The sequence below is a fragment of the Silurus aristotelis genome, assembly GCF_946808225.1.
Source record: "Silurus aristotelis genome assembly, chromosome: 26".
Taxonomy (NCBI): Eukaryota; Metazoa; Chordata; class Actinopteri; order Siluriformes; family Siluridae; genus Silurus; species Silurus aristotelis.
In genome coordinates, this window is record NC_139599.1 from 11,790,526 (window position 1) to 11,934,704 (window position 144,179).

At 37.4% G+C, this 144,179-nt stretch overlaps 1 protein-coding gene across 9 annotated transcripts; it reads left to right on the forward strand.

Annotated features, from left to right (window-relative positions):
* The first annotated feature begins 4,678 nt into the window (after nt 1-4,678).
* On the forward strand, nt 4,679-105,883 carry arhgef28a (Rho guanine nucleotide exchange factor (GEF) 28a). Of its 9 annotated transcripts, none has more exons than XM_083531693.1 (36): nt 4,679-4,839; nt 14,884-14,935; nt 37,311-37,461; nt 41,327-41,821; nt 48,795-48,978; nt 51,661-51,850; nt 53,551-53,617; nt 56,450-56,496; nt 56,712-56,778; nt 65,654-65,751; nt 66,057-66,310; nt 67,084-67,276; nt 72,190-72,304; nt 74,270-74,359; nt 79,653-79,695; nt 80,210-80,311; nt 83,042-83,162; nt 83,636-83,771; nt 84,085-84,140; nt 84,403-84,463; nt 84,569-84,695; nt 84,803-84,921; nt 85,210-85,350; nt 86,939-87,189; nt 87,367-87,492; nt 87,575-87,692; nt 87,852-88,103; nt 88,685-88,761; nt 88,932-89,110; nt 89,236-89,324; nt 89,533-89,715; nt 90,477-90,751; nt 93,142-93,189; nt 93,894-94,379; nt 97,086-97,338; nt 104,462-105,883. In XM_083531693.1, the coding sequence occupies exons 2-36, from the start codon at nt 14,903-14,905 to the stop codon at nt 104,611-104,613; spliced, it is 5,379 nt and encodes a 1,792-aa protein (XP_083387819.1). In that variant the 5' UTR covers nt 4,679-4,839; nt 14,884-14,902; the 3' UTR covers nt 104,614-105,883. The 9 variants fall into 9 exon arrangements, with proteins under 9 accessions (XP_083387819.1, XP_083387821.1, XP_083387823.1 ...); XM_083531695.1 differs by having other exon boundaries at nt 65,675-65,751; XM_083531694.1 differs by lacking the exon at nt 4,679-4,839 and adding an exon at nt 14,741-14,815.
* The last annotated feature ends 38,296 nt before the right edge of the window (nt 105,884-144,179 follow it).

A 144,179-nucleotide genomic window follows, 5' to 3' on the forward strand; every position in this document is an offset into this window, starting at 1 on the left:
GAGCCGTCTAGATTAACAAGGTGTTTCCATTTTGTAGAACTACCACTCACCAGATCTTTTTTCTTTTTTTTTTTCCTGTAACACCATTCTGGTTAACCCTTTTGACTGTTAAGGATGAACCTTCCAGGATAGCAGAAATTTTCTAAACTTGGAATATGGAATGAGGCAACAGGTTAATATTCAATTCAATTAATTTTTATTTGTACAGCGCTTTTAACAATGAACATTGTCTCAAAGCAGCTTTACACAGATAATGTGGTGATTAAAAGTGAATATGTTCTTTATGAGTAAGTTTGTCCCTGATGAGTGAGCCGGTGGTGACTGTGGCAAGGAAAAACTCCCCGAGATGGCATAAGGAAGAAACCTTGAGAGGAACCAGACTCAAGAGGGAACCCATCCTCATCTGGGGTACACCGAATGTCCATTTATAGCAGATTTACAATGTTGTGGGGTGCAGTGATGATGATCAGAAGCAAAAACTCCGGAATTTCATGGAACTACCCAAGGTGTTGATGAGAAACCGTCGCAAGCTGCACAGAGTGGCCTCCAATCGAAGAGAACACTATCCAGAGGCAGGCCTGGACGAAGTGGGAAGATTCACGGAGGGGAGAGGGGCAGAACCAGTCGTCACTGGAGCCTCAGGAGCATGCTTAGCTCGACAAAGAGAGAGAGAGAGAGAGAGAGAGAGAGAGAGAGAGAGAGAGAGAGAGAGAGAGAGAAGAGGGTGACAGGAAGAGAAGGATATGGATCATTAAGTGTCCTTATTGTTGTATGAAAGTTAATATCACTGTGCAGTTTGGACTCCAGCAAGACTCGCTATGGCAGCATAACTAAAAGGGAGAACCAGAAGGTAACACAGACATGAGGGATCTCTGGGATAAGAGACGACCCACCACACCACCGTCAACAAACCTGAGTGAATGTGTAAGAGTGAGGGGACGACAGCATACAAATATCCCAGTTCACCAAACACTCTATATCCATGTTCCCCTCCAGATCTGCTCTTTTACCTAAGAAAAAATTTACTGATCAAAGTCTTGACTAAATAAATATGTTTTCAACCTCGACTTGAACACTGAGACTGTGTCTGAGTCCCAAACACTGATTGGAAGGCTGTTCCATAACTGTGGGGCTTTATAAGAGAAAGATCTGCCCCCTGCTGTAGTCTTCATTATTTGAGGAACCAACAGATAGCCTGCACCTTTTGATCTAAGTAGGCGTGGAGGATCATACTGGTAGGAGACCGTTAAGTGCTTTATACGTCAGTAGTAGTATATTATAATCAATGCGAGATTTGATTGGGAGCCAGTGTAGACTGATTAAAACAGGGGTGATGTGGTCATATTTCTTTTTGATCTAGTGAGGACTCTTGCTGCTGCATTCTGAACTAACTGAAGCTTATTTATTCACTTACTCAAACACCCAGACAGTAAAGCGTTACAGTAGTCTAATCTAGAAGTACCAAAAGCATGAACTAATTTTTCTGCATCCTGTAACGACATCATATTTTAAATTTTAGCAATATTTCTAAGGTGAAAGAGGGCGATGGTGATATTATTCACGTGAGCCTCAAAGGAAAGACTAGGGTCAATAATCACAACAAGGACTTTGATATATAATACATATGTGATTGTAATATTAGCAAATTCTCAGTAAATTATTTTGTCATTTAATTTATGTAATATTTCTATCATTTGCTAGGGAAAACACACACGCCTGTCAGACATACACATAATAAATATAACAAGAAAACAAAATATGGAAGCATGAGGTGTAACTGTGAGTAAAGTTTTTTTTGCATTTCTTTCATTAATGAAAATCACAACCTTTGTGTATGGGTCATATTGTTTTTGTAGAAAGGCAGGTACGAGGGTGAAGAGGCCTGCAGTGCAATCAGTGTTCCAATTCATCCCAAAGGTGTTCAACAGGGTTTAGTTCCAAGCTCTTTAACACCACTCAAGATCTTCCAATCCAGCCCATGTAAAACATACCTTCATCTATCTCGCTTGGTGCACATGAGCATTGTCATGCTGGAACAAGTTTAGGTTTCCTACTGAAGGGAAAATGTAATGCAACCTCCAAAGACACAATATACAAACATACAAACAAAATACAAAGATATACACAGATAGATAGGTGTATTCGTCCAACCATAAGGTGACAGTTTGAGTTTAATTTGACTTATTGTTTTGAAAATATAAATCATTGCTTTGTTTTAGCTTGTTATCTTTGGCGTATTATATTTTTGGGATAATATATTCTGTAATATCCTACAAAATAAATGATAATGTGAGGAATTTTCCCTGCACAGGTAATACATGGTCAGACATAGAGTCTTCATAACATTAAAAATAATGAATACGAAATTTGCCACCTGAATTTTCTGGTGGTTCTTAGTCTGTCATTCCATAAGTCACCGCTAGATGACAGTGTTAACATATCAGGTTTATTCATAGACATTTCTCCATCGTGGAAATTTCAGTAAATTTCTGGGATCTGAGGTCCCTGGAAATGGCCCAGTTCTCTGAGGAGCAAACAGGAAGGGTGGGCACTCGCCTTGGCTCCCCTCCAGTTTCCTGTTTAGTTTCCAAATGCATTTTTGATTACCCATGAGTTTTTTGAGTGACCCTCTTAGAGGTTGAATCATGTCATAGACTTCTTTAATGCAGTTCAAAATACATTGGTTTATTATGTGGTGAGACAGAATCATTTGAATTGATTGAATCGTTTCAGATAGTTATCAGTGACTCAGACTGGGCAAAAAAGATCCATTTACTGTAATTTACACATGCTGCAGGAAAGGTAAAAAAAAGAAAAATAAAATAGGACCTATCAGGACCTATACACCGTTAAATAGGCGATAAAGTGCATGTCACTTACAAAATTCATAAATGCAAACAATGCATGCAAAGAAGACAGCACAAAGGTTCAGCTAAATATTTTTTATATTACGTGGTTTTGGGCATGTCGAAATAGTGGCAATAATTTTGAAGATAAACAGTGTCAAACGCAATTGTGCATAAATGCAATAGCAAAAATGTCCATAGCAAATTTCTCAATTCTGGAATGTGAATATGGTGAATTCTTTAACCTGATTGACTAGAAGGTGCTCTGGGTGTTCAGCTCTGAGGTAATTTGCATCTGAAAATGAATATTATTAAAACATTTAATAAAGAAAAAGCAACAATTGTTGACATGAGGTTTTTCGTAAGAAGATAATTATTTAATGTTAATTAATGTGTCAGTGCAAGGTAGAAACCATACACAAAGCTCAGTTAGCGAGCTACTGAAGCAAGGTAAAGTTAAACATAAAAATATATATTTGGTTTGCATGTCATAAGTGCTTAGAAGTCAATCTATTTCATGCCTATACTAACATTTTCATCACTATATAATGTATATCCAGTTATGTAACCCATTAACTTTTATTGCACTTTAACCCCTCATACTCATTACTCCACCTTTACCACATGTAGCTAAGATGACAAGAAGTTTACTAGATGGTAAGAATGGTGTTGATCAAAGATGGCATAAATCAATATTAGCATAGAATTATTTTATAACCCTGGGTATACAAATGGTTGGTTGGACCAGTTCAGTTCAGTTCAGTTTAGTTCAGTTCAGGTCAATTTAATTCAATTCTTATTTGTATAGTGCTTTTGACAGTGGACATTGCCACAAAGCATTTTTACCTGGATAGAGGTTATAATATCAGAGTTTATAAGTTTAGTGTCTATAAGTCTAGCCCCCATCTTTAGGCTGTTCATGTAGAGCCATCCTCAGATGCACAGATTGAAGTCCAAACGAAGATAACTCCATACAGAGATAGGATGAATCAGGATGAATCAGGATGATCCGAAGAGAAGTAAGGGACAGGATCATTAATGGATGAATGTGGTACGAACCACTAACCAACTGAAGAGCTGTTTATTATGCCCATCAGTCACATGGAGCATTGACCAGAGAGATTAAACCAAGCTAGCTGTCTATTTTTATATCATCCATCCTAGAGCTAGAGAATAAGTTTCCAGGCAGTTACAAAGTATCCACAAGTATCTCAAGAAGCAGCAAACTTGAAAAAACAATATAATAACAAGATGCTTAGAGCAAAAAAATGACTGATTCAATTATTTGATTGTCAGATGCAATTTGTGACTGTTGCTGATTGGCCAATCCCTGTTTAACCTTGCAGGGGTTATTGCTTTAAAATCTAGTGAACCAGTAACTGGCCAGACACATTGCCAATGTTAACGGTTAGTTTTTTTTTCCTTCCAACCGAACCCTAACCGTAACCCTATGTCACATCGGCGATGTGTCTGGCCATTTACTGATCTCCAGGTTCCATTTTTAAATACTTGGATTAAAGCTCTGCTGCACTACTCAATTTAGACTGGTATATTCATACTGGTGCCACTATCTGTAGAAGATACGCCATACCGAGATACAATGCAAGGAGCCGTACTAACAGACCAGGATCACAATTAAAAAATGATAACATCGAATATGAATGATAAATACCTGTAATGTTTGTCTTGTATAAAAACTGTGTGCTCTTGCTAGACAGGTGACTTGTGACTCTGGCCTCTCAGAAGCCCTGGGCTGGGGGCGTGGCTACCCCGCCTGGTGTTACCCGGAGGGGCGTGGCTCAGGCGGAAAGAGGCACAGGGGGCGTGGCTTCTTGCACTGTATTGCCGAAACAGGAGCAGTGGAGCAGCCGCGCAGCAGATACAATGAACAGCAGCAGTGTGGATGAAATGTGCGCGTAGTTACTTCTCAATAACAATCACACCTTTATTGCAGAAACTGGTTCACCTTCTCTTGACGTCTCTTTGCACCGAGGTAGGTTAAGTTTGCTTTGTGGATTTCAGCTCTAAACAGTGGGTTACAGTAAAAAGGCTGGTTGAGGTGAGGACACCTGGACTTCACAAACGCCATTGATGGTTGACAAGCGGCAGCCATGGGAACCCGGCATTCCATGTTTATTTCCGTGTTTTAATGAATTCCCCGTGAATGTTAGTGTTGATTCGCAATGAAAGTGACGACAGTGTGTTTGTTTTGTTTGTTGATTAGAAATAAATAAATAATGGGAAAGAAATAAACGCGCCTGACGCTGGTTCTTTGAAGATGCGACCGACCTGGTGCGCATTGGCCACCTGTTGTTTTTCTTTACGCAAAGTTTATTTATTTATGTATTTTTTTTTTAAATATAACATTTTCAAGATAGAAATGGCGTCTCTCTCTCTCTCTCTCTCTCTCTCTCTCTCTCTCTCTCTCTCTCTCTCTCTCTCTCTCTCGTTCAGCTGTCATTTGTTCTTCGGCATGTGCGCTCACCTTCCATTATGAGTGTAGATCAAGATCATACAAACTAGAGCGAGTGTGGATTAAGATTATAAGATCAAGATGAGAATCGATCAAAATGAATGTAAATCAAGATGAATGTAGATCAAGACTGTGAATTTATGATCATAAAATCAAGATTATAATATCAGAATAGGTGTAGATCAATCAAGATTATAATATCAAGATGATAAGATCTAACTCTTTAGAACAGGTTCGGTAGACACCCTTAGAACTACAGAGTGTTGTTATGTTAAAATCTTTGCCTTCACTCTTGGAAAGTAAATACATAGAGTGTGCAAAAAAAAAAAGTTGGATTTGGATTTTCTAGCTTGTCTTTGTTAAACCAAACACACTTAAGGTCACTTGCAGTAGGCTGTTAGAGACGGACTTTAAAGTGCCCGAGGGACAAACACTGGCTTCTGTGTCGTGATTATTGGGAGAGATTTCACTTCCTCCTTCCATGTGGCTTTGTTTCATCCGAATAGTCTGGAAAAAACAGATGATGTGCAGCTTATTTACTAGGCACATGTGCTAAAATAAAAAAAGGTCATTGAGAAAACAGATGAATATTAAGGATAGACGTTAGTTTGAGTCTGATATTAAACATTACCAATGCAGTTATCAATAACACACAGTTGTGTTTGTGGGAAAACTCAATCCTGAATCCCATTCGACATGCTTGTGTTTAGTGATTCTGGAGCTGATTTGTTGGCTGATGTTGGATTTCAGGTTTTTGTGTTTACCAGGTTTGGTTTGTGCTCAGGATATTCAGACCTGGACAGTTGCCAGTTTCCTTCAAACCAATCAAAAACAAAGGTGATGTGTCCGAAACTCCAAATATTCTGTCAAATAATTTAGGTGAATGTGCTCAATATGTCAGACCACAGGTGAAGCTTTTCAGGGTTGTGTTTGGTGCGAACTTTTGAAATGATTGGTGTGGTAAGAAAACCATAGTTTGAGCTGTAGATCTCGTTTCAAGATGTTACAGACTGATAGAATTCACTGTGCATCAACATAAGCAAGGCTTCTGAAGAAAAGTGATCCCCTATTTGGCTGTCTGTCTATTTGAAGTTTTACTGTTTGTTTTTAACATTAAATGATTGAGGTCTATCTCAGATAAGCTCTGTTCTTTCATGCCAATAATCTAAAGTCTATGGTTTTAAATTCAAGACTACATATTTAGCAGTTGAATATTTTTTTGGTTATGACTTATGCATTTATGCTCTTTCTATGAGTTTATAAGTGGTGCACCAATTTGGTAAACTTTTAGTGTGAATGTGCATCTGGTCTCAGTGATGGCACGCAAGGGTGATCAGTTTCAATGCCATTTATTAAGGGATAACAGTCACGGTTTAGTGTCATAATAAATGCCTAATACAAAATTGGTGAAGACAGCAAAGTTTAGACTCGGTGTACCAGATGCATAGCAGCTAAACAAAGAGATCATGGCTTGTTAGCCGTCTGAGATATCTGGCATGATGCTGTGGACTGCAGCATTGACTGAAAGTTTGGAAGCTAGCTGACCTGTTTGAGTGTACAGGTAAAGAGTTGAGAGAGCTGGACAGACAAAAGGAATAAGAGATAAAGCGAGGGCTAGATCCTACTGGTGGCGCTATCAGTAGGCAGCAAAGGAAACAGTTAACTAAAGCAAAGAAATCGTACAGAACAGTAAAAGAATCAATTCGGATTTTTTGATGAATTGGGAAACGATAGCTAAGTGGTTAAGGTGCTGGGAAACTGATCGTAAGGTCAAGGGTTCAAGCTCTGGTATCGCCAAGCTGCCCTTCAGAGCCCTTAACTCTGTGTGCTCCAGGGGCGCCGTACCATGGCTGACCATGAGCTCTAACCCCAACTTCCAAGCAAGCTGGGATATGCGAAGAAAGATTTAACTATGCTGTAAAATATATGGGACAAATAAAGGCTATTATATTCTTTTAAATCTTGGGTAGCGTTTTTGGAAGATCTCTTACAAATAAATAAATTAAATATTAGCAGTTTGTTCAGACTTTTTTTTTTCCTTTTAAATGCTTTCTCTGTGGATGTACAAAAGCATTAATACAGTGCAAATTGTAATTTTAAAAACTGTTTTTTAGCATGGGTCCGAGTGAGATGTACAGTTCAATGTCTGAGTTCAGGATGAGGTCGTAATCGTCATGTACATTTCTGCATTGGATTTTTAGAAAAACTGTTCTTGAGTCTGCAAGTGTAACAGCAGAGGCTCCCGAAGCTTTTGCCAAACTGTAAAGGAATAAACAAGGAATGTACTTGATTATAATTTTCACATAGGTAGGGTTTGCGATTTCTGTTTCTGATGGAAGGAACCTGGATACCAGTGGTGTATTGCGGAGTGTGCTTTACCCAGTGAAGGGCCTTCTGATCTGAGACAGTGCAGTTTTTGTACCAGCAGTTTGTTAGAACAATATACATCACTGCAAACGTCTACTGATAAACAATTAAATTGTTTAAGTATGTAACCAGATGAATTACTGCTCATTTGAAATACACTGATTTCATTTGCATGCGGCAGTAACTTATCATTTAAGGCTGCATACTTAGACTGTATATAGATGGAAATACCTTCACTGCTATCCAGAAACAAAGCTCAAGAAGAGAATTTGAATTTGTGAATCGACTTCTTGTGGTTACGTTTGACAAAGTGCCTGCACTTGAATCTGCTCTTGTTTCCCCTTAACCTATACGCATAATCACATCGCTGAGGAAGACTTGACTTCAGTATCACAGACTACAATGTATTAGTGTCTAAGTGGCTTGTTGGCCGGTTAAATCAGAACGTTTAAAGGCAAACGGTCAGAGAAGTATGTGTTTATTCTACACTTCAAGGTTAAAACAGATGTCTCATCTGGTGCACCAGTCAAGTGTTAGGATAGGAAACAAAATCAAACCACTTTAGAATGATGCGCCTTCTTATTTATGATCAAGAACAAAACGCAAAATCAACAAAATGTCATCTTTTTTTGAGATCCCACATAATTCACAATTTTAACAAATAATTTTTTAATGAATTTGCAAAAATATTGCAAAAATATCCCACACGTGATCCCTCATTTAGACAAGTTTTGATTTAATCTTTAAAAATTTGATTGTCATGTTGTCACACTCATGACTCACTTGATGTCATCAATCAGCTATCTATTAGCTTAACCATGCCGCAAAATTATCATTATTACTATTATTATGTTTCAAATATGTGAAGACTCAATATCCCCCTTTAGAAGTCTTATCAACCTGCTGTTTGTGCACGTTAAGTTCACATATGTTTTGAAATCGACAAGTTGTCTTGTTAGAATTTCTAGTTTTTGGGTGTGTGTCATGTATGACCATTATACTTCTAACAGCACACATAATAATGGTAACAATATGATAACATAATATGATAATGGTAACCTGAATACAAAAACCCCCTGCAAATTTTCCACAAAATTTTGGAAAAGATTGCAACAAAATCTGTCATTTAATATCTGGGTGGGACTGATAATGGTTCAGCAGTAAACAGTGTCTGGGTAGTTTAATTGTATTCTTTATTTTGGGAGAGCCGATGATTTTAAATAAAGGAGTACTGGAAATTGTGTTTGTGAACTTTTGGACAACTTTGCTCAAACTTTGTGCCAATCTGCCAGCTTACTCAACACGCCAAGTTCTTCAACCTTAAAAGTTACTATTGTCAATATTCTCTTACACTGCAAAATTTCCCCTTAAATTTTCAAACCTAAACCCAACATTTCTTAAAATTTTCAAACCTAAACCCAACTAAGGCCATGTCTTTCACATGAAGAGTCTTGGGGAGGAGTTATTGTTGGGAGTTTGGCATGCGAGCAAAGTAAGGGATGAGATTGGAATTTGGAAATCGGAATAAGAAGTCGACAAGAAGAAAGGTGGTGCTTAAGGTGTGGTCTTGCAAATGTCAGTTATTTTTAACTCCATGTGCCGTGGAATTTAGACGTCTGGACAAAGTTTGCTAAGATTCACTTTAAGCCGTCACGGGCTACTCAGTGTTTCTCATCATCCTTTGCATCTTTCTTTTCTTGTGGTTTTTTCCCCACCGTCTCCCCCTCGGGTAGTCCTCACTGATCTCATCACAAATCCAGACCCTGGTAGGGCGTGTGCGGGTTTGTGCGTTTCGGCTTCCACTAGAAGATTTGTTTATGTGAATCAATACAGTGTTATTCACTTTGTTACACACATCATAAAAGCCCAGATAATCCTTTTAGTCTAAAAACTTCCAGGCTGAGTCTGGGCTCCCTCGCTCGCTCGTCCTCTCGATACTGTAAGAAACAATCCTCCGCAGCCGTCGCAGTCCCCCTGGACAGACTCTCGTCCCACATACCAAAGTTAAGAGCAGTTCTTGGAATATTTGCGGGATAAAAGCTGAACATGTGTTTTGCATTTCTGTCCGATTTGTTGAGTGGAGTAAAATTAAAAATGATGTCTTGCCAGCGTTGCCCACAGTTTATAGGCAAAATATTCGATTTCATTTTTTAAGAGGCTGTAGCTAAATCATCGCAGCGTTTCCCCCTCAGACGTAAAATATACTCAGGGGAGAGAAGGCGGCGGTGTAGGAATGGGGGTTGAAGTATGCCTTGGTTTACGCCTCTCTCTCACCCGGAGACCTCTCAGCTCCTTCTGACACACCTGTCAATCAGACCTAATAGGCATTTTGGATGCCCTTATCCAGAGCGAAGATTTTTTTCTTCCTTTCATACTGAGCAGTTGAGGGTTAAGGGCTTTGCTCAAGGGCCCAGCAGTGGCAGATTGGTGGTGCTGGGATTTGAACTCATGACCTTTCAATCAGTCAAACATCTTAACCACTGAGCTACCACTTTCCTTATAGCTACCATTTATTTAGTTCTGGTGTGGACTTTTGGTGCAGCTATATTGGTTCTAAAATTTTTGCACATGACTAATCCATTTGCTCATAATATTATAAGAAAAGAGTTTTTTCAGATTTCTAGGGATACGTGATATGATGCGCATGTGATAGAATGGCACAATATAGATAGATAGCCTGATAAATCCTCCCTATCGGCATACCTTTTTACAACTTTGTCATGTTACACTACAATCTGAGCTGTAGCTGATTTCATGGAAAAAAAAACATCTTCAAGAGGTCATGTGATTTATTTTCCATATCGCTCAGTATTAACCGCAGATGCAGAGCCTTGTTTCAACATAAGGGTGCAAACTAAAATGATGCAGGTCTTCCAACGACAATTTGGTCTAATTGAGGTCCAAATGTAAACAAATTATAATAAGAAATCCTGGATTTGATGCTATAATTAATTGCATGTGGATCTTCGGTAAGATTATAGTGGTTTTAATCTGTGTGATGTGGACGTGACCAGAGAAAGAAGTATTAAGGGATAGATTCTCTATTTTTATTTAGCTCGACATGCTACTAGCTAATCGTGATGTTTAAGCTACAGTGAACCTGTTGCTGTGTCTTTTTTTTTTTATCAAAACAAGATCCTAAAACAAATTATAAACAAGCGACCTATCCAAACTGAGGTGAATCAGTCAAGATGTTTTGTGCAAAGCCTGTGCAAAAAGGTTTTACTTTTATATTTGTGAATCAAGTCTTATTATGATGTAGCTACCTATAAACTAGCTTAATTTCTCTTTCCGTTTGGATGTTCTCGCTAAATATTAAGCTCTATCATGTCTCTCACTGTCTCTGTCTCTCTTTCACTGTGCTTTTCTCTTTCTTTTATTCTCTCTATTTGGGTGTTCTTGCTAAATATTAAGCTCTATTATGTCTCTCACGGTTTCTGTCTCTCTTTCACTGTGCTTTTCTTTTTCTTTTATTCTTTCTCTCTCTCTCTCTCTTTCTCTCTCTCTCTCTCTCGCTCTCGCTCTCTCTTTCTGTAACGGGGTTTCTTTCTCACTCTGCCTTTTACTGTCTCTTTCTCTCACTTTGTCTCTCTCTCTCTCACTGTCTCTCACTGTCTCTCTCTGTGCCGGTCTTTCCATTAGTAATTGGAATATTGAATCATTTTAGTGACTTGGTTCTTTGAATCTCATTCATCAAAATAAACGAATCTTTATAGAGTCATTTAGTTAATTTCGTTCCTTTAATCAGAAATAAAATAAAATGTACATTTTTTAATAAGCAGATCCTCAACACGTTTACATACACAAACTTTTACTATAGTTCCAATAATTTATATAATTGTATTCTGCTTCCTGTGTAATGCACTGCATAGAGTATAGGGAAGTCGTAATAAAAGAAGGAACATCTCGGACTTGAACAGGCGAGATTTATGGGCTTCTCAATTATGTTTTCTGTAAATAAACGATGTGCGATGCTTTGCTCGTGCGCGTCCAATAGAAAATTAATGAATCACTTTTTGAGACGACTCGTTCTTCTGAGTCACATTAAAGATTCGCTCAAAGTTAATGAATTAATGACCCATCAATACTTATTACTTTTTTTCTTCCTCTTTGATCAACTCTCTCTCTCTCTCTCTCTCTCTCTCTCTCTCTCTCTCTCTCTCTCTCTCTTTCTGCTCACTTTCTCTTACTGTGTGTGTCTCATACTGTGGGTTGCTCTCTCTCTCTCTCTCTCTCTCTCTCTCTCTCTCTCTCTCTCTCTCTCTCATCCAGGGTTACTGTTTCTTCTATTTTGTGTGCATGTGTATATGTACATGGCCTTCCTGGATTTCCCCACCTGTGGTTTAGGTATCGATCTCAGGCCGCATCATCATGAAGTAATAATGAGCCTGTGTGTGTGTGTGTGTGTGTGTGTGTGTGTGTGTGTGTGTGCGCGCGCGTGCACATGTGCGTGCATGGAAAGGTGTTGTATAAAGTTACAGTTAACAACAGAATGTCACATTGCCTCTTATTATTGGGAAAAGAGGGTGTGATGTGACTTGGGAGTGATCCCTGCATCACTTGTGTGAAAAGTTGTAGGTTCTCCAGTGTAGTACTGCTGCTGGGAAAAGAATTTCAAATGTCGACATTTTTTTGCAAAGCGGTAAATCAGCACTCCGAGGCTGTTGAGTCTTTGTTATTCTAAATGAGATAAATTGTTCGTATGTCAACACATCATTAATCATTATCGTTTTAAACCCCAGGGTTCAACTTAACGTTGAACTGTGAAGTTGTAAAGCTGCAGATAACAAAAATAATGTCTGTGTTTTGATTTTACTTGGATTTATCATTATTGGTTTGTAAAGCAATTATCACAGATGCAGTTCTTTACTGCAAAAAAAGGATCTTTTAGTGAAAAAATCTGTCTATGATACAGACCCTTTTTTTAAACACAACTTATCTTTACTGCATTGAAAGTTTATCTCATTAAATAATAAATAGTTTTTTTTTACTAAAGTATTGAAACACCTGACTCTTCCAGCCAATCCTCCAACTTTTCCTTCACTTGAACTATGATATCTAAACCTGTTCCAGCATGACAATGCCCCTGTGCACAAATCCAGCATATTCATGAAGATATGCTTGTGGAAGATCTTGGTCTGCTCTGACCTCACCCCTAATGAACACTTTTGGGATGAATTGGAATGCTGACTGCACCCCAGGCCTCCTCACCTCACCTATATCAGTACCTGACATTACTAAAAACCCGTTTTGGCCACATGAGCACAAATCCACAAGCACATGCCAAAATCTAGTGGACCACAGATAATTTTCGTGATTATTATTATTTAATTCAATTTTATTATTCAAATTTGTTATAGTGCTTTTACTAAACAGACATTGTACGGCCAGCAGCTTTTCAGGGATAGGGTTATTATAAAGTTATTATATTATAAAGTTGTATATATTAATGTCTTAGTTAGTGATTATAAGTTTATTCCTTACCATTTTAAGTTGATCCTTTTCATAATGAGCGAGCCAGTGGCAACTGTGGCAAGGAAAAACTCCCTGAGATAGTATGAGGAGGAAATCTTGAGAGGAATCAGACTCAAACGTCCAATCATTCATTACAGTTCTATCTATCTATCTATCTATCTATCTATCTATCTATCTATCTATCTATCTATCTATCTATCTATCTGTCTGTCTGTCTGTCTGTCTGTCTGTCTGTCTGTCTGTCTGTCTGTCTGTCTGTCTGTCTGTCTGTCTGTCTGTCTGTCTGTCTGTCTGTCTGGTCTAATCTAATGTAATGTAATCTAATCTAGTCTAATGTAATCATTGCTGTTTAGCTAGTTGTGCTGCTGCATAAAACATGATTTTGTATTTGGACAAAAATCACATAATAATCTCGGACAGATTAACGGACTGGGTCCATGTCAGTTCAAGATGTTTTTATTTACTGAGATTTTTTTTTTGCATCACGTTGAACACTATTAGATTCTTAATCACAAACTGTTGTACTGCTGTGTGGAAAACTAGCTAGTGGTGTTTTGTGCATCTTCCCAATAACAAATTGCAGTCCTGGCCTCCGCTTAAGTCCTTTTGTTCTTTTGTACACTGTCTGCGCTCGCTCGCTCTCTCTCTCTCTCGCTCTCGCTCTCGCTCGCTCTCTCTCTCTCTGTCTCTGTCTCATTGTATATTTGTATATCTGCTGTCATTCTCTCTCCAACTCCCATTCCCTTTCACTTTTTTTGTGTCTGTTTCTATCTATTCTCTCTCTTCTCTTTTAGTTCTCTCTGGACCTTCTGTCTCTCTTTCTCACTCTTTATATCTATCTATCTCTCCCTCTTTCTTTCCCTTAATCTGTGAGTCTCCCATGCTGTCTGCCTCACATTTATTTTTTGCCTCTCTGTCTGTCTTGTCTGTTTTGTGCTCTCTCTCTCTCTCTCTCTCTCTCTCTCTCTCTCTCTCTCTCTCTCTCTCTCTCTCTCTCTCTCTCTCTCTCTCTCTCTCTCTCTCTCTCTCTCTCTCTCTCTCTCTCTTTTTAGTCTGCCTGCTATGTTATTTTTCTGTCTTACTTTGCCCTTTTCTGTCTATTTCTCTTATTGTATGTTTGCTGCCATTCTTTTTGACTCACATTCCCTTTCTCTTTCTCTCTATTTGTCTATCAGCCTGTTCCATCTCTTCTCACTAATTTCCCTGTCTGTTTGTCTACTGGTCTCTCTCTCTCTCTCTCTCTCTCTCTCTCTCTCTCTCTCTCTCTCTCTCTCCTCTCTCCCTCTCTCCCTCTCTCCCTTTCCCTCTTTAGTTGAATGTCATGTTTTGTTTTTCAGTGAATAGACATTTGTCCTCTGTGTTTTCCTACCCTGCGTGTGTGCGTGTGTGCGTGTGTGCGTGTGTGCGTGTGTGCGTGTGTGCGTGTGTGCGTGTGTGCGTGTGTGCGTGCGTGCGTGCGTGCGTGCGTGCGTGCGTGCGTGCGTGTGTGCGTGTGTGTGTGTGAGAGAGAGTGTGCATGCGTGCGCGCGAGTGTGTGTGTGTGTGTGTGTGTGTGTGTGTATAGGGCCGTATTGTATTGTAGGCCCAATTTGCTCATATGGTTTTGGGTAGCATTACACTCGCTGCTCGGCTGCAGATGTGTCTGGTTGAGCAGGTATGTGTGTACACATGTATTTCCACCACTCTGGCCTGTATTAAACTAAGTGCTTTGTTTTTTTGCAGATTAGAGTGTAATGGTCTGATGGAGCTGAACAGAGATGAGGTCCCTGTTTATGTAAGTATGAGAAGCAGACGTGTTCAGACGCTTTCTGCTTCTTTCTGTCTGCGTCTCGGATTTCTTTACTCCTTCGGAAAATGCAGAGATAAACAGAACGACATGTAAATAAAAGAAAATGGGGGATTTTACTAAAACACACATAGCGCTAGGTACGTTAGATGATTCATGTATGTACACAATATTTGCGTTTATTTTAAAACCTCTTCTAAGTTTCTGCTTCTTTACCTTCTCACTATACACTCTCTCATTCATGTGAAATTCTATCTTTTTTTATTATTTTTATCCTCCTGGGATTTATCCTTTCATTCTCTCTGCCTGCCAAATGTCATTTATTTGAGGTCTAGTGTGCGTGCATTTGTGTGTGTGTGCAAATATGAAGTGTGTGCCATAGATATTGTGGTTAATTCTCACCTTTATTGTTACTATTATAACCAACATTTTGTTTTGTTTTGTTTAGAAAAGATTTGTGCATATAATCAGCAGAACGCAGAGAATTACACACACACACACACACACACACACACACACACACACACACACACACACACACACACACACACACACACACGTTATTTTACACAAATTAATTTTTTTATATTTGCAAAGAAAGATGAAAAAATTCATTTGCTTTGAGGATCAACCATTTCTTACAACAAATACAATTACAGCATTTATATTATATTACATTATATAACATTTATATAAAAATTTTTCTTCAAAATATATTTTGGTGATATAGTGGTATAAAATTAAATAACATGTACTACCATTGGAATAAAATGACTTAAACATTGTAACATTCTGAACCCCTTAAATGTCACAATAAGTTAAAATTAAGATCAAATTATGGTTTCATTTTAAGGGAATTAAAATGGATGTACATTATATGAACAAAAGTTGATGAACACCTGACCATAACATTTTTGTATATACTATCTATCTATCTATCTATCTATCTATCTATCTATCTATCTATCTATCTATCTATCTATCTATCTATCTATCTATCTATCTATCTATCTATCTATCTATCTATATATATATATATATATATATATATATATATATAATATATTTTAATCTGAATTCACTGTTATAATACCCTTCATTCTTCTAGGAAGATGTTCCACTAGATTCTGGATTGTGCTTGTGGTGATTTGTGCTCAATTAACCACAAGGGTTTTAGTAAAGTTTGGTACTGGTAATGAGGCCTGGGGTGCAGTCAGCGTTCTAAATCATCCCAAAGGTGTTCAATAGGGTCAAAATCCAAGCTCTATAGCAGATCACTCAAGATCTTCTACTCCAACCCATATAAACCATATTTTCATGCTGGCTTTGTGCACAGGTTCAAATTAAGAATGAAATCAAATGAAAATGTAATGCTTCCACATATAAAGATCCTAATAAGAACCACATATGTCTGCAAAAGTCAGGTGTCTCAATACTTTTGTCTATGTAGTGTATCTTGTTATTGCAAAGGGCATACAGTAGTTACATATTAAATACAATATGCAGTGTCTAAAAAAAAAATGAAAGGACGTGTTGTTCTAAAGATGCAGTTAATTTGATTTGTGATTTGTTGTAGTAATCTAGACATTTTATTGTAAATGCAGAGAAGCTGATCTGAGTATGAGAAAGAAAGATGATGTGTAAGGTGATTTTTAAATGAGCCAGATCCAAGAGAGGTTTTAAGGAGGAAATTATTTAGTGGGAACGCAAAAGTAATAAAAAATGGAAATGTTGTGGTGAGCTTTTGGTGTGTCATTAGCGGCAGTTACTATGAATGTGTAAAATACAAATTAAAACACATTGCAACATGAAACATACAAATGACAGAAATACATTAAATGCACAAATAATTTATGCAGTCCTTCTATCAGGCAGTCATGCGACATCATGCATCCAATGCAGATTCAGGTCAAAGCTACAGTTAATGTTTGGATCAACCATTCAAATGGGGAAAATGTGATTGCTGTAACTGTGGCATACTTGTTGGTGCATAGACTGTGTTATCATGGGCACAAGCTCAAAAACTGAACCATTAAAGACAAACGACCAGGTGACCAAGGGCCCCCTCCCCCTAATTTTCATATTTTTAATTTGGTAGCCTATGATTTTTTAGCTAAAGTGGTAGCTGTTGTAGTCTGTCCACTTCAAGTTTTAATGATGCTTTTTTGCTGATGTATATAAAGAGTAAATGACTTACCAGTGGTGGAAAGTAACAAAGTAAATGTAATTTGTAATTAACTGCACTTTACTGAAGTATTTCCATTTGGGCAGACTTTTACATGACTACACTACATTTTGAACTCAAACAAATTTTTACTCAACTAGATTTTGTGAAACTGGTCAAGCATGCAGCAAGCCACCAATCAGAGTAGAGTACACTCTCTCTTTTGAACTTGTTTTGATTGCCCCTTGGTGGTATCTACTTAGCACCAACATACAGTTCAGCATCAGCATCAACACCAAGCAGAACATTTTGAGAGGAATAAATGATGAAAGAAACTTTTTTTTTTTAAGTAGTTGAAAAGAAGGTTTTGGCCTTATGATAATTTTAATAGATATCTATCAGTGTTTGACTTATTAATATCATTCTATTAATAGATCGTTGTGCTAAGAGTAACATTAGAGTCTTTTCACAAACTAAGTTGATTAATCTTGTAAGTTTAAAAAAATATAATGGGACATTATAGCCATTTTATATCATAATATTTTGGATACTCAAGTTTAGGTTAATGTTGAAAGGGAGCACTTTTACATTTACTGGAATAATATTTGACCTACTGTATCTCTGCTTTAACTTAAATACATGGTTTGTGTACTTCGTCTATCCCTGTGACTTACTATATCCTTTCTGGCTGATTGAACCAATTTGCCATTTTTCTAGGACTTCTTTTATTAACAAGCAGTTTCCACAAACAGAAATGTCTCCCACACACTGTTTTTTGTTTTTCACACCATTCGGTACTAGAGACAATTGTGTGTGAAAATCCCCGGAGTGCTAAATACCCAAACCTGCATATTTGGTTCCCCAATCAAAGTCACCAAGTTTACAGCTTTTCTTCATTCTAATATTTGATGTAAAAAAGAATCTGCATGTTTTATTATTTTTCTTTTTGCATTGCACTGCTGCCACATGATTGGTCGATAAGACTGCATTAATATTCAATTGTACAAATAATCCGATGTTTGGCCAGGGATATTGAAACATTGCACGAATCATGCCTGTGACATCATGAGACTGGCATCACACAGTTTCAGATAGATAAATTTGACTGAAACCACTCGTAAGACGTCATCTTTTCCACACACAAAGAAGGTATTCATTCCCTTATTGACTGGGAAAAAAAGCAGACTAGTGTTGTAGTGTTAAGCTTAACTTTATTCTACCTCTTTTTCATTTCAGATAATATTTGAAGTTTAGTTGGTGGTTTTGTGTCTCGCACTCACTCACACACATACACACACACACACACACACACACACACACACACACACACACACACACACACACACACACACACACACACACACACAAACACACACACACAAACACACAAACACAAAAACTAATCCAAATGTAACCCAATATTTCTTACCCCAAAAAACCTTAGTTAGAGTAAGTAATATACAAAAACCCAGCAATCTGCTCTGCCCAGTAGGCAGTGGGTAAATAAATTACCCTGCATTTATTTAAAAAATGTTAATGGTGGTCAATTCCATTAGTATATTCGATCGGAGTATTGAAATAAATATTATAAAATGTCAATTCTATAGGTATCTATTGTCTTTGTTATTATCTATAATCATTGTATTTAGTGCTCCATATATCTGGATCTGTGTTCGGGTTTAAACTCAAAGCTGGTGTAGCCTAACTGTGCTGCAAGACCACTTGGAACCAGTAGAAAAACCTGGCAGCATGGACAAGATGATGCATGCCTCTGACAGTTCTTCAACCACAGCTACATCACCCAACTTCATAGTTGGTCTCAACTATAGATGAGCAGGGAACTGTTTTTATAATCCCACACAATCGTTTGTATTTGTATTGCAGCTGTAGGTATTATTTAATAGAAAACTTAATTAGTCCTGGACCTCAAAATATGAACAAATTAGTAAGCAAATGTAGACCTCTACAGCCCTGCCTACAGCAGGGGAATTACTAAGGACACTCTAAATACATTGTACCGCATTATTTTTTGCTTTGCCACCTGTGTCTACTCACTCTTGCTGACATGAAAGTACATATTTAGCACATGTATTTTGTTACAACCCTCCAGTTTGAGCAATGCAATGAGACACACTGTCATTATGTTACAAGAAGACCTTCAAAGCAATGTGGACTTCAAAGCAGAGCTATTGTGAACATCACAATGTGTTTATTTTTATTACTTTTCATTCCTTCTGATCTGAATAACAGGTTGTCAGGTCTCGCTGGCTTAAATAACATAAATGGTAAATGTGCACATTGATAAGTATATACCGCTGCAAACAATTTCCTTTTTGAACCACATCCAGTATACAAATTGAATACCGGGCTGCACCGGCTGCTTGAAATAATTATTCATATTCACTCCACCCTTAAAACTTTCATGTGTAATGCGTTTTAAGTGTAACCAGGAAAAAGCGTCAGTCTTGCCTGTATGACCTCAGCTCAAAAGAATGGGCATGTGTTAAGGTGTGGTATCTCTTTAGCAGGTAATTGGGAGTGTTTGTTATTGCAACTGGACCTTTTTAGGGATTAACGTGGACAGCGTAATATCAACTTGCAACTAATGGCTCGATAGACAAATGCTGTAATTCACTAGAGTGAAAAAAAGGACTGTGTGTGTGTGTGTGTGTGTGTGTGTGTGTGTGTGTGTGTGTGTGTGTGTGTGTGTGTGTGTGTGTGTGTGTGTGTGTGTGTCTGTGTGTCTGTGTGTGTCTGTGTGGGGCACATGGCAAATGGTTAACATATTGGTGTTAAATACTTTCAGGTGTCCTTGAATATTGAATAGACCAAGTGTTTTTTCTGTTTGTTGTAAGTTTTAGTCATGTAGAATATTCACTGATATAAAACATTCATTAGATTGTGCCCTTTTAACTTTCAATGATTTTGATGTTATGTACTGTTTGAGTTTTTGTTTATTACTGTCATTTCAGGATTTACTTCTAAAGAATAATTCGAACTTCATGATCACGAATTGAGATGCTTGACAGGTCTATAAAAATGTGCTGGCACGATTGAGAATATACAGGTGCATCTCAATAAATTAGAATATCATTAAAAAGTTGATTTATTTTAGTAATTCAATACAAAATGTGAAATTCGTATATCATATAGATTCATCACACACAGACGGATATATTTGAAGTGTTTATTTCTTTTAATTTTAATGGCTTACATATAATGAAAACACAAAATTCAGTATCTCAGAAATTTAGAATATTGTAAAAAAGTTCAACATTGGAGACTCATGGCGTCACAATCTAATCAGCTCATTAAATCCAAACACATGCAAAGGTTTCCTGAGCCTTTAAATTGTGTCTCAGTCTGGTTCAGGCTACACAATCATGGGGAAGACTGCTGACTAGACTGTTGTCCAGAAGATGATCATTTACACTCTGCACATGGAGGGTAAGACACAAATGGTCATCGCTAAAGAAGCTGCTGTTCACAGAGTGCTGTATCCAAGCACATTAATGAAAAGTTGAGTGGAAGGAAAAAATGTGATTAGAAAAAGGTGAATTGAAGCCCATCCAAAATTTGGGGAGATTCACAAAGAATGCAGTGCAGCTGGAGTCAGTGTTTCAAGAGCCACCATGCACAGACGTATCAATGAGCTACAACTGACGCATTTCTTGTGTCAAACCACTTCTGAGACAACGTCAGAGGTGTCTTAGCTGGGCAAAGGACAAAAAAGGACTGGACTGTTGCTCAGTGGTCCAAAGTCATCATGTTATCTGCTGGTGTTGGTCCACTGTGTTTTATCAAGTCCCAGGTCAGCACAGCCGTCTACCAGGCACACTTCATGCTTCCCTCTGCTGACCAGCTTTATAGAGATGCTGATTTTATTTTCCAGCAGGATTTGGTACCCGTCCACACTGCCAAAAGCTTGGTTGGTTAAATGACCACAGTGTTTGTGTGCTTGACTGGCCAGCAAACTCACCAGACCTCACCAAACTCATCAGACACCAGGAAAATGAGAAACAAGAGACCACAAAAAAATGCAAATGAGTTGAAGGCCACTGTCAAAGAAACCTGGGCTTCCATACCACCTCAGCAGTGCCACAGACTGATCACCACCATGCCACGCCGAATTAAGGCAGTAATTAAAGCAAAAGAAGCCCCTACCAAGTATTAAGTACATATACAGTAAATATACATATTTACTAAAAATGTTTTTTTTTTATTGGTCTTATGAAATATTAAAAAAAATGTATAGTGAATTGGAGGGTTTATGTTAATTGTGAGCTAAAATCATCAAAATGAAAACTCTTGAAATATATCAGTCTGTGTGTGATGAATCTATATAATATAGTTTCACTTTTTGTATTGAATTATTTAAATAAATAAACTTTTTAATGATATTCTAATTTATTAAGATGCACTTGTAGTTTATGGCAGGAATAAAGACAAAGTTTCTAAATTTGATTAGCAGAAAAGCAGAAAAGTCATTGATATTGATCGGGAAATTGCCTGCGCATGACGATGTCATTGAAAGTGGTAGGTCAGTTGTTTAGATGTTAGCCTCCTAATGGCAAGGTCAGGAGTTGAAATCCCACCACTGCCAAGCCATTGTTAGGCTCTGGAACAAGGTTTTTAGCAGGGGTGGACAGTAATGTAGTAAATGTAATTTTTATATGTACTTAAGTAGATTTTTACTATCTTTACTTTACTGAATTTTTTTTATTATTTCAGGAGACTTTAACTTTACATTCAGTACATTTCAAGTCAAATTATTTTTTACTCAACTACATTTTGTAAATGTTTATGAGTGGATAAAAACTTGTGAGTGTAGAGCGCACTCTGTTTTGAAATTGTTTTGATTGCCGCTTGGTGGTGCATCAATTGAACAGCAAGCAGAATATTTTAAGAGTATTAAATGATGGAAGAAGCTTCTAATTTATTTATTTATTTTTTATTTTTTTTTATTTTTTTTAAAAGTAGTAGATAAGAAGGTTTTGGGTTCATGGTTTTCTTAATAGATATCAATCAGTGTTGGTCTCATTAATATCATTATATAATAGATAGAAGATAAAAGAGTTTTTCATATAAACTGATGATAAAGGAAGAGTTTATTATAGCCATAATAAATAATAGTACTTTGAATACTTAAGTATATTTGAAGTCAAATACTTTTGTACTTTTACTAGGGGTGTAACGGTACACAAAATTCACGGTTCGGTACGTACCTCGGTTTCTAAGTCGTGATTTAGATTAATTTCGATATGGCTAGGGGGAAGAAATTTGAGGCATAAAATCATTTTTATTTTACGCAGTTTATTATTATTACCATTTGTGAACATCAACACTTACATTTTTTATTTATTATTTATAAAACAAGGTTAAATAATATATAAAATATTTCTTATAATATTTTATAAAAAAGAATAAACAAAGTAATTAAATTGGCACAAATTATATTGATTATATAAAATCAAATAAATGAAAAAAATGGATAGTGAGAAATAAATAGTGTGTTAGACTATTAGTGTGTTAACATTAGTATGTTAGTGTGTTAACATTTGTTAGACCCCATTACAGTGTGTGTGTGTGTGTGTGTGTGTGTGTGTGTGTGTGTGCATGTGTTTTTTCCATTTAATATTTAATTTTCTAAAGATATGAGCCACTTAAATGTTCTACTTTTTTTTTTTTTTTTTTAGCATACTTTCACAAATGTTTTCATTCCTTTCATCCTTCATTCATTCACTCCTTCGATATGTGGAATTGTCAGGATTTTCTCCTTTTATTAGAAATTCTTTGAATAGTACATATCATGCTTAAGAATCCATATTAATAAATAAATGAGACTAAACAATCTTCCAATCCACCACTGAATATGTTCCTGCAGGCCAGTCTCACCCCACATCGTCACATATCGACGTTGCCTCGGATGGCGTAGACATCCGACACAGAAGGGAGCCCCTTTGCGTCGCTTTTCAACGTAGATGGCCGTCCTTTACACTTAAGCACTTATTATTTATAATAAATATTATTTATATTAATAAACACTTATTATTTATGATAATAAGTGTATTGGATTATTTATACTATATTTAATAAATAATAATAATAAAAAAACTATTTTATACTATAATTAAATTATAATTACATTTATAACTATTAATTTTAAACTATAATTTATACTATATTTAATAAATAATAATAATGTTACGAAATGTCCACTACATACGACCGATTCGTTGGTTGTCCCCCGGCTGCGTCCAAATCCGAAGATGACCCGAACCCTAACCCTAACCCCAACCCTAACCCTAACCCAAACCCAAATCTGAAGATGAGGGATTTGCATTGAAGTGTATAGGATGGCCATCTACGTTGAAAAGCGACGCAGGATTTGCATTGAAGAGTATAGGACGGCCATCTACGTTGAAAAGCGACGCAAAGGGGCTCCCTTCTGCGTCGGATGTGTATGCCAGCCGAGGCAACATAGATATGTGACGATGTGGGGTGAGACTGTGTAGGTTCCTGAGGGAACTCAGATTTTAACTATGTTCCGCACGTAAAAAGATTGCGAAACTGAAAACCCTGTACCACAAAATTTCGGTACGAATACATGTCCTGTTACACCCCTAACTTTTACTCAAGTGAAAGTTTAAAGGAAGTATCTTTACTGTAGTAATATTTGACCTATTTGACCTTTAACTTTAACTCTAGTACATGGCTTGGGTACTTCATCTGCCAGTGGTCATTAAACCTCAACTGCTCAGTTGATATCGTTTAAAGTTGTTCTGGAAAAGAATGTCTGCCAAATGACAAATATAAATGCATGATTGATGATAATTATCTAGGCCAGCGGACATCAAAACACCAATAAGCTATTTAATTGGTAAACCTGCTCAATTACTAAAGCCAGCAACTAATGTACTTTAACTTAAAAGTATTACAAGCCAGTGATAAGGTGTGAGTTAATACATTCATTAATCTTTAGTAACTGTTTTATCAGGGTCAGGGTCAGAGTCAGAGTCAGGGTCCGGGTGGATCTGGAGCCTATAATGTAAACACTCAACCTGAGGCAGGAATGTGACCTTGATGGGATACCAGTTCAACACAGGGCACCATGCACATTCACATCTTGTGGTAATTTAACATAGCCAATCCACCGACTGGTGTGTTTTTCAGAGGTGGGAGGAAAAACATGAAACAGAATTCCTGGGAACCCAGAATTGCTGTGAACCATAGTTTCTTGACTTTCCCGGGCATTAGTATAACTAAGATAACTATTTCCTACCAACATGGTTTAGAATGCAGCTTTTGAAAAAGTGTGTGGTGTGTGACGCAGTAGTAAAATTCTTTGTTTTACAGTTAAATTTTTGACCAAAGTGTGTAAGGTGTAAACAGTTTTTTCAGGTTTTTTGTTTTGTTTTGTTTTGTTTGTTTTTTTTGTTGCAAAAGTCAGTAAGGAGATGCGGGTTTTCCATTTGTGGCTGTTAGAAGAGGGAAGTAAAAATATAGTAAAAAAAATAGTAAAATAAAATATGCTAGTGAATGTAATATTTAACGATTAACTAAAAAATATTAACTAAATCCAAAACTTCTATGTAATGTCCCAGGTTAGTGCTATAACCCCCCCCCATGAGTCGACCTATTAAACAAAGTTAGGTGAATGTTGAGATTAAATGCTACAATACAAGCATGTGAGCCTGCACAATGTTTGACCTGAACAAACATGATAAAGGAAGTACTGTAATACTAATTTGTCAGTCTGTTGCCTAGTAATACACTATGTAAATGTCCTTGTTTGAACATACATGATAAATGTTAGTCAAGCTACACGTAAATGGATTACAGGTAGTCTGGTAAACATTTAGAAGTTAAGATGGATAAAAATTAAAGTGTGTTGGTGCCTTTGGGTGTTTGAGATATCTGATATGAATGTCTAATTACTTGGCTGTTAAAAAAATTGTGCTATCAATTTCCCTTTAGCCACAGTTTGGCCTCAGGTGGGAAAATCCTTTTCTAAATGCTGGTTAATTTGTTTATTGTACCAGCTGTTAATCACAACACTAAACTACTCTTTGAGATGTGAAGGTTGTTCCTGACTGCGTTTGTTTTGCACTACAGCTCTAGAATAATATTTATTTTCCCCCATAATGCACATTTGCTGAACTGCACTGTGAGATAAACAGCAAACAAATGCAAATAACCAAAGAGACGTGTTTTTATTTTCATTAGCTTCCACAGAATACTATCACTCTTCAGTTTCCATGGAAAATTGTGACTTTCAGAGCCAGGTATTAGAGTAAGGATTTTATTGCAAATGCACTATATAAATAAAAGGTTTGTGGACACCTGACTGAAAGATTTGTATGTTCTTTTAAACATCCCATTTTACATTTGCTGTTAACCTCCACTCTTCTGGGAATCTGTTTCACTAGATTTTGGAGTGTGCATGTGGAGATTTATGCTCATTCTACCACAATGACATTAGTAAAGGCAGGTACTGATGTAAGGTGAGGAGGCCTGGGGTGCAGTCAGTGTTCCGGTTCATCCCGAAGGTGTTAAGTAGGGTTGAGGTCAGAGCTCTATAACAGGCCACTTAAGATCTTCCACTCCAACCCATGTACACTATATCTTAATGGAACTGGCTTTGTGCACAGAGACCCTGTCATACTGGACCAGGCTTAGATTCATTAGTTCAAATGAAAGGTAAATTTAATGCTACAGGATTTAAAGACAACCATTTTGGCAAGAAAATGCCTAAGCTTGAAAAAGCAGGTGCCCCAACACTTTTGTCCATATTGTTTACAGTTTCCTCCCTTTTAACTTTTATGTTTAGCAATATTTAGAACACTAAAACTTTACTAAGTATTCATATAAACTATTTTAAGATTTAAACCTTTTAACTGATATTTGACAGCCGGAATCCAATTACAAACTATTAATTAGGTAAATGACCATTTTGTACCGTGGCTTTCCAATAACCTCATCTCAAACTTCAAATAAGCTTCCAGTGTCAAAGCATGGTGCTGGTGTTTGAGGAAACCAAGGTTTTCAAGATCTTTATGCAGACTGGCTAGGTTGCAATACAACTTATTTATTGTATACAGTAATGGAACATATACAGTCGTATTATTAGCCAGTAAATTATAATGATTGTTCATATCATGTTTTTTTTCTTTTTAACAGAGTTTCAACATTTTGCACTACAGTGGTTTTTTTTCTAGAAGAGAGCTACTTATACTGGTTTTCAATTAGCTCTACACCAGAGTCTGGAATAGTAATTTCTGCAACTTTCTGAATTTCTAAAGACTTTATGGTCTGTGATGTTTGTGCCGATCTCAAAAGAATGCTTAAATCATTGTCCTGCTAGAACATCTAAGGGTGACTCTCTTGGCAAAAGCAGTGAGAATCTGCTCATGAGTGTCCTGGAACTTGACAGAAGTTCCTCATGCCAAGTATCCTAACAAGGGCCTTTGGAAGCAAAAAGGCTTAATCACTAGCGTTCGGGACGTTACTTTACAAAAGGTTATTTTCCGGCACGACTGTAATTACATTTATTGGTGATTCAGCTCTTTTATAAATCTCCATTTGGCAATACATACCACTTCCAATCAGCTCCAATGACTTTAGCAAACCCCATATGCATGTGTTTAAGGTTTGATGAGATTATGGTTGGAGTCTGGAACATTTGAAAACCAAAATAAAAAAAAGAATATATATATAGTAAGTAAGTAAGTAAGGATGCTAGATTCTAAATTATATATTCATGTATAGATTTTATTTATAGAATTTTTTCCTTAATATTAAAAATATTTTATAGCTTAACCAAAGGGAAATCCTTTGTATGTGTAATATGAATGTTTATACACTGATGAAGTGGGATGAAACATGTTTGGGTTAGATGTCTACAAAGCCTTTCAGGCACTACTGATATAAATGATTCTCTGCTGCCCAATGAGGGAATAAGGATGAATTATTAGTAGGTCTAGTAGGTCTTGGAACTAAACACAGGTTTTGTCCTAACATTAGTGGGGAAGTTAAGAGAAGGTCTGCTCATGTACAAACATTATGAGCACAGCAAAGACATCTTGCATTATGTTGAGGGAGCCTGGGAATTTATTCCACATTTATTCCAAGCTTGTGACAGACTATATTGTTTAACACCACCAAATTGCCAAATCGCTGTGATCATTTCACAGTGGGTAGCATGGCACACTCACAGCTACAGGGACCTTACTTTGACCCTGAGTTTGGGTTGTTATCCTTGCAATTGTTTGAGCTTCCGCTTGTACTCTGGTTTCTTCCCTTTTTTCATAACCATGCCAGTATGTAGATTGGCTGTACATATTTGCCGAAAAATGTGAGAGTGTATGTGAACGTGGGGTCTGTTGCTGAACTTCACCAAGTTTGTATTCTTAAGCCATAGTCCTGCTGATTTAAAAAGCAGCTGTCTTTTTCAAATCTGCCTAGAAAGCTAGACACATTTGAAGTGTTACACCCATTACATTACATTTTACAGTAACTTTGTGCTGTCATAAATTTTTCTGCCGATTTTTCCACAAGTGCACCCGTGTGCACAGACTACATTTGTCGGCGGAATCATTCGCGAACATGTCATTTGTGTGAAAGTATTTAGAAATCTGTGTGCAGGATGTGAACGTTGCAATCTGCAATGTCTGCAAAGGACAAGTTAATCCAGGAGGAACTACAGCAAAGAAATTCGGCACAACATACTTGATCAGACATTTAAAAGTTCGTTCCATGCAGAGAAATCTCAGTGTTGCTGATGCACAATGAAATATTGGAAGATGATTCTGAAGTGATTCAGGGTACGGGCGGTCGTACAGCACTGGAAATGCGAAGCTACCTGTCTGAGGCACAGATACCAAGTCGTGAACAGCCGTTGGTGTACTGGCGAACAAATACGAGCCGATTTCCGGTGCTGACTAAAGTTGCGCAAGCGCTGCCCTGCACAAGTGTAGACAGTGAATGTTTGTTCAGCTCAGCGTATCACGTGTTGGATGAGAAATATAAGACATTCTTTCTTGTTTGTTGCTTGATAAGGAAAAGGAGAAAAAATTTGGAAATTGGTATCGGAATCGGCCAGTTTGCTTGTAAAAATATCGATATCGGAATCGACCATTAAAAAAAATCATGATCACTAATCATCACTAATTATGGCTTCATTAAGCATCCAGATTCCAGTCCAGATTCATATTGGATTTGCTGGATTATTCTGTATAATGGGAACTTAGTATTGGTTTACAGCTAATAGTATAAAGGGTATTTATATTGGAAATCTTTACAATTTCTGTTCTATTATATGGTTTTTATACAGCAGGGCTGACTGCTACTGTATGGCTCAAGCTAAATTTACCCTATCATGGTTAGAGTTTCCATTTACACGTCAAAATATGCCTTTGTGTGGTTTTATTATGGTACCCAAGTGAGCTAGAAACAAATAAATGTTAGTTTAAATGTTAGCCTCTGAATCCAAACCTGTTCACAAGCCGTGACTGTCTTCACAGTCGGAAAGCTAATTGGTAAAATGTTAATTGCTTGATAAAAATGACAAAACATTTACAAACCCGATTCCAAAAAAGTTGGGACACTGTACAAATTGTGAATAAAAAAGGATTGCAATCATTTTCAAATCTCATAGACTTATATTTTATTTACAATAGAAAGTAGATAAAATATCAAATGTTAAAAGCGAGACAATTTGAAATGTCATGCCAAATATTGGCTCATTTTGGATTTCCTGATTTCCAAAAAGGTTGGGACAGGTAGCAATAAGAGGCCGGAAAAGTTAAATGTACATATAAGGAACAGTTTGAGGACCAATTTGCAACTTATTAGGTCAATTGGAAACATGATTGGGTATAAAAAGAGCCTCTCAGAGTGGCAGTGACTCTTAGAAGTCAAGATGGACAGAGGATCACCAATTCTCAAAGAAAAATTGCAAAGAGTTTGAAGTTATCATCATCTACAGTGCATAATATCATCCAAAGATTCAGAGAATCTAAAACAATCTCTGTGCGTAAGGGTCAAGGCCGGAAAACATACTGGATCCCCGTGATCTTCGGGCCCTTAGACGGCACTGCATTACATACAGGAATGCTACTGTAATGGAAATCACAACATGGGCTCAGAAATACTTCCAGAAAACATTGTCGGTGAACACAATCCACCGTGCCATTCTGCATTAATTACAACATCATGGCTGCGTAGAAAACATTTGGCGCAGCATAAAGAGGAAGATACGACAAAGAAGAGCCAAGACAGTTGAGCAACTAGAAGCCTGTATTAGACAAGAATGGGACAACATTCCCATTCCTAAACTTAAGCAACTTGTCTCCTCAGTCCCCAACATTTGCAGACTGTTATAAAAAGAAGAGGGGATGCCACACAGTGGTAAACATGGCCTTGTCCCAACTTTTTTAAGATGTGTTGATGCCATGAAATGTTTCCCTTAAAATTATATATTTTCTCAGTTTAAACATTTGATATGTCATCTATGTTGTATTCTAAATAAAATATAAAAATTTGAAACTTTCACATGATTGCATTCTGTTTTTATTCACAATTTGTACAGTGTCCTAACTTTTTTTTGGAATCGGGTTTGTATAGAGGTATTTGGTTGTGGTAAACTGTAAGCACAGTTCCATTTTATTGATAAATATTAAACATTTGATTGAACACAAGACTAATCAATAATGCTGGATGACTTTGCAACAATGAGTTTAAAGTATTTATTGGTTTGGGATTGTTATCTAATTTTATGAAGTACAGCTAGATTCTAGACTTCTGTACAATGTTTTTACTCTGTCTTTTTTACTCTCCATGCATCATGAAAGAAGTTTGCCTGTTTCTGTCTTTTTTTAATTGTTGCAGTAACCCATTATTATGCCATTTTTCTATTAGTGTAGTATTGCAGTTAGGAACTTATTGTTTTTACATTTGAACCTAATCATAACCCCGTTCTGAAATTGAACTGTCATTTCATTTCTATTTAATTTGTTTTTATTTAAATGGTGAGATTGAGGAGAGATAATGAAAAACAAATGCTTTTCCCTGCCATTAGAGAGGTGCAGAAAAACAACGCCGGATGATTACCAAAGAAGATTCTGTAAAATGTATTAACTTGGAGGACACGACCTACTAATTGGATTCTTTGCAACTATGCTAATAGCAATATTACTATTTAACTACTAATTCATAACTTTGGAGGCTTTTATCTGCCAATTCTGTGGTTTTATGGTATTAAGCAATAGCATTTTGATTTACAGTGTGATAAAATCATGTTAAGAAGTTTATACACAGTAGTTTCAGAAAATATTTACACCCCTTGTTAAAATGTACTAGTAGTGATGGATTTTGCATGGATATAATTATCAACTTTACCAACCAATATATGCTGTGTAAGTGGAATAAAGTAGTTTAGGTTGACATGCATATATAAAGTATGTATACACTTAAATATAAACATACACATACACATACTTAAATTATACCCCTCTACAAAAAAGTACCTTGGAACTGTAATTGGCATCCATTGTTGTTTTATTACATATTTATTAAAAACAAACTGACTTTTTTTTTGCAAAATATTGTAAATAACACAACAAATGAAAATGGCACAGACAAAACTGATGTGACCCATAACCTTAGTAGTTTGCTGCACAACCTTTAGAGGCAATTACTGTAAATAAGCAATTTCCATAGTTCTCAATGACTTCTCCACCTGTCTACAGGTAATTTGGCCCACTTTTAATTAGCAAACTGTTCTATCTGTCTCAGGTTTGAAGGCTGCCCTTTTCAGATTCCATGATTCAGCACTTTCCATAGGTTTTGATAGGGCTCATGAAGGCCTGTAGAATAGTCCAGTATTTTGGTCTTAGTGATTCTTTTAGCTGTATGTTTTGTTACATTATCCTGTTTGAAGACCAATGAGCTGCGACTGAGACAGATCTTTAAGAGACACTTGGCATCAACTTATGCTTCACATTAGCTTAGTAGTCTTGAGATTTTAAAGTCAATTAAATTCAATTAATGTTTATTTGTATAGTGCTTTTTAACAATAAACATTGTTTTAAAGCAGCTTCACACAGATAATGTGGTGATAAAAAAAATAAGATGTTCTTTATAAGTGTAAGTTTGTCCCTGATGAGTGAGCCGGTGGCGACTGTGGCAAGGAAAAACTCCCCAGGATGGCATAAAGAAAGAAGCCTTGAGAGGAACCAGACTCAAGAGGGAACGCTTCCTCATCTGGGTTGCACAGAATGTCCATTTATTGCAGATAAGCGATGTTGTGGAGTACAGTGATGGTGATCAGAAGCAAACTGTAGTCCTGAGTCAGTGTAGCAGACTGTTGACATTAACTACAGTCCAAATCCATCCTCAAAGCTTCTGTCCTTACTCCGTAATTTCATGGAACCACCCAGGCATTGATGAGAAACCATCCCCAGCTGCACAGACTGGCCTCCAATCGAAGAGAACACTATCCAGAGGCAGGCCTGGACAAAGTGGGAAGATATGAGGAGGGAAGAGGGGCAGGAACAGTGATCACTGGAACCTCAGGAGCATGTTTAATGAGAGAGAGAGAGAGAGAGAGAGAGAGAGAGAGAGGAAAAAGAGAGAGAGAGAGAGAGAGAGAGAAGAAGGGGTGACAGGAAGAGAAGAATATGGACTATTAAGAATCCTTATTGTTGTATGAAAGTTAATGTCACTGTGCAGTTTGGACTCCAGCAAGACTCATAATTGCAGCATAAATCAAAGGGAGAACCAGAAGATAACACAGACATGAGGGATCTCTGGGATAAGAGACGACCCACCAAACAGCCATCAACAAACCTGAGTGAACGTGTGAGAGTGAGGGGACGACAGCATACAAATATCCCAGTTCACCAAACACTCTATATCCATGTTCCCTCCAGATCTGCTCTTTTACCTAAGAAAAATCTACTGATAAAAGACTTGACTAAATAAATATGTTTTCAACCTCGACTTGAACACTGAGACTGTGTCTGAGTCCCAAACACTGATTGGAAGGCTGTTCCATAACTGTGTGGCTTTATAAGAGAAAGATCTGCCCCCTGCTGTAATCTTCATTATTTGAGGTGAAAAATTTCACAGTAGATATGTTTTTTTTTTTTTATTTTATTTTATTTATTTTTTTTATCCTTTTATTTCAGGAACACATTTTTGCATTTATATTTTAAAGGTTTTTTGGTAAACCCTTATCAGTGGTTTATCAGTGGCTTTTGTCGTATGGCAAACTTTGAAAAAAAAAAAAAGAGATAATCTCTCTCGATTGCTGAATGTGACACCTATCTGGAGGGTGTTCTTGATCTGCCCTTTCTTGTTCTTTACCCCAGTGAGAATTTTTCTTTTGGTGTTTGAGTTTACCAGGGTGTTTTTTCTTTTTATTTGAAGAATGTACCAAGTAACCAAGTAGAAGTAGTATACTTGGAAGAATATACCCAGTAGAATGAACTAAGTCATTTTGCCATATATATATATATATATATATATATATATATATATATATATATATATATATATATATATATATATATATATATATATATATACAGTGAGGAAAAAAAGTATTTGAACACCCTGCTATTTTGCAAGTTCTCCCACTTAGAAATCATGAAGGGGTCTGAAATTGTCATCGTAGGTGCATGTCCACTGTGAGAGACATAATCTAAAAAAAAAAATCCAGAAATCACAATATATGATTTTTAAACTATTTATTTGTATGATACAGCTGCAAATAAGTATTTGAACACCTGTCTATCAGCTAGAATTCTGACCCTCAAAGACCTGTTAGTGTGCCTTTAAAATGTCCACCTCCACTACATTTATTATCCTAAATTAGATGCACCTGTTTGAGGTCGTTAGCTGCATAAAGACACCTGTCCACCCCATACAATCATTAAGAATCCAACTACTAACATGGCCAAGACCAAAGAGCTGTCCAAAGACACTAGAGACACAATTGTACACCTCCACAAGGCTGAAAAGGGCTATGGGGAAATTGAGAAAGCAGCTTGGTGAAAAAAGGTCCACTGTTGGAGCAATCATTAGAAAATGGAAGAAGCTTAACATGACTGTCAATCTCCCTCGGTCTGGGGCTCCATGCAAGATCTCACCTCGTGGGGTCCCAATGATCCTAAGGAAGGTGAGAAATCAGCCCAGAATTACAGGGGAGGAGCTGGTCAATTACCTGAAAAGAGCTGGAACCGCCGTTTCCAAGGTGACTGTTGGTAATACACTAAGACGTCATGGTTTGAAATCATGCATGGCACGGAAGGTTCCCCTGCTTAAACCAGCACATGTCCAGGCACGTCTTAAGTTTAAGAATGACCATTTGGATGATCCAGAGGAATCATGGGAGAAAGTCATGTGGTCAGATGAGACCAAAATAGAACTTCTGGGTCATAATTCCTCTAAACGTGTTTGGAGGAAGAAGAATGATGAGTACCATCCCAAGAACACCATCCCTACTGTGAAGCATGGGGGTGGTAGCATCATGCTTTGGGAGTGTTTTTCTGCACATGGGACAGGGCGACTGCACTGTATTGAGGAGAGGATGACCGGGGCCATGTATTGCGAGATTTTGGGAAACAACCTCCTTCCCTCAGTTAGAGCATTGAAGATGGGTCGAGGCTGGGTCTTCCAACATGACAATGACCCGAAGCACACAGCCAGAATAACCAAGGAGTGGCTCTGTAAAAAGCATATCAAGGTTCTGGCGTGGCCTAGCCAGTCTCCAGACCTAAACCCAATAGAGAATCTTTGGCGGGAGCTCAAACTTCGTGTTTCTCAGCGACAGGCCAGAAACCTGACTAATCTAGAGAAGATCTGTGTGGAGGAGTGGGCCAAAATCCCTCCTGCAGTGTGTGCAAACCTGGTGAAAAACTACAGGAAACGTTTGACCTCTGTAATTGCAAACAAAGGCTACTGTACCAAATATTAACATTGACTTTCTCAGGTGTTCAAATACTTATTTGCAGCTGTATCATACAAATAAATAGTTTAAAAATCATATATTGTAATTTCTGGATTTTTTTTTTTAGATTATGTCTCTCACAGTGGACATGCACCTACGATGACAATTTCAGACCCCTCCATGATTTCTAAGTGGGAGAACTTGCAAAATAGCAGCGTGTTCAAATACTTATTTTCCTCACTGTATATATATATATATATATATATATATATATATATATATATATATATATATATATATATATATATATATATATATATATATATAATATACACACACATTAATAGCATTTTGCGGATGCCCTAAACCCAGAGCCACTTACAATTATACAACTGAGTAGTTCAAGGATCCCGGAGTGGCAACTTGGTTGTATTGGAATTTGAACTGATGACTTTCTTACTGTTGAACGTCTTAACCACTGAGCTACCACTTCCCCCACCACCTAGCATATCCTTGCCACACCTAGCTAATCATTTTGCTACCTGTCTGATGGGTTTCATTTTTCAGCCGAATGATTGTTTGCTTTATTTGTCAGGAGTAAATTCCTACACTGCTCACTGCTCTCCTGTTACCATCAAATTAAACTTGGAAGATACTTTGAGCTCATGTCATTAATACTCATGGAAGACAATAAAAAAAAAAACCATATATAATATATATACACACACACACAGACACACACACATATATATATATATATATATATATATATATATGTATATATATGTATCTATATATTATGACTATATATAATCATAATTTACTTCAGTATGAAGAATAATTAGAGCAATCTGTATTTCAGTAATGTAAGGACAAGTAAATCTAGTCTTTCTGGTGGTTTCAGAAAAGTTTGAAAGATGGAAAAATTTAGACGAACTAGTGCACTGAAGTGCACTGTGATCAAAGAAAAAATAATCAGTGATTATCTGTAATAAAGGACATTAATGGCATAACTGTTTTAGACTGTTAAGAAGATTATGCTTGAGCTGTTGAGGTTAGAGTAGAATAGGTCAGAATTTTTTAAACACTGACATTACTTTGAGCTCATTCTACATAATCATGTGGCTTGTCCTTTGAAAGACACAAAGTCCAGATTTTACTTGTATGTGAACAAAAATGCTATTCTGAGGGAATAAATGTTTGAAAGATTTTTCCAAAGACTTCATGAACTTCAGGAATATGTAAGGAATATTCAAGTTCCAAGACATTGGTAATACGTCTTTGTGTAAAATCACAGAAAGGTTTATCCAGACAGGAGTAAAATGATCAGACTGCATTTTTGTAAAAAGACAGTAGGGCTTTTGCAGGGGAAAAGAGAGAGAAAAACACAGACATTGCTGTTGTGAATGGAAATAAAAACACAGAGTGGAACCTCAAAAAGTACCACATGTAAAAACATAATGCTGTACAAATAGTACTCTTTAGTTATTGCAAGATCAAGACTGCATCTAATCCCTGTGTTACTGAAGCATTTATGAATGTTTTCCCATTCTGGCAACCTACATTCAGCTCAATTCCCATTCAACTACATGTCCTGTGATCGGTTCTGTCGGTCATTCTTTTGTTCTGTCGTTTGGTTTCTTTTGTCTGTTTTTTGTTCTTTCATTTGTTTTGTTTTGTCTGTATTTTTTCTGTCATTTGTATTGTCCCTTTATTTTGTTCCATCTCTATGTCTGTCTTTCATCCTGTCTGTTATACTGCTGTTTGTTTGTCTGTCTTTTTTTCTGTTATTTGTTCTGTCTGTCTCTCTGTCTGTCAGTCTTTTGTTCTGTTGTTTGTTTTTTTCTTCTTTCAGTATGATGTTCATATCCTCTGTACATCTGTTTGTCAATTGGTTTGTTTGGCTTTTGTTTTGTCTGTCTGTCTGTCTGTCTGTCTGTCTGTCTGTCTGTCTGTCTGTCTGTCTGTCTGTCTGTCTGTCTGTCTGTCTGTCTGTCTGTCTGTCTGTGTTTTTTCTGTCAGCCTTTTGTTCCAACTATCTAGCTTTTGTTTTGTTTTGTATGTCTTTCTGTATTTTTCATTCTGTGTGGCTTGCATATTTGTTATTGTGTGTATGTGTATAGAGCCAGCTTGAATTACTGGTAGCCTATCATCCAGGGTGTATTCCACTCCTAGTGTTCCTGATACAGTCTGTTAATTACTGCATTATCAAGAGAGTCACTCTGTCGATGCTGGACTGAACTGAGTGTTAATAGTATAACTCATTGCACATGTTGGACAGGATTAGTGTGAGTTTCAGGTGTACTGGGTAATTACCATTCCTCTCTTTCTATGTCCACATTTCTCTTACATTTTTGTTGTTCCATTTTGAAATCCTACTGAATCTATTACTCAAATGTTAAAAAAAAAAATTGTCCAAAGAACATTGAATGCATAAATAAGGGATTAAGTGTTGAAGGGATTTTATCAATATGATTTGAACGAAAAAAAAATAATTGAAAGTGGGAAGTGTGGTGAATGAATTCTGTGGGGAACAGAGCTCACTGAAAATCCCAGGCTTGCCATTCAAGTTGGTCTGAAGGACTGAGTTGCAGAAAGAGGAAAGTCCTCACTCTTTTCCCATTCCCATACCTTAAAAAGTTCTTTACCCTTTCATAAAGGTTCTACTTACTATTCACTGTTCTAGCAAAGGGGCCCCTTAAATGACAGGAAGTGAGAGAGACGGCTGTAGAAGTATTTAAAAAAAAAAATAAATAAATAAAAAGAGTGTTTTATGCAAGACATGGTGGGGTGAAGTGAAAAGAGCCTTGTCTTGCACAAACCTTGCTCTCAGTGTGCAGACATGTAAAGGTGTGTCTTTTGATCCAGGGGCTTGTAAATGTAATCAGTGGTCTGTATTGAGTTAAAAAAAAAAATCTGAAATCAATGCCTGTATTGCAGAGAGTAGGGGCACAGAGTAGTTCTGTTCTTTCTGTAGATTTCAGGTAGATCGTGTTTTCTTCTTTTTTTGTGTGTGTGTTTCTCTCATTTCTACCTGTTTTTTCTTTTCTGAATAAACCCACAATCCACAAATACACAAAATATCCAGACAAATGCAAGGCATTCATTGATTTAAATTCTAACATGCTTTGTTTTTTTGTTTGCTCTCATATCATAATTATAATGTTTAAGTGTTTTATCTTTTAACATATAATGTAAAAGTATTGACACCTCATTGAACACATCTTTTTTGGCTCTGAATCTTTCAGGGTCAGGTGGAAGTGTGTGCAGTGCTGCAGGATCCTCAGTGTGTTCAGGAAAAGGCAGAATACTATGTGGTTTTAAAAGGCTCGCATATCCACCATGTCACTACAGCGCAGAGGAAGCAAGAGAGCCATTTACTGAGCTTCATCGTACCTGGTAGGTCTCACGGGCCACTCACAGATAAACCATTGGCAGATAAAGCTCATTGTATCTACAGTGGCATCTAGATGTTTAAGCATTCTTTATGAAATTAGCAGAGATTGATATGTAAAAAAGAATAATGCATACAATAATTTAGCAGAAATCAGAGTTCATGAGACAGGGTGGTGCTTTTGAGTTTTTTTCATATTATGCCAATGTCCAGGGTGTAGAATATATTTAATATATTAGTGATAATGGTCAGGTTCTTCAATTCAATAGATTTTTGCTGTGGCAAATTAACTTATTAAGCTGATTGACTGGTATGAAAACGAGGACTAAATGTTCTTATGACTAAATATATTTATTTGTATTAATTGGTGAGAAAGTCAGGTAGGAGTTATCTCACACAACACTTGCTGTTGAACTTTGAAGAGTCTAATTTCTTTTTGAATTTGGGATACTATGCACTTTTGGCCCCTTATGTTCTCATTTCATTTGAAATTTGCAGCTCATTGAAATGCATGTGTCATCATTTATACATATCTGCTAGGAAAATGTAGCTAACATGCTCTGCTATAGAAATTTTTGAATATTATCAACACATGAATTGTTCTTACAACAGAAGCACGAGTGAGGACCATAAGTCTAATTGTGTGTTCTTAGTACATTTATTAACAGTACTAAAACTAGTAAAAAGTAATTTTAAATGAAAACAACTACATTATTCTAAATAGCAGACAGGTTTATATTACCCACTGTTACACACACACACACACACACACACACACACACACACACACACACACACACACACACACACACACACACACATATATATATATATATATACAGTGAGGAAAATAAGTATTTGAACACCCTGCTATTTTGCAAGTTCTCCCACTTAGAAATCATGGAGGGTCTGAAATTGTCATCGTAGGTGCATGTCCACTGTGAGAGACATAATCTAAAAAATTAAATCCAGAAATCACAATGTATGATTTTTTAACTATTTATTTGTATGATACAGCTGCAAATAAGTATTTGAACACCTGAGAAAGTCAATGTTAATATTTGGTACAGGAGCCTTTGTTTGCAATTACAGAGGACAAACGTTTCCTGTAGTTTTTCACCAGGTTTGCTTATAGAGCCACTCCTTGGTTATCCTGGCTGTGTGCTTCGGGTCATTGTCATGTTGGAAGACCCAGCATCGACCCATCTTCAATGCTCTAACTGAGGGTAGGAGGTTGTTCCCCAAAATCTCGCAATACATGGCCCCGGTCATCCTCTCCTTAATACAGTGCAGTCGCCCTGTCCAATGCGCAGAAAAACACCCCCAAAGCATGATGCTACCACCCCCATGCTTCACAGTAGGGATGGTATTCTTGGGATGGTACTCATCAATCTTCTTCCTCCAAACACGTTTAGTGAAATTATGACCCAAAAGTTCTATTTTGGTCTCATCTGACCACATGACTTTCTCCCATGACTCCTCTGGATCATCCAAATGGTCACTGGCAAACTTAAGACGTGCCTGGACATGTGCTGGTTTAAGCAGGGGAACCTTCCGTGCCATGCATGATTTCAAACCATGACGTCTTAGTGTATTACCAACAGTAACCTTGGAAACGGTGGTCCCAGCTCTTTTCAGGTCATTGACCAGCTTCTCCCATGTAGTTCTGGGCTGATTTCTCACCTTCCTTAGGATCATTCAGACCCCACGAGGTGAGATCTTTAATGGAGCCCCAGTCCGAGGGAGATTGACAGTCATGTTAAGCTTCATTCATTTTCTAATGATTGCTCCAACAGTGGACCTTTTTTCACCAAGCTGCTTGGCAATTTCCCCGTAGCCCTTTCCAGCCGTGTGGAGGTGTACAATTTTGTCTCTAGTGTCTTTGGACAGCTCTTTGGTCTTGGCCATGTTAGTAGTTGGATTCTTACTGATTGTATGGGGTGGACAGGTGTCTTTATGCAGCTAACGACCTCAAACAGGTGCATCTAATTTAGGATAATGAATGTAGTGGAGGTGGACATTTTAAAGGCAGACTAACAGGTCTTTCAGGGTCAGAATTCTAGCTGATAGACAGGTGTTCAAATACTTATTTGCAGCTGTATCATACAAATAAATAGTTTAAAAATCATATACTGTGATTTCTGGATTTTTTTTTTTAGATTATGTCTCTCACAGTGGACATGCACCTACGATGACAATTTCAGACCCTCCATAATTTCTAAGTGGGAGAACTTGCAAAATAGCAGAGTGTTCAAATACTTATTTTCCTCACTGTATATATATACGCTACTTTTTTCCCACGTTTTGAACCCCGCGGCTTAAACAACGAAGCGGCTAATTTATGGATTTTTCCTGGGTTTTTCCCGGTTTCACAAACTCCAAGCCAAAAAACTTAATCCCATAACATAAGACCAATGAAATTTCCGAACGGAAACGAAAAAACGCACCTCACCTGTGTTCTGAGCTGCACGGCTTCGGAGGAAAAACTTCCACGACGATGACAAAAGATAAACTCCCGAGAGAAATACAGTGGTACCTTGACCTACGAGTTTAATTCGTTCCGTGGACGAGCTCGTATCTCAATTTGCTCGCACATCAAATCAGTTTTCCATATTGAAAATACTTAAAATGGCATTAATCCGTTCCAACCCTCAAAATGACACCCCGTTTTTATGTTTCATGTTATTAAATTGGAAAATACATTTCTAATTAACAAATCTTGTATAAAAACATAATAGAAAGAGTATGTAAAGATATAATAAGGTTTTATTCAGTGTATTTTCCTTGGAGATGAGAAGACTTGAGCTAACGAAAACGCCGGTGTGTGTGTGTGTGTGTGTGTGTGTGTGTGTGGAGGGGGGGTAGAGGCGATAAGCAGAGGCGGAGGGAAAACTCGTTTTTTTACTATCACTCCTGTACACTACGTATCCCTAAACTTTAACATTTTAACTTTTTCTTCTTTGCTTATCCTAATTTTCGTCACAATCTTCGCTTTCTGGCTTCGCTTCGCCATCTAGCAGCGGCGTCTCGAGCTCGTACCTCAATTTTTTGCTCGCGTAACAAAGCAAAAAAATCGACCGAGTGACTGCTCGTACCTCGGAAAACTCGTACATTAATTCACTCGTAGGTCAATGTACCACTGTAGTTGTGAAAGGAAGGAGGAAGACAGTGAACAATGACTTACTTGGTAGGCTACTGTTTAGATACAAGTCGTTGTAACGCGTTGAGTCTGGGTCATGGGAGAGCTCGCTAACTCCAGTTGCAACAGAAATCATATAAGCACTGACAGGTTTCCAAAACGCGTGCTTTTTTATTTTTCAAAGCGACAGCGTTACGGGTTAGTAAAAAAAAATTTAGAAATGAGCATCAGAAAATAATAAGGACATAATCCTCAGTCTTACACACGCAGTAATAGCGGAAGAATGCAGTGCCAGGCTATTCCCAAAATACCGCTATGCTCCTAATAGAAGCGCAACATATTTCACCCGTTACACCGTGTGTAACGTGTCTTTCGTTAAAGCCTGTGTAAAGTTCATTAGTGTAGACACATATAGACAGGTGCGGCTTATTTATGTAAAAAATAAAAATATTTGTCAAATTCAGTGACAAATTCAAATTCCGCTTTATAGTCCGGAAATGACGGTGTGTGTGTGTGTGTATATATATATATATATATATATATATATATATATATATATATATATATATATATATATATATATATATACACACACACACACACACACACACACACACACACACACACACACACACACACACACACACACACACACACATATATATATATATATATATATATATATATATTTTTTTTTTTATAAATTTATTTATTTATTTATTTATTTTAAGGCCACAATGTGGCAGAAAAGGTCTTGGTGCAGTTGTACTGCTGGGAAGACAGTAGCAGCTACATTCAGCCAACCCTGATGTCAGAGGAACTATCATTGGAGTACAAATGGGACACTCTACAGGAAGTAGCTGATCTACTCCTGTCTTACCCCGATGACCTTACTTCCAGCACGCATGTGGATATCCAGAGGAAATTATGCCTTGAAGATAGTATCCAGCCAAGCCAGAACATTTCAGAATTGACTGGAAAGCATGAGACCTTGAGACTAGATGAAGAATGTTTAGAGCTTGGACAAAGACTCAATGAACTGAACGAAGACTCGGGGAGTCACAATCCAGAAGAAAATCCTGATTGCTGGAGGCATTTTTATCCAGATTCTGGTGAAGGATGCAAACTGGAGCCATGTGGCCCAGTTGATGTGAAAATCACACAGGCGGTTTCGAACATGCACTCTTTTTTACAGTGGAACAACCAAAACCCACAGAAATCACAAGGTAAGAGCATAACACTGGTACATTACTTCTTTTTGTGTAGAGATGTAAACTGAAAATGTTTGTTTCAGTTGTTCTATTGGAATGTTTAATTACCGTAGACCAAACATGACTTTTTTTTGTAGATTGTACATGGATAAAGTAGAACAGAACCCTTTAAATTTGACCTCTGGTAACCTCAGAAGCTTTTTGAACCTGGAAAGCAACAGTATAATAACTGCTTGGAAGAGTTAAATAAAGCAAGATGAAGCTCTAGATGGTGTATAAGTAATTAATCAATCTGGCAATTTTCATGCATTTTGCATTGGTACATTTTTTTTTCAAACAACACAATATAAAGGTACAAGTTGTCAATTAAAAGTTCAGCAAAAGAGAGTTCATTTTCTCTAAATAAAGACAGCACAAGCATGAATTAATAAATGAATCTGAAATGTCAGACCTTTGAATAATCCAATATAAATCCCTTCTCCCATCTCTTTCAGCAATATTGTTTAATCTGTTGCTCTTATCCCGAGTCAATTCAATTTATTTTAACATAAAACTCCCCCCAAAAAAATCCTGAAGTGTTTTCCACAAAAGACCAGGATAATCAGCGAAACAAATTAGTTATGTGGCAAATGCAATTTCGGGATAAACCGGTAAAGTGGGAGATTACAAAAATGTTGTACATTAGAAAATATAGACACTTTTTTTTGTCTTATTCTTTCCTTACATGCAACCATATTTTAAACCATATTTTTTGTTTCTCTGTGAAAACTTTTATTCTGGCAACTCTGTTCATGTTACTTAAGAGCAAGTATCTGATGTCTGGTACCGCTTTATAGGACAAGCATGATTTTGAACCCTGTGTTTTCTTTGACTGTAAACTATGAACTTGCAGTGACCGAGAAATTGTAACTTTTTGCAGAGAGATAGAAAAAGACCATTTTTTTTTTCCTTTATGTAATGTTTGTACAAATGCAGTGGTATAAGAACCAGCCAATACAAGAGGACACTATTATGTAAAGGAAAATGGTGCACTTGTTTTTGTTTGTTTTTAATCTCTGTAGCATTATTCTAAGCTGAGATAGGAAGTGAAAATTTGTATTCATTATTCAATACTCAAGAGTCATTTGGTCACAGTGAACACAATTAAATAAGCTTGAAGGTTTGCAGTCCTGGGTAGTGAAAATTAATTTACATGAAAATACTTACACAACCCAATAGTTTATTTAGGTTAATTATAGTCTGGTTCCTCTCGAGGTCTGGTTCCTCTCAAGGTTCCTTCCTCATCACGTCTAAGGGAGTTTTTCCCTGCCACAGTCACTATGGCTGCTCATCAGGGAAAAATGCACACCATTCACCTTAACTGATTCTGTAAAGCTGCTTTGAAACAATGTCTGTTGTTAAAAGCGCTATGGAAATAAACTTGACTTGACTTGACTAGTTAGTTCATAGTTAGTAAGTTTTTCAATTAATTTCTAATTGACTTGTATATCACATTTAACAATGGACATTGTAAATGTACAAACAGATAACATAAGTCCACATAAATGTTTTCCTAATGAGGAAATCAGTGGCAACAGAGGCGAGGAAAAACTCCTTAAGAAATCTGAGAGGAACCAGACTCAAAAGTGGTTTACACCGAACATCCATTCATTATAGTTCCATCATATTTAAGGTTTATTCACTAATGAACACTTGAGTGCAAACTTCAGATTAAGTTCTTGTCTCTTGTCTCTTGAACTGCAGCAGAAGTTCAACTCTGATTTGCAGTGTTTATGGAATGCTCTCCACAACTGCCTTTTGTGTCTTATTGTACAGAACATTGTTTTTGGACAATACTCACAAATCTGTAGCTGTAAAGGCATGACCTATTTTATTTTTATTATCTTTCCCTGTATTGTTTTAAAGCGATCGAATCTCCTGAGTCAGCAGTACACCGTGTTTACTCAAACCCAGGAGTTACCAAGGTACACAGCCTTTCTCCGTTTGCTGAAGCCAACTCAGCATTTAAAATCGAAAACATGTTGATGAGACGTTGGCTGTGGGTAGTTTTGCCTTCAATCATGACCGTATAGCTGTTTCCCAAGCAAATATTCCTGTGCACTCGCTGCCACAGGGGTCCATATTAGCAGCATCAGCACTACACCTGCGCACCCAGCGTGGGTGTGTTTGTTATTGATGTGCAAAGTCACCAGGCCGGTTTTGAAGTTGTGTTTTGGAAATTGTTTCATAGTAATTGTTAACGATCACTCACCAAAAAAATTATATATATATATATATATATATATATATATATATATATATATATATATACAGTGAGGAAAATAAGTATTTGAACACCCTGCTATTTTGCAAGTTCTCCCACTTAGAAATCATGGAGGGGTCTGAAATTGTCATCGTAGGTGCATGTTCACTGTGAGAGACATAATCAAAAAAAAAAAATCCAGAAATCACAATGTATGATTTTGTAACTATTTATTTGTATGATACAGCTGCAAATAAGTATTTGAACACCTGAGAAAGTCAATGTTAATATTTGGTACAGGAGCCTTTGTTTGCAATTACAGAGGTCAAACGTTTCCTGTAGTTTTTCACCAGGTTTGCACACACTGCAGGAGGGATTTTGGGCCACTCCTCCACACAGATCTTCTCTAGATCAGTCAGGTTTCTGGCCTGTCGCTGAGAAACACAGAGTTTGAGCTCCCTCCAAAGATTCTCTATTGGGAGACTGGCTAGACCATGCCAGAACCTTGATATGCTTCTTACAGAGCCACTCCTTGGTTATCCTGGCTGTGTGCTTCGGGTCATTGTCATGTTGGAAGACCCAGCCTCGACCCATCTTCAATGCTCTAACTGAGGGAAGGAGGTTGTTCCCCAAAATCTCACAATACATGGCCCCGGTCATCCTCTCCTTAATACAGTGCAGTCGCCCTGTCCCATGTGCAGAGAAACACCCCCAAAACATGATGCTACCACCCCCATGCTTCACAGTAGGGATGGTGTTCTTGGGATGGTACTCATCATTCTTCTTCCTGCAAACACGTTTAGTGGAATTATGACCCAAAAGTTCTATTTTGGTCTCATCTGACCACATGACTTTCTCCCATGACTCCTCTGGATCATCCAAATGGTCATTGGCAAACTTAAGACGTGCCTGGACATGTGCTGGTTTAAGCAGGGGAACCTTCCGTGCCATGCATGATTTCAAACCATGACGTCTTAGTGTATTACCAACAGTAACCTTGGAAACGGTGGTCCCAGCTCTTTTTAGGTCATTGACCAGCTACTCCCGTGTAGTTCTGGGCTGATTTCTTACCCTCTTAGGATCATTGAGACCCCACGAGGTGAGATCTTGCATGGAGTCCCAGTCCAAGGGAGATTGACAGTCATGTTTAGCGTCTTCTATTTTCTAATGATTGCTCCAACAGTGGACCTTTTTTCACCAAGCTGCTTGGTAATTTCCCCGTAGCCCTTTCCAGCCTTGTGGAGGTGTACAATTTTGTCTCTAGTGTCTTTGGACAGCTCTTTGGTCTTGGCCATGTTAGTAGTTGGATTCTTACTGATTGTATGGGGTGGACAGGTGTCTTTATACAGCTAATGACCTCAAACAGGTGCATCTAATTTAGGATAATAAATGTAGTGGAGGTGGACATTTTAAAGGCAGACTAACAGGTCTTTGAGGGTCAGAATTCTAGCTGATAGACAGGTGTTCAAATACTTATTTTCAGCTGTATCATACAAATAAATAGTTTAAAAATCATATATTGTGATTTCTGGATTTTTTTTTTTAGATTATGTCTCTCAAAGTGGACATGCACCTACGATGACAATTTCAGACCCCTCCATGATTTCTTAGTGGGAGAACTTGCAAAATAGCAAGGTGTTCAAATACTTATTTTTCTCACTGTATATATATATAATATATACTCTCCCTCACATGCTACATGTACAGTAGAACAGGTTCTGTACCTTGCATATAGATGTAGGTTGTATTGTATAAACTTAGTGTGACACAATAACTGCACTGGTACTATTATGGCCTATATAGTTTCACACATAATTACAGTTTTTCGTAGTTATTTCTTTTATTTATAGTTGACTGCAATGTTATAAGTCATAAATCTCCAAGTCTGGTAATTTCCAGCAAATTCTACTGTTAAACAATATTTTAATGTGTTTTCTCTACTACATAAGTTTATTCACTAGTTTAACATCTAAAATCATGTGCCACCCAGTTCTTTATTTTGTTGCCCTGAAACCAAACAAAAAAGAAAAAGAAACTAAACAAAAAAAACTGTAGGTGACTGTGTATCATTTTCTCTTTCTTAAACCTACTTAATCCTACACAGAGCAACTGTGTTGAGAGCAACTGCAAATAAAACACTAATAGCCTTGTCTCAGACTCCTGGGCTATTGATTTGTCCTCCCTTAGAAAGAGAACAAGATGATTCCTGTTTAAACAAGAAAGCTGGGTTTTCAAGTATTCTTCTTTTGTCAGCCATATAAGTAAAATTCAATAATACATTTATTTTGAGGAAAAATTGCAATTCAGAATATATGTATTTCTGTCTTTAGTAGATAAACTGTTGCTATAAACACGAATCAGTCTACAGAGTTGGAACTCTTTAAGCCTTAGGTTTACCCATAAAAAAAGAATGTAAAATGCTTTTTAAGCCCACATAGGCTACACTGTATGGCAAAAAGTTTGTAGAAGTGGTACGGTTTTATTTGTTGCTGTTAAAACAAGGCTTATTTATTTTTTTGAAGATAAAACTGATTATCTTGAAGATGACTTGAAGATGATTAAACTTGACTATTATTATTATTATTATTATTATTATTATTATTATTATTATCATTATTTCAAAAGATTGGAAATGCTCCGAGGGCATTTGTATAGCTTGGTTTCAGTACATTTGATCATTTGCAAAACAATCCTCGTTGCAAATGAATACAAAGTTATTCTGGCTAATCATCTCCATCCCTTGAAGATTTTGAAATGATGTGTTAGACAATGCTTTTTTATCATCATCATCATCATCATCATCATCATCATCATCATCATCATCATCATCATCATTATTGTCATCTTCATCATCATCATCATAATCAAAAGACTAATTGAGAGAATATCGTTTAAAAGATGTGTTCACTCCACCAGCACGGTTTCAGAGATTTTGTAAAATCTATGTAAAGGCAAACTGAGACTATTCTGCCAGCAAAACCCTACCGTAGTTGTTTTAACGCTGTGTTCAGTATTTTAGTGATGTGTGAATGCATGTTTTGGATCCAAAGCGGTCCGGAGAACGTATTCCTCAGCTTCTTAAAAATAGTGTTTTGCAGTTTGTTGTGAAAGCTGTCTACACTCTATATCACAAGTAACATGATTGTTTCAACTTGTCAAATTACTTCTGTTTCTTCTTTTGTAAAAAAGCCAAACACTTTTTTCTCAACTGGATCACTATAATTATCTCTAGCATGGCTTGTCTTGTGTCGAGTTGCATGCCTAAAATCTATCGTATGGGGCTGGCTCATAATTAATGACAAGCATTGAGTATTGGTACAACAGGGAGATAATTAAAAACTACCATTTTACAAACCTGCATGCAATGTCACATCTGAGCCAAATTTTATCAAGATTTTATCATGTGAAAAAGCTTTGACACTTTGCAGGTTCATTTGCTTGTAATCAATTCCTTATATTTTTCTCATAAAATGAAGACATTTGTTTTTGAGATCTAAAGATTAATATGTGAATTATGAGAATTTGATCTTTCTTCGTTTTTAAATCTAAATTTGTTGTATCTTTTGTTAAAACCCACCAAGTGTTCAACTGATTTTAAATATTGAAACATTTACATTTTACAGATATCTAATTTTATACAACTGAGCAGTTGAGGACCACAGAATTTGCTTAAGAGCCTTGTTCAAGGGTGTTGTTCAAAACACTGCATTTGTTGTTAAAAACTATAAAAAAAACAAAACAAAAAAAAAAACATGACGACCAGATTGTCGTATATGGGAGTCTTTTTGAAGGTCAGCCAATGAAAACAACTGCTGAATATTGCAAGTAAATGAAAACCCAAAGATAGTAGTCAGTTACATCACTAACAACCCCACTGGGTGTTTGAAGGAGACTTAAATGCTCTGACAACCAAAGTAAAGAACAGAAAACAAAAGTTCTGGAATTCAGATTAACTTTTATCAAAGTGACGGTAAGGCCAAAGTGTGGAGAAAGAAAAGCTGCCCATGATCCAAAAGATTTAAGTTTATTAGTGAAAAATGGTGGAGGAAATGCCATTGCTTGGGCTTGCATGACAGCTCCTGGAATGAGCTTGTTAATCTTTATTGTAAGTAATAAGGGTGAAGCAAAATGAATTTAAAAGTCGACGAAAATTATTGGTTTTGTCAGGTTACATAGAAATGCATCCAATCTAATTGGAAGGAATTTTATCTTGCTGCAAAACAACAACCCAAAACGCATTGCAGACACAACAAAGCACTTCATCATAACAAAAAAAGGAGAAAGTATTATACTAGTGAAGTAAATTAACCAACTAATAAGCAAACATCTTACCTCCTAAACATGGGTAGATGACTTGATGGCAACCAAAGACTGTACAACCAATTATTCATTGTTATGTACTATAAAATTGGGGTTACTATACTTTTGCTTACCTAAAAATTGGGTGGTCTGCCACCGAAAGTGCCAGGTTCATAGTTGTTCCACACACAGACATAAAATCAGGAAATGAATGCAAAAATGTTCTGATCTATTGTCTGATATCTATTTTATGATCGCAAAACCAAATGTCTTCAGTGTATAGCAAAAACAGCAAAATTGCCGTTGCCTTTCCAACACTTTCAAAGGCCTCTGTATTTCAACTGGTTTAACCTCCTATAGCCTAGAAAGAGGTTTGCTCACACAGCTAATACAAGAATTTTTTTTTTTTTTTTACTTACTCATTCTCTCATTTTGCTTTTCTTTCAGCTCTCCGCAACATAGAGACCCCTCTGCACATAGCTGTGCGTTTGGGTTTGTATCACCTCACCCTCTTCTACCTTCAACAGTCAGGTGGTCAAGAGATGGCAACACAGCCCAATGAAGAAGGACACATTGCTACCGAACTGGCCCAAAGTAGAGGTCATGCAGCAACTATAAGTGCATTAGCTCAGTATGTTACATTTATACTTTATTTTTTAAACCTTATGTTTAGGAGAGAGCACTTTTGAGAGGTGTTGAGTGAGCGAAGTCAAACTAGAGAAGATTGGCTTATCATCATGCAAAGATAAACTTTTAAGTCTTGCCTTAGAAAAATCAGTAAATCAATAAAACAGAGTTTCTTCAAATCCTAGTTGTTATGCAGTTTCTCCGAAAAAAAAAAAAAAAAAAACCTCCTCATGTTATTACCTAGTCAGGAGGACATGTGGTAATATCCACCTAAATTAATTTGTTAGTGATACTTTTATCTGGTACCTGATTAATTATGTCGGCTGACAAAGCAACATTGTTTTTTTTTTCTTCTTCTGCATTTTTTCTTTTTCTACTTATTCATAATAATAATATTAATGATAATAATGATTATTATCATTAAGAAGGAGCAGATGTGTTTTTGGACATGGACAATGATGCTTCAAAAAGACCATCAATAACATACATCTAACTGATTGTAATTATAGTGTAGAAGCTCAAAATGTCCAAAAATTCCCAATGACTACCACTCTGGGTTAAGGTTCTGACAAACAATATATATATTTTTTTAAATAGACCATATTTTCTTTTTCCCCCATAGTGGATGATCAAAATCTCTAAAATTCTAAAGAGTTGCATCGAGGGAATTTTCAGAGTCTGGCTCGGCATGTTCGCGATACAAAATGTCAAAACTCATACAGCCTGACACACATACCTGTCAACACTCCCGTTTTTCCTGGTCTCCCGTATTTCACATCATTCTCCTGCCCCTTCCCATTGATAATTTTTTTTCTACTAGGAAACTCCTGTAATGTGTATGGCTCACCTTTTTTATATGAATAATCACATCGATATTTTATTTCATTGTTGTCTGGTTGCCAGATCTTGTATGAAATGCATTCACCACACAATTGACACAATAGACATTTTTTAAGCCATTTGTAACCTTAACCTGGCAACCTACAACCTAGTTGCACTGTTGATATCTACACAGGTAGTAGACATGGGAAGTTGAATTAAACATCAGTAGTAAAAATTAAAGATTCAGTTGGTGCTCCGGAGGGGAAAAAAAAATAATAATAAAAAAAAAAATATATATATTATAATATTATATAAATTTTATATAAATTCAACAACAGTTATTAAAAAAATTAATAAATAAAAAAATATATATATTAAATAGCAAAAAAAAATTTTTATATATTAAAAAATTTATATAAATATATAAGTTGAAAAGGAAGGAAGAATTAAATTTCTTAGCCCAAAGCCATGCGAACAACTATCATGCCTTTTAAAAACTGTCGCACTGATTTTAATATCAGACACGGTGGGAAAAAATTATGCCCCATGCCCGTTTAGAGGTCTCCTAGAAGAGGACGCCCCTCTTCATTCCCTGTCAATTTACCTGTAACATGCATTTTCACTTTAACTGTCTTTAGATCAATTTAACACACTTTTGCTATCAATCTCTCAGTCAGTCTACCCGTATCACTGTCTTTCCTATCTTTCCTGTTTCCATCAACCAGATGGATATCTTTCACCTTTTCCGAACTTTCATACTGGGTTTATCAAACTTTTTTTTTTTTATTGTCAATAGTCAAGGTTATTTCAGTAAATAAGATTTATTAATAAATATTAAAACTATAATGATGCATGCCATTCTTGTTCCTTGCTCTTTGCTCTCCTGCAGTGAATCTCGGGTGGCTGTGAGAATTTTCCCCCCCAGCTATTAATGCACCCAACATCAATAAAAAAAAGTAACAGCAAAGTCCAGGAGCAAAGTACAACAGAACACCTCTTGGCACTTTATAGGAAGTGCATCCGTGTGCAGTAGTTGCTGCCATGTTGCTTTAATGGGTATATGCACAATGCTGCTGTAATCAAATGCTATTTATAATAAATGAAATTAGGAAGAGAGGCATAAAGGTCCCCTGGTGGTCTAGTGGTTAAGATGCAGCGCTCCCACCGCTGCGACCTAATCTGGAGAATAGAACACACTTTATGGACAAAAGTTTGTGAACACCTGACCATAAGATTTGTGTTTTTATGATCAAACAATTTTTATATTTAGTCACCATTTGCAGTTATAATAACCTCAACTCATCTGGGAAGATTCCTTAGATGTTGGACAGTGGTTGCTTGAAAGCTTGCTTTAATTCTTGATTAAATTATTTAATTGAATTAAATTGACATCTTAATTTTGAATTAGCCCCATTAGTGGGCTTCTGTAAGCAGAGTTTACTGATGAACCTCCTCTCTGAGTTGTGATTACAATGAGCCATTGTGCTTTATTGTTCAGGTATAAACCAGCCTGAATGAATCACAGCTTAACAGATTATTTTTTACTGGAAGGCACCAGTTACCAATCAAACTCATTTTATCATTAATGCTTAATCGTGAATAGGAAAATAGAATGTTTACTAGCTCTGTGTGTCCTTTCTGTGTCTTTTATTACTTTCTATTGTTCCCCGTTGTCTCTTTGCCCATACTCTGATCTTGACCTGTGTTCAAATTACAGCTGAATTAGAAACAAGGTTCATCCCATAAAAGGCTTGATGAGATGAAATATACTTTGGAGTGCTTCACAGTACCTGTGCTAAGTATAACCTATGTGTGGAAAACACTGAAGTTTTTTTGTGTCTGACAGATAATCTGTTCTTTTCAGCTCTAAAGCTTGCAAAGAGGAGAACCCAGTGTGGATGTCACAGATCTGGGCTGATGAATCGCACCTTCTCAGGTCATGCCAGCTAACCAGTTCTTCCGTCTTGACAATCAAACACCAAATTATTTTCGATCCACAGAGGAGCATCCAACTCTATAGGGAAAAACATGGATGTCTAGGAAGCCATGTGCAGGTGCGTGTGTGCTGGGCTGATGATTAACACACCAACACAGACACAATCCCATAGTCGTACATCTTCATTAGGATATCTGCTTGGGAACAAATAGCAGGCGTTCATTCAATTTGTCTGTTACTAAAGGTCAGCAGTGAAACAAACAAGCAGTCACCCTGGGCTTTTCTTCTGCACTCTGGTACAAGTTATATACATTTAGACACAATGACTTTTGAGAGTTTACTGTGTAGATCACTGTGTCTTAACTGGCTTTATTTGTTATACACTAGCTGGTTTTAATATAATATCCAATTAATTGTTATTTACAGTTTGTACTTCATGATTTTTTTTGTTCCTTCGGGCATGTGAATATTTAGCACATTGCGTATATATTTGTAAATATATGCAAGTCAATTAATTTAAGTGTGTAGCCTGGGAAATTACTTAATGTAAGAAACTTATTGTATTACTTGGTCAAGCAACTGTAAGCATAAGTTATTGGTGGGAGGTGGTAGCTGAGTGGTTAAAGTATTGTACTCTGTATTGGAAGATCACAAGTTCAGATCCCATCACTGCCACTGATGGGCCCTTGAACAAGGTCCTTAACCCTCATTCTGCTTGATTGAAAGTTGCTTTAGATCAGGGGTCACCAACATGGTGTGGTGGCCCACACAAGTCACCCGCAGGCCTTTTTTTAAAAAAAGCTCACCATAGCGACACTTAACAGTGAGCTGCTCCTTTTTTTTGTTGCTATTCTTTTTTAAATCTGTCACGGATAGACCAAGAGTCAGGAACCAGAGTATGGTTAAACACCTTGTTTTTATTTAGTCTAAACATATACAAGGCAGAGGCTTGAGTAAAAGTACGAACCGGAGAGCGGGTTTAAACCTTAATGCGGGTAGAATCCGTAATGCGGGTAGTCCAGGGATGATCGCCAATGTGAACCGTTATATGCAAAACTATCGTGAGCGCTTCTTTCGAGGCGGAGCCTGGAAGAACGGGGAATACTAGTGGTAGGAGGTCCGGTAAATCTCTTATGGCAACAAGTAGATCCGACCGTAAGTGAGGTGGAATCGGGAGCTTATAAAGGGAAAAAGTAATGGGGAACAGGTGTAGATGATTAGAGCAGGGAGAGGCTGAGTGCGAGTTAGAGCCTTAGAGGGAGGCGTGGAAAGTAGTTCCCTGACAAAATCACACTTGCATTGGTTTGAATTTTAAAATGACAATATTAAAATATAGATGAGTAGATATAGATGAATATCATTCATTATTAATAATAACATATAATAAAAGTTAAATTGAGCAAATTATGTTATTTCAGAAGTGTTTATCAGACTGGTAGCCCATCACATTAATTGGTATTCAAGAAGTAGCTCTCAGTTTCAAAAAGGATGGTGACCCCTGCATTAGATGGTGTAGCATGAAATTTTCTCTCCAAGCACACTCCAAAATTTAGTGGAACATCTTTCAGTAAATGTTATTATAATAGCAAATGTGGACTAAATGTGGAATGGGATGTTCAGAAAGCACATACAAATCTTAGACAGGTTTTTACAAACTTTTTGTCCGTATAGTGTCTTCTCTTCTCTTCATCTCTAGATATCTTTCTTTTGATTATATAAAATCACTGACACTATGCCCCTTATTTTCTTAGTGTGGCCTTATTGCCTTCACATCCTACGATTATGTTCAGATTCAGACATGTTCATGCTGTGTTGTAGGTGGATGCACTCACTGAGTTGGAAGAGAAAAGCAAACAGAACCAGACAGATGAGACAAGTGAAGCAGGTAAGTCAATGAGACAGAAAAACATGCCAGTTACTTTTATTACATTTAACCCCGTAAATCCCGGCGTATTTAATCATCCAGAATGTTTAATCAGTAATTATTGCAAGTTATTTAGTAATCAGTGCAAAACTAAAAGAAAGAAAAAGGAAACTACCACCAGGAAAATGTTTCTTCTTTCAGGGTTTAAACTCTAGATGAATTAGCACTCTTCAAGGAGAGTAATGTATAAAATATATAATTTATAGTTTATAATAATAATAATAATAATATAAAGAATATTTTATCTCTGTAATTATGTTCATTTGGGCCATTTTGAGATGATTCAGTTATGGTAATATAGTAATCATGGCAGAGGCAGAGGTAACCAAGGTCTGAGGAGAAATATAGGGTAATGGTGTGCCTTCCTTGTCTGCAGGCCACTGTTTTTTGGCAGTCGTGTTGGATTGCATGACCAACAAGGCTGATCTTGTACATGATGTTTCATTATGTGCTCTGTAGCGCTCTGACTCTCTCTGACTGTCTGTGTGATTAGGAAAGTCATACACTTTTGTTTGAAAGTAGTCTGGCATGGATAATGTAGCAGCAGACTGCATCTCAGTAGTGTACTGTTAAAAAGTGACAGAACGAGCAAGAACACAGACCATGTGAACAAACAAAGAATGAAAAATAATAAAATTAGGATGCAGAAAAAGACCAGGATATGGCACTGAAGTAGTGTGTGAGAAGTCCCATAGCGAGAAAGACTTGGCAGCACACAGCGCAAACATAAAAAGCTTAGTTGCGTTTAATCATTTTTACATATCCGCTTGCTTTTTGTCATTTGCTATTCTATCATCCCATTTTATCTAAGGTTTCAGACCAAACTTTATGTCCTTGTTTTACCCGACCTGCTCCCTCAGTGTGTTTTAACGCTCTCGCTTGCTTTTTTCTCACTGTACTCATATTGACCTCGTTCTCCTGCTCTTGTACGCTCTTGTATTCCACCCCTCCCCCCTTTCTTTGTCACTGTGAGTTAGTTTAAGCAGGGTTGTTGGGGTACATTAGGCAAATTTGGCTCAGTCAAGAGGACATTGTGGTAGGATGTGGGATGAACATTATTACACACACTCACAAAGATTTTTGTGAGACTGCTCTTGTTGGGTTTCTAGACATGTCTAATATATCAGGGGCCAAAGGATATATTTATTTGAACAGACTGTCCATACTTGCTCAGAAAGAATCAGTTTTTAATGCATTATATAGATGATGCTGGTGTGATTCATACTTTTGATACATATTCTCCAAAATCCAGATTTTGATGTCAGTATTTATTTGTCTATGCTGTTTTCAGATTCAGTTATTTTACTTAATTTCCCAAAATATAAACAAACTAGTACCCTGATTTAAAGCACTATGGCTGATTCTAAGGATGCTGTAAGTGCAAAACACAGCATTTTACGTATTTATTCATATGCCAATCCTCACAGGTGACTGATAAAAGATAAATACGTGTGTCCTGTGGAATCCTTGTTCTGAAATACAAAAAACATTATTCTCAAACAGATGCTCTGTGAACCTTTTTGGCAAGCTTTTGGGGAGGCAACAAACTTAACCTCCTATTTGCATCTTTTTGGAATGTACCAATTGTTATTATTTGCACTATATAGACATACGTTTGTAGACACCTAACCTTAAGATTCGTATGTGCTTTTTGGACATCGCCTTCCAAAATTAGTTCCCATTTTTTTGTTATAAGAACCTCCACTCTTCTAGAATTTGGAGTGTTCTTGTGTAGATTTGTGCTCCATGAGGGTGTTAGGAAAGTCAGGTGCTGATATAGGTAAGGTGAGGAGGCCTGGGGTGCCATTAACATTTTAGTTCATCCCAAAAGTGTCCAGTAGGGTTGAGGTCAAAGCTCTACAGCAGGCCACTCAAACCATGTAAACCATATCTTAATGGGGATCACTTTGTTCTCAGAGACAATAAAATGCTGGAACAGATTTGGGTCTCCTAGTTTAAGTGAAGGGAAAATTGTATGCTACCACATCCAAACGCATCCTGTACAATTGTGTGTCTCAAACTTTGTGGTATCAGTTTGGAGAAGAGCCATATATGGTTGGAAAAAAGTGTGTGTTTTCATGTCAAGTCCCAAGCGTAATTGCTTTGATTGTCATTCATAAGCATGAATAGGACTGTGCTATTTCCCAGCTACTGTATAACAGACAGACTGTAGGGAATGTAACTCCTTAAAAGAAGCCTGTGTTTAGCCAAAAGCACTTGTCATTCTTTACTCTTGTGCGCCTAGAGAATGTTGTGCTTGTGTTGGTTGTATAACATGACAAATGTCACAGTAGACCATAACTGTACTAGATTATATTCTAATAACTTGTGTTAGTTATGGTGACAGAAATGTGTTTTGATGGCTAGCAAAAAAATTGGTGAATGATTGGGAATGAGATCACATACAAATCAGAGCTTAAGCAGATTTAGGTTTGCTACCAGACACATTTAACAGATACACACAAACACACACACACACACACACACACATCCTGTCATTGGTAACCATAGTGATCGCTGCTTTACTGCTCTGGCTTCGATCCACAAGGTGTTTGTGTGACTTTGCTGCCTGATGTGATCAGTATCCTTTTTAACCTAAATGCTCACTACTTGCTCAGATTGATCACCGTCTAAAAGGGTATCCTAGCCACCTTTATCTCTTTTAGGTTTTTTTTTTGTTTGTTTTTTTTGTCAGATACAGAATAGGATGTTGCATCTGTGTTTGGGTTAGATCTTTTTCCCCCTAGTGCTAATTCAATGGGTTTTTATATTCTATGGATTTTTCATCTGTAGGTTTCACCAGCCTGACAAACATAGGGGATTGTGTTCTTCTGGACAGTGTAAGTATGGACAGTGTAAGTGTGTGTCTGGGTGGTTGTGTGCATCTGACTGAATTCATTATAGTAATTAGAAATTGTGCAATTTTTTGTACCATGAAAGTACTGACATCCTGACATCAAAATCACTTTAGACTATAAAGATGCACAGAATAAATACAATTAAAAATAAAATTAAAGGAGTAGATTGTTTAGACTACTTGTCATCTTATTGTCAGGTTTTTGAAGAACAACTTGTTCTTTCTGTGGACGAAGACGAAGAGAATCACACGCCATCTAATTCAGGTATTCTATTATCTTTTTATCTGCACCTAAGGTTCCCAAACCTGATCCTGAAGAACCCAGTGAAGTTGTGATTTAGTGCACTTTTCTATGCATGTTGCAAGGGTAAATGTAATTTTTAATATTTCACATATTTTTTGATGTAGACAGTTTCTTATATCTGGCAAGTTAGTGTATAAATTGCTTAATGTAATCGTTTGCTCTTTTTTAATTTAATTTGATTTATCTGTTTGCTATGTCGAAATTGAAACTCAGTGTGAGTATATCAAATGCATAATAAATAGAATGCTTATATTGCACATTTTCACAATTCACATAAAATTTATACATCATCAAGATTAATTGTTACATCCCAAACAGTTACCAATCAGGGACAGTGAAGGCTCAAAAAAGCTTCCACTGATATATGCAGCACTACAGCACACTGAAACACTGGATTGTCTGCCCTCTTCCACATACATGAGCTCCGAGATATCAGTGATTGGCGAACAACTGTGATTAGTGATTTCTCCCAATTCTCACTGATTACATTTTGCAATTAGAATCCTTTTGGAGGAATGAATCCACTCTCAAACAAATGTTTTATTTTTTTTAAGGGTGCCTGTCAAAAGTTTAAAAAAGCCTGTATGCATGTTCCTTTTGTTTATATGCAACAAACTACGTAATTTTTAACTTGACCAAACAAATATTCAAATGTACAGATGTTAAACTTTATTTTTATTGAAAAATCATCCCTTAGCAAGTATTATGTAGTTTTACACACTCTTGGCATCCAGACAGTTAATTTCTCCAAAGATCTAGCTAAAAGGTGTTCTTTGCTAGTTGGATATTTCTTTCTGACCAATCCACTTCATCCCGTCGCAGTTCAGTAGATTTATATGCGGTGACTGGGCAGGCTATTCCATAATAGATACGACCCCAACGAGCTGTTTGCTCTCTAAATAACGCTTACAGAGCTTGTGCATATGCTTCACCTCATTGTTTTGTTGAATTGTGTGGTGTTGAAGTATGGAATTGTAGCTATGTTGGTTCTGTATTCCTTTCACCCAACATACAGTGAGTACACCCCTTACATTTCAGCAACCATTTTGTTATACAGTAATCCCCGCTTTACGGCGGTTCGAATCTCGTGCCCCCGGTTTATCGTGGAATTGCATTTGTCACATAACCAATTTTTTTATGAATTATAAAATTAAGTAAAACGTTACTGTATTTTCTCATAGGACAATACTATAGAAATAAAACATATATATATTTTAGAGTAGTCAATTGTGCAGCATTTACAGCAGTACAGATTTATTGTCATCTAAAAAAATAACTTAACATACAGCCACTATTGTCAAAATAGCTGGCAACGAAAATTGATCTAGCACTGCCTTAATCTTCCTGGGCATGGGATTCACCAGAGCTGCACAGGTTGTTGCTAGGATTCTCTTCCACCTCTCCATGATGACATCACAGAGCTGCTGGATGTTAAACACCTGGTGCTTCTCTGCTTGAGGATGCCCCACAGGTGCTCAATAAGATTCAGGCCTGTATCTTTACCTCACCTTCAGCTTACTCAGCAAAGCAGTTGTCATCTTGGTGGTGTGTTTGGGGTCGTTATTATGTTAGAAAATTGCCGTTTGGCCCAGTTGCTGAAGGAAGGGCATCACGTTCTGCTTCAGAATGTCACAGTACATGTTGGCATCCATGTTTCCCTCAATGAACTGCAGCTCTTCAGTACCAGCAGCACACCACCATGCTTGACTATGGGCAAGACAAAAGTTTCTTGGTTCTTCTCACCAGGGCATCGCCACACATACTGGACACCATCTGAGCCAAACAAGTTTTTCTAAGTCTCATCAGACTACAGGACATGCTTCCAGTAATTCATGCTCTTGGACAGGTCGTCTTCAGCAAACTGTTTGTGGGCTTTCTTGTAAAACATCTTCAGAGGCTTTCTTCTGGGATGACGTCCATGCAGACCAACTTGTTGCAGTGTGGGGCGTATGGTCTGATCACTGACAAGCGGACCTTCCGCTTCTGCAACCTCTAAAGCGATGCTGGCAGCACTCATTAAATCTGTTTTTTAAAGCAGCTTTTGCACCTGACGCTCGACACGAGGACTCAATTTCTTTGATCGACTCTTGCAAGGTCTGTTCCAAGTGGAACCCGTTTTGGTAAACCTCTCTGTAACCCTGAACACTGTACTGTAACTTAGTTTCAGGGTGTTGCAAATTTTTTTAAAGCGTCGGCTGTCAAGCAGACAAAAAACATAAACATGATGAATAGGATATGTGGCAGTCAAAAATATCAAATTTGAACCAATATATTACTTTAGTATCAAATCAGTATCACTTGTCCTTTTACAATTATGATTTAATGGCCTTTTTGGTGTGAAAGAAGACTTCCTTACTCCCATGTGTTGCTTTCTGGCTAGTATTATGGTTAATGTTCTGCAAACGATCTTTTATGTAAATTTTACATGTGTAGTTGAATATCTATGTATGCCACTAAAAATATTCTTCAATCTTGAAAATTGTTGACTTTAATAGAGTTTTTATAATTATAATTTTTTTGTATTTGTAATTTTTTCTTTTATTTATTTTTTTATCCAAACTCTCATTCATAAAGAATAACATGATTAAAATATTAGGAGAACTTTTTCTGGTCCTTCAGTTGTTTAGATTAGACTTGTTTTGAAGAGCAGTAGATTGAGGTCCTTTAAAAATGATTCATGTTCAATACACATGAATGTGTCATAAGGTATTGTTTCTCTTAACACGTATGAGCACCAACTTGTCACTAATTGCACAAAAGACAGGAATGTTAATACATTCAGTAGGTTGGTATGCCAGTGGTGAGGGAGTGGAGGGCGGAGCTCCAGTTCGGCTTCAAGATGATCTGTTCTGTAACTTAATATGTTTCAGGTTTCTCTTTTTTCAACTCCTTGTGCTAGTTCATGATAAACTGCTCTATCACACCATTTCATGGTAGCCTGGTCACTTTTTTAAATGCCAACGCAACGGTCAGACAGGAAACGTAAAAATCGAACAGTGGAAAGGCCAATGCTGTGTTTCCATCTGTTACCACTTACTTTCGCTTACTTACTTTTATTCAGATGAAAATGTGAGCAAATAGTAACCCAAAAGTCAGAACTGTGTTCTCTTTGGTCTTAGTAAAAAAAGTTTCATATTATTGTTAAATAGTGATCATATCAGATATTGCATCTGTTTTCCTACTGGGGCACATCTGGAATAAAACGATCCCTTGTCCATTGGCATATTTTATGTTTTTTATAATATATATATATTTTTTACATTTTAAGTTTTGACATCAGGGCCAGCAAGGCCTTCTCTGCTGGTCTTAACACTATCAGAAACACTGATCTACATTTACAACCTAAATTCTAATATTTGTTCCATCAAATTGTATTAACTTTCCCAACAGTCTATTCTCTTTATTTTCTAGCGTTTCTCTTGGCTGCACTGCTTCCAGTACGTGTATGTGGATATTAGATTTTTTTTGTCCAATCAGATTTTAGCCTCTAGACTTAGACTTTAGACTTTTTTTATGCCCACAATGGCTGACGGAGGAAGAGAAATTGATTTGGTCTTGGACATACTTAAAAATCTATTTACAAGAAAAGCTAGACATTGTGAGTTGAGATTAGCCAACCCCGAAGCTAGCTAGCTTGTCTCAGCCTGGGATGGGTTTGTTTGCCACTTCCAGACCAGTGCCTATGAGCGGTACCACTGTATTACAGCCTCTGAGGTGTGGTGTAAACTATGAGTCTGCATCTCTGGTGAGTAGGTTGTATTTTATTTACATTTTTAATGTTTTTGTCATGTTATTAGACAAATATTGATTCTAAACTGCTCCAGATGATGTAGGTGCACAGTTGGGGTTGTAGTGTAGAGGTTTGGAGCTTGCTTTAGTAAAATGGTATTCACCCTCCATATGTGAAATACCTCTCTTTCTCTGTAATGCCACGCGTTGTTATATTGCATTTTTGTATTGTATTGATGGTTTCTATAATCGTGACGAGATAATGGTAGTATTAAGAGGTGAACTAAGTCGGGTAAGTCCCCACTGAAGTCCCAGGTACCAAATGCTCAGCCTGCCATTGCTGTACAGATGTGGAAACACAATCTTAGCCACACTCATAAACACCAGAAACCGGACAGAGGAGGAGGAGGAGGATGTTGAGTGGGAGGAGTTTGTCACCGTGGCAATGTGAAATACTTCCTATAAGTTGTCAGGGTCACGGCTGTAGGAATGAAGGAGGGGAAAGCACTTCCTAGTGCATCTTACTTACTAAGAGAAGAGGTTGTAAATTTACGAACACACACACACACACACACACACACACACACACAAACACACACACACACTTTATTAGTGTTGCTGTCCTGGTTTCAGCAAGAGGTATCTCTGCTATTTTTTTTTTATTTATTAAGGCAGCATTTGGAGTCACAGTAGAATGTAATCCAAGAACACAGAGAAAAAAGGGGATAGTCTGAGAGAGAAAGCGAAGGAGAGAGAGAGAGAGAGAGAGAGAGAGAGAGAGAGAGAGAGAGAGAGAGAGAGAGAAAAGCAGTCATGACTTCAGTGCTTAGCCAAGACTTTATTGGAGTCCCTACTTTTCTCAGCCGAACTTGAATGTCTTAAAGAACCGAAAACAGGCGTCTAAAGAACTTTTTCTTTATCAAATTTGTGCAGGAATTTCAGCACATATTTCCATCCTCTCACACTGCACATTTATCTCTAAATAGAGGAAAGAAAATCTGAACCAGAAGAAGACAAACAGAGGCAGAAAGCAGAGGTGTAAACGTGACTCAGACGTCTGGAGAGAATTTAGCAGATTTTTTTCTTTGCGCACGACCTCGAGACACACTTCTAGCCACCGGACACGTGTCTGACTTCCTACCATGGAGCTCTGCTTTTTCTTTTGGAGACATTTTTTTTTTTCCAGACACTGACCTTATCTATTGATCTGGATTATAATCAAGACACAGACATTTAACCGCTGAGGGACGCACACAGCCCACACACACTTATAGGTCGACTTATACAGAGCACTCATGCATATGCATGGCAAAGCGTGCGGCTTTTCAGTAGAGACAGGAAGTCCACCACATGCAGAGAATACTATCCAAACTCACTCACACATACCCACATACACACACATGGCTGTAATCTACTTTCAGCATGTTGGACTCCAGGTCTGCCTGAGCTATCAGTGTGTTGATTTTGGACCATCAGGAGGCCGAGGGCCGAGTCTGCAGCGTGCTCGCACATAAATATTGAAAATTGAGTTTCCGCTCATCACAGATTGCTGACATTTATCAGACGTTGTGTGTTTGCTGAATGATTTGGGTTAAAGCGTGTTCAGCTATATTTCTCAGACACTTCTGGAGACTTTGTACTTTGCAAATCAATTTGCGCTGAGGATAGTAGATATATTTGAGCTCAGCTTTGTCGGAATGCAGTTCGGAAATAGGGGTGATGCCAGTTGCAGTTTTTACCGTCTGTTAGTTTTTATTTGAAAGCTAATATTAGTTGCTTCTGTTAATTGCGTGTTCTTGTTTATTCCCATGAAAACCGCTGGGAGTTTAGAGTATATATTTAACCGAACAGTGTAGCGATGTATTCGTGTTGGAATTTAATTCTTCTTGCCCTCCTGCATGTTCACAGACCCTCCTGGGGCTTCATTTGCATGGCCGGTTAATGATTCCTAAACCTTGGCTGACCTTGTGGATTCTTCAGGACACCTTATGTTAAAAAAAAAAAATCCTCTTGCCAGGCCAGGGCGATTGGAAGTCTGACTTTTCCCTGCACCGAAAACGTGGGAGTATAGAGTGTCGAAAGAGCCCACCTTCTTGCACCACACACTGACATCTAGTCATCACTGCCTACACTGGATTTCACCTCCAGTCTCGGGAATCACTCTTGAGGATTTCTCTCCGTGCGCTGGATTTGTTTCACAGAAATTTTATTATTTTTTTTTTTTTGTTCTTGTCAAACACACAATTAAGCAAAAATGGACTCTGATTCAGATTCTCCTTTTAACTACTCCTGGCCTTCCTTTCCTAAAGTGAGGATACTAAAGAGAAAGACAAAACCAGGTAAGGAGAGATCGGTGGGGTGGGGTTGAGGGAAAGGTGGAAAGATATATATATATATATAAAAAAAAATGGATGGAAGTGTATTTACATGTTCCAGGGGCAAAACAGTAATTATTCACCTAAACAAGAGAATTAATAATTAAGCCAGTTTTTTTGTCTAATCAAATCACAGTATTGTGCCTCCCACTTTCCAGGATGGCAACTGTGGGTTGTATTTAAATATTGGTCAAGAAATGACAGTATAACTTGAGGCCATGAGGCAGCAATAGAAGAAGAGCTTTTATTTCTCACATATGAATTACATTAAAGTGAAATTCTTTCTTCACATATCCCAACTTGTTGAGATGATACAGTGCTCCTGGAGTACAGAGGGTTAAGGGCCCTGCTCAAAGGCCCAATAGTGGCAGCTTGGCGATCCCAGGGCTTGAACCCTTACCCTTCCGATCAGTAAACCAGAGCCTTAACCACCGAGCAACCACTCTCCTTGTACTGTCAGACTTTATTATGCTTTAGTGCCTAATGTAATTTTTTGGAATGATAAGTACCAGGTTCTATTAAAGTGTATTGAAATGCTTCATTTATCTTTTAACTGTATTCAGATTTAAATCTGAAGTAATGTGTAAGGGGTTATTACTGTGCCCCAGGAAATGCCAACAAGTCCAGATTCAGTGTTTGTTTCAGTTCCTCATCCCCAGCTATATTACTCTAGTTGAATAATTGATTTTAAGTTTAGTTTTTTTTAAGTTGTTGGCATAACCCTGACCAGGTTGTTACAAAGGATTAATGAATGGATGTTTTATTAGTGCCATTATCATGTTTTGGTACTTCGGTATTACATTAGGCAACCTCAACCCTGATGCTCATCCATATAAGCCTTTCTGGCCATTGTTTCCAAATAAATAATAATAGTTCACCACTATGATGGCACGTTCTGTTTTTTTTTCTTTATATAACATGCAGTAACATCTCTAATATGGCCATGTTGTCCAAGATTAGAAGAGCTCCTTACACCTTGACCTGTGTGTGTGTGTGTCTCTTTGTTACAAAAGGTCTTTGATTTTATTTACGAATGTTCAGTTGCCCTGGAAGCTCAGTACACACTGTTTGTTTTTTGAGTGTGTTTGTGAAGAAGAGGATCTATTTCACTGACGTCAAGATCAGACCGTTCCGTTGTTGTTGGACGCCTTAGAGTGAACACATACCTTTCCTGAGCAGCGGTTGTAAATCTTTTCTGTCTGGTTAATTCATTGTTTGTAGTTTTGTGAAGGCAGAAGATGTGAGATTATTGTATGTATATATGTATATATATATATATATATATATATATATATATATATATATATATATATATATATATATATATGCACACACACACACACACACACACACACACACACACACACACACACACACACACACACACACACAGACACAGGGTTTTTAGAAAAATACACACATTAATCACAGGGCTTTTCGCTACACTCGGATGTAGGCATATGAACAGACCACATACAAGCTTATTTGCATACACACCACATATATGGTTATATGCATATATACACACACACAAGCACACACACACACATACCACTGACACCAGCTACAACTATTGAGTCTTGATGGCATGTTTAGGGAAATTCCCCTTGGATGAACAGGATTTCCTTTACATTGGCCAGCCAGACAGCAAGCCAGACATCAAACACTCTCTCTCTCCGTGACATGAGGAGACACTGAGAGACTTGTATTATTTGGCTCTTTGAGACTAAGATACACATGTTTATTATTTATCTTGCCTTCTCAGACTCTTCAGTGTTGACTGTCCTTTCCTGCTTGTGCCCATAAATCTCTTCCTTCATGTGTGTCCTTATGCTTCTTAACACACCTTAACTCGGTTTATTTCAAAAAGTTTGATGCTATTTTATCTTTTTTACATGAGTGCTGGATCATTACAAAGACTTTTAAGTCATTAAAAAGTTTAATGTAGTAAATTGCAATGAAAATTTTTTCTTGAAATACACTTGTATAGGGTTCAGTATTAAAATAATAATTTTGTTCTGGATTTATACAATAAGGCACTAATGTGGTTCTGCTATTTTTATTTTTGACCTGATTTATTCAGCCATACAGACGGATGACAAATTAAACATTGGAAAAACCAACATCAAGTGTTTTATTAAGGAGTTTGGCCCAAAGAACAGCCTCAGTGTGCTTTGGCGTCACTTATGAAAGTCACTACGAACGCGCCAACACATCGCTTCAGAAGTCTCCTGTAGGTGTATGAGTTAGGATCTAGAGAGCAAATGAGTTTATATCAATATCTAAATAATCAGGCTATTCAGTGAGCCCTGTGTGGGGGGTCGTATGTGGGTGGTAAAATGCTTTCACAGTGTCACAGGGTCCCTCCCCTTTTAATTTGTTACCTATTTGTTTGTATAAGGTATGTTATCATGCACCCAAAAAAAGGATGAATTTCAATATACATCACAGTACCAAATATAGCAGCTTTAATTCAAGTCAAGTGAAGTTTATTTCTATAGCGCTTTTCACAACAGACATTGTCTCAAAGCAGCTTTACAGAATTTAACAGTTAACAGTGAACGATGTGTATCCATGATGAGCAGCCATGGCAACTGTGGCAAGGAAAAACTCCCTTAGATGTAATGAGGAAGAAACCTTGAGAGGAACCAGACTCAAAAGGGAAACCCATCCTCATTTGGGTGATATATATAATGAATTTTCTTTTTTTTTTTTTTTTGGTACTTTCACAGAGAAGTTGTCCTCTCCTTCAGGTTCCAGCTCTTTCCAGCTTCAGCCTACAGACATCACTGCTGCCAGACTCACAGCCATGCTGAACCGCACTGGAAAGGTGTGGCCTATGTGTGCGTGTGGGAGTGTGTGTGAGCGTGTATAAGAAAGAGACAGTGTTTAAATGTAAATGAACAATTCTAGATTTGCTGGATATTATGAAATAAACAGCACACAGGTTTAATCTTTATTTTTAGAGTGATGTCATTTTTTTCCACTTAAATTCAGAATTTGGTCAGGGATTAAACGTCTGTAGATTTCTTGATCCTAACAAAAGTAATGGAAGGTTAAAGCACTGCATTTTGGTACTTGTATGTACCAATGTGTCCAAGCCTAAATTTCCCTCCTTTTCTTTTTTTATGGCAGAACGATGAGCAGAACAGAAAGTTAAACAACGACTTAATGACAAATGGCCCCTCAGCCACCGTCACACCACCTGCTGTCAAAGTCGAAGGAACAAAAGAGCAGCGTACATTCTCTCATCCTTTCTCTCCATCCCTCGCTCATTTCTCCCCCATCTCTTCACCAGGACTGGTCTTGGACCGCTTCCTTCGCAGCAGCTGCCACAATGAACACGACAATCACAATGCAGGCTCGCCTACAGAATCTTATGAAATTAGGTGAGTGTGTGCAGCTGATCATTAGGAAAGAGAGAACGAACAGTCTTTAATAAGCTGTTGGAAATCATTAGACACATAATACACATAACTACAGGCTACAATTCGAGACCCCACAGTTTTAAAGTTCTTAACTCAAGCATTCGACGACAGGGTGATATGATGTGAACAATAGCAGAGTTACTGCTCCAAATCCCAAAGTTGTTTATTTTTTCAATAACAGCACAAACTAACTTTTATGCCACATCAATTTGCCAAAACTGTTTTATTTTAATCAAAAATACATCATGCGCATCATTCACTATGGTGGAACGCTTGAATCACATTGTCATATGTTTTTACTGTATAATTGTAAGCATCTTTTTTTTGAATTAATGAATTTTATTTATTTATTATTGGAATAGGAAATGCTAGCAGTTGTTAAACTTCTGGTGGTAGATGTTGGTAATCACAGCACAACCAAGCTGCCCTTGAACAAGGCCCTGAATACTAAACTGCTTAGTTGTTGCAAAGTGGTTTCTGCTAAATGCCATAAACGTAACTATAAACAAGCTTTAGTTTATCGATTGGATCCTTACTTCTGGAAAAAAAGTGATAAAATGTTTACACTTCCAAGGTTTTGATTGGTGTTTACTTACCTTATAAGGAGAAGTACACATGGACATGGAAAGAGAACATTGTCTATACAATCTAAAAGATAATACATCTTTATGCTAATTATACAATATATGATTTGATGGTACATCTGAGTATTTGATATTTCTTTTTTCACTAAGCCCAAATCTCGTGGCCTTGGAAATGGACAGTGAAGAGGAGGAGGATGATTTCCTGATGAGAAAGCCCCTCCCACAGATATCATCTGAAAACAAGGACAGCGGAGATAAACAGGACAGCTTTAATCCATCCTCAGACCTTAGCTGCATTCGCACTCACTCTGCTTCCTCGGACTGTAACCATTCCTCCCAAAAGGTACGAATTCACACTCTCCTGATTCATCATTATGCCTCTTGTAAGTACCAAGTCACAGCACTAAACAATTATACTGTAAAAACATAGGAATCATATTAGGTCAGAAGGTTTAAGCTGTTTTAGTGGAATATGTAATAAATATCAGCTATTGATTATTTTCAGGGTTTCTGCTGAGTCTCAAAAAAAAAAATCTAAATAATAATCTTAAAAAGTCTTAAATTCGCTGTTTTAGAATTAAAATACTTTTAAACAGGTCTTAATTTTTTCCGATGTCCATGTAATGCATTCTCTAATGCTAAATAAAATGCTTCTGCAGTACTTTAGAATGTTTTTGTTAGTTTTGCTATTCCAAATATAATTCGCTGTATTATGACTGAGACCAACATGCACCAGCCAATCAGCTTTTTGTTATCTTTCTTAAATTTTATCACAGACGTAAAATGGATTTTACCTTTTAGTTATGGGGATGCGCAAGTTTGGCGATACTTGGCTTGAAAAAAAAATTTATTTAGGGTTCGGTTAAGTCCAGTTGCTAACAACATGTTTGTATACGCGTGTTTTTCATGTCTTGATACAGGTCTTAAATTTTATTCTTAATGGTCTTAAAAAGTCTTAAATTTGACAATGTGAATCATGCAAAAACCCTGTATTTAAGAATATAAGGCTTTTTAACAAGTGTATACTTGCACTCAGCTAGAAAGGTTTTTAAACAACTTATACAGACTTTTAATGATAGTTTGTTAAATCAAAATAGGTACAGTGGTGTAAAAGTGTTTGCCTCCTTCCTGATTTCTTATTTTTATATAATAATATACAATATTTCTATGTTTGTCACACTTTTAATGTTTCAGATCATCAAACTAATTTAAATATTAGTAAAAGATAACTCAAGTGAACACAAAATTCTTTTACACGAACAAGTTTTTAAATGAAGATTTTTATTATTGAGGGAAGACAAAATCCAAAACTACATGGCACTGTGTGAAAAAGTGTTTGCCCCCTGTTAAAACTGTGGTTTATCACACCTGAGTTCGATTTCTCTATCCACACCCAGGCCTGATTACTGCCACACCTGTTCACAATCAAGAAATCTCTTAAATAGGACCTGCCTGACAGTGAGGTAGACCAAAAGATCCTCAAAAGATAGACATCATGCCGAGATCCAAAGAAATTGAGAAACAAATGTGAAAGAAAGTAATTGAGATCTATCAGTCTGGAAAAGGTTATAAAGCCATTTTGGACGGTTATTAAGCCATTTGGCCGGCCGACCAAAATTACCCCAAGAGCACAGCGACGTCTCATCCAAGAGGTCACAAAAGACCCCACAACAACATCCAAAGAACTGCAGGCTCAAGACAAAAACTGCTGCTGAGCAAACAGAACATAAAGGCTCGTCTCAGTTTTGCCAGCAAACATCTTGATGATCCCCAAGACTTTTGGGAAAATACTCTGTGGACTGACGAGACAAAGTTTGAACTTTTTGGAAGGTGTGTGTCCCATTACGTCTGGTGTAAAAGTAACACAACATTTCAGAAAAAGAACATCATACCAACAGTAAAACATGGCGGTGGTAGTGTGATGGTCTGGGGCTGGTTTGCTGCTTTATTACCTGGAATACTTGCTGTGATAAATGGAACCAAGAATTCTGCTGTTTACCTAAAAATCCTGAAGGAGAATGTCTGGCCATCTGTTCGTGACCTCAAGCTGAAGCAAACTTGGGTTCTGCAGCAGGACAATGATCCAAAACACACCAGCAAGTCCACCTCTGAATGTCTGAAGAAAAACAAAATTAAGACTTTGGAGTGGCCTAGTCAAAGCCCTGACCTGAATCCTATTGAGATCTTGTGGCATGACCTTAAAAAGGCGGTTCATGCTTGAAAACTGTGTGGCCGAATGTGGCTGAATTACAAAAATTCTGCATAGATGAGTGGACCAAAATTCCTCCACAGCGCTGTAACAGACTAATTGCAAGTTATCGCAAACGCTTGATTGCAGTTGTTCCTGCTAAGTGTGGCCCAAGCAGTTATTAGTTTTAGAGGGCAAACTGTTTTTTTTTCACACAGGGCCATGTAGTTTTGGATTTTGTTTTCCCTCAATAATAAAAACCTTCATTTAAAAACTGCATGTTGTGTTCACTTGTGTTATCTTTTACTAATATTTAAATTATTTTAATGATCTGAAACATTCAAGTGTGACAAACATGCAAAGAAAAAAAAAAAAAAAAAAAATCACCACTGTATTTGTAGGTAAGATTATAAAGTAAACAATAAAATTAAATTCCACATCATTTTGGTGATACAGACTATATGGACAAACGTTTGTGGACACCTTACCATAAGATTTGTATGTGCTTTCTAAACATTCCATTCCATATTTAGACTCTATTTGGTTATAATAACCTCCACTCTTTTAAGAGATGGCTTCATTTAGAGTTTCTGGAGATTTGTGCTCATTTAGGGTGTTCGGGTACATTCAAGTACTGATGTGTAGAGTGAGGAGGCCTGGAGTTCATTCAGCATTGTAATTTATCTCAAAGGTGTTTAATAGGGTTAAGTTCAGTATAACAGGCCATTTACGACCTTCTCCTCCAAACCATGTAAACCATTTCTTTATGGAGCTGGCTTTGTGCAAAGGGTCATTGTCATGCAGGAACAAGTTTGTGTCTCCTGGTTCAAGTGAAGAGAAAATGTAACCCAAAGACATTCTTCACAAATGTGCCAAATTTTTTGTAAAAAGGTTATTTCTGGAAAAGTCAGGTATCCTAATACTTTTGCCCATACAGTGTATTTTTATAATGTATGTTAAGTCATCACCAATCAATTTTGCCCAACATTATATATTTCTTGGGCCGTTTTATTATATTTTTTACTTCAGGCTTTGGAAAAGAGGTTGACTTTTCTTTTCTTTTCAAAATACCATAATTGTTTACAATGCTTTAAGAGCTTTTTTTTTTTTTAGAAAGTGTTTTTTTAAGATTAAACAATGATTCAACAACATAGATTTTTTTACTTTTCTATGTTTTATGTATTATTACCACAATTCTTTTTTTTTTTTGACATTGTTAATAATTTTTAACTAATAAATTAATCATTCAATAAACTATTCTTTATACATCAGCAATCTAAAATATTTTTTACAAAACTGCAGCTGATGGCATGTTGAAGGCCTGAAGTCTCTTTATTAATTTTTTCCTTTTGACAGCAACACAATTTTAGCTTTTAAAAAAAAATAAATAAATAATAATAATCACTGAATCGTGCTTTTCAAAGTTACTGTGATGGGTAGAATAGTTCTATAGAAGCTTCTAGACTTCTTTTAGACTAACTACACTTATTTCCAATTTCTTAACGTCCCTGTGTTTAATACTTTGTTCAAACTTCCTTTACCACTGTAGCAGCACTGAGCTGAATGTATTAGTTGATGAGATTGGAAAATCCACAGCAAGACTCTGAGACTACTTCTTGATTATGAATTTGTACAGATCCTGTACAATTTATCTTCTTTTGTAAAAGAGACTCCTTCTGCTCAGCCTACAGGGTTTCAAGCTTTATTTTTTATTAAACCTTACTTGATTTAGTAGTTGGATCATCAGTAGCTTTCACTTATTGCTAGACGATCTAACCATAACTGTGCCAAGGACATTTGGAGGAAAAACAGACCCACAATCTGACAAAACCACCACTATATTCAACAGCGTGGCTTTAAAACTACAACAAAAAAAACAAACAAATCCAATTTCAGTGTTTTGACAAAAAGCTGTTTTTTCTCATATATGGCTGTAGAACCTAGTACCAGTAGTGTCTAACTAACTCCAGAACAGATCTCCTACTTACTCCTTACTTATCCAATAAATAGTTTGTGTGTACATGGAGGTGGCGTTTAATTGTACGTTTTGTGAACTCAAAATGCTCCCATCTCAAACCTCCTCATTCTGTATGGGGGCAAAAAAAGGTTTATTGGGACTCCAGGTTTTTTAAACTTCTAAATGTTTGCTTTGACAATGGCAATAGACATTATTGTTTAAGTTATTTAAATGTACACATTCTTCAACACATTCTTTTTTCTCACTTTTTAATGTTTATATAAGCTCTAATCTTCTATAATCCCTATTTATATTCAGAAGTATGCATAAGAATTCTTTACCTCATTTGTACATCAATTTATATATACTGGAGTTTTAACCACTGTAAGTTAGATATAATTAATTAATGTATAATGTATAATATTATATTAGAGCGAAATATACTACTACATTTTTATATATAATAGTAAATATATTACATTTAAATTATAATAGGAACATGCCTCGATAACAGTGTGTTTATAGGATTTCTACTTTGTGAGGGGCTTATAATTATGAATTCAGTTAAAGGTCTGATTACACTCATATATTTTCAGTGCAAGATTAAGAAAATTGGCTTTGGAAATTTTTCCAAAAACGTTTTTAACAAAGATGCCATTAATTCTGAAGCAGGCCGTAGCACACAGTACGAAATCTGTCAACGGGTAACATCGCATAACAGAGATCTTTTGTTAGACTCGAGCACTGAAAGTCTGCTCAGGATCAACCTGCACTGTTCTGGCAGGAAGATTGAGCTGAGGAGGAAGTTTGTCTTTCAGCAAGACACCGACCCCAAAGCTCACTGCCAGAGCAACATTAGAGTGACTAAACCCGGAAAGGAAAAAAAAAAGATGTCCTTGAGTGGCCCAGTCAGGAGTTTTACCTTATCATTAATCTGTGGCAAGACCTTAAGAATTGCTGGAAGTGGTGCTTATATCCAAGTACTGAATATTTATGAAACATTGATTCTGTTTTTCTCAGCATAGAAAAAAAACAAAAAAAAAACAAATTGTCATTCATCTGTGATTCAGCATTTCAAAGTCATTTAATAAATGGCCTTTTTTGTTTTAAGGACTTGGATCCAGGAGTGCGTCTGCGTTCATATTCCTATTCCTCGCCCAAAATCAACCTGCTGTCCCCGCGCTCCAGCCGAGACGCTCCTCGTCCTCCTGCTGACCTCAGCAACGGTTTGAACATCTACTTTTTCACTATGGCACACATTGGCACTGCAGTTTCCTTTCTTTCTGTTCCTAACAAAACACTGCTTATTCATGATATTTAACAATCATTACTAATAACCTCATTTTTTATGATACATCATTTGTAGCTCGTGGAAATCATTCAGCATTAGTTTTCAGTCTGGAGTGTAAATATTGTACCATGGCAAAAAAAAGATATGAGTAATAGAAGGATTAGAAACTAAAGGTGAACTATACTGACTTATGGACAACTGACTTTTCCAGCCACTGTGGTTCTTTTTTTTTTTTTGACTGTTACCACAAAATTGGAGGCACACAATTGTATAGGATGCGGTAGCATACAATTTTTTCTTCACTTGAACTAGGAGATTCAAACCTGTCCCAGCATCACAATGTTCCTCTGTGTTACAAAAAAAACATACAAAAGCCAAAGTGCTTAGAGATGCAGATCTAGGTATAATAAAAGGCTATAAGAAATTGAATTGTTACTTTAGGGAAGTGTATTGACAAATAATCCAGATCTGGATTTTGAGGATGCATTGATATCCATAAATGATTAAGGACATAAAAGTACACCTAGAACACACAAACACATATGTGTGCGAGAGATTGGGTGTGTTTATGTGCATGTGTATTTGACAATCGGTCTTGCTCTTTAAGTCAGGTATTTGGCACGAATGCAAAACGTCACACATTCTGTTTTGACAAATAATAAGATGAGATCGCACCGGCTTCCTCATTAGGGACAAGCGTACACTTAAAGAACTTTTAGAAAGATATCTTATTCAGGCATTGTCTGTGTAAAGCTGCTTTGAAAGATGTCCATGGGTAAAAGCGCTAAAGAAATAAAAATGAATTGAGATAAGCAACGACATGTGATCGTCACTTCACGGAAGATTTTGCACGTTAGGCGAAAACGAATGCTCCACGATTTAAATTGTGCCAGAAGAGTCATACAGGTATCATCAGAAATGTTGGCCAAAAAGAAAACAAGGAAACTGATAACAACATGACATGGTTTCTGAGATATTGTGTGCAGCTTGTAGAGCAGTATAGAGTTACTATAAAATAACTCAACATACAGCCATTGTTGTCTAGATAGCTGGCAACAAAAGTGAGTACACCTTAAGTGAACATGTCCAAATTGGGTCCAAAGTGTCAATACGTTTTAGTAATCAAGCCACAGTCATGGTTACTGACAGTATTTCTCCATGTGAACATTAGCTGAAGCTTTGGACCTTATTCATTATGCATTGCTCTGACTGACCACATGGATAATTGCGTAAATTGCATTCTTCTTTACTGCCACACCACCATTTGTGCAAATATTTTACTTAGAAAGAGGACTGGAATTGATGTCATTTCTGAAAAGTATTTTTTTTCTGCCAGCAATACACTTCATATCATCTCTACTTGAAGAAAACAAGATATATTCCAAAACATATTCCCATTCCATTCTAACCTCGCCCCGGCAGCCTGCCTGAAAAGATCAGGTTTTGTACAGAGCCAGTTGAACAGACACGCAAACATGTATTATGTATATGGAAATCCGTTTCAGTCAGTTAAAGACAATGAGGCTGTTTGTTATGTGTTAATAAAGAGAAGATTTATGAAGATTATGCCTCCTTTTCAGGAAATGAACAGGTTGTTACTTCAACTGATGTTCCTGTGGAAAGCAATCACATGCTTAAATTCACTTCAGAACCTAACAACATTTAAACAGAGATGGTGCAAAGGCTTTTGTTGTCAAACACTCGTTCAATGTGTCATGTTTTGAATAGTTTAATCTCTGTGCCTTTTAAGAGACATATTTGACATTGTGTACTATGATGTGGGTGTGGTAAGATTTGCTTTCAGTTTTCTAGTTTCTTAGGGATCCCAAATCTCATTATGGGACGGTAGTAACTCAGAGTAGTGCTGAGCAGTGAGTGTAATGTTCGCTGTGTCCTGTAGATGGCGCCCTCACCAACAACAGCAGCGGCAGCAGATCTCTCCTACAGGCTCTGTCTCTATCTAAATCTCTGTCTCTGCTCAATCCTGTTAGTAAGTACTGGCCACGCACCGCTACCTGCCCGCCCACCCCGGCTCACACACCGATTCAAATAATGTGCATGTTGCTTCTGCTGGGATTTTGATCGTCCATGTGTGTACATGTTTGTGTCTATGTGTTTATGTGTGTGTTTGCAAAAAGTGGTTGTGGGAGCTGCGGGAATAATTTTTGAAATAAATTGCATAACAGAGTAATGTCTGTTTTATTTTTCATTGCAATGACACCTGTTTTGCCTACAGTATGCAATGAAACCTGTGGCAAAAGAATTAAATCTGTTTTTTACAAAATGAACAAAAAGGGGAAAGAAGCAACATAGTCAAACTCGGTGGCCAGATCTTACAAAAACAACTGATAGCTGCACTTTTGGTTTAAGAAACCTGTTGATCCAAATTTTACTAACGGTAGCCAATGAGAGTAAAGCACTGCCTTCCACAAGAGGTTTGTGAGAAAATGGAACAAAGTTGCAGCGAAAACTCATTCAGCATTGTCCAAATAAACCATATAAAAGTGGCAAGAAAATATATAGTTTATTAGAGGAACATGTTTTATTTTTGCCACCAAGTTCACTGCTCTCAGTTTCTTCTTTCGCGTTTCATTTTTGTTCATTGTTCGAAATAATATGTTTACATGCTTTTTGGAACAAATTTAATTCAATTTCTACAGTGGATTAAAAATGATTGCTAAAAAGGTTTATATCCCCTCCAAAAGAAAAAAAAAACAATTTCTCCCATTGTTTCCAATGCATTAAATATAGCTAAGGGTTCAAAACAATATATTTATTAATGTAAACACACACACACGTGGTTCTTCTCCAAACAGTTTCCACTTAGTTGTTCGCACACAATTGTATATTAGGTCTTTGGATGCTGTAGAATAAAATTTTCCCTTCACTTGAATTAGAAGACTAAAACCTGTTCCAGCATGACAGTGCCTTTGTGCACAAAGCCAGCTCCATGAAGATTTGGTTTACAGGTTTGGAGTGGAAGATCTTGAGTTACTGTGACCTCAACCCTACTGAACACCTTTGGAATGTATTGGAATGCTAACTGCACCCCAGGCCTCCTCACCCTACATGACTTTACCCTTGTGCCTTAATGAGCACAAATTTCCACAAACACCAAAATCTAGTGAATCATTTTTACCAGAAAAGTGAACTAAAGAACTAATGTGAAAAGGCATTCTCTAAAAAGAATGTACAAATCTTATGTTCAGACTTTTGTCGTGTGTGTGTGTGTGTGTGTGTGTGTGTATGTATGTATGTATGTATGTATGTATGTATGTGTATATATATATATATATATATATATATATTACAGTGAGGAAAATAAGTTTTTGAACACCCTGCTATTTTGCAAGTTCTCCCACTTAGAAATCATGGAGGGGTCTGAAATTGTCATCGTAGGTGCATGTCCACTGTGAGAGACATAATCTAAAAAAAAAAATCCAGAAATCACAATGAATGATTTTTAAACTATTTATTTGTATGATACAGCTGCAAATAAGTTTTTGAACACCTGAGAAAGTCAATGTTAATATTTGGTACAGTAGCCTTTGTTTGCAATTACAGAGGTCAAACGTTTCCTGTAGTTTTTCACCAGGTTTGCACACACTGCAGGAGGGATTTTGGCCCACTCCTCCACACAGATCTTCTCTAGATTAGTCAGGTTTCTGGCCTGTCGCTGAGAAACACAGAGTTTGAGCTCCCTCCAAAGATTCTCTATTGGGTTTAGGTCTGGAGACTGGCTAGGCCACGCCAGAACCTTGATATGCTTCTTACAGAGCCACTCCTTGGTTATCCTGGCTCTGTGCTTCGGGTCATTGTCATGTTGGAAGACCCAGCCTCGACCCATCTTCAATGCTCTAACTGAGGGAAGGAGGTTGTTCCCCAAAATCTCGCAATACATGGCCCCGGTCATCCTCTCCTTAATACAGTGCAGTTGCCCTGTCCCATGTGCAGAAAAACACCCCCAAAGCATGATGCTACCACCCCCATGCTTCACAGTAGGGATGGTGTTCTTGGGATGGTACTCATCATTCTTCTTCCTCCAAACACGTTTAGTGGAATTATGACCCTAAAGTTCTATTTTGGTCTCATCTGACCACATGACTTTCTCCCATGACTCCTCTGGATCATCCAAATGGTCATTGGCAAACTTAAGACATGCCTGGACATGGGCTGGTTTAAGCAGGGGAACCTTCCGTGCCATGCATGATTTCAAACCATGACGTCTTAGTGTATTACCAACAGTAACCTTGGAAATGGTGGTCCCAGCTCTTTTCAGGTCATTGGCCAGCTCCTACCGTGTAGTTCTGGGCTAAATCTCGCCTTCCTTAGGATCATTGAGACCCCACGAGGTGAGATCTTGCATGGAGCCCCAGTCCGAGGGAGATTGACAGTCATGTTTAGCTTCTTCCATTTTTAAAATGATTGCTCCAACAGTGGACCTTTTTTCACCAAGCTGCTTGGCAATTTCCCCGTAGCCCTTTCCAGCCTTGTGGAGGTGTACAATTTTGTCTCTAGTGTCTTTGGACAGCTCTTTGGTCTTGGCCATTTTAGTAGTTGGATTCTTACTGATTGTATGGGATGGACAGGTGTCTTTATGCAGCTAACGGCCTCAAACAGGTGCATCTAATTTAGGATAATAAATGTAGTGGAGGTGGACATTTTAAAGGCACACTAACAGGTCTTTGAGGGTCAGAATTCTAGCTGATAGACAGGTGTTCATATACTTATTTGCAGCTGTATCATACAAACAAATAGTTTAAAAATCATATATTGTGATTTCTGGATTTTTTTTTTAGATTATGTCTCTCACAGTGGACATGCACCTACAACGACAATTTCAGACCCCTCCATGATTTCTAAGTGGGAGAACTTGCAAAATAGCAGGGTGTTCAAATACTTATTTTCCTTACTGTATATATATATATATATATATATATATATATATATATATATATATATATATATATATATATATATATATATATATATATATATATATATATATAATTACCGTGGGTACGGAAAGTATTCAGACCCCCTTAAATCTTTCACTCTTTGTTATATTGCAGCCATTTGCTAAAATCATTTAAGTTATTATATGTACACATAGCAGCCTATATTGACATGAAAACACAGAATTGTTGACATTGTTGCAGATTTATTAAAAAAGAAAAACTTGAATATTACATGGTCCCAAGTATTCAGACTTCAGTATTTAGTAGAAGCCCCCTTTTGATCTAATGCAGCCATGAGTCTTTTTGGGAAAGCTGCATCAAGTTTTTCACACCTGGATTCCGGGATCCTCTGCCATTCCTCCTTGCAGATCCTCTCCATTTTGGTCAGGTTGGATGGTAAAGGTTGGTGGACAGAGATTTTTAGGTCTCTCCGGAGATGCTCAATTGGGTTTAAGTCAGGGCTCTGACTGGGCCAGTCAAGAACAGTCACGGAGTTGTTGTGAAGCCACTCCTTCATTATTTTAGCTGTGTGCTTAGGGTCATTGTCTTGTTGGAAGGTAATCCTTCGGCCCAGACTGAGGTCTAGAGCACTCTGGATAAGGTTTTCATCCAGGATATCCCTGTACTTGGCCGCATTCATCTTTCCCTCGATTGCAACCAGTCGTCCTGTCCCTGCAGCTGAAAAACACCCCCACAGCATGATGCTGCCACCACCATGCTTCACTGTTGGGACTGTATTGGACAGGTGATGAGCAGTGCCTGGTTTTCTCCACACATACCGCTTAGAATTAAGGCCAAAATTTTTTATCTTAGTCTAATCAGACCAGAGAATCTTATTTCTCACCATCCTAGAGTCCTTCATGTGTCTTGCACTAAGGAGAGGCTTCCATCGGGCCACTCTGCCATAAAGCCCTGACTGGTGGAGGGCTGCAGTGATGGTTGACTTTCTACAACTTTCTCCCATCTCCCGACTGCATCTCTGGAGCTCAGCCACAGTGATTTTTGGGTTCTTCTTCACCTCTCTCACCAAGGCTCTTCCCCCCAATAGCTCAGTTTGGCCGGACGGCCAGCTTTAGGAAGGGTTCTGGTTGTCCCAAAAGTCTTCCATTTAAGGATTATGGAGGCCACTGTGCTCTTGGGAACCTTAAGTGCAGCAGAAACGTTTTTGTAACCTTGGCCAGATCTGTGCCTTGCCACAATTCTGTCTCTGAGCTCTTCAGGCAGTTCCTTTGATTTCATGATTCTCATTTGCTCTGACATGCATTGTGATCTGTAAGGTCTTATAGAGACAGTGTGTGGCTTTCCTAATCAAGTCCAATCAGTATAATCAAACACATCTGGACTCAAATGAAGGTGTAAAATCTACAAAAAATGTCAACAATTCTGTGTTTTTCTGTCAATATGTGGTGCTATGTGTACATTAATGAGGAAAAGAAATTAACTAATGAGTGCGTTAATGCAAATTAACTAACGCAAATTAATTTTAACGGCACTACTTTTTTTTAACAAACTATTAATGCAGCGTGCATTTCTGTTTGACCCTTTTTATTAAAAAATAAAAAAGGTGAAATTAAAACCTTCAACACAACACATTTATTCATGTCCTTTCTTTTTTCAGATATAAAAAATAAATAAATAAACTTCAGCAAAAAAAATTTAATTGTTTGAAAGCAATATATTATATATAGATATAAATAATAGTTTTAGAATATAAGTTTCTGATGATTTAATGTAAAAAATGTTTCCATGCAAGGCCAAGACAAGGTTTACTTGGAGAAATACCAGTCAGGGATTAGTCACTGTAGACATGTTCAGAGTTGTGGGTGTGTTTTAAATATTTATTTATTTATTTATTTATTTATTTATTTATTTATTTATTTATTTATTTATTTATTTTTCTCTTTCTTCATGCTTATGAATACTGACACTTCATGGCTTTGCTATGCATTTTATATCTTGTGGTTGTGGCACTAATGTCGGAGTAGTCCTTAAGGTTTTCTTTAGGTTGATCAGTGTTATGTTCAATTGTGCTTCATTCATGTACATATTGCTGGCTTTCTAGATTTTTTTTCCATAAAACATATAATAATAATAATAATAATAATAATAATAATAATAATAATAATAATAATAATAATGATAATAATGATATGTTACTTGGTATAAGTCAAATATTTCAAGTGCATAAGGAACATTTTTGCATTACTTCTTATAAAATGGATCTTTGTTTTTTTTTCCTGAAAAATTTGTAGCATTTTATACCACTGATGATATTCTTGAGTATTAACCTTTTGATCTTTTCTCTATCTAAACTCTTCCCAACAGAACAGCGTGCAGCGAGTTTAACTGAGCAGGCACAAGAAAAAAGGTAATACTCCAGCTGCCAATCTTTTTTTTTTTTTTTTTTCCTGTTTCTTTTTCTTTCACTCTGAGGTATCGACTGGGATTATAGGATTCTCAAATGTCTCTGAGACGATGGAGTTGCCTGGAGACAGAGTGCTTCCTGTTGTAGTTTTGAAGGTCACAGCTTTTTTTTTCTTTTTCTTTTTGAAAACAGCCCGGACTTTTTAAATGGCACAGGCACAGTGAGAGAGAGAGAGAGAGAGAGAGAGAGAGAGAGTGTGTGTGTGTGTGTGTGTGTGTGTGTGTGTGTGTGTGTGTGTGTGTGTGTGTGTGTGTGTGTGTGTGTGTGTGTGTGTGTCTAGATGGCAGCACGAGAGCAAACGTTGTTTTAACAAGTTTTTTATTTTATTTTCTCTGCCCCAGCGCAGTTGCTCCATCTGGTGGAGAATTCTATGGTTGCACGTTTGTAAGACCTGTGATTATGTGTTGGTGTGTATCCGTTAAATCCCAATTCAGCCCTGTATTTTAAACCCCTATAGGGAATTATGGTTCCGTAGACGGACTCAGTCAGCTGATGACGAGTCCAGCGTCGAGCTGGCTGATTCACTCCAGCACCTCACACTCTCCGAATTCCTCAAAGAGTACGTCACAGCCCTGTTTAGCTCTCCCGAATTCACGTCTAACCCTCAGAACTATTTCGATTCATCTAATTTTCACCTACAGAATGCAAAGTGCACCTGCTGGCATGGAGGCACATCTAACATATGTTTATGTGAAGAGACTAAATATTAGAGCCATAGCTTTTCTGCTCCCAAGTCTTTGTTTGACCTTAGATTAATAAAATCCAATTAGGATCAACTAACCATCTCTCTTCTTCTTTGAGAGATTTTGCATACTAAAAAAGTTCTTTTTTTTTTTTTTAAAGGTATGTATGAAATGAAGTGAATGCTGAGAATGTTTTCAGTGGTTAAGTAGACTGGCCTTGTTATCCCAGTGAGAGCACGGTGACTAATTTTTAATTAATTAACAATGAAAGGAATGCATGAATTACCCTGAATCCTTAAACTCAAACCAAACTAACCAAACTTTCAAAGGAACTGCTGTTTTGAAGCAAAATGACATGTTTTTATGGCTAAGATGAACAAATAACTAAGCGGCATATATTAACGAGTGGAATATTTGCTTAGCAAGGCAGCTTTGTGCCTAAAACCTAAAAATCAGCAATCATGCAAGTTTATTTACTGTAGACTAATGAAAGTATGCTTTGGCAAAATTTTTATGTTGGACCAAAAAAAACAAAACAAAAAAAGATTTGGAGGAATTAAGACTGACTTGCATAGCTTCAAACTTGGAATTGTATACGCTTAATGTAATGAAGTATTGTCATGCTTTTAAATATAATTTGCTAACCAATAAATCCAGCTCGGAAGTATAGCCGATAATTACTGTATGTTGGAGTTCTCATTCAGTTTGTTCCAGACCACCAGGGGGGTATATTTTAGATCTAGTAGAGCTTTAATAATTTCCTTGTCAAGTGCCAAAAGCAAATTCATCCCCTAATGACATTGTAGGTAGCCAATATCCAGACATACTATTTGTTTAGAACAAACACATGGATGCCTTATTTGTTTGTGCTGCATATGCATTGTAAATAATTCCATAATTGTAAAAATTGTTAACTTGTTAATTGCTAATCATACCATCCTCTTAGATTTTTGGAGCAGAATATCCAGCTTTTGGGTAAAAGATGATAATCAGTAGCACAGATTTTATTTTAGATCAGGTCTGTGTACAGCACTTGACCTAACTGCACCAGTAATGTATCAATCTCCCAAATCTGTGTATATACTGCTGATTATTCCTACCTTAATGATGTGTGGTCACAGCAGGGATTGTAGTGAAAAGCACTGCTATTTGTCAAGTCCTCTAGGAAGGAAAAGTATGATAGAAGCTGGCAACAGGCATGAGGAAGCTGAAGTTCACTGTATGTGGTTGATTTAGATTTTTTAAATGATAAATTAATCCTAGAAGAAAGTGCTGATTGCTTGCCCTTGTAATGGTTTGATGAATTCAGGTGTGCAGATCAGGAGTAGCAATGTATGACCTGTTAACTGATATAAAATGTTCTTACTGAAACTTACACAGCAGTTTAAATGCCCTATTTTGTGTTATTAATTTCAAAGTCACCAGGCAACATATCTAACAACATATTAACTATATTAACAAACCCTTATGCACACACTGAGCTTGTGATATGAGCAGAAGTCATGTGTTTTGCTTGCAGTGGCAGATGTAATGGCATTAAGGTTGAGTTAATTAGTGCAATCCAAACTCCAAATGTAGGGGATCTGAAACGCTGGTTTTTATTGTAGGATGGTGGGATGAATATGGGTTGTACACCTTACAAGTGATACAGTTTCTCCTAAGCTTTAATAGATTCTGATACCTTACAGGCAATACTCCATCAGTGAAGTGTGCAGAATACTTAGATGGTCAATGCAGATGAGAAGTCAAGTTGGTTTGCTCAAATGCCTTTACTATAAGCTTGGTAATAACAATTAACACTATCTGCCCCCAGTAGCTGGACATGTGCTTGGCATTCAGGCCCTGTATGTTCCAGAGTATTGAATTGATCTGTCTGAAACACAAAATGTAATATTTTAAGATGTAATATATAAGATGAAATTGTGCACAATGTGTAATGAGCGGTTTAAATACAAGCAGGTTTGTTCAATATTATGCAAAACTTCATTATCATGCATTGGATAGCGTTATGGCTTTTTTAGTGGAAGCGGATAAACTATTTAAAGCTGTTCTTTTAAATGAGGAAGATTTTAATAAAAGCATTTGTGGGAAAATAATAAAAGAAAAATTTCTATCACTATGGGCAGATAAGGCTGACTCAACATTATTCAGTCTTTCAGCTTCTCTGCTTCAATTTCTTTATTGATCAGCTGTTTATATCCTTTTGGAAGCACCATAAAAGGGCTGAAGATTGGTTAACCCATTGGTTAAAAAAAACCTCAAACGTTATTTGCTCAAACATACTTGAACGTAGGTCAAGCGGTACTTCCATTAAATGCCATTCAGTGTGTGCTTTGGCTACAACAATGCTATGGAGGAGGGTGACTCATGGATATTTGTGGATAACATGGAGCTTCACTATATTCACACTGAAATTTCGTATTCTCAGCTTGTTTCTTAGATCAGGATTTATTTATGGTCACAAGGAGGGGAATATACTATTGGTACTTGGTAAGGAAATATAAGCCTAAATACTCCCCTAGTTCTGAAAAAAACTGCCAAGGAGGTCTATTTGGAGCTATGGTTCAAAGCTAGGTTTGTGTAAAGTTGTGTTTTTTCCTTTCCAGAATTGAAGAAGAGGGATGGGATAAATACATTATTCCTTCCAAGTCTGAGCCTGAGAAGTACAAAGTCAGCCGCACCTTCAGTTTCATTAAAAGCCGAATGTACAGCACACGCAGCAAGAAGGTATACATCCTTTAATGTGTTATCTAAAAGCTGAATGAATAATTTTAGTCTTCAAATATATTAACAGCTTCCCGTGGGCTCACCACCTGCAGGAGGGACCGTAAGGGACGGTGCTGTGAGGATTGGGCAGCAGTCGAAGGCGGGGGCCTGCTTAGACTGCTGCCCCCACGACCCGAATTACGGATAAGCGGGAGAAAATGAATGAATATATTAACAGGTGACCGCTGAATATAGCGGTCAAGCAGCCATCTCAAAAACAAACACACAGTCCCAAGTCCCAGCTTTTCAATTTAATCATTAACGCCTCCTGTTCCTGAATAACAGTGTTGTGAACCCAAATTCCCCAGATCTTTACCTGGCTGTTTCAATTGACAATAAGATATAAAGAGTTGAGCGCATGGAAATCGTGGACAGTTATGCCAGCGTCTGTGTGAGCTGTTATTCCTGTAATGGCTTTTTCTTGGTTCCCGAAGGGGAAAGCGAAAGAGAAAGAAGTAAAGGAAAAACAGAGCAACGGACACCAATTTGCAGCAGGCCCTGTGCTTGGGACTTCGGCTTGTGAGGTCTGTGACAAACCTGCAACTGGGAAGGAAACGCTACACTGCAGCAGTGAGTGAGAACCTTTTTTTTTTTTTTTTTTTTTTTTTTTTTTTAAACATTTTTTATTTTATTTTAAAATGTTGTTGTGAACTCTTGTGAACATTAAAGCCTTGAATTAGCATTTTGTAATTTAGTGTATTTTTCAGTACTAGGTGTTTATGTAAAATGCATTACTAGGTCCTTACTGAATATTATGAATGTACATGTAGCAACAATTCATTTTTAAATCGTAAAATCTCAGAATTGTATGTGATAAATTTCAACCCTTAAATGTTTGCGTTTTATTTGATTATTGTGTTCTGGCTTCTCCATGTTTTCCTAGATTGTGCTGTGAGCATCCATAAGGGTTGTAAAGATTCCACAGCACAGTGCCTTAAGGTATGTTTCATGATACCGGAATGATACAATAACTGTTGGTGTTGGTCTTTGTTGATTAATGGAGCGAATAACTAAAGTCAAATCATAATTTCTTACAGTTAGTGAGCAAAGTAAAACCACATTTCATAGACATCCCCTGTTTAATTGTATAAGCTCAAAGTTGCAACGTATTTGCCCATTTGCCCTGATCACAGGGGTCTGCACTTGTCTTTTATTTTTATATTCTTTATTTATCGTATTGAGTTTTCCTTTTTCTTTACAGAAAGTGCAGGACAAATACACAGTTTCTATGATGAAGGCCAGAGCATCCACCCTCCCTCAAAGTAAGTCAAACAGCTGCACACACAAATGCATATGATGCATTATATCTGTTTGAGACTCATCTGCTGCTTCTTCATCTTCCTCATCTATCGCTCTGTCAAACGCAGACTTTGTATTGCGTGAAAGCACCCAGTCTTCTCAGGTATCCAGTTCAGCCTCTCTCCCTATGATGAGTCCAAGGAGCAGGATAGACACAGCCCCTTTATCCCGGAGTGTCCCTCTAGTACCAGAGTGGTTAGAAAATATTCTTCCTTTTTTTTTTTTTATATATAATGAGTCAAAAAAAAAATTTCAAAATAAAACCAAGCACTATTATTTTTTTCTATGATTTGTATATTCAGGCTTGCAGAGAGCCCAGAGGGAGACAATGACTCCTCCTCCTGGAGATCTCATGGCCAGTCAGAGGAGCTCCTGCAGACCGTGGAATCTTCTACGTCCACTGACTCCTCCCTCGTTGAAGGTTAATAAAGGAAGTCTTCTTTATTCCAGCGATGTTTACAATCTTAGAATATCTTCAATTCATTTGTATAGCACATTCAACAATGGACATGGTCTCCAAGCACAGATAAAGCGGTAATAAAAGAATGTAAAATTCATACTGTACATTTGCCCTGTACAGTATAAATAATATATATTTAAATATTTATCTTGCAAAAAAGCTTGCAATTCTAAACATTAATTTGATCACTATATCCACCATTAATAAGCTCTGTCTCTCCATGAATCTCTATCCCCTGACTTCCTGCAGATGCAGTGGACTCTCCACTACAGAACAGTTTTCTGACGGACGCTCTGTATTTGGAGGCAGAGTCGTGGAGTTTAGCGGTGGAGTCACAGTTCTGCCAGAAGCAGGAAAAACGCACCATCAAGAGACAGGATGTCATCTACGGTAAGCAAAAGGGAACAGCCTGAGTAATGAGAAGCACAAGGAGTAACTGAGGCGTTGAAGTGATGCGTAATTACTTTTGTTTGGAGCTTCTGGATGTTTGACTCACTTCCTGTTGTTCTGAATGGTTTTACATTTGCATCTACGCTTTATGTTTTTTCCACTGGATAATTTTACCTGAATATTGTACAGTGCTCGAGAGCTTCTGTGGTGACCATGAAGCTTGTTCCAAACAGTATTGCTCATATATTCTTATGGTAAACATTGTTTTAACACCCTGTAAATATACAGCTGTAGAGAAGTAATTATAATCCCAATCAGTGGCGAGCAGTGTATTTGGTACCTGGGCCTTCAGTGGGGATTTACCCGACTTAATCCTCCTCTCAATACCACCACTATCACGTCAATTATAGAAACCATAAATACTATAAAAACGCAATTATAACAACGCATGGCATTACAGAGAGAGGTATTTCACATATGGATGGTGAATACCATTTTTTTCTAAAGCAAGCTCCAGATCTCTAGACTACAACCCTAACTCTGCACCTACATCATCTGGAGCAGTTTAGAATCAATATTTGTCTAATAACATGACAAAAACATTAAAAATGTAAATAAAATACAACCTCTTCACCAGAGATGCAGACTCATAATTTGCACCGCTCCTCAGAGGCTGTAATACAGTGGTGCCGCTCATATTCACTGGTCTGGAAGAGTCAAACAAACCATTTCCCGGACTGAGACAAGCTGGCTAGCTTTGGGGTTGGCCGACCTCCTCACAATGTCTGGCTTTTCTTCAAAATGAATTTTTAAGAATGTCCGAGACCAGATCAATTTCTCTTCCTTTGTAGGAATAAAAAAGTCTAACTCAGATGTATTAATGTGTGCAGAGTGCTACAGATGTGTTTTGCCAGTCGAACTTGGCTGTAAAAAGTTCCATCTGACCAACCAATTAGAGGACGGAAAAATGCTGACGCTATTCTGGGCCAGCTAGCTAGCTAACCAGCTGGCCCTGTGGGGAGAATTTGAAATCTGATTGGTTAAAGAAACAGACCCATTGCTAATAAAGACTAAGGTAAAAAGGCTTTGAAGGTCCTGGGGAGATTAGATTGACATGGCAACACATAAAGGCTGAAATCTGATTTGCCCAAAAAACATCCACATCCACATACTGGAAGCAGTGAAGCCAAGAGAAACGCAACGAAATAAAGAGAATAGATTGTTGGGAATAAATTATTAAAATTTCATGGAACGAATATTAGACTTTAGGTTGTAAATGTAGGTCAGTGCATCTGATAGTGTTTAGGCCAGCATAGAAGGCATTGCTGGCCCAGACCATTCATCCCGGATCCCAATGTCCCCCATAAAAACATGGCTTCCCTTTTGGTTCTTCATGAGGGAATGATTTTCCATACCCTGTAACATCTTGCTTGCTCATTAGGGATCTAACTGTACATTGTAAAGTTGCTTTGTATTATTTCTGATGCTAAAAGTGCTTCATGTTATAAAAATGCTTTATTTCATGTAATTCTAGAAATAACAAAAAAGAATAATCGAGATAATCGATGTTGTGTGTTTGCTCATTTAGAGTTAATGCACACCGAGCTGCACCACCTGCAAACGCTGACCATCATGTCGGAGGTGTTCAGGCGAGGCATGCGGGAGGAGGTGGGCTTGGATGCAGAGGCAATCGGTCGGATTTTTCCGTGCTTGGACGAGCTGCTCGTCCTGCATCGAGACTTCCTTTCTGCCATGACGGAGCGGCGGAATAACTCAATGCAGCCTGACAATGAGAAGAACTACCTCATTCATCATGTGGGTGATATCCTCGTGCAACAGGTGGGACCCAGAATGGGTTTTATTGTGTAATGTTCTGTTCATGTTTTTTGTGGAAATATATATATTTTACTATAATTGAAAGAATTCTAACACGTAGTTATTTCTGCATAAAGTCACCGTGCTGTTTACAGAGTCTGTGATTGTTTTGTGTAACTTGGTGTTTGCATGCCTGTATAGTTCTCTCAGGAGAATGCCGAGAACATGAAGCGAGTCTACGGCGAGTTCTGCAGCCGCCACAACGAAGCCGTCAGCTTCTTCAAGGAGCTACAGCAGCAGAACAAAAGATTTCAGCTTTTCATTAAAGTGAGTGTGTTTCTGTGTGAGCCTTACGGCACATTTAAGATGTATGGCAACCATACAGTTTAACTTTCTGTTTTCTCCATAGCAACAGAGCAGTAACTCACTGGTGAAGAGGCGAGAGATTCCAGAATGTATTTTGCTAGTGACGCAGCGAATTACAAAGTATCCAGTGCTTTTAGAGAGGATACTGCAGTACACAGAAGGTCTGGGCAAACTCTCTAACATGGGAATATAATCTGCTAGCAAAATCAACTGCTACATATTTAAATGTATGGTGTATATTGAAAACATCTGTATTTGTTCTGGCATCATTATTCTCATTGATTCTCAGATTACTTTCTCTTTCCGTCTGTCGTTCTCAGAGGGCACACAGGAGCACGCTGATATCTCTAGAGCGCTGTTGCTGGTGCGAGAGTTGATCTCAGCAGTGGATGTGAGAGTGAGCGAACGGGAGCAGAGTCAGTGGCTGAGCGACGTGCTCGGCCGCATGGAAAGCAAGAGTTTAGTCAGACTGAAGAGCGGCGCTGCCTTCCGTAAGCACGACATGACCAATGGCCGAACGCTGCTTCACCATGGCCCGCTGCTTTGGAAGACAGCCACCGGCAGACTTAAAGGTCAGATAAATGAGGGAATGGAGCAAACAAGTCCATTAAGTGTGTGATTTACTGACATGACCTTTTATTCGTTTCCCTAATATCTCGTGCACATTCTCACACTATCTTCTCATGAAACCTTTACCAAAACTATTCAGATTTATTCATTTAAGGTCACATCTCATTTCCAGCTATGTCACAAATATGAAAGTTTTTTTTCCCCCACAGTTTTTCTACACCTAAAACCAACACATACCATCAAAATCTAACAAATTAGCTTGCTTTTCTTTTTTAATTAATCCCTATGCATTAATTTATATAGTGCATACATTTCCATACATATGCATACATATATATATATATAAATATATTTTATTATTTCCATAGTCAAGATAAAAAAAAAAATTATTTTTGGTATATGTAAATTTAGGATCATATTCAGTATGAACATTATGATTCCACCAAAATTACAACTTGGTTAAATTCTTCTACATACAACTTAGGAATCAATCCATTTGTGTCCATCATGCCAGTCCAGTGATGAAAGTCATAGAAAATCATGGATTTTTCTTTTTGTTGACTTGATGTGTGCTTTTTCATAGATGTGCTGGCTCTCCTGCTGACCGATTTGCTGGTATTCCTCCAGGAGAAAGACCAAAAATACGTCTTTGCTGCTGTTGTACGTGTTAAATAATATTACCATTCAGACATGCACTGCAAAGTATTTGGACCGATAATGATATTGTGTGTTAATCAGAATAACAGGGAAGAGTGAAAATATAAAATAAAAAAATGTTTAGCCAGGCTGTTCACATTAGTGGTGTTTTTAACATATTCTCATTCTCCCAGGACCAGAAATGTCCAGTGATCTCCTTGCAGAAGTTGATAGTGAGGGAGGTGGCTAATGAGGAGAGAGGCATGTTCCTTATCAGTGCCTCGTACAGCGGCCCCGAGATGTATGAGGTGCATGCGGCATCCAAAGACGAGCGAAACGCCTGGATGAGGCTCATCCGAGAAGCCGTGGTGATGTGTGTACAGGCTATTATATTGTGTCTGTGTGTTTGGCGTGACCTTAGTATAATACTTTAATTAAAGTCTGGTCAAGGTTTAGCATTATATCTAAAAGGCAGATTCTTTTTTTCTTTTTTTTAAGTTGCCACGAGAAGGAGGAGGACACCGCGAGCGAGTCAGAAGAAGAACGGAAAGCAGCAGAAGCCAGTCAGAAAATTCAGAAGCTACAAGGTGATTCAGCAAACAAAACTTACACGAAAGTGTTGTAAATGTTGGGCCCTTAAATTGCCCAAATAAGGTTAAGAATTCCTTCCATTATATTTGTTTTTAAATCATTGAACATGCCAAGCTTGCTTGCCCTTGAGATATGCTCATTAGCTTGGCTAGAGAAGAAGGCTGGAAGTGATTTCTAAAATTCTACTACATCAATCTCTCACAGAGTCTCTCTGCGGTCATGACCAGCTGATTTGCTCCAGCCTGGAGGAGAAGCTCCACATCTATGCTGAGCTTGCAGCCATGGTGGGCCACAGAGATCTCAGCCCAGAACCAAAGCTGCTGGTGCGCCCCAACACAGAAGAGCTCCCTAATGCTGCTATTCTGCTCAATGCTGCTCTTAAAGAGGGTGGGACACTCAAAAGCATTCGACTCTTAAAAAATATTACTCACTTGATTAGTACTCTGCAATTATTCTTGACCTGAACAACATCAATCTGAATTTCACAATATCAGTATTATCTCCACACTACACACAACTTAAAGAGTATTAAAGTGTATTAATTCTGTCATTATAGACCTCAGAAATGGCTGTTTTCCCAAAGAAATTTTGTATAAAATATAATCTTGTTTAGCAAATATAATTGAACCAAAGTTATTGGTGATTTATTATTTTACAAAATTTTACCCTACCCCTATTGTAACATATTCTTTTGCTCAGGTCACATTTTTAACATTTTGTGTGTGTGTGTGTGTGTGTGTGTGTGTGTGTGTGTGTGTGTGTGTGTGTGTGTGTGTGTGTGATCTTTATGCTTTTCATAACGAATTATATGCAAATCAGGTAACTCTGAACCTTGCTTTAGGTCGTCGAGGAGAACTCTATAAGCTCTGCTCTGTTTATTGCATGCAGATAAATATTAAAAGAATTTAAAGGTAAAATTTGAAGGTAAAATATGCCCCCATGCACATTCTTTTACATACCGGTATATGGCATTTGGCAGACCTTCTTACCCAGAGTAACATAACTGCAAGGTTGAGGGTTAAGGGCCTTGGTTAAGAGCCCAACAGTTGTTGCTCAGTGGTGCTGAGATTTGAGCTCATTACCTTTAGACCTAATAACATCACACAAGTGAATACATTTTTTTTTTCCTCGTATGTTTTATTTTCCAGCGGATAGTCTGAAAGAAGCACTGTCGTTCCCCTGCAACTCCACCTCCTGCACAGGTCCCCTGCTTGCTCCTGAGGAACAGAACGCATCTGACTCCACCGTTCAACTCGAGGCCCCTCCTCCTGCTCCATCTTCTCTTTCAGTTCCTGCTGAAGAAGAGCCCCAAGCAGTGGATGCTGTACGGAGTGAGGATGAAGAATCAAAAGGAGAAGACAGTCTCGAACTCCAGCTTTGCAATCAGAGCTGTGCAACTGACAATCATAACAGACACCTGAAGGTAAAAGTGCACATCATTTCAGGGCATGGCCACAGTGGTCAAATAACTCACATATGTTTGCTGTATGCAAACACCTCTCAGTTTACAAGAATATAAAGTCACCAGCCAGACTAAAATATATTTTATGTGTTATCTGGCAGTAAATACACACATCTCTGTTGACAACCAAATGCCTTTCCCTATGGGATTAATTCAAACAGTACAGCCTTGTATAGCTAATATACACAGGAATTAGATTGTAATGATTTAGATAGCTGTACTGTCCAGAATAAACTGGAGAACATAAATAGAGTAATAATATATGCATGATAACCATGATTTTGTGCTGAAATTCTTCAGTCAAATTCTTTAAAAAAGAATTCATGTTTCTGCACATGGTTAAAATCTTCTCAGGAGTGAATATCAGGTGCTGATGAGGTCTATGAGACTACCATTGTAACACAGGCATCCACATACTGGTTTTAGTGTTGTATGTCCTGAAGTATAACAAAATCCAGAAAAACTGAATCCTAAATCTTGTCACTAAAAATCTAAAATAAAAAAACTGTATTTTATCATTTTGTATTGGAAATGATCTGAAACTTGCTTTATTGAGAGGGCTCGCAATTTTCTGTCATAAGAAGCAATTTTGTTGCTAGAGTACAGTAGGAAAATACGTATAGCAGACTGTAGTAAAATCTAAAGGGTAGAAGTTTTTAAGCAGCACTTCCATACACTCCACTTTCTAGATGTGCGGTTAATACTCTCATTAATAATTTAGGTTTCATGCCTAAAATCACATCCTAGGCTTAATATTATGAAACATTAATGCGCTCAAAATAAGGAGAGAGTCCATTTTGCTGCCTCCGGGGAACAATTTCATTAAAAATGAACAGTGATAATTAGACCTTCCTTCAATCTCTTCCTTTTCTGCTAGCATTGGCGCCTCTGATGGTGCTCTGCTGTATATTACACTGATAAGGCATGCTGACCCAAGCGTAAGCAGAAAGGCGGGCCGCTCTTATGTTTAATGAGGTATTTCCTCTTGCTGTCTGCACTTTTACAAGGAATAATATGAGAGAGAAAGTGGAGCAGTGTGTAGTTTATAATATTACCTAATTAACCTTTTTTATTTTTTCCCCTTAAGGTGAAACTGCATAATTGTTTAAACCCTTAATTTCAGGTGACAAATAAACTAAATACATGTAAAATAGCACAGAATGCTAGCCAGATCAGGTTGGATGGAGAATGGCTTGTAAGTCACTCCTGAACAATCAGATATATTTAAATAACTATTAATAAATACTCAGTTTTCCTGTACTTCCTAACACAGGCCATATCCAAAATAATACCATCGTTATAACGGTTTTACAGTGGTGGCAGGATTTGTGCTCTATGGATGCTTTTCGTCTTCAGACCTGGGCTACTCAGAATCGCACAGAGAATAGAAAGGTGCAAAATACTATAGAAAACCTGGTTTAAAAAATAGATACGTTCAGGAGAAATGTTTCACATTGAGCATGCCTGAACACAAGGTCAAATCAACACAAGAGTGGTTAAAAACGTGAAGGTTCTACACTGGTTAAAGATCTGTATTATGTAGAACATCTTTGTTAATATTGAAGTCAACAAACAAATTCTACGCAATCGGATAAACCTGAAGCAAAATGTTCTTAAAAACAGTGCTCACAGCAGGATGAACCCTCCTCCAAAATCACAGCGCAATCAAAAGATGCTTCTACTAAGCACTAGTGTGAGTTCTTAAGAAAGGTTCTACTCAAATAATGAATAATAAAATTCATCTGCATTTGTAACTACATATTTACATTTGATTTGGTGTTTTTAAAATACTTAGACAGGAAAACATTAGGGAGGGAACAATCAGAATCTCTCAGATGCTGAGAATTCTCAGACGTATACAGAATACAGCATTTAGGGTTGGTGCATGCTTGTTAAACATAAAATCTGTTTAAGTCTAGCAGTAAAAAATAGGTTTGAGGTTTAAAACTGAATTAATGTCCAATTAATTACAAAACCAAATTACATTTTTAAATTTGTTGTTGCTGTGACTCATTATATGCACAAAACAAATTAGGAACACCAGATGGCGCTATATGCTAGCTAAGCCCATGCAGGAACAGGGAATTTATTCTGCAGCCCTTTTTGTGTGTGTTTTCGGAACGGCGGTGGATGGATGGATGGATGGATGGATGGATGGATTGATTAAATGATTGATTTTTATTAAACCCCGGAGAGAAATTAACATATTACTGAAGCACAGAGATACTAAATGTCTAAATATACAAGCCTAGTATTATATCTTTTATAAGTATAATTCATCAAACCCTTCTTATATTAAAAACATTTTTAATTCCTTTAGTAGTCACTGTTTTTTTTGTGTTTATTCCCAGGTGTGTCAAAGTGTCCAGAGTTTGACTCAACTGCTTTACAGTTTGCAGGTGACACACACACCCACACACACCCACACACACCCACACACACACACGCGCGCACACACGCGCACACACGCACACACACACACACACACACACACACACACACACACACACACACACACACAATTTTTAAGTCTTTGTAAAATTATAATATAGTATATATTATATACACATATATAGTGTGCAATACACTATATAGACAAAAGTATTTGGACACCTGATTTTTTTCAGCCATATGTGATTCTTTCCCAAACTGTTACCACTCAATTAGAGACTTACAATTGTATTAAATGTCTTTGGATTTAGTAGCATTACATTTTCCTTTCACTTGAACTAGGAGACTCCAACCTATCCAGATGACTATGCCCCCATGCACAAAGCGAGCTCCAGGTTAGGGTGGAAGATCTTGAATGGCCTGTTATGAAGCTTTAACCTCAACCCTTTTAAATACCTTTAGGATAAATTAAAACACTGACTGCAGCACAGGCCTCCTCATATCACCTACATCAGTATTTATTTGCACTTTACAAATGCCCTTGTGGCTAAATGAACAAAAATCTCCACAAACGCTCTCCAAAATGGTCAGGTGTCCATAAAGTTTTTTGTCCATATAGCTTACTTCATTTGTCATGAATTATAATTTTCTTTACTTTAAAGGTGTGGGGATGATTGTTGTTCCTTGTGTTGATATTGCTTGTTAATTTCAGGCCTTGGTCACAATCCAGGACAGCCGCTATGAAGTCCGCCGTCTCCTTCTTCTCCTCCTGTCAAGTTCTGCTCACCAGCGGATATCCCAGGGCTCCCTACAGGAACAGGAGCGCCAGCGGGAGGCAGAGCGTCGGCGGCAGGAGCTGGCACGGGCGGCACGAGAACGGCAGAGGTGGGCACGCGAGTGCCAGGCGCAACAGCTGCGTTCCGAAGAGCGCGAGACCGAGCTTGCACAGCGGGAACAACAGTGCCACGAGGAAGCGCAGAGACTGCAGCGACAACGTGAGGAGCTGGAAGAGCAGCAGCAAGAGTACCAGCAGAGCCTGGAGAGACTGAGGGAGGGCCAGAGGAGTGTGGAGAGAGAGAGGGAGAAGCTGGAAGTGCAGCAGAGGATGATGGAAAGATGGAGACATGAATGCCAACCCAGCCTGCCTAGTACAAACATTAAGCTGGAAGGTCATCAAGGAACAGGAGATGAAACAAAAGTATGTATGAGTGCAGAGGTCACTATTGTTATAATACCAAATTACCTCTATTTCCTGATGGAGTATTGAGATTCTGTATTATACAGTAGCAGCGTAATCCTGAGTAACATTGACATGAGTCTCGGTTGTTGATGTCGCCTGAGCGTAAATGTCATAAGTTCCCCGAAGGCATGAAACTGTACAACCTCAAATTTATGCTGAGCAAAATATAGCACATGTCACCCAGTGAGTACAGATGCAGGGAATATAGGGGCATATTTGAACAGCAGTTTATTTGGTTACAGTGTTTTACAGCAAAAAGATTTTTTTAGGCATCTTTAATATTGGCCGATTTATTTTTACAAGCTTCATGTGTTAAAATTATTCATATGCCTAAATTAAATTAAACAATTAGTTGTCTGTCCTTGTAAATTATGCTGCTTGTCAGTCAGGATGCTGATTCTGGCTGTTGTAGGAAAAAACAAAAGTCCAAATCCCACTGTTTAAACCCAGTTTTTCCACAAGTCCAACACTTTTGTATTCTTCAGCCATGCACTTGCTGAAACTGCATTGGATTCGCCTCTAGGCAAAACACAACGTCAGATTAGCGTTGGCCTTTTTTAAAGTGTTGAATGTTTACCAAAATTATTCACCACAGAGAAAAACTGAAAACTGGCTTTAGGGATTTTTCTACCTCTCTCTCTCTCTCTCTCTCTCTCTCTTTCTCTATCTCATTCTCTATCTCTATCTCTCTCAATCTCTCTCTCTCTCTCTCTCTCTCTCTCTCTCTCTCTCTCTCTCTCTCTCTCTCGCTCGCTCTCTCTCTCTCTCTGTTGTAGTAAAAGAATTTGCCTTTAGCATGGATTTGAGACTTCTTTCACTAGTCTTTCCCCTCTTGCCAAAACACCCAGGAAACAATGTTAAAGGAAAGCTCTTCCTAAACCATCTCTCAATTCTCTTCAAAGCTGGGATAAAGCTGCCGCTGAACTCTTCAGTGCGATGGCATTTGTTTCTCCCTGTTTTTTTTCTCTCACCCCATCCTTTTTAATGGTTTCTAATCCTTTACAGTTAATCTTCTCTCTATCTGTAGTTCGATTCTCTCTAAAATCAGCATTTTTATTTGGTGTCTGTCTGTCCAACTATTGTTTGCCCTGTGTGTGTCTGCTCTTTTTTCTTTTCCATCCATCTTTCTCAAAGCTCTGTTTCCCCGTTTGCTTATTAGTCTCGTAAAGTGGCCGCATCGACTGAACTAGACCCAGCCATCTCCTTCAACGAGCACCTTAATGTTTGAGAAAAACAGCAGTGCCAGCTCTGAAGTGCTTATTACTTCTAGTCCCGTGCCTTTCCTTTCTGGTTCACTCAAATCAAGCGTACAGAGTCACTGGCCGGGAAATCATTTCTTTCCTTATCCATGGTGAAAAGGCTAGACTGCAGTCAAACGTCTATCTCTTAATCTGTCTCCTTCAATCTCCCTCACATACACAGTCACAGTGTGGTCCTCTGATTCATTATCCAGGATAATGCGAGCAATTCAAGCCTCATCGCTCTTCAGGCCTGACCATTGACTGCACTAATAAACAAGTTACTGATTGATGGTGAAGAAAGTTTGCCAAATAAAAGTAATTAAACCCAGCACTATATGCATTGCGCTTGCTGTAGATGGAGGCAACGCTGTGATTGATTCAGAACTGAATAATACAAAAGGATGAGAGTGGGTATTGTAAAGAATAAAGACAAAATCTGTTGGGTGTCCTGCTGGTACAGGAAGGACATATTGCTGCCTTACAGTGGCAAGAAAAAGGGGTTAAAGTCTTGGTGGTGTTTGCATGGGTTTCCTGCAACTTCTTTCCAAACACACAAATGGCATATTAAAGGACAAAAACAACATGAAGTGTCTGAGGTGATGTGGTTATTGTTAGAACATGGTGTTGGAGACTGCTGTCAGAAATCTCCCAAGAATATTTAGTTGCATTAAGACATGGTGACTTTCAAGGCTATAAAATTTTTATCCTTATTAAACCATTCCATGACCCTCATGTCATTGGATGGGGTTGGAGTTATCCTGGAAGAGACCACTCGCACCAGGATAGAAATGTTTCATCATAGAATAAAGGTCATCAATCAGAACAACTTTAAAGTGATTGCAGTGAACGTTTTCTCTAAGTGGATACTGTAAGTGGACCCAGGCTATGCCAGAAAATCAGCTCTAAAGAGGAACAGGTTTAGTTCCCCTTTAATTTGCCTGCTGTCTCCTGGACATTTTTTAAATGTTAGAGGACACTTTTAAAGTCAAGCATTTGACTTTGTTACTGGGATAATTGCATTAATAATTGGCTTCTTTTATGTCTGCAAGCATGACAATTCTCATCTGCTGAGTGAAAAGAGATACAGACAAAAAGAATGTTTACTTCAGGCTTGTCTTGTGTAGATACTGAATTAAATGCCATTCATCATGCTTTCTGTCAGAGTGTAAAAAGTACAGTATAATGTAGCAATCAGTTTTTACTTAGTTCAGTCTGATTCAGACTGACCTTTAGTAAATGGATTCCAAACCCTGAGAGAGACGAAAACATTGAAGACCAGCTAGCTTCGGTTATATTGTTTGTTTTTTTCTAAGTGCTATTATTATGCTGTGTAGTTCACTAAAATGGATGCTGTGACATTTCTCTCCCACATTTAATGCTGAGTTGCACTTACCTGTTGCCCTTTTCTTTTTTTTTTCTAAAGAGCTTCCATCGTGGTCATCACGGCGGCTTGGATGAGGATGGCTCTATTTTTGTAAACGAAGCAGCTTTTCTGACGCCATCCATGAATAATCGGCATCTTCATCACTACCAGCATCAACAAAATCAGCATAACACTCACCTACTTCCAGGCTATGAGAATTCACCCAGTGCACAGAACAGTCTGAATTCTTTGCTGGCTTTGTCCAATCATACTCACCCCACCATCAGCACGCAGGATGAGCTATGGAGTGAAGGTACTGAGCAATGTGAAAATTATCTATCTATCTATCTATCTATCTATCTATCTATCTATCTATCTATCTATCTATCTATCTATCTATCTATCTATCTATCTATCTATCTATCTATCTATCTATCTATCTATCTATCTATCTAATGGTATTTGATCTTTATATCAATCAAACTATTTTAGTATGTGCATCGATATGGTGTAACATTAAATTCTCTGATATGAGGTTTTCAGTTGGTTTAGTTTATACTATGTAAGGTTTAATAATAATCGGTAATTGAATGAAGACCAAACTTTCTTCTCTACAAAAAACACTACTACTTCTTTATTTTGAATTTGAATATGCCACAAGAGTAAAAAAACATGCATCTGTTAGGCATCGTAAGCTGATGTAACTGGCTATAGTCAGCAACAAGCAGTAGCTCTAAGATTCTCCCATAACTAATGTAGGAAATACACCAGCACTAACACCATGAACAAGTCCATGCAGCTGCATCATCATCACTCCATTGTGCTGCTTCAGTTAAACGAAACAAAACAACGCACACACACACACACAAAGAAACAAAGCCTTTTCTGCTGCATTCAGATAGCTTTTCCTATTGAATGGAACAGGCAGATATACAGTGTCACTACAAAGATTCAGGTACTGACCTTTGTTTTGACACTGAACGCTGGACGTTTTTGTCAATTTAAAATGTAACTCTACAGTGCATATTCAAGCATTGTGCATTTTGGCTGGACTGAAAAATGGATTGTATGAAGACGGCAATCGGATTTGCAATCGAAGTACAGCTCGGTGTTACATGCTGCAATTGTTATTTTGTGTCTGGATGCTTTCAGAAGATAATAGTTAATTAATTTATTGTAGTTCAATAGGCTGGTCTATTTATGAAGATGGCGTTTTATCTATAATTTCTTCTGACTGGGTGAACGAGAGATAAAATATAATTCATAAATAGTAAAGCGAGTAAAAATGTTCTTATTTTCAGCAAAATCTTGAAGTGTTATCTCACCTTTGCCAAAACCTTTCACTGTGGCCAAGTCTCGAGTGTCCTTTTTATGCTGTTAATATATCTCCTGACAAAACCCAACCCCATCTCTATCTCTCTCTCTCACACACACACACACACACACACACATGCGCGCACACACATTCACACAGACACACCATCCGTCATGGAAATCAATCGGCCTTCTATTGACCGTCGGGGCGGCGGTGGTGTGTGAATCATGGTGAGTGCACGACAGGAGACTGATTGGCACATCGATCTGAAAAATCTTTACCAACCTCATTACATGCCAACTTGTCATCTGCATCTCTCTCACAGACATCCGAAAGACAGACAGGGAGAGAGAGAAAGAGAGAGAGAAGGAAGAACATATTAATCTTATATTACAGTTTCTGTATAGAATGGCATGTGCATACTTTGATGTACTCATATAAAATAACACCTGGGCATTGCTCTTATATTCACATACATGCACTGTTTTGCCAAAAGTATGTGGACACCTGACCATTACATCCATTTGTTGCTTCAAAGTTTAAAGAACACACAATTGTATGAAATGTCTTTGTATGCTGTGGCATGACAATTTCTCATTCTTTAGAAACCTGTTTCAGCATGACAATGCACATGCAGGCAAAACATCTTCTTGAAAACATAGTTTGCCAGGGGTAGAATTAAAGTGGCGTGGAGTGGCCTGCACTCGTAAACACATTAGGGGTGAATATAAACTCGTCAGAACCACACTTCAAATTCTAGTAGAAGAGTCGAGGTTATTGTAACAGAAACGGGGGATTTAATCCAGAATGGGATGTTCAACAAGTGTGTGTTATGGTTGCCAGATGTATAGACGTCTAGCTGCCCGGTACATGAAGAATTAAAGGATCTGTGAAACATTTAGGTATAGGCCAAAAGGACCAAGTAAGCCTTTTACACACACATTACCCATCTTGTGATGAAAGGTTAAAAGCTTACTCTGGATATTGCCTCTACATATTGATTGGCTGATTAACCTTCACTACTTATTGACAGATTCATGGAGGATAGTGCTTGTTTTAATGTGGCAAAGAGCTACTGATGTGTAAGGCACCACCTAGAAAAAACCCTCTGTAGATTCCTACTGAACCCTTGCATAGCATGCTTTCTCAATCATCTTGTGCTCATGTGAGTGGAAAAAAGTCCAAACACATTTTCCTCCAAGTGTGTTTTTTTGTGATGCATAGTATGCAGCAGCACAAAAAGCTGCAGCTGGCTGGGTTTTTTTTTTTTTTTTTTTTTTGGCTGTTTGTCTTAGAAATAAATGTGTGCCAGGGTTAAACTTCCGCGGATGGTTCAGTCTCACAGATTGGAATTGGCAAATCAGGGGAAAAGGATTAACAAGTTTTATTTATTTATTTGTTTACACTTAGGTAATTGTTGGGGCTAGATACTGTATTTATATTTCAATATTATGCTTTTTTATATTTTTATATTTTTATACTTTTCTTTTTTCGGCTGCTCCTGATAGGGGTCGCCACAGCGATTCATCCTTCTCCACATCCCACTTTGCTCTACATCGGCTCTTTTTCAAACCAACTACTTGCAGTCTACTAAAGTCCTATAAACTTTCCATTTCACTTTTGCAGATACCCTACTATCACTCCAGGTACCTAAACTAATCCACCTTCTCCACCTCTTCTCCCTGAAACCGCACCACTCCACTGTCCTCCCTCTCATTCACATACATGTACTCTTTCTTACTCCTACTGACTTTCATTCCTCTTCTCTCCAGTATGTACCTCCACCCTTTCAGGCTCTTCTCAACCTGCTCCCTACTCTCACCACAAATCACAATATCATCCTCAAACACCAAAGTCCACGGAGACTCCTGTCTGACCTCGTCCGTCAACCTGTCCATCACCACTGCAAACAGGAATGGTCTTATAGCCGATCCTTGATGCAGTTCAACCTTCACCTTGAACCAGTCCTCATACATGTCCTGCACCACCCTCACATACTTCTCTGACACACCTGACTTTCTCATACAATATCATAACTCCTCTCTTGGCACCCAGTCGTAATCCTTCTGACCTTCGCTATACTTCTCTATCAACATTCTCAAAGCAAATAATGCTCGGTATAAATAAAACTAATCGGTATAAATCTTTTTCTCCTTCCTTAGTGTCCAACTACTCATTCAGCTTCTCATATGCCTTTTCCTTAGCTTTTGCCACATCCCTCTTTACCTGCTTCCGCATCTTCTTGTACTCCTGCCTACTTTTCTCATCACTCAATCCCAATTCTGTTTCTCCAACCTCTAAAATAAGTGTTCACCACTGCCATTTTCATCCTTTTAGCTAAATCTACCACCATCTGCCCTTCCACATTCCTCTCCTTAAGGCCATACCGACCATCATCTTCTCTTTACCTCTGTTCCCTTCACATGACCATTAAAGTCTGCCCCAATCACCAATCGTTCATTCCATCTCACAACCCACTTGTGGAGCATAAGCACTGATGACATTTATCATCACCCCTTCAAATTCCAGCTTCATGGTTATCACCCTATCAGAAACTCTCTTCACCTCCACTACACTCTTACTGTACTCTTCCTTCATAATCACCCCTACACCATTTCTCTTTCGATCCACACCATGGTAGAACAGTTTTAACCATCTCCAATGTTTCTGGCCTTACTCCCTTTCCACTTGGTCTCCTGGACACACAAAATATCTACCTTTCTCCTCTCCATCATATCAGCTAACTCTCTCCCTTTACCAGTCATAGTACTAACATTGAAGGTACTCACCCTAACCTCCACTCTCCTCCACTTCTCCTTTTCCTGCTGTCTCTGTAGACGTCTTCCTCCTTTTCAATTCATTCTTCGGCTAACAGTAGCCCAATTTCCATCAGTACCCTGTTGGGTTGTTAATAATACCTGTGGCGGTCATTGGTAAGCCAGGCCTCGACCGATCTGGTATGAATTTCACTTTCGTGATCCGCATATTTGATTTAGCACATGTTTTATGCTGGATGCCCTTCATACCACAACCCTCCCCATTTACCCAGGCTTGGGAACAGCACTAAGAGTGCACTGGCTTGTGCAACCCTAATTTCTGGGTTTTTCTATATATATATATTAATATATTAATATAATATGTATTTTTGAAATCAACATGTGATCAAATATTCACATCACACTGCACATTCACATGCTTCTCACATGTAATTATCAATATTTATTTTAAATAAAATATGATCATAAAAAAAGATATATCCTAAACATGTGAAATGTGATTCCCATCCTTTATATATATATATATATATATATATATATATATATATATATATATATATATATATATATATATATATATATATATACACACACACACACACACACACACACACATACATATACACCCCCACACTATCACCTCCTTATCTCCATGCTTCACAATGGGAAGCATTCATTAAGGAACTCTATTCACCCTTTCTGTGTCTAAATAAGAAATGGTGATTAAAACCAAAAATAAAAAGATCTGACTCGTCAGACCAAAGGACAGTCTTCCATTGATCTAAATGTTAATTTCTTGTGTTTCTTGGCCCAAGCAAGTCTCTTCTGCTTGTTGTTCTTCTGAAATAATGGTCTCTTTGCCGCAATTCGACCATGAAGGCCTGACTCACATAGTGTCCTTTGAACCACCTGCACAATAAGAAGGCATGAAATGTCACAAATGAACTCTTGAAAGGCACACCTGTGAATTGAAAACCACTGCAGGTGACTACCTCGTGACTCTGATGAGAGATTGCCTTGAGTTTGTCAAGCTGTCATTAAAGCATATTTTGTTTTTTTAGAAATCCCAATGTTTGTGTTAACAGTGCCATTTTTTGACTAAACACATGCACGATTAACTATGACCTCTAGTACATAATATATTTTATGAATTCTGTATTTCTTCTAACCCTAATGGTGCTTGCAGACCCGAAAAAGGTTGCAAATGTAGGTGTTAACATTAGGAAGCAATTTTAGTGATTAACTGAATGGCTACACAATTATGGCTATTATAAGCTTAAGGATTGTCTCCACAACTGCAACAATGAAACAACAGGGCTTGTTCCCACGCCTCATGAATAACGTGCATTCTGCGGTATTGTGATGAATATGGCTCAAACGCCACCTTGCTTTAGACTTTAGACATGCGAATGCTTTGTTTAAATTAATGCTCTACTCTTTCATCTCCTGTTTCTGTTTGGGACTTGAGGCCACAAATATGCCCTTCTAGATGTCTTCCTATTATTGTGCGTAAGGATGAGGGCAGACCAGACAGTAGACGTCAGCACAGGGATCTTTTGTAATCCAAAAGACGAAAACACAGATACAGGTAGACAGGTAGAGATAGGAAAACCAGAAGAGGCTAAATGCTCTATTTGTTCAGGGAAATGGTAAGACCTCATGAACAAAATGTAGGGCACATGTACACTATATGGACAAAAGTATTGGGACACCTGACTTTTCCAGCCAATTGTGGGAAACTGTTATCGCAAATCTGAAGGCACACAGTTGTATAGGGTGTCTTTGGGTGCAGTAGCATGAACATTTTCCCTTCACTTGAACTATGAGACTTGCATCTGTACCAGCATGACAATGCCCCTGTGGACAAAGCAAATTCCATGAAGATATAGGTTGGCGTGGAAGACCGCAACCCATCACTTTTGTGTTGAATTGGAACACTGACTGCACCACAGGCTTCCTCACCCTACATCAGTACCTAACTTTACCAACACCATTGTGTCTGAATGAGCACAAATCTTCATAAGCACACTCTAAAATCTAGTGGAACATCTTCCCAGAAGAGTGGAGGGAATTATAACAGCGAATTGGGACTAAATGTGGAATGCAATGCTCAAAAAGCTCATACCATACTTATGACCAGATTTCCGCAAACATTTGGCAATATAGTGTATAAGCAATGCCCTGCATTTATGTTTGTATTACTACATAACTATTTACATTCTATAAACTAATATGCAATTAATACACATGCGAAAGTTTTGGGACATATTACTTTTCCAGCTATTTTTGGTTCTTTCCCACACTAGATGTTGGAGGTACACAATTGTGTAGGATGCGGTAGCAGGAAACTTTCCCTTCAATTGATCTAGGAAACTGAATGAAGGTTAGGTTTACATTCATTACAGTCTGAGATTTTATGCAGAGGAGGGACATGGGGTATATCGGTAGGAGAATGCTGAGGATGGAGCCACCAGGAAGGAGGAAAAGAGGAAGGCCAAGGAGGCAGTTTATGGATGTGTTGAGGGAGGACATGCAGGTAGTTGTGGTGAAAGAGGCAGATGTAGAGGACAAGAGTGTATGGAGACGGATGATCCCATGTGCCGACCCCTAATGGGAGAAGCCTAAAGAAGAAGAAGAAGAAGAAGAAGAGTCAAAGATTTTGAGTTACCTGCTATAGAGCTCTGACCTCAACCATATTAATGACCTTTGGAAAGCAATGAAACTCTGGCTGCAACCCAGACCTCCACACCTAACCAACATCACTACCTGACTTTACTAATGCCCCATGTCACTGAATGATCACAAATCTCTATGACCTCACACAATAATCTATGTGTGCGTTTTTTCCCATAAGATTAGAGGTTGTTATAACAGTAAATAAGGACTAAATGTGTAATGTTTTTTTTTAAGAGCACATACAATTCTTATGGTCAGGTGTCGATATACTTTAGATGTTGAGCATTGTTCATTTTGCGCAGAGGTGGCAGTGTGTACGGGCAGGACCATGTTAAATTAGCTTGCATTATGCATCAGTGAGAGAACAGTCACTGAGCTCCAATAGAGGCAGTTAAGTCAGTTAATTTATCTTATTAATTAAAACACTAAATAATGATTTACCCCTATTATATTTATTGTGATTAGGATGTTAATTTTAACATCCATTATAACCGTAAAAACCAGCACCACCACCACCACCACCACCTCCGAGTTTTAGGGCAGCTCTAACATTAGATCATTTTGGCTCATACGAACCTTATTCATGTTTTTTTTTTTTTGCAAAAAAGAAAAAAAAAAAGTAAAACAGTGTCTATACTGCTGTTTGACTTTACTGTTGTTCTTCCCAGTTGTTGCTCCAGCGATCCATACCACCAGGACAGCAGGAGCGGTGGGGCCAGGGATTTATCAAGGTGACGCCCCCTCGGTGCCACAGGCTTTCGTTTCCATGGATACCGAGAACCAAGATCCCGATGGGGAGGAGAAAATCGTGTATCTCTAAGTTATTTCCTTAAGGAGCACACAAAGATGTAAACTCGGACAGAATCGAAAAACCCCTTGAAGTGCAGCTACGATGTAGTACTTCCTGTTAGATTGGGGAAATTGCACTGATTCCACAGACACAGTCAGTCTATAGAAGATGAAAAGTTTTACATCGAACTGATTTTTGTCTGGAAGTCTTGCAGATATTGTTTTACATTTTGCACTTTTTCCATACTCACATGGAAGTTCGCACTTAGATCCTGATGAAGGCAGTTGGGACTCTGATTTATAATCATAAGGAAATAGTTCCACACTTGCTTAATTTTTCTGTTGTCAGCAAGCAGTAACACACCATTCCCTGCAAATTATGTTTATGAACATAGGGAATCGTACTTCACCGAATACTTCTCAAATTGATATTTCTTGCCTCAAAGTTTGAAGCATACACAATTGTACAGAATGTCTTTGTATGCTGTAGAAATATTTTGTATTGCTACAATATTACAATATTTTTTTTTAAAGAAAGAAGGCGTTAAATCTGTTCATGACAATCCACCGGTTGACAAAGCAAGTCTCATGAAGACGTAGCATGCCAAGGTTGAACTGGTAGATCTGGAGTGGCCCACTCAGAGCCCTAAACTCAGCACTATTAAATACTTGGGTATAAATTTAAACTCAGACTCTCCATGACCACACTTCAAAAATGTAGTGAAATGCTTTCCTAGAAAAGTGGAGGTTTACTCTAACAGCCATGGGGAAATAAATCCAGAGATTTACATTTACATTTATGGCATTTGGTAGATGCCGTTTATCTTAATAGAGAGTAAAGCCGCCACGTTGGCTTGTTTTTTTTTTGAAGCAGGACAAATGAGATCAGAGACTGGTATATGGTGTATAGGCTTCGAGAGGGCAGATCTTCTAGGGTTAATGAATAATATTGAAGAGTTCAAAACTGTCAGTCATTCCAGATGCACATATTTGTTATTTTACTTTGCATAATTCAGTAAGGCAAATAAATTAACTAAATAATTCGCTATAAAATGGGTGACTAAATTACAAGATGGTGGTTTAAAGAATTTCAACTTTTTAAACTCAGATTATTTAAGGCCATTTGTAAGGTGTGTGTGAGAGAGTGTGAGCTATAAAGGTCTTTCCTAGGGTCAGTATTGTGTCTTACTGCCTGAAGCGCACAGAGACAGAACTAGGTTACACAATTTCCACTTGCTTATCTCACACACACACACACACACACACACACACACACACACACACACACACACACACACACACACACACACACACACACACACACATCACAATCTGCACTAGCCATGGCTTACTTACCCTAGCTATCCATTTCAAAACTGGACAATTCATTAAAAAAAATTTTTGCAGTGGATACAACAATATGAACAATTTGTACTGCTTTATGAAAGCACTCCAGTCCCGTTTCTCACAAACCAATCTCACCCATCTAAACTAGAGAATGACTATTAAATAAAATATTTTTTCTCCCATTACATTTTAATGTAGTTCTGCTTAATGATCATTTCAAGAATTATAGTGTCATTTCAAATTCAGCATCTATACCTTTATAACCTGCAATCCAGAAGAAATATTGTAAAAAAAAAAAAAAAAAAAAAAAAAAATGTACCTCCAGGTTTGGTGGAGCTGATCTTTGGCTAATCCTCAGAGCTTAAGTGCTGTGAGTAAAAGACAGGTTTCTGGGTAATTCGGAACAACAAATGTAACATTTATTCCAAGCATGTTGGGATCAAGAAATGTAGCATTAGTAATCTAACTCCATTGTTTAGTTTTCCTGAATGTTTCCTTAGTCTAAATCCTTCAGGACCACAGCTGTCCATCTCTGGCTTTAGAAAGAATTTCTCATCAAAAACTGTTACAGCATTGATTATTATTTTTTTTTAAACAAATGCACCTTGTTTTTGGTTTGTGGGAAAAAAAATATTTAATTCTTTGTGAGCTGACTGTATTGGGGAAAAAAATCTCCCAAACTCCAGTAATCTTTACTTCATAAGCAATGCACATGGGCTTTCTGCATGTCTCGGGCCAACAGCTTTTAACTTTCAACAATTTTACAAAACTCAAGTATAGCTGCCTTCATGCACATTCATAGTAAAGAAAGTCTTGGAATATTTGAGCTTTCTTCTCTGACGAATTAATATAAATGTCCAAAATGTGTAATAAAACTAATTCGGTAAATTGTCCATACAACTCCCAATCCTAATTTTTCCATTTTGTTTTTGCTTTATTTGTAACTATAATTTATTGTTATTTTATGCATACTGTATAGTATAAACTCTATGATGTACATATGGACTGTTTTATACAAATGTATGTACAAATTACTCTGTAATTTATCACACCGTAGCATATTCATTATTCAATATCTATAGTCTGTTTTAGTGTGTTAGAAATATTGACGTGTCTCCAAAACCTTCAAATAAAGATGATTATGGCTGGGGTTGGCGTCCTGCCAGTTTGATGGTAGAACTGAAGATGAAAGAGTTCAATCTGTTGATCTGTTGGCACACTGACAGTCAAGATTACGAGTATGAATCCAGGATTTGTTGCATGTACTTGAGTAAAGCGTGTAGGTGGGGACACAAGTTAAATCTTAAAAGCGCTCCGAGCAGAACATTTTGTGTTTTCTTAAGTTATAAATGTGTTTCCAGAGTTTCCTTTTTTTCCTTCCTCACTTCACTGTTGCCATAGAAACAACTGGCAGTGGTAACACAGAGGTCATTCGGGTTATATACAAAAGGTATTTTACACATTGATCAGCTACTGGATTTTGAAAAATTGCCGTTTGTTGTCATTGTATCAGATGAGCCTACTTTATAGTGGTTGTGCACTTTTTTAAGATTATCTCTTGCCCAGACTCTCAGGATCTTTTAGCAAAAGATTTGGTGCTAGTATTAGTTTTATTTAATTATTTTTAGAAAGGTTTTTAAAAGGTTTTCTACACTGTGTAGAAAAATAAATACTGGCACGTCTGAATTTTATACACATATGTGTTTTGTCCCCAAACTTCTTGAAGACACAAAATTTAATAAGATGACTGGATGCGAAAGCATTTAGTGCATGACTATGCTTTGATCTAGAAGATCTGCGACAGACAGACAGACAGACAGACAGACAGACAGACAGACAGACAGACAGACAGACAGACAGATAGACAGATAGATAGACAGATAGATAGACAGATAGATAGACAGATAGATAAACTTAAGTAAAAAAAAAAAAACCTGTGCAAACCGGAGTGTTAAGGTGCATAGTGTGCAGTGTGCACTACAGTTCAGAACAGTGAGGAATGTCAGCACTGACTTTCTCTTATAAAGCCCCGCAGTTATGGAACAGCCTTCCAACCAGTGTTCGGGACTCAGACACAGTCTCAGTGTTCAAGTCGAGGTTGAAAACATATTTATTCAGTCAAGCCTTTAATCAGTAGATTTTTTCTCAGGTAAAGGCTCAGATCTGGAGGGGAACATGGATATAGAGTGTTTGGTGAACTGGGATATTTGTACGCTGTCGTCCCCTCACATTCACGTGTTCACTCAGGTTTGTTGATGGTGGTGTGGTGGGCCTTCTCTTATCCCAGAGATCCCTCATGTCTGTGTTGCCTTCTGGTTCTCCCTTTTAGTTATGCTGCCATAGCGAGTCTTGCCGGAGTCCAAACTGCACAGTGACTTTAACTCTCATGCAACAATAGGTACACTTAATAATCCATATCTTTCTCTTCCTGTCACCCTCTTCTCTCTCTCTCTCTCTCTCTCTCTCTCTCTCTCTCTCTCTCTCTCTCTCTCTCTCTCTCTCTCTCTCTCTCTCTCTCTCTCTCTCTCGGTCGAGTTAAACATGCTCCTGAGGCTCCAGTGACCACTGTTCCTGCCCCTCTCCCCCCCGTGGATCTTCCCACTTCATCCAGGCCTGCCTGGATTGGACTGTAGTTGATGTCAACAGTCTCCTACACTGACTCAGAAATACACTTCGCTTTTGATCATCATCACTGCACCCCGCAACATTGTATACCCGCCACAAATGGACATTCGGTGTAACCCAGATGAGGATGGGTTCCCTCTTGAGTCTGGTTCCTCTCAAGGTTTCTTCCTTATGCCATCTCGGGGAGTTTTTTCTTGCCACAGTCGCCAGTCGCCACCGGCTTGCTCATCAGGGACAAACTTACTCATAAAGAACATATTCATTTTTAATCACCGCATTATCTGTGTAAAGCTGCTTTGAGACAATGTTTATTGTTAAAAGCGCTATACAAATAAAAATGAATTGAATTGAATTGAACTTCCCCCCAATGGGTTGAAGTGTCAGATCTTGAGTGATCTGCATTAGAGCTCCGACCTGAACCCTATTGAACACCTTTGGTATGAAATGGAACACTGACTGCACCCCAGGTCTCCTACATCAGTACCTGACTTTACTAACACCATTGTGCTAGAATGAGCAACCCCACTCCAAAATATAGAGGAACACCTTCCCAGAAGATTGGAGGTCATTCTACCAGAAAATGGGGACCAAATGTGGAATAAGATGATGTTCAACAAGCCTTTTTCCATTTGTATTGACAAAAACAGGTCAAATCAGTTCAGCTGCACATTATTTTCTTATTACTTTCTTATTTTGGGTAACTAGAGACATCATTTCTATACCCAGTAAATGTGTTCTGTGACTTTGTGGTCTCTGAAGGTTATAGTTATCCAGGGGCAATGCAAAGCTAGCTGATTGTGGACACTGGCTATTCTAATAGAAGAATGTCAATGATTTAAATAACTCCCATTATAATCCATTACCACAGTTCTGGTAAATTCTTAATTTTGATTGGTCAGAAAGTCAAGTCATTTTTCTATAACAGCAGCTCTCTCTCTCTCTCTCTCTCTCTCTCTCTCTCTCTCTCTCTCTCTCTCTCTCTCTCTCTCTTGCTCTCTCTCTTTCTCTCTCTCTCTCTCTCTCTCTCTCTCTCTCTCTCTTTCTCTCTCTCTCTCTCTCTCTCTCTCTCTCTCTCTCTATATATATATATATATATATATATATATATATATATATATATATATATATATATATATATATATATATATATTGTGTGTGTGTGTGTGTGTGTGTGTGAGTGTGTGTGTGTGTGAGTGTGTGAGTGTGTTGCAACACTTGGATGCTAGGACTATAGCAATACAATGTGCACTATAGCAAAATGATACAATTAAGTCCACCCTCTCACCTCTCAGATGACCTAATACCTAATACCTAAATATAGCTGGGATGGCATCACTCAGGGGAATTAAAGCATGCTACAAGGTTTCAGAATTACATTTATTTTTAAGTAAGTCATCCTCATTATCTAACATATATGGGGGCTGAAGTTACCTGCCGCTGGTAGTTCCAAGGTCAAGGCTAAATGATGTATCTCCACAAAAACACTTTCCGTTTTCCATTTTCTTGGTACAGCTCCCAAGATTCTGTTTCATTCACTGCTTTCACAATAGAAGCATCTCAAAACAGATGTCTGACTCCTGAAGAGCTCCTGAAGACGTATACCAATGCCATTTATCGACCGTGTAAGTATACTTACAATGCACCTTTCAGCAAGCTGGAGAAACAATTCAAGCTGCTCCAAACTACCAAGGTAAAAAAAAAAAATTAACAAAAAAATGCTATATCTTACCTTTCATGACAAAGTCTCACTATAGTATATAGTAGGTCTATGTTATAAAAAATAAAAAGGTACTACTATACTAACTGAATAATAATAATTTTGGTACAAGGTTTCTTGTTAGGTCTTTATTAGGCCTTTGTCTCCCACCTAACAGGCTTTGAAAACTGTAGCCATCCCATTAAAATACAATTGTCTTTACTATAAACCACTTTGTTTTGCCGTTATTATGTCTGCTACATATTTTCATATGGGTTGAAATAGTGCCGACTGTATCATCATCAATTCATCAATTATCAACAATTGCCTAAAGAGATCTCTCAAAACTGGGAGTCAAACGACCAATTATTAGGTCGTGTTCAAATGTTCTTTCTGAAATACTTTACTGTTGGTCCCACTTTTACTGCCAAAACAGTTCTGACCAGTTTAAACCCTGTCAAACTCACTCAAATCCTTATGCTTGCCCATTTTTCCTTCTTCTAACACATCAACTTTGAGGACAAAATGTTTACTTGCTGCCTAATACATCCGACCATCTAACAGGTGCCATGATGAAGAGTTAATCAGTGTTTTCTCTTTACTGGTCATAATGTTCTAATTTCAGAATGTTATGCCTAATTGGTGTAAAGAACATAACACCATTATTGGTCATCACCAGTCATCAACTAGGCCTGTCAATAAAGCAACACTATATGGATAAAAGATTGTGCTTTTCGAACATCATATTACACATTTAGCCTTAATTTGCTTTAAGTATAACCTCCATACATCTGGGAAGATGCTCCCAAAATTTAGCAGTATGGTCGTGGAGATTTGTGCTCATTCAGCCACAAGAGTGTTATTAAAGTAAGGTACTTATGTAGGTGAGGAGGCCTGGGGTGCAGTCAGCATTCCAATTCATCTTAAACTTGTTTAGTAGGGTTGAGGTCAGAGCTCTATAGCGGGCCACTTAAGATCTTCTACTCCAAATTATGTAAACCAGATCTTCACCTAGCTGGCTTTGTTCACAGAAGCATAGTCATGCTGGAACAAGTTTGAGTCTCCTATTTCAATTGTAAGAAAAAAATTTGTGCTGCTTCATCCAAAAGACATCCGATAAAATTGTGCACCTTTGACGTAGCAGTTTGGGGAAGAATGGCTGGAAAAGTCAGGTATCCCAATATTTTTTGCTGCTTTGGAATGGAGTCAAAGCATCCTTCAAATGTGGACATTGAATTTTAATGAATTCAATTATTTTTTATTTGTATAGTGCTTTCAACTATGGACATTGTCACAAAGCAGCTTTACACTCATAAAGTGGCAATAAAATAATGTCCTTGTAATTGTAAGTTTGCCCCTAATGAGTGAGCCAGTAGCACCTGTGGCAAGAAAAAAAACCTGAGATGGCATGAGGAAGAAACCTTGATAGGAACAACACTTATTGTCCATTCATGATAGTTCATCATTGTTGAGGTTTGCAGTGATAGGTGATTAAATACAACCTGTGGTCCTAAACCATTGTAGTAGACTGTTAACATTAGCTACAATCCAAATCCATCTTTAAAGCTCCTGTGTTGCTGTTTTTTTTTTTTGTTTTGTTTTGTTTTTTTTACACAACAAAATTGTCTCCTATACAGTTAGGATACATCAGAACTTTTTCAGTGCTATAGAATGCAGTCTCTTATAACAAGAGCACTTATAGTGTGTTTCTCACTGGAGTAGACTGACCCAGTCTCAGCTCTGTGAGAATTAGAATGGACTTCTAATGGTGTGATCTTGTTTGCATGCCATGTTATACTTATGTTTACCTCATGATACAGATTTCAGCCAGATCTCAGTGGAGTTTTATTGTTGCCTTTAAACACAACCGCTTTCATTCGCTTTGTCCTGACTCTAATGAAGACGCTGGAACAAATATTGTATATGACATATAACTGAAATATCAACTGAGCCTTTGCAGGACATTTTCCTTTAATGCAATCATTTTGGTACTGGAAGGACAGTCCTACTTGTCTTGATTTGTGCCCCATTATTGCTTGCTTTCATTCATTATTATTTTTTAGCATATGAAATAGATTACATGAATTGTGTGTAGACATTTGCAATGTGACATCTCACAGACTACTGAAGAAAATGAATAAGGATGGAAAAGCGATGACACCTAATTAAGGAAAGGAAGGATTTGTTGGAAAATGAAAGAGCATGGGAGCGATAAATACTCATCACAGCTCTCTTAGGGTTTTCAAACTAACCCAATTATCATGAACAAAAAAAGTCTTATTTGTGTAAATGTGTCTCTGAACATTCAATTGTTCATATCCGGGTTGATACTGTAAATTAACTAAAAAAAAAAAAAAAAAAAAAATATATATATATATACACACACACACACACACACACACACACACACACACACAATGAATATGTCCACGCCATCTACTATCAGGTGATAAAGTATATGCCCAAATCACTTTAATGCATTACTTTTAGCAGCGTACAACACGACCATGTGCATTCCTTCACTACAAAGGAAGGGGTGTATCCCCGTTTACCAAACACACTGTAATTACATACACACATTAGTGCTCTTTGATGCAGGGAAGGAGCTTGTGGTAATCACACACCACAGCAAGTACTTATCACTCCCATGCTCTTTCATTTTTCAACAAATCCTTCCTTTTCTTTCGTCTTTCCTTAATTAGATGTCATATTTTTTTTCATCCTTATTTACTCCATTTGAGTAGTTTTTGCGTTGGGTTGTCACATTGTAAATGTCTATGCACACACTTCAATACATGCACTGTAAAGTGAGTCTCAGTAATTTACTCTTGACTGAAGGCAGGAGTTTGTTTTACTTTATCCAGTAGTACAAAATAAGCAAAAGAAGACTACTTTGCACTGATGCTTCTACCTCGAAGCATACAAGCGATTACACGGCTGAGTTAAAAACTAAAATGGGTTTTAAAAAAGTTGCCTAAAGAAATAGAACAATCAGGACTTTTGGTGATGTAAAAGAGAAACTCTGTCATTTTAAAACACTGCTAAAGTGTGTATACTATTTTTCTGGATCACACAGTAATACATCTTCAGTTACATGTCAAGAAATAGCATCAGGTTTTTTTTTATTAGTCTAATATTTGAAATATCTAAATAAGATATTGGTGAGTAATAAAGAAATATTTATTTGAATGAACACTGCTAATAGTGAGTAGGCTCTAATGTAATCAGTTCAGCTGATGCTTCAACACCAATTAGGCAAAACATTACGACCAGTGACGTGAATAACATTGATTATCTCTTCATCAAGAAACCTGTTAGTGGGTGGGAAATATTAGGCAGCAAGTTCTTTTTTTTTTTTCCTCAAAATCAATTTGTTAGAAGCAGGAAAAATAGGCAAGCCTAAGGATTTGAGCGAAGCTTTGACAAAGGCCAAATTGGCTAGACGACTCTTCAGAACATCTTCAAAACGTCAGCTCTTGTGGGGTGTTCCCGGTCTGTATCAAAAAGTGGTCCAAGTAAGAAACAGTGGTGAACCAGCGACAGGGTCATGGGCATGCAAGCCTAATTGATGCTTGTGGGAGTGAAGGCTGGCCCTTGAGGTACGATCCAACAGACGAGCTACTGAAGCTCAAATTGTTGAAGAAGTTAAAGCTGTTAATGCTCGATTGATCAGGACTGTTATGGCAGCAAAAAGAGAACAAACACAATATTAGGCAGGTGATCATAATTGTTGATTGATAATTGTTTTTCTCCAATTTTGTAATACCAGTTTGGGTGAGATAGGGTGGTTGGAAAAGTCAAGTGTCCCAATACATTTGTCCATATAGTGTATTTTACTTTATTGTGGGAAATGAAGCCAAACTGAAAAATTCAATATTATTAATTGTAGCAAACCCTGGTGTGTGTCTTAAAATTGTTACAGAGGACAATCACCTTGATTTGCCATTAGTCCCATAGTTCCATACAGAGGAAAAGAACACAAGTTCAATGATTTGTATACCGATCAAACACTCACCTTACACTACCACAGCAGTCCCTAAACTTAAGTCATTATGAGTCCATTTCAGTACCATGAATAAAGACAGGCCGAGTGGGTGGGGGTTGTACACATCTGAATGATTAAAAGGTCCTAAATAAGCTTAAGAATGTGTGTGTGTGTGTGTGTGTGTGTGTGTGTGTGTGTGTGTGTGTGTGTGTGTGTGTGTGTGTGTGTGTGTGTGTGTGTGCGCGCGCTTTGAAATCACTCCAAACACGTACCCCATTAGGTTATAAAATGAAATTTCTTCCAAAATTTCTGCCACCAAACACAGCTTATTGGCTGCATAGAAAGTCTTTAAAAAAATAAATACCAGCTTTGTGTCATTAATTTTTTTAAGATTTTCCAGATTGGGCTGCAGCTGTTTTACTGACAAATTCAGGACATTATGTAGGTGACAGTCAGTTAGTTTACTTTTCAGTTCACACTTGTTCAAGTTCATCATGCTAAAAGTCTGCTCACGGAGGGAGGTACTGCCAAAATGTTTAAATTTTAAATTATTAAATGCAGGTTAAATCTAAAACAAAAAAATATTCTGTTAAATGTTTCTACCCCTTTTTGTACTTTACTAATATAGGTCATATTGGGCACAATTAAAAGTCAGCACAGGTCCCCAGGCCCTAGTTCTCGGCTTTAGTGTGACTGTATGTTCACGCTAGTTGTGTTTTGTTTTAACGTTTTAGCTAATCAAGAGTGCCAATTATTTTTCAAGGGCTGTAGAGTGCATATAAAACTCATGTCATGCAGTCAGTGTTTTGTGGTAAATTTTACTCATCAGTGAAGAGGACACACAGACAAATATAGCAAGTGACACCATCACAGTTGCCATAAAATGCTGTCTTTCTTACACACACACACACACACAAACACACACACACACACACACACACACACACACACACACACACACATATACACAACTGACACCACATTTCTTTGTAATCTGATATTCTGACAGCATCTGAAAACGCTTTTGATATGGTCTGGATGAATCCTGGAAAAAAGGATTAATACACATACACATGTGCCTTTGTAGAGTGTTTGTGTATATGCAGATGTGTGTACATGTATGCATGCATGCACGTGTTTGTGGCTCCCCGCAGCTTAAAAACAGCTGTCAAGTGGAATTGTGGCATATGTGTTGGGGTGGGGTGGTGGTGGTAAGGAAGGTAGAAGAGGAGTCCTTGTGTGTGTTAGCCAGTAATGCAACAGTATGTGCTAGAACACGTGGGAGGAACAGATAGAAAGAAAATGTGTTTCTTCAAACTTCCATCCAATTCAGCCAGTCCTGGTCATTATCAACCCACACACTGTTAAGAGAGAACTTATACAAAAAGAATACAAGAATAATTACAATGCATAATCCCAATGTGTGGCACCCCTATGCACTGTATAAACTCCGTACCCCATTTTTGCACTTCTGAGTGCCCTCCAGATATATTAGCGCTCTTCTTAAATAGGTGGTAAATTGGAATGAATGCTGTGAATTTTCTCTGCTCTCATCGATATCAAAAGATTTCACACAAAAAAACAATACTGTTTCAGCTTTAAAATATATATTATCTATCTATATCTTATCTATATAATATACAATTATCGGCACATTAAATCAAATAACTGGTGAGCAGTATAGCAACTTACCCACTAACACTCGATTCATACAGTGCCCTAAACCAATCCACCTACTGGAACATTTTGGACACTACAAAGATACCAAAGAACCATGACAAAACCCATACAGTCACTGTGAGGGCATGGACATTTATTCAGCTACTAGAGTAGCGTTTTAATGGTTACTCTATGAAAATAGTTAGTTTTAATAGTTTTAATAGTGACAGGTCAGATTTTAAATACAGAACACCTTCACAAATAAAATCTTTGCAATAACAAAAAAGAAATTTAATCAAATACATTTAAAAAAACATTACAGTCCATGACTTAAATCTAATGTGAGTTATGCACTTTTGCAGAAAAACAAAAAAACTAAATAATCTATTATAATGTCATTTATGATAAGAGAAATCTCAAATGCAGATTCAGAATTCAGACAGTGAGCACATGCATTGAACAGCTTTTGATTCGATGATATTTTGCTTACAGCTGGGTCTGCATCACTGCCATCTGTCTTGTGCATCTCTATCTTTCTTCAGATTTTAGAGCATTTGTTCTTCGCCCATCAATCAGTGCAGTAGTTTCTGGGGCACTATTTTATTTTATTTATTTATTTATATAAAGTAAATATATGTAAAAGATATGATTTAAAATGTAGTTAATTACAATAGTTTAAACAAAACATACTTAAGTAATAGTCAAATTACAGGTTTTTGAAACTACTTTAAAAACTATTACACAAAAAAACATACAGTACAAACAGTAATGCAAAGAAAATATTTGTGAAATTCCACCTCTGAAAATTACTTATTTGTGAAAGCTGCCCTGCACACCAAAGTATCAATTGACTTCCTTTAGGATGCACACTCGACAACTTTCCCCCAGGACCAAGTTCTTACATGAGACAACATAAATGAACAAAAAGGAAACAGAGAACTACACAAAACTCAAAACTAATTGCCTAAAGTGCACAGGAAGTTTTTTAGGAAGTCAAGTAACCTGCATGTTTGTTTTGAGCGATTTTTTATATAAGTCAAGTCACACTGTGTTGTAATGTAAAAGATGAGTTTGACAGAATCAAGTGACCAACTAAAAAAGCTAAAATATATTAAAGTGTTTAAAAATGTTACACCTATTTTATATTTGCTACCTGTTTTTCAGAGGAAGGCCAGGAGGAGGTTTATGGATGTGGTGAGGGAAGACATGCAGGTAGTTGGTGTAAAAGAGGCAGATGTAGAGGACAGGGTGGTATGGAGACAGATGATCCGCTGTGGCGACCCCTAATGGGAGCAGCCAAAAGAAGAAGAATAAGAAGAAGTATTAACAATTCCTTCTTAGCCCTACTGAACTCACTCTTGACCAGGCTGCCAACTTGATCCTCTTTTTCTGATCACATTGCACAGACCCAGATTTTCCTCCACAAACCAGAAGCTGAACTACCAATAACCTCATCTACCCACTCGTCTTGTCTATGACTCAAACAGTGTTGGAAGGTTGGGCTTCGCAATTGCCAGCAAGTCAATTTCATCTGAGCTTCCCATCGCTCGATCCACTTTCTGGCGCTAACCAAGACCTGGATCACTTTATGGAACTCAGCTACACCGGCTGTCCTCCTCTGCTCACTCTTTCCTGGCAGGTGGTGGTGGAGCAGGCTTGCTTTTATCTCAGAGATGATGCTCTATACTTTTTTTCTGTCTTATTCAAGATCAGTGTATACTACCTCCACAACAGCTTTTTCTGAACAATAGTACTCTTAGTTTTTGCCCTATCAAATTAGTATAGGAACAGAATTATTTCATAAGTCTCACTGGATAAGGATGCAATAGAAATATATCTCAGCTAGGGTGTATTTCTACCACATACTCAGTGTTTTCACAGATAAGCTCTGTATCTACAGCAACCCTGAGCAGAATAAGGTACTTAATGATAATAATTATCCTGATGGAATGAATAATATCCACGTTACCCTGTAGCTAAATACTGCATAGTAAGCAAATGCTTAAAATGACACATTAACATCAGTGAAATCATGGAAATATATCCATCTATCTATGACTGGTCTAGTTACATACATAACCTAGAGACATTCTCTTTCAGGATCTCTAGCTGAGTATAATGGGTTGTATGCCACCCCCCAAACAAGCCAGAAGGTACCATCGGGGCGTTCAGCAGGAAGGCCTTGTCCCTGTTGGAAATGTCCGACAATGTGAGTCAAAGATGCTTTTGTGGCTACTAAGGTTGTCATGGACCAACCTACTGCCTTAAGCGTAGCTCCTTAATATCATCAGCCCCCAGAGCCAAAACCCTCATCCAAGTCCCGCAGCAGGTCAGCCTGGTATGCCTGCACCACAGCTATGGTGTGGAGGCAACCGGCAGCCTGACCTGCTGCTGCTTAAGCCGGGGCCTTAAGGGATGATGCTGCACCCGGGGAGAGATAGCCAGCTAGCATCTCTTCAACCAGGGGCATCGCCCCATAACCGCTCTCTTTCATCCCCACTACATTTGCATATAGCGAGACATATGGGGTGAAGAGGCGAGCCAAGTATGGGCTATTACAGGATCTGGACACCTCAATGTGCAGATCGGGGAACAAAGGCAGACCCCGGCACGGAGGTAGTACAGTAGGGCGCAGAAAGCGATCATCCAGCTTACTAGGCGGGCGCTTCTCGTCTTACCAAGCCAATTCAAGCTTTTTTAAAAGTACTGCACTAACATGCACACCATCAATAGGTAGTAATTATTTCATGAACATTTTTAATCATAAAGCTGAAAACATCAGGCAATTTCCAAACTATTTTACAAATAGTAGATAAGTAGACAGCAGTGTAAATATAACAGACAATCAATTACAAAGTTTTACTCCTATTCAAGAGAATAACTTAATTACATTCATTTCCTCATCAAAATCATCAAACTGCATTCTCGATCCCTTGCCTACAAGTTTCTTCAAACAGATAATTCCAGAGGTAAGTGAACCTGTTTTTAAATTGATAAACTCTTCCATTAGCATTGGTTATGTACCTAAATCCTTCAAACTGGCAGTTATCAACCCCCTAATTAAGAAACCTGACCTTGACCCATGTCAGCTGTCTAACTACAGGCCAATATCAAACCTTCCCTTTATATCCAAAATTAAAAAAAAAGGATTATCTGTAATAAATGGACATTCGGTGCAACCCAGATAAGGATGGGTTCCCTCTTGAGGCTGGTTCCTTTCAAGGTTTCTTCCTTATGCCTTCTCGGGGGGAGTTTTTCCTTGCCACAGTCACAGAATAACCTATACTGATAAAAAAAAATTATATTAATAAATTATATGTATTTTTTTATTCTAACCTTGTGCAACATGACAACTTTTGAAGTAAGGGTTATGTAACAAACATAAATAAACAAACAAACAAACAAACAAATAAATTCATTCATCAATTCATTGTTTTAGGTATTTGTTTTTAACATACATACAGACGGATCACTATACCTCAACTAATTTTTACCCAGTATTACTATAGTTGCAACTTGTTTTGCTAAAATTGCAATTTGGATTATTTATTTTTGTAAATATATATATAAAATATATATATATATATATATATATATATATATATATATATATATATATATATATATATATATATATATATATATATATATATATATATATATAAAACCAGCAGATTCAGTGCCAGCTTTTTTTCCAACAACCATCACCCTACATTACACTATACTGCTACACTTTTTTTTACACTGAATTTTACTTCCAGCAATCATCATGCCAGTAATCCTCTAAGTGCAAAACAAAACAAAAAATGCTGCTAATTCAAGTAGCAATGCTCGAGAACTATACATGAATTCCTCCTTTATCTTTACCTGCACACAACAGCAGGGTTAGAGCCACAGCATTAGGCTTAGTTCACCAGGTGCTTTAATGCTCAAATAAAAAAAACTTTAGTGTGTGTGTGTGTGTGTGTGTGTGTGTGTGTGTGTGTGTGTGTGTGTGTGTGTGTGTGTGTTATAGCTTGTGTTGCATTACAGTAAATAAAAGTGGCCGACTCCCTGGATAGTGAGACGTGTGGGCGATTTGGATTAAAAGTTAGTCAGTAAAGAACTCTGGAGACAAACACAGAGCAGCAATTACAGACAGAAAGTGCTTTCTGAAATGCTGGAATCAATACAGCACAAAAAGAGTACATAGTGAACCAGAAAAACAACTATAACTATTAAATGCCACAGTAAAGTCCACAATGCAGGCAGCACATATAAAGTGATATTATTTTAACCTGCTGGTCTCTCATAAGCTGAAGGTTAAATGCATATTTAAATTTAATAACTTAAATATCTGATTTCATTTATATTTATGAACAAAGTAGTTAATCAAAATCCTGTGGTCATTGTCACAGACAGTCAAGAAGCCAAGTTGTAAGAAGCATGCTCTGATGGTAAAGAGCATCTTGGTATAAAAGCCTCTCTCGCATATGCATAACATATCCTTTTATATCTCTTAGATACAATGGGCATTATACAGTACAGACCAAAAGTTTGGACACACCTTCTCATTCAAGAGTTTTCTCTATTTTCATGACTATGAAAATTGTAGATTCACATTGAAGGCATCAAAACTATGAATTAACACATGTGGAATTATATATGGAATTATATACATAACAAAAAAGTGTGAAACAACTGAAAAATGTCATATTCTGGGTTCTTCAAAGTAGCCACCTTTTGCTTTGATTACTGCTTTACACACTCTTGGCATTCTCTTGATGAGCTTCAAGAGGTAGTCACCTGAAATGGTCTTCCATTCCAACAGTCTTGAAGGAGTTCCCCGAGAGATGCTTGGCACTTGTTAGCCCTTTTGCCTTCACTCTGCGGTCCAGCTCACCCCTAAACCATCTCGATTGGGTTCAGGTCCGGTGACTGTGGAGGCCAGGTCATCTGGCGCAGCACCCCATCACTCTCCTTCTTGGTCAAATAGCCCTTGATGCCTTCAGTGTGACTCTACAATTTTCATAGTCATGAAAATAAAGAAAACTCTTTGAATGAGAAGGTGTGTCCAAACTTTTGGTCTGTACTGTATGTTAATTAGGTTACTTTTGGGAACATATATGTATATGTCTAATATGCAGATCTGGGGTCTCAGTTTGTAAATGTCTGGGTATTGGTGTGTGTCTGTGCGAGAAGAGGTGACATATATTGTAGCATTTGCTATGAATATTATTTCCTAAATGTAACCACATGGTTCATTATGAAATATAGATTTGATTGACACCAAACATGCCATACGAAATACACTATAATGACAGAAGTCTGTGGACACCTGTCTGTGCTTTTTGAAGATATCATTCAATGTTTAGTTCTAAAATATTATTATAACAATCTCAACTTTTCTGGGAAGATGTTTCACTAGATGTGTGGAGTGTGCTTGTAAAGATTTGTGCTTATTTAGCCACAAGGGTGTCATTAAAGTCAGGTACTGATGTAGGGTGAGGAAGCCTGGTGTGCAGTCAGCGTTTCAATTCATCCCAAAGGTGTTTAATAGGGTTGAGGTCAGAACTCTATTGCAGTCCTCCTGGAACTGGTTTAGGCCTCTGTTCAAGTAAATGGAAAAATGGACATCCTATACAATTGTGTCCCTCCATCTTTGTGGTAACAGTTTGAGAATGAACGAGACATGGCTGGAAAATTCAGGCATCCCAGATGGTTGTCCGAATAGTGTAAGTGAAGTATATCTGCAAATTAAAGAAGTTAGACTTTGTATATATCAGAGGCAGATGTAGAGGACAGGGAGGTATGAAGAAGGATGATCCGCTGTGGCAACCCTTAATTGGAGAAGACGAAAAAAAAAGAAGAAGAAGAAGACATCTTCAAATACGTATAGCAGGTTATTCAAAGTGTTTAAATAGCATTCAGAATGGTATTCCACCGATGATACTTTTACAAGTATGGATCTTGAGTAAAGAGAAACAAATATATTAAACATGACTAAAGTGTAATTTTCTACAACCTACATGGATGTCATAGATTAAAATAGTATTATACATTGTTAACCTTTACAGTACAATTATTAACTATAAATTGAATTAACATTTACTTTAATATAAGCAGGTGTGAGTTTAGCCATGCACTAATAAATAGACAAATAATTCATTGTTTGGTGACTTCATATTCATTCATTTTGATAATCAGGAGGACTCCTTAAGAACAGCAGTTGAGTCCATTCTAGATTTAATAGGAGTTAATCAGAATGTTATAGGACCCACTCATAGTGGTGGACACACTGAATTTAATACTACCATTTGGATTTAATATAAAAAATATAGTGATAATTCCACAGTTTAAAGCTATTTCAGATCATTACTTTATCTCTTTTAAAATCTGCCTCAGTCATAGTATAAGTACCTCACCACATTACTGTGTTAAGTTGACCAGGTTAACTGAGTGTGTTAAAGAATTAAAAGATTGAATGACACAATGTTCTATTGTTAAATTCTAATAAGATAGAGATATTGCTCATCAGCCCTAAAACAGTACACAGCAATTCAACTTGCATTTAGAAGCATGTACTATAAATACCAGTTTTTTACTTGTTTTGCTCGACCTCAACCTTGACCACAGGTTTTGACACCACTGATCATAATACCCTCCTTGCTAGAATAGAGTTGTTGAAATAAAGGGAACAGCTTTCCCCGGCTCAGGTCTTATTTGACTGATCGCTATCAGTTTGTTGATGTAAATGGTGAGTTCCACACTCTCTAAGGTAAAGTTTGGTGTTCTGCTCAACTTGAATAAGAGGAAAGTACTTTTACTCTGTCCACATGTAGCTAGAAGTAAACGTTCTGATTACGTAGCATCTCTGGATGGTATTTCCAACTTAGTGTGTACAGCAGTCAAAGAGCTTGGTGTGATTATTAACTTGTTTTAATAAAAAATTTTTTTTAAATATGATGTCAATACAGGATGCAGAAAACTCATTAGGGACAAACTTACACTTATACGGAACAATCTTCTTATTTCTTACCACATTATATGTGTAAAGCTTTGACACAGTCTATTGTTAAAAGGAAAAAAATATTGAATTTAATTGAATTAATAATGAACTAATGATGAACAGTAGTTTATGTGATAATTAACACACATGGGTTAATGAAATCACATGCTGTAAAAGAATGAACACCAATTGAATGTTTCAAAATGTTTAAAATTGTTAATAGAATTTGCCATATGGAACTACATACATAAATATTATTGGATAATATGAGAAAAAAAAGGCTTCTTTTTTTTTTAATTCTTATAATATTTAGTATTTTTGATTAATGTATTATACAATTTTAACATCTCGTGCCAGAAATGTCCCATTTTAAATTAATAGCATTATATTTGGGCCCCACAACATTCAATCAACCTTGTTACCTAAACATGCTCACCTTTTGGACATATTTTATTATATTAATGTTAACAATTGAAATGTTTTACAAGCCATATGATCAACAAAACATTTACATGGTAAAAAATCCAAAGAAAAGAAGGAAGAAAAGGAAGTCCTCACATTATATGTTTATTCAAATGATATTGTAGTATTGGGTCACTTTAGAAATACAACTCTGTTCCCTAAATTAGAGCCTGAAAAGCAAAAATATTGTTTCAAAAATGCACAATTTATTTTATGTGAAAATAATTAGAAAGTCTTTAATGTCTTTTGGTCATTAGCATGGATAGTAGTTTAACAAATTTTGTGCATTTATGTTGCTTTAAACCACGTTGTTGTTTTTTTTTTGAGTAAAAATTTACATTTTCCATCATAAAGGGGGAAAAAAAAAGAATAAACAAAACAACAAATCAAGAAGGGTTCTCGCTGGAGCTGGCCATGCCCTGAAGCACTTAACATAATTGATGTCCCTGGGGCACCGGGGCCGGGCGGGTGTGGGCCTGGTGGTGTTGCACCGTTTAAAGAGGTGCACAATGTCCTTTCCTGGGATAGGCCCTGCCCACCAAAACAAAGGTTGTACGAAGGGGCTCGATAGTCAGTACTGGGGCCTTGAGAGACGATGTCACACATGAAAAGAGATAGCCTGCCACCATCTCTTTAACCAGAGGGTATTGTCCCTGAACCACACTTATTCAGCCCTACACGTAGAGATACATTGGGGCTGAAGAGGCAGGCCGAGTAAGGCTTGGCAAAATTACTGGACAGAAGTTGTTCTGCTGCTCAGCCGGCCATGGGAAATCCAGCTTGGCGATGGCGCAAGCCACTACCTTCAACAGCTCCTCAAACAAGACTGGCTGCAAGGGCGTGGGCTCATCAGCGTCCACCCCCCCTCCTCAGAGGAAAAGAGGTGGAGCGTAGCAGAATATGCGCAGAATATGCACAGAATGTGCGCAGAATATGCGTGACTGTGTGCATACTATGCACAGAATGTGCAGAGAATGTGTGCTATATGTGCACAGCATGCATGCAGAAAATGCACAGAATGTGCACAGCCGGTTTCCTCGAGAACAGACCTAACATGCTCCGCCCCCAAGCAAGAGACGCACTTGATCGCTTGCTTTTATTTCTTTCTGACATTTACAACTTAAAACCCTTAAGGGGACAAACACACTCACAACACTTCCTGAACAAACAGAAGCTAGAGTCGGCTCCACCACATGCTTGTTTTGTCACCCAGTTTGTGATGTCATGTCTTTCTGTTGGATGGATTGCACATGTGATTCAGAGCGTGGACAACGCGTAAGCATTCCCAAAGCGTTGTTGACGCAGCTCGAGTTCCTGAAATGGAAACCTTTTACACAACACATGGTGTTCAGCTAAGCCTTAATAAAGTTTATTAAATCCCATCACTGTCCAGTACGAAGCTTTTAAAATTAAATATATTGTACTGGGGTTTTTTTTGTTTTTTTCGAAAAGAACTTTATCACAGTGGAGTAAGTGGCTAGTTTTTAGGGCCAAATTGCTTCTGTGTTTCCAGACAGGACTTTTTTTTATTGCGTCTATTGGGAGGTTTCATATGGCAATTTATATGGATTTTCAAGAAGAATAAGGTTCTTAGTTTTTAATACAAGCAAAAAAGGTCATAACCTAACAAGAATGAATTTAAACAATACATAGCCGAGAGTATTTTAACTAAATTACCTTGAACAGACAGTTGTTAAAGGCGAGCTCATAAAAATCACATAAACACAGCATTTCAATGATTCTCGAAATAAGATCTTAACACTAACTGGTCAGAACTGAGCACGAACTTTGTAAGAAGCATAAACACAATGCGTCTCGAGCAGTGTAATTTCCCCAGGCTTCACAATATTATGTTTATTGCTTGTTCTTGCTATCTGTGGCTGAATGAGCACTGGGATTTTAAAGCGTCATGAGCAAGAGCCATCTATTTAGCCACGTTGCAGAAATATCTTTTCTGTTTATATGTCTATTCTCTAGAGTCTTTTATGGATTCCTAGCTTTCATGATGGCTGTGCACACTGCTGAATTGCAGACAGCATTTACCAGCTATTCGAAACTTTCTTTTTTGTGAATATGTACCTTAAATATGTCACTGTACATGGTGTTGTTCATGATAACACCCCTGTGCACAAAGTTAGTCATGAGGATATACGTTACATAGGTTGCAATGGAAGATCTTGAGTTGCCTGCTGTAGGGTTGAGCTGTGACCTCAACCCGACTGAACACCTTTGGTATATATTGGAACATTGACTGCACCCCAGGGCTCCTTGGTGAGACTATAAATTTAAGAATTATAAGTTATTCCCTATAAGTGTATACCTATCTTTTTCATTTTCATTATTCCTGTTCAGGCTATACTTATTTAATTCATGAATGGTATTTTAGTTTTTTGTTTCTTGTTTGTGTTTACAGTATGTATGCAAAAACATTATAAACCTAGAAAACAAATTCTCTGTACTTGCATTCATCTTTTGTCCACCCTTATTGTGTCAAACTGACAGCACAGTTCTATTATAGAAAATAGTAGTAAATGGGAACAAATTTGTAAGAAAAGTTCAATATTTGGTCAATGCTTATCATAGTAGATACTAACTGTTTTGGCTTGGTAAGATGTCTATTTTTGCTGTGATGGATGATGGATGGCTTTTATGTGTTGATGTTTTTAGTGGTTTTAAGGTTTTATTAGTCTAGGACATTATTTGATTCAGTGGTAAACAAGCAAGATTGTGTGTGTGTGTGTGTGTGTGTGTGTGTGTGTGTGTGTGTGTGTGTGTGTGTGTGTGTGTGTGTGTTTGTGTGTGTGTGTGTGTGTGTGTGCACACAGAAAGGTCAGGTTTTGGAAACTTAATACAGCTTTAATGCAGTATGAGTCACTGCTTCTGAAACAAGCAGTGAATCAGCTAAAGGCAGTTTTCTGAGATTTATGTAATATGTTTCCCTGCTACAAATTTTTCTTTTCCACTCTTATTGTACATGCTGAATACATAAACATCATCATTGTGCAAATTACAACCATGGCCTAGACTGCAGACAAGTGCTTTTTTTTTATCAGCACTATTTTTAAATTAATAGGCAGCAATAATAATAATAATAATAATAAAAAAAGAAAACATTACAGCATGTGCTATTATGCAAAAATAATCAATGACTGTGCGGAGGGTTTTTTTGGAGGGAGGGGTTGAGGATTGAACTCTCACAAGTGATCTGTTGAGAATTCAACTGTGCTGTGGTTTAAAGAAAATTAATCATGCTTTCTGACCAGTAAGAATATAAAATGCAGTGGTGTTGTGGTATAAAGAAAGAAAAGTGTTATATAGTGCAAATGGGTTCATCTGATTATTGGAGACAAGGCAATCAGAAAAGAGTAAGTAGGGTTACCATGGACAGACACCAGACATGGGTGTTGTCAGCAGGTGAGCACCTGAAGATCCGGCCACCTACCCACAGTATACTAGACTTGTGCAAAAAAAAAAGAAACTGCCACTGGAAAAGGAATTATGGGAGTATGGGAGAGGTTTGGAGGTACAAATTAAAAAAAGCTTTTTGGCAAAGATGTTCTGGCAAACTGCTTGATACCTTAAAAGTAGAAGATGAGAATATGCGTACATACTCCTCAGTAAAAATGTGGGGGAGTACTAAACTCCACTTGGGATTCTGTTGCAAGAACCATGATCTGAAATGTTTTGCTGCTGAGTGTGTAGCAGTTATGATGAAAATCATAATCTATAAATCTGAAGTCATGGGTCTCTTCACTGAAAGAATTGGATTGCATTTTACTGTAAGTGAAAGGAGAAACCTTTTCAATATTGGAGAAAGTTAAGTGTTTTTGGAATCTGGAACTCAGTTCAGGACATATTCAGTACAATCACAGATAATTTGTATGACATCACCACAATTAAAGGGAATTAATTGAATATGTGCTGTTTAACTACAATCCAACTAGACTAGTGAATTTGAAATTGTTTTGTTGCTACACACATTATGATAAACCACATACTATAAATGATTAAACAGGCAACAACATAACCTAAGTGCCATACAGTTATTAGTTAATTTCATTAAATGCATTATCCTCTACTATCCTCATAATGAGATGAGTGACAGAGCTGCATACACACCTTTATCTTTTGCAAAATACTGTTAAAATCAGATACTCTAAGACTCTTTACTGAAGGTATATTGGAATTGATGACTTTTTTACTTATAATAGAATACGTTTTGCAGTAAGTTATCTATACCTTAACTTAAGTATGATTTTTAGGTACTCTTTACACCTCTGCTGGGGGTGCATTGAAATAAAGACAATGTTCCTCCATATAGAGAGAATTTACAGTAGTTGTGGTGGTTCAGGCACCTTATATGGATTATATTACAGAAGAATTATAAATGTTTCATCACACAGGAGGAGCTGCAATATGTGGCTAGAGATGTGGAGAGAAAAGTCAAGGTTGACCTAATCAGCCTACTGCATCCGTGACCCATAACAAGAAAAGTGGAAGAAAAGTGAAGAAATCTTTCTTTTTCTCTTGTTATTAATAGTCTAATATCTACAATTTCACTATTTGTGGGACTTTTCAGTGAAACCCAACTAAAGGTTAAAAACCTGTTAAACTTAACCATATCATATGCATATTTGTTACTGTTACAAAATTGTATATATATATATCATACTTTTTTTTTAATACAAAAAATAATGACAATATAATAATGATGTGTATTATTTTATAAATGTATCTGCAACAAATTACATTTTTATATTGTCAGATGTATACCAAACTTTTGACCTGGTGAATAGTACAATCTACCACAGCATGTACAAAGTTGAGCATCAGCGGTAATGTGTATATGTTGTAGCTTGCATAATGTGCTGTCGTTCCTCTTTGTCTGACACAATTCTGTCTCTCCTTGTATTTGTCTCTTCCTTCAGCACCCCTGTCATGTCTCAGGTCTATTCCTGGATTGTGATTTTACAAGAGATCAAATACAGTGAGGTCTTTGCACTGTTATTAGAGCAGACGGTGGTGTTTTTGTGTGTCACGTCATTACTCAGTCAAATGCACAAACACACCACTCACATATGTGTGACACCCAAAATAGCTTAGACATTAGGCGTAGTCGAAACTCTTTCAGGGGCTTCTCTGGAATTTGCAAGATTTCCTCTCATTCTTTCTGTGGTAAACAGTGACAAATACTTTTTGTTACTTACTTTGTTACTGTACTTACCTCTAGTATATGTAACAATGCGTAGTATTTTTGTGTTTGCATAGTTTTTCTTTTTTCAAATATTTCTTTTTTTTAACCATGTATAATTGAATTTTTAACCATGACACATACATTTACAGTATTTATTTTTATACAGGGTTCTTATGTTGCAGGATTTTACTGTAAATAAATAGGCAACATGAGCAGAGTTTTGCTCAGTATGACACCAGAATATGCAGTGCATCTTAGTGTGTATATATATATATATATATATATATATATATATATATATATATATATATATATATATATATATATATATATATATATATATATATATGATTTCTTGACCAGGATGAACATGATGAAAAAAGGCTCCTTGTACATGATGAAAAAAGGCTCCATGTGTTGACCTTGAGCTGGAGTTATAGATCAGAAGATCAAGTGTTAAAATCACATTACTGTCATGATTGGCTCCCTGTTTACTTGTATCCTGTAATTATGTTAGCAGGTATTTGTAAAATGTACAGTATATTAAAATACTACTAGAAACCTAAAGGAATCATCTGTAAAGAAAATTCTAATACAGAAATATTAGAATTGAATATTAGAATGACAGAAATTCTAATAATTTCTAATACAAATACAAACCATCAATTGTTAACCATTAAAACCATTAAGACGTGGTTATCATTGCATATTCTTTGTGTACATCATTAAATCATCATTAGACATCATTAATTTATTATGAAACTATTGCTCCTAATGGTATCCAATAAATATGATCTACAGCATGTAAACTATTGGTCCATAATGGTATCTACTAGAGACAGTATCCACCAATAGAAGGTAACAAATTACTATAGAGACTCACAAGTTTACAGCTTTAATTAAAACCAATACAGTTTCTAGTACAAATTCAATTCGAGGGATTTAATAGATTTTTCAGTGGAGATTTTCAGTATTTTTGAAGACATAAGCTAAAGCTTTGACCTACTTTTTGCCACTTGTAACTGCATTCTTTTGGATCCTATATTTGCTTCCAGCTTGTACAGTGTTGCTGATTATTTATTGTTTTGTCCTATCTGTCTTTACCAATTTATACCTATCTGTCCTCAACCTCCCTGACCTCAACATTTCTGCTCTCGTGTCATATCGTGCTTCTATAATTGGGACTGAAAACAGTAGTGGCGTGGCATTCTAACGGAGCATCTTCAGCTTTCTCTGAATCATTAATACACCCTGCTTCATCCTTCGTCCCCAGTGCCTCCATTTCACCTTCCCAGATGTTTTTAGTCTTTCTACAACTCCATAAATCTCTTAGTGCCAAAGGACAAGCCAAAGCAGAGCAGTACATCACCGCTGGGCCTGTCACATCAGCCTGGCTTAATGAGGCAAAGTCAGCCTGCAGGAGGAGGAGAGGGCAGAACATGGCCTGTTAGTCAGAGCAATGCCAATCACTCACTCACATGCACACACACACACAAATAGAAAACAGGAAGAGAACCATTATCTTGCTAGAGCTGGAATGAAAGGCAGGTTAAGAAAAATCTAATATCTTTCCATTAACTAAAACAAGTGGTTTGAGGGCAAGTGCTGACACACACACACACACACACACACACACACACACACACACACACACACACACACACACACACACACACACACACACACACACACACACACACACACACACGTTATCAGTGAGCTGAAAATTCCCTCCAACCTGTCGAATTGTGTTTGGCTATATATATATATATATATATATATATATATATATATATATATATATATATATATATATATATATATATATATATATATATATATATATAGATATAGATATATATAAATATATAGATAGATAGATAGATAGATAGATAGATAGATAGATAGATAGATAGATAGATAGATAGATAGATAGATAGATAGATAGATAGATAGATGGCATTATATCTAATCACAGAACATATTATAGAATTTCTATGAATATAGTTTCAAATCAGGGCTAGAGTAAAATTATACACTTTACTACATATGTGAAATATTACAAGAATACACACTATTACTGTCAGGTGTAAAAATTAACAAAAAAACAACACAGTGAATTCACGTTTATTATTTTTAGAAAATAGCAGTTTTTATGCCAGTCCTATAATTTTATTTTGTTGTATTTATCCGCCACACCTTAAAGGCCGGTCCGTGAAAATATCGTCCGACATTAAACCAGTCTGTGGCGGCAAAAAGATTGGGGACCACTGGTCTACATGACAGCAACATGACTGTCTCAGTCACATATATTCGTTTACAATCAAATTGTAAACTTCAGAAGTCCTGCATGCAAATTGTACTAATTACTATTTATACATCAGTGCTGGTGAATACCTGTTTCTGATTTGCCAGATTTGACATTTTTGTGGTTGTTTTCTAAAACAAACACGCTGCAATTTTCTTCTCATATTAGCTCCAAGAATGAGAAACAGGTTTGTAACCCATGTTTGTAGTTGCTCTAATGCAGTGGTAGGCAAAGTTTTTCCTACGAAAAGACAAAAATCAAACTAGTAGTAAATGTTGCATTATAACAAACTGTATTGATTATATTCAATTGATTATATTAATGTTGCCATGACACCCCTTATTTATGATATCTTAATGTTTGTAAATAAAAATACATAATTATTATAATATCTTTGACTTCTAATGAGGGGCATGAAGCTGGTGTTTATTTTACAAAGGGTTTAAGCATTTATGTTGTAATGTAATGTAATTAATACCAAATACTAACTTATTTTACAGGACTAACATTGTGCAATGTAGAAAAATACAATACACAAATGAATAAGATTAAGCTTAAAATACTTCATAGCCAATTAAACGCTGAGTGGCAACACAAAAATTAAGTTTAATAAAAATAAAAATGTAATTGTAGCAAATACAAATATTGCCCACAGGAATGTTGCAATATATACAGTATATCATGCATTGATATCAAATCATCAGAGTTAAATTGCACATTGATAATCATTAATGGAGTGTACAGTGGTGCATCTCAACAAAAGTTTAAGTAGAAAATAAAATAAAAACTTAAATAAAGAAAGATCATTCTTGGTGATGTAGGTGTAATACAACACTTTGGAGCATGCCACTGTTGGAAAATAATCTGTTTTTTGCATGTCTGCATCACAACTGTGTGTTGTTGATTGTTTTTCTTGAGGAGTAATAAAAAAAAAATTAATAAAAAAAAATAAAAAAGAAGCAAACATATATTATTAATATGTGAAATGTAAAAAAAAAAAGGTTTTATTTGCTTATTAAATAGACTCATATTGAGATCAGTGAGTGTGTTTGTGTCTGTGTGCGTTTGTGTGTGTTTGTGTGAGCTGCTTGCCAGCTGTATACACTCTAACAAAGCAAGCTCTGTGGTTCACCTTCATCCATGACAGAGATGATGTGTGGAAAAGGGCAGTAATTACGCTGTTTTTTATTTATTTTTTTAATTGGGAAAGAAACATGAGCTGTCTGGCTTCAAAAGAACGCTTTAGATGCAGTGGGGCTTGTTGGAGCTGTCATCGCACCACTTACAGTATACACACCCTCACTGCAACACCTGAGCTTTTGTCCCTTTTGAGCTCCATGTGTTTTTTTCCATGTTCTTTTTTTTCCACATTTCTTTGATATTATATTACATTATTATATTTATTTATTTTATTTTATTTTATTTTACCTCCTCCTCTTCCACTGCAGGTTTAATAGTCTGAGTCATATGTAGTCTATTACCTTCACGCTTCAACGATTTTTCTATTAGCCAGAGTTGTTGATGTCTTTCTTCTCCTCCTCACATCCAGCTCTTTTATAGTATCATCATAATACAGTGCAGGGAATTGTAAAAAAAAAAAAAAAAAAAGGAAAGGAAAGACATCTCAGAGGCAAGATGCTAACAAAAATAATGAAAGGAACAGGTTTGAAATTTCAGATAAAAGCCATGAATAAAACATGATTATCAATGAAGGGTGTGATGTGATGCGGCCCAGTGTCACCTATAACGAGTTTTACTTATTGAAAGTAGTGTTATGGAATTTAATGCTGTGAAACATCAGCAAAACAAGATCATTCCAGATTCAATGTTACTGCAGCTATACATCCTCTATTCTCTTTCTCAGTTTTGTTTTCCCTCTCTTTCCAATGTAGAGATTTAAACTGTCTGTATTACATCTAACTGTTATAAAGTGCTAAATAAACAATAAGCACAAAGATCGCTGTGAATGAGCAGATTAAAAATGGGTATATTATTAAGCATTAGGAGCGTTAATATAGAATTTTGTCTTAAAACCCAGCATTCAGCATTGCTGGTTTAGAATATTATAAAATTTATTCTAGAACAGAGCTGTCTTATAGAACTTTTCTTTAGATAGTGAATGTACCAACTAAAGTAAAAAAACAACAACAACAATCTGAGTGACTTCGGGGAGAAAATGCAAAAAAATGTCTTTAATTTTTCAAGCTACTGTAAATAAGTTATAAGTTATATATGATAATTACCTTAAAGTAAATAAAGATTGTGAAACATATACTGTTGATCAGAACAAATGCTTTTTCTCTTCTCCTTCTACTTCTTCTTCTTTGTCATCTCTTTCTCTTTCGTGCTGACAATAATGCAGCGCTGTGCGGTAATACTCGCGGCGATTGTCTGTGTGTTTACATCAAAATGAAATGGTGTAAGAACTCTGTCCTCGTTTCCACCTACTGCTCATCGCTATTGGAGTTTATGGTTGTGAGATGTAGACCTTTTTATTTACTACGGGAATTCACCACCGCTATTGTGCTCTGAGTGTACATACCACCTAGCGCTAATGCTAAGGAAGCTCTCAGCGTACTCTACGGGATCATTAGCAAACTACAAAACACACACCCTGATGGATTGTTTATTGTCGCCGGAGATTTCAACCATGCAAATCTCAGGACTGTGCTTCCTAAATTTCATCAGAATGTGAACTTTGCAACCAGAGGAGAGAACAAACATCCGGGTGCATACTGATTGAAGCCCTCGCCTCGGGTACTCTGAACACATTTCTGTTATGTTGATCCCAGCATACAGACCACTCAGCAGGCGTTCAAGACCAGCTTGAAAGCAGGTGAGAACCTGGCCAGCAGGATCCATGTCTGCTCTCCTGGACATGTTCAGAGAAAGCTTCAACCAACGGCGATTTCATCAACTTGGAGGAGTGCAAGTCAACAGTGACCAGCTACATCGGCAAGTGCATTGATGACGTGACCATCTCCAAGACCATCACTACACGCTCCAACCAGAAGCCATGGATGACTGCCAAGGTGCGTGCGCAGCTAAAATCAAGAGACTCCATCTTTAGAGCAGGGGACAATACGGCTTTAAAGACAGCAAGGGCCAAACTGTCCCATGCCATCAGAGAGCCAAAGCGCACACATGCCAAGAGAATTCACGGCCACTTCTAGGACAGCGGAGATCAGCGCCATTGTTCCTACGTGGTTCTCATCATCAAGAACTATGAGTCAGCATACAGAGAGGAGGTGCAAAGGTTACAACCTGGTGTGGAGCCAACAACCTGTCTCTGAACGTTGACAAAAGTAAAGAAATGGTTGTTGTCTTCAGGAGAGCACAGAGAGACCATTCTCCACTAATCCTCGATGGATCATCCTTGGAGATCGTCAAGAGCACCAAATTCCTTCGTATACATTTGGCGGATAACCTAACCTGGTCATTCAACACCAGCTCCATCACCAAGAAAGCCCAGCAGCGTCTCTACTTCCTGAGAAGGCTGAGGAAAGCCCATCTTCCTCCCCTCATCCTGACCACGTTCTACAGAGGGAGCATCTACAGAGAGCATCATGAGCAGCTGCATTACTGCCTGGTTTGGGAATTGCACCGTCTTGGATCGCAAGACCCTACAGAGGATAGTGAGGAAGGCTGAGAAGATCATCGGAGTCTCTCTCCCCTCCATGATGGTCAATTACACCACACAGTGCATCCGCAAAGCCAACAGCATTGTGGACGACCACACACACCCGTCACACACACTTTCACCCTCCTGCCATCGGGGAAGCAGTTCCGAAGCATTCGGCCCACCACATCCAGACTGTGCTACAGTTTCTTCCCTCAAGCCATCAGGCTTCTCAACACAGAACTAAACTAAACTCTCACACACACACACACACACACACACACACACACACACACACACACACACACACACACACACACACACCTGTGTGACTGATATGTACAACCCGGACTTAACACACACTCGTACTCACTTCGCACACCCATGTCTTCAGTACCACCCACATCATTTATTACCATAAACTGTTTACATGCCGTTTTTGCACATCTTTTCTGAACTGCTGCTATTTGCTCTTTTGCACAACATTTTTTTCACATTTTTTGCTAATGTTTACTTTGTCGTTTTACAACAGGTTTACTGGCAGAGCTATTTTGTATTTTGTGTATTTGTCTTGCACTGTATTGTGTTGCACCAGGTTGCACACATGCACTTCATTTCACTGTGTACTGCGTCAGCTATATATGGTTGAAATGACAATAAAAGCTTCTTGACTTCTTCTTGACTCTCTCTCTCTCTCTCTCTCTCTCTCTCTCTCTCTCTCTCTCTCTTTCTCTCTCTCTCTCTGTTATGACTCAGACACACACACACACACACACACACACACACACACACACACACACACACACACTCCACTGGTGGTGTTTACGAGTGTTAGAGAAGGAAAAATAGAGGAATACAGCACATCTTATCACCTCTGCATGAATTCACCCCTCAGGCGTTTAGCTCTGTCTGGATTGAGGGATAATGCTGTAAATTCTCTCTCTTTTTAACAGCCCACCACTAAAACTGTGAAACAACACCCATTGAGCGAATTAAACCATATCTCTGTTTTTGCGCTATATGTGTAAACCACATTACTTCAACTGTTGTATGCTTACCTGTTACCTTCTTACCTGCGGCTAATCCTATTTTGAAAGTTCTGTGTGCACAAGAATAAGTCGTCAGGGCCTGCTAAATCCATGTGTGGGGGCAACACCGCAAGCACAATGGTGTTATTTATAGCCCTGTTCAATTGCCCTCTGGCTCAGTATTAACTTAACAACACTGTGTGAAGAAACAATAAAGATCCATCTATAGGCCAAACAGAAGCAAAACCGCATTCTTTACACACACACACACACACACACACACACACACACACACACACACACACACACACACACACACAGTGATTAAAAAAGCTTACAAAAAAAAAATTAAAAATGTAATCAGTTAGTCTTAAGAACACTCTAGCGAACATGTAAACAGAGCCATAGAAAAAATTAAACAACAAAAGGAAACAACCTGAAACACATATGTATAGTAGTTGTATTATTAAAAACATCCTGATAGCGTGATATGAAAATACAGAATATAGAATAAATGATGAGCTACACCATCATGGTGGATTTAAATAAAGCTAGATTGAGGTGTACACTTTCACCTTAAATTCAAGTGGTTTAACATGATACATTTTGCATCATTATCTAGAAATTACAGCTATTTTTAAATAGTCTACATTTTCACATGTTTAAAAGTAATTGTACACTTCAAAGACGAGCAGTCTAATGGCCAGGTGTGGCATGTTTTTCCCTTTTTATCATGACAAATTAAAGAGATTAGAGGTCTGGAGTTTATTTTAATTGTTACAATTTGCATTTTGGAGCTGTTCTTAGGAACGCTCAAGATACAGTTCAAAGAGATGCAAGTGATGGAGACTATCATTATGCTGGAAAAATAAAACAGAACAATCAGAGACAGTAAAAACTTAAAAAGTTATTAGCAAAATTGGTAAATTCTTTAAAAAGAAAGAATGAACTAGCAAGCTTAGCAACACCTGGAAGACCTGAAAGACCACAAAAAGCTAAAATGGATGATCACAAAATACTTTGTTGAAGAAAAAAGTCCTTTACAACCAAAACAAGACCACTCTTGAGAAGAGTGTATGTAGAGGCACCTTTATGAAGAAAACACAGCGTTTAGCTCAAGATTCAATCCACTGGTAATGTTTAAGAACAGAAGGGCCTCATTAGACTGCTAGAAATCCTCTAAAAAGCCAGTTTTGAAACAACCCTCGTTGGACATTTAGAACTAAGATGAACTTAAACCAGAATTATAGGAAGACATAATAAATGATAGAAAGAGTATAAAGAATAAAAGGGATGGGCTCATGATCCAAAGCATCCATCATCATTTGTCAAACTTAGCGGCAGTTTTATAGCATGGGCCTGTATAGTGTAAACTGGATTACTGGTGTTAGTGGTGGTGTGATTGCATGATAAAATAAATATACTTTTTGCTTAGTCATATAGTAAAAAACTGATAGGATGGTGCTTTACAATACAGAAGGATAATGGCTTTAAGGAAACATATCGTTAAAAAAAAACCCTAAAGGAAAGGAATGCATTTTATTAACTGATTCAGTTACCTGACCTCAACCCAACTCAGCATGCTTTTCACTTACTGAAGACTTAAAGCAGAAAGACTCACAAACAATAAGTTATGGTTAATGAAGGCAAATGAATGATGATTCATCGATTATTAATATAAAGTGTATAAAAATAATGGGGGAACTTTCCCCCTGGATCTAGCTGGGTACCAAGTGAGTACCAGGCATGATAAATAAGTCATTCAGCTCTTAGAAAAACTTGATGAGCAAGTGAATACATTTCTCCCGACACTAAAGCTGACTTCTCATTTGTAGCTTTATTATCCTGAGTCAATACATCCTCTAGAGTTTTATAGGCTTTCAATGCAGGTGCATATCAGCTTTCAGCAGCATAGCACGATTTCTGTCAACACACTATATAACTCTCATGGGAGCGTCTGTCATTACCATTTTTATTACACGAGGTACACTAAGTGCATATTAACAGCAAAGTATACTGAATTGGATGTATAAGAGGAGCAAAGCTTTAGATGCACACACCACCACAGCTGTATATTCTATGCTAGTTTTACATAATCACATGTCAAATCACAGACCAAGAGTTCTCTGTTTTTCCACCTTCATCTTGTAATGTAAATCTTAATTTGCAAGGTATATTTATGCATTTATACTAATGATATTTAATTTAGACTTTACCAGTTTATTAGCATTCTTTTTACCTGCAAAAGAAATTTGGACTGTTAGAATTATTAAACCTTTCAAACTCACCAAATCTCAGCACAGTCCCTCAGGCGGTTCTTTCATATTGACCAGGTTATACTAAACTGATTGGAACCTAGCAAAGGTCTATTCCCAAATTCTCCATTTTAACTGCTCCTCTTCACTTTCGCAACCCTACACATTCCGACAATTAAAAACACGCACACACATAAAACACACACCATTTGGTTGCAATTATTGCTTTTGCTTCCTGCTTATTCCAGAAGAACAGCCGGTACGCGTGAAGCGGTGCATTTCATCAGAAATCTGAATGCTGCATATTAAATTTGTGACGCAAATCGTAAACAGTAATTGCATGTGTTCTGAGAAGGATTTTTCCAAAACATGACACCACAAACACATTCCTGCAAAACACCAAATCAAGCTAAAAGTATTAAGATGAAGTTCAAGATAATTATCTACGGAAAATGCTTACAGAAAGGAACACTCTAACTGCTGGACAGCTATTCAGCTACATAAAATATTTTAGTACAACCTCTAACAAAAAATAAAACACACCTATAATTAACTTGGCCAAGAAAATTTCCGTTTCTAAATGAGTGCATATCTATTGCTATTTCAGAAGCATATGTACAGTGCCATAATTTTGAAAGTCTTGTGTGGCCTGCTATTGAGCTCTGATCTCAAACCTACTAAACACCTTTGGTATGAATTACAATGCTGACTGCACCCCTGGTCTCCTCACATTACTTCCATCAGTACTTTACTTTACTCCCCACTAACACCAGTGGCGGGCAATGCATTTGGTACCTGGGCCTTCAGTGGGGACTTACCCGACTTAATCCACCTCTTGATTCCACCACTATCACGTCACAATTATAGAAACCATACAAAAACGCAGTGCGTTACAGAGAGAGAAACATATCACATATAGAGGGTGAAAACCATTTTACAAAAGCAAAAAGCCCAGTTAAGACAACTCCAAACCTCTACACTACAACCGCAACTGTGCCACCTACATCATCTGGAGCAGTTCAAAATCATTCATTCATTCATTCATTTTCTCCCGCTTATCCGTAATCCGGGTCGCGGGGGCAGCAGTCTAAGCAGGCCCCCGCCTTCGACTGCTGCCCAATCCTCACAGCACCGTCCCTTACGGTCCCTCCTGCAGGTGGTGAGCCCACGGGAAGCAGTTCAGAATCAATATTTGTCTAACATGACAAGAACATAAAATAATTTAAATAAAATACAACCTACTCATCAGAGATGCAGACTCATAATTTGCACCGCTCCTCAGAGTCTGCAAGCCTGTGGTACCACTCGTATTCACTGGTCTGGAAGCGGTGAACAAACCCTTTCCAGCGTTGAGACAAGCTAGCTAGCTTCGGGGTTGGCCGACCTCTCCTTATGATGTCTAACTTTTCTTCTGAACTTATTTTTAAGTATGCCCGAAAGCAAATAATTTTTTTTTCTTCTTTAGACATAAAAAAGTATATATCGGATGCTATCTCATGTGCTACACACGTGTTTTGCGAGTCAAACTTGGCTGTAACGGTTTCCCTCTGACCAACCAATCAGAGGACGGAAAAATGCTGACGCTGAGGCGAATATGAAATCTGATTGGTTAAAGAAACAGACCCATTAATAATATTCTCTATGGTAAAAGGGCCAGCAAGACAGACTTTGAAGGCCCTGGGCAGATTAGATTGACATGGCAGCACATAGAGGCTGAAATCCGATTGGACAAAATATCCAACATCCACAAACGCAGTGCAGCCAAGAGAAATGCTACGAAATGAAAAGAATAAACTGCTGGGAATAAATTAATACAATTTGATGGAACTAATATTAGAATTTAGATTGTAAATGTAGGTCAGTGCTTCTGATAGTGTTTAGGCCAGCAGAAGAGGCCTTGCTGGTCCTGACTGCCGATTAACACCCAGTAACACCCTTGTGGTTGATGAACACAAGTGTCCACAAGCAGTGAGTTTTCATTGTTTGCCTTGCATCGTAATAATTGACTAACTCTCAGTCACCCTTATTATGCTTACTAACTCTGTCACCCTTATTATGCATCCTTGTTTCTTTCTTTCTTTCTTTCTTTCTTTCTTTCTTTCTTTCTTTCTTTCTTTCTTTCTTTCTTTCTTTCTTTCTTTCTTTCTTTCTTTCTCTTCCTTCATTCTGTCCTTCAACTTCAAACACTCTTCTAGCTTTTGAATCAGTTTCAATCATCCTGACTAACATCACAGTTTGTTGTGGCATGCTTTAAATATTTAGTTTAAACTTAGGCTCATCAGCTACTTTAATGAGAAGACAGGTTTATGACCAACCCGTCTGAAACCAGCAACACATGTCACAGTCAAAGTCACTGAGATTACTTTTTTTTTTTCCATTATGACAATAGATGTGAACTTGAAGCACATGATGTGTGATCTACATGGCTTTTCTCATGACTGACTGATTGGATAATTGCATAAAGGTCTACAGGGCTCCTTATTATCAGGACTGTCAACATTCATTACTATAATTGCAGCTGTATTGAGAATGGTCCACCAACTAAATAATATCTGCAATGATTCTAGTTCTTTATTAGAAGGGGTAAAAGGAACTAACAAATTGTGCTGAAATGATTTTTCTGTACTTATTACAATGGTCGCAAGATAGGTGACTCCAACAGCAAAACATGTTAATGCAGTAAAATAATAGAGCATGGTGAACTTTTTCATAGTAGTCAGGACTGTGATGGACTGTAAAATGCTGTCAGTAATTTGTGGCTTTTGTGATTCAGAAATTGAGCTTTGTACTTGACATCTTGACTTTTAATGGCTGCGTGATTACATGGTATGCACCTTCAGGGCTTATTTGACAGGAATGCACCTAGCAAGCTGTAACTTTATAGCTCAGTTGACAGCCTTTTGTGAAAAAAAGTCCTGTATCTTATTCTGTCACCGACATGAAAATGTATATTCTTGCACTGTTGTTCTAAGAGAGCAATACAATCTGACATAAAACATGCAGCAGTTCTGAATAAGCACAATTAAGTTTAATTTGTTTGGAAGTTTGTAAGGGCAGGCATACCCTGTCCTTATCTTACCTGTGGTTGTATTTTCTTTCTGTTTTACAAAATATAAGACCAGAATTTTTGTCTTGTCATGTCACCTTTGTAATGTAGCAAAAGGGTGATTAGTGGAAGACAGTAATGAAGTAAATTCAATTTATTACTGTACTTAAGAGCTTTTTTGAGTATCTGTACTTTACTGAAGTATTTCCATTTAGGGAGATTTTTACTTTAGCTCCCACCGCTGCGACCCGGGTTCGATTCCCGGTCAGGGAACCATCCCCAGCCACTCTTAGTGCCGGTCCCAAGCCCGGATAAATTGGGGAGGGTTGCGTTAGGAAGGGCATCCAGCGTAAAACATGTGCCAAATCAAACGTGCGGAGGATCCGCTGTGGCGACCCCTAACGGGAGAAGCCGAAAAGAAAGTTTTTACTTTATCGTCACTACATTTCAAAGTCAAATATCTTTTGACTTTGTCAAATATTTTAATTTATGATTGAATAAAAACATAACTGTCCAAACATGCAGCAAGCCACCAATCAGGGTCGAGTGTGCACTCTTTTTTAACTTGTTTTGATTGCCCCTTGGTGGGAACTACTCAACACCAACATACGGTTCAGCTTCAGTTCAGCGGCAAGCAAAAAATTTTCAGAGGAACAAATGTTGGAAGAAACTTCTGACTCTTACTTGCCAAAACAGACCTGGCCTTATTTGTGCAAATTTTTGTTAGTACTTAAAAAGAAGCTTTTGGGCTCATGATGATTTCAATAGATATTAATCAGTGTTAAGAGTAAAATTAGAGTCTATTTACATAAACTGAGTTGATTAAGCAAAGAGTCTTGTGACAAAACTGATAATAGGAACATAAGAGCCATAAGAAAGCATAGTACTTTGGACACTTAAGTAAATTTTAAGGGAGCACATTTATTTTTACTGCAGTCATATTTTACTGAGTGAATCTCTACTTTGAAATAAGTACATGATTTGTATACTTTGTCCACCATTGTTTAAGACCAACATTCATTATCTCGCTCTTACTAAACAATTACTTTAATAATATTTTAACCTGACCAGAGCTTTTTTGTTTGTTTGTTTTTCTTGAATGCCATAGATGATTATCTTTCCTGAGAACAAATATTTGCACATACTAATTGATGAATGTAAAATGATATTGGTGTACAGTCGTGTAAATTATTTCATAACTTTAAAAAAAAAAATTTACAACTATGTGTTTGTATCATTTGTCATGTTCCTCTAGGTCTTAAGCTTTATCTCATCTTAAGCATTGGCAAAACATTTAAGATAAGGAAGCACCTGACTAAAAGTCAGTATCGTATCTTTCATCGGCAATATGTGAATTAGCAGCGATACGTGCCCAAGTCATTACTGGCACTGATCCCTTTAACTCCTTTCTGTCATTGTTCACAATGAATCTGTTACACAATTGTTGCTTTAAATGTTCCGGGTTTTACACATGATTTCAAAACTGAGGAAATATAAAGTACATAGGAACTAGTCAGGGCAGTGAAAAAATTTACAAAATGTAAAAACAAGGAAAGAAATGCCTACTACTATACTTACAGAATTACAGAAACAGATGAGGGAATATTTCAGAAACCAAAGATGAAGAACTTAAATTTCATGTTGAGGATGTAGTTCTGAATTCTCAGCTCTGAGTTCTGAAATGGTCTGAATAACTATTGTGCACTGTCTGAAACTGGTTTCCATAAATATGATAAGATTCTTTTAAAATTATATTTCAGGTTTTCTCCCCAACAGCATTTGGCTCTAGGTACTGTCCTGGTTGTTTTTAACATCTTCTAATTAAAAATTGTGGAAGCCGCTGTGCTCTTGAGAACCTTTATGAAGCAGAAATGCTACTATATTATTTTTCAGATATGTGCCTCGAGTTTTGCAGGCAGTTCCTTTGAGCTCATGGCTTAGTGTTTGCTCTGATATTATTTTCAGTTGGTGGATCTTGTTTAGACAGCTGTGTGCATTTTTAAATAATAGCTAATCAAATAAATTTGCAATTTTTTTTTCTCATTCTGAGGTATGGAGTGAAGAATAATGCAAAAATAATAGGCTTTTAAAGAATTTTAGGATGAGGCAGTAACATAAAATATAAACATTTTATGGGTCTAAATATTTCATGAATGCACTGGAAATAGCAGATAAATAATAGTAGTTCTGCAGCCTTGCTGCTTTTGGCTATCTGACTTAATGATTAATGTTTGCATCAGGAAACAATCAAAAGGGCAACCGCATATTCAATTTACATATAAAAATTAGATGCTTTACCGAACTGTCAACCCCCAGGAGTGTTCTTTACATCTAAAATGTTGCAACTGGTGAAGCAAATAGATACATAACTGGTGTTGTGCATTCTGCCTGAAAAGAAAATGCTTTGTAGAAACACACAAAGTGAGAGCCATGACATTTCATACCCACCACATACGAAGATGCACTGTGGATATATTATAATTCATTATAATAAATGCAGCGCTACTATGTGACCTGATTTTTAATTCTATTTTCCCTTCACTTAAAGTAGGAAACCAAAACCAGTTTCAGCATGACACTGTGGCCATGAAGCCATGAAGATCTGGTTTACATGTTTACAGGTTAAGTGGAAGATTTTGAGTGACCTCTTATAGGGCTCTGACCTCAACCTTACTGAACACCTGAAATAAATTGGAACACTGTCTGCACCCCAGGCCTCCCTACATCAGTATCTGAGGTTCAGTTCTCAGAGATCATGGCATGCATGAGGAAATATGTGAATGGCAAATATTTATATAAAATCAGCCAAGCAGTTTCTATTTCTCAAAGACACTTGAGCAATGCATGTCATGCAGGGGCACTCTTAATTAAGTCCAATTAAAGCAGCAAATGTTGTTTTTCTCCTTATACATGTTTGTAACTTAACAAAGCTTATATTTTCAACATATTTACAGTTTATGTGTAACGTATTTTTTAGATAATTGTCATGAGATTTAACAGCAATAGAGTGCTGGGTGAGTTCACTGACATGAAATCATCCATCTTACTGATCTTGCTCATTGAATAAATAAATGTCAATCATGTCTATAGACAATTTCCATGTATTAAGACTGTCTTTAGCATTCACCCCATCACATGGTATCACAGTCTCTTTATTTCAAAAAGAAAATCCATAAGACAAAACACTAACCTAACAAATACCTATAATAGATCAGGAATGTGAGGTATTGTATAAAGGAATTGACTTCAAGTAAAAAAACACCATTTTTTTTATTTTTAAAGAACATGCCATGTGAAATGATATGTAGGCAGCGGGTTAGTTGCATACCTTCTAATAAAAATAAAATGTAGACTTTTATGTAGTTTTGCAAATTGCATGATTTAT

What these genes read in the sequence shown, in the direction of transcription:
- arhgef28a (XM_083531693.1), top strand. Translation starts at nt 14,903, where the DNA reads ATGGAGCTGAACAGAGATGAGGTCCCTGTTTAT. An exon ending in TCCTGCTGACCTCAGCAACG is followed by an intron (nt 72,305 to 74,269) that starts GTTTGAACATCT and finishes TGTGTCCTGTAG; the next exon opens with ATGGCGCCCTCACCAACAAC. An exon ending in CCACAGCACAGTGCCTTAAG is followed by an intron (nt 84,141 to 84,402) that starts GTATGTTTCATG and finishes TTTTCTTTACAG; the next exon opens with AAAGTGCAGGACAAATACAC.